Consider the following 144179-nt stretch of genomic DNA (forward strand, 5'->3'; position numbering starts at 1 on the left):
TTATTCAAGCCCATGTTTACTTTGACTCTCTGAAGCATTTTCACAATCTGTGTTCATGCTGTTCTACTAAGCAGAGGACATGGCCAAAAAACATCTACAGTGACAGTAGATGCAAACAATAATGCACGCAAACAATAAATGCTGTGTCTTAGTGTTATTATTACAAACGGTACTGTACAAAATTCAGAGACCACCCTTTTGTTGTTTAATTTCTGCTCAAAATCGTCATTAAGTACAAGTTATTCATTTTTCAGACTCAAGAAAAAAAGCAGAAAATCTACATTTAACAGAATATTACACAGAATCTTCAACAACTGAATATATTATTGATTTTTTCAGTATTTTATTTTGTCCACTCTTTGCCTTTTTTACAGCTTCTACTCTTTTAGGAGACTTGCTGTCAGGTTTTCAAACCAATCTGCAGGGATATTTTGCACACCTTTAAAGTTCAGTCTAAACTGATTATTTTATGAAACTCACAATCCAAATATTCCCAATGACAAATTTAGTTAGACTCATCAGTCCATGAGACATTACTCCACGTCGCAGATGTCCAGTTTTGGTGTTTTAGAACAAATTATCTTCTTTTTTGTCTGTTTTCTACTCACAGTAACAGCTTTTTGGCACATCCTTTCAGGCTGACAGTGTTGAGTTGTCTTCTCACAGTGGAAGGATGAACAGAAACACCTGTGTATTTTTTCAGGTCTGAAGCAGAGTGGAGCTTGATTGTTCCCTGTCTCTCTCTCTCTCAAAGCGTTAACGCTCCATTGCATAATGTTGCCTCACAGCAACAAGCCCATTTTCTTCACTTTATAGTGACATGATACATATTTAATGACAATGAAATGCTAATAACGAAGCATTATGAAGGGAAGAATTTGAATAAACCAATAAAAATTGTGTACTTGGTCACGCTGTCTCTTGTTGGACATTTTTAAACCTCTTTTTGGAAACATTACTTCTCGGAGTTTCATTGCGTTAACGTATTTTCTTCGAAAATAACTTGATTTTTTTTTGTTGCTTTTTTAGTATTTAAAGATCAACAAAATGTGTAGTAACAGACTTTAATTCTAAATATTTACATTTAAAAAAATCCTGTTTCTTATGATACTCTGTATAACTTCTTTCTATTGTTGCACAATGTTGCCTTAAGGTAACGTACTCCTAAAGAACCCATGCATGCGTTTTTTTTTATTATGTAGATTTCAATAGTCAGGTCCATTTTATACAATAAAAGTGACATAAACATTTTTTAAAACATTGCTGTCATTATGTGTGCGAAAGAGGGTTAAATACTGTTTATCTGATGGTGAGAGTTTTGAGGTCTATCAGGTCTCCTTGTCTCGGTATCTTTTAATAATTTTTTGAACTCCAGTTTTGGAAACTTATGTTTTTTCACTTATTTTCCCTTCACTTTCCCCTACTTAATGCAGGTGGATTACCTTACATCTAATCTACTCAGATACATCAGAAAATCTCCTTCTAAGGAGTGCTTAGTAGCTACTTGTGTGAATGTTGGTCTCTTTAAGGGGGAACATAATGTCAGTGACTCAGAGGGAGGATGCAGCTGTAACTGGTTGGTTTTAAGATTGGTAGGATGGAGGAGTTTAAGTGGCAGTAGAGTATACAAAAGTAAAGAGTGGACAAATTAAATACAGATAACTTTAATATTATACAGAGTGTTGAAGGTTTTATGTTATTTTCTTTAACTATATTTTTCTTCTCTGACACTGAAAAAAATTAAAAGATGTACTTACTAGCCATTTTGACAGTAAACTGAAAAAAACAAAAGAGTTGTCTCTGACTTTTGCACAGTATTGTGTGTTCTGTAAACAGTCCTTTTCAAGGCTCTTTGCATATCTAGTGTCACTATGCTCCCTCCTCCAGTGCAGGCTTATGTGTTTGTGGCTTCTTTGCAAAAGAAATAAATCTCTATGATAATTATAAAGCAACAGTGTAGAATATCTGACAGGCTATTTACATGCTTTTGTTGATATATGTACAAATCTACCACCCAAGACGAAACACCACGTTTCGATGCACATTTCTGGGTGTGTTCCAGGCATTAGCTAAATCCCTCTACAGCACGGCACACTGCATCCTCTCAAAAATAAGGGGCCATTTGAGGACACCGAGTGATTCGCTTTAAGAGGAGGCCCTCCCAGATCTGTGCGGAAAGACACAAACACGCTTGTGATTTGATAAACATGTTGATGTATCAGAGAGAGGCCAAACAGGCCCAGGGCCAAAGGGTAGATAATGGAGAACAAGGACGGTTGATGAACCTGGACGCAATATGATCATAATGAACACTCATAAACACTGAAAATTAAAGTACAGTCCTTTGGCTTTGCACTGAAATTTTATTATTTTGTCACTTGAAAATGAAACTCGTTTGTTTTATTAAACTCGTAAAAGATCTCAACATGACTTGCCTTCACAGCAGCGTTGAGTGTTTAAGTGTTCAGCATGTGATCTGTCAGTTTGCTGACAAAGAAAAAAAACACAGAATTTCTAAGGTCTGTTTTATGGCTTTGTGGTAACTCTATGTGTTGAATATTTCAACACAACATTTTTTCTCTGGCTTTTGATGAACTCCCCTACTCTTGAATAGTACTTTATGCACTATGAATATTGCAGTATGGAACACGTGCGCTTTTATCTATTCTTTTTGACATTTCACCTGTAGCTATGAAAAGTCTTTGTAAGACACTGTCATAAGTAATGTTCTGTGAGAAGACTGCTTAAAAATAGTACTTCCCGGCCGTCTGTGTTTCAAACTAAAACTCTATGTTCCTGGCACTCTGCATTGGCTTATGCAGTTCAATAACTTCTGTGCACACTCAGAATTGTAACCTTACGCTTTCCAAATAAACAATTTAAAAAGCTATTTCAACAGGTCTTTAAAATATATCACAGTAATTCATCTCTGTAAATAATATACATTCTGTAGTGTTTCTAAATTCAAGCTTTCAGTGCAGAAGTGTAGAAAAAATGCTCTTGTTGGTCAACTGATTGATCTTCTTTATCTCAATATAATCAGTATTTCATCAAACTTTTTCAACTTTTATTTTTAAATCTTTATTCATTAAGCTTTATACTTAAAATAAGGTTACTCTTGCATGTAAAGTATACTCCTAAAAACTCAATCAAACCATAACAGCTTCATTTTCTATACTATGAATATACATATAGTGCCTTCCATGAATATTGGCACCCCTGGTAAAGATGAGCAGTGATATCACCCTTGGCCTTGTATCTGATAAGTGAAACTGGGAGTGTTACAACTTGCCCCATGTTACAGCTCTCCCCAGTCTCCCCTATTCAAAGTGCAAAGATGAATAGATGCTAATACTAACAGTGTTCATTAGTGCATGGTGTTTCAGACTTATCATAACATTTCAAGTTTATAATGACAGTAGATTATTGTTTCCTAGCCTATAACAAAGAGAAAAAAAGGCAGTCAAAATGTGTCAAAACAAGCTCCAGGCTCTGGCTTTTCATCTTAAAAATGAGGTCAGACATAAAACATCTAACAACTGAAATGTATAATAGTTCAGCGAGATAAAGGATTAGCATAGAGAAACATTCCTTTTGAAACGTTAAGTTTTCTAGGAAGAAATGAGAAATGGTCTTTGCCAGGGAACTCTTTTGTGACTAGAGTTGTACCCTTGAGGCTTTATTTGCTGAATATCTGGAGTAAAGTGTCCATTCCTGCCAGGAATAATGGATCTTTAGCCTTAGTTGTTTCACATGGTTTGCATTCAAACGTTCCTCAACAGCAGTTGGCTGCTTTTTATACCATCAAAACCAGATATCAGCAGACTGACATACATCTAGACTTTAGTTTATGTGTGCCGCCAGTGCTATTACACTGCTTCTGCAGAGAGAGCAGCAAGTGGAAAATGTTTTTCTTCTTTCTCTCTGCTCCCATTGGTGCAATATAGTTATACTACTGTTTCAACAAAGCATTAAAGCAGACAGATAAATCTACACTTGTTAACCGTGTACTTGTAGTTTGCTTCAAAAGTTTCAGATAATGAAGTGTATATGAACATTGATATGTGTTCAGGACTGAGTTTTGTGTGTATGTAGGTTGAGGGGTGGATGTGCTCTACAGTACTGTGCAAAAGTCAGAGTCCACCCTTCATTTATTTAATTTCCAGTAAAAATGGTACAAATGGTAAGTACAATACATATTTTAGGAGATATTTCTGAAGAGATTAGATATAAGATAATCCACTTGCATAAAGCAGGGGAAAGTAAAAGAAAAATACGTAAAATAAGTGAAAAAAAAAGTTTCCAAAAATATGTCTTTTCAAAACATCGTAAAAAGACACAGATAAAATGGGACTTCTATCAATTGTGAAAGACCTGTAGACCACCAAAACTGTCACCATCAGATAAACAGCACTTAAAGCTTTCATCTTTGAGAGAGAAAATCAAGCTACACTCTTGCTTGAGATCTAGAAAAATCCACAGGTGTTTCTGTCCATCCTTTCACTGTGAGAACTCAACACTATGAGTCTGAAAGGATGTGTAGCTGTCAAGAAACTGAGAAAAGGAGCTAGACAAAAATTATTCAAAGAAGCTGCTGGTGTTCTCAGAACAATTCGACATAGATAAATGTGTTTGGGATTACTTTGATTGTGAGAAGCAAAAAATGCAATCAACTTCTAAGACTGAACTTTGGAGGTGGGGAAAAATATCCATGCAGATTTCTTTTAAAACTGAAAGCAAGACTTCTGAAAAGAATGGAAGAAGAAGAGTGGACACACTAAATGCTGAAAGATTTGCTATTCAATTTTGTTGTTGAGACTTTTGTGTAATTTTCTGTTAAAAACATGCTTTTTCTATTTTCCTAGAAGCTGAAAAGAGTGGTCTCTGACTTTTGCCCAGTACTGTATGTCCCTTGCAGATTCAGCTTGAGAATAATCTTTCATTGCTGATATGTAAACCAGGTGTAAAACAAAAAGTCTTATTAACCACTAACTGGGTCTGGATCTGTCATGAGTGGACTTGTGCTGAAAGAGCGCAGCCAATTCTTTGAGTTTCCATCGGATAAACTTTGGTGAAAGACATGTTGTAAATTTGGTTCAGTTTTTGAGCCGCCTCCAGTTTGATCCTTAAAAGTCTTGATTGATCACAAGGTTTCTGTCTCCCTCCCTTTCCAAACCGCTCTGCTGGTTTCTAAAAAGAGCTCAAATATGTATATATCATCTGACCGAGTGCCGAGTGCCAGGGCATGCTGCGGTGTTTCTCTGGTTTTGGCGTGTTAAAACTCCAGTCTCTAAGAATTGTACTTTTTTCACTCTGTGGACTGCACCTTTTAAAAATGCAGCATAATGACATGAAGCCAAATTACTCCAAATCTCCAGTTTTTATAAAAACGCTTGTTCTCGGTGTTGCCATGGTTACCGCGTGTTGCCCTGCCAGTGGTTACCATGGCTCTCTCACTTTGACATGGGTTGTCTGTTACTCCTTTCTTTTTTTTCTTATTTTCTTTTTTTAAGGATTACTCTAAGTGCCTGTCACTTGTTCCCAAATTCCCAGCCTGCTCTAGTGAACTGTTACTGGATAGAACAGATTTCCTACTTAACTGTGGCACCTTTAAGCATTCGCTGCATAACGTCTTTTGTCAATGATCAGTACAAATGTATTAAATATTACAATACAGCAAAGTTCAGTCCATTAGCAAGCAGCAAACACCAGAAAATATGCTGGGCTGCTGGATCGGTTTATAGGGGAGTTAAATAGGTATTACTCATCAAAGTTTCAGAGGGGGAGGAAGGAGAGAGATGAAATGAGGACACGCCAGAGCAGACACTCCAGGCACTGCTGCTCTCCATGGGCCTCTGTCGGGAAGAACTGTGTATGTAAGGGGGTGGGGGGGCTCGTGGAGGGGTGTATTACAAGGGGAGCAAGGGGTGATGGGAAACAGCCGTTTAATCTAAAAGCAGCCACTTTGGCTGCAGCCCAGAGGAGTAGCAGTTCAAGCAGCACGGATAGAGACTAGGGCAAAAAGAGAGGTCAAACAAGGCCAGTCTGGCAGCTAGAACTTCAGGCAAGAAAGCGAGGGGAGGCTACGCGCACAGGTGTGAACCCTTGGATTTAGAGAACAAACCTCACGAGTTAGGAACTATACAGTGAGTTAGTACGTTTGATAGATATAATTCACCTCTTTCATCAAAGCCAATAGCAGATGGTGGACTGATTTGTACTCTGCAAAAAATCATCACACATGTTGGAAACAGGTGATAAATTTCAGCGTGCAATTCCATCCAGTTGTTTTTTTCCTTCTACCATTGACCTGATGTTTCCAACAGATTTGATTCATTTTGTTTTCACTGCATTATTTATGGAATGAGCAGAGCTTATGAGATAGTCAAGCAGGGCTTCTTTGGTTATTTCCATTATCGGGTTTTAAGAAGAGGGCCATATGTCACGGGCTGGGCCTCCTTCTTGATGTACATTAAAGTAATTTAGTGACATAACATTGCACTATCAGGGGCATTTGTTCTCATTCATGGAACTCCCCCCTGCTTAAACTTGAGCTTGAATCCTAATTTGCGTTTGTCAGAAACACTCTTTGAATCAAGTATGTTACACAAGGGGACTATTAGCTTGTCTTGGGTCAGAGTTCTCTGAGAGCCATTCTAATGCTCTTTTCAGTTGTAAAGCGACCCTAATAATGCACATTCCTGGTGCAATGCTCAGAGGTTTAGTTCACTGTACATACACAACCAATAAGCGAAGAGCCATGGCTGCAGATCCCTGTTCCTGGAAAGCAACGGATCTGACATTGGTGTTGTAAAAGCTTCATGAGTTTAAATGTGTAGACAGGGACGTTTCAACATAAGTGAGAGAACAACAGGGACAATGAGACCAAAACCGGACTTGAGAGTGCAAAGGTATAACAATGACTGATGAAGAAAAAAAGAAAAAGAGAAAACAACTAAGCAATCCTGCTCAACCTTAATCGGATTGTTAAAAATAACCCAGACATTCCAATACCTTCCACCCTCTCTAAAAACTCCAATATGGGTAATGCTGCAGATTAGTCAGTTCTTAGTAAGGAAGTCCATTTCACTAGCAGCTCCAGAATGTGGCCCTGCCTCACACCTCCTCGCTAAAAGAAACTAGCTGTGCGTGTGCACAAACGGATCATTAAAACGATAGCTTGCGTGCATCCTTTTAGAATTAGCTAAACAGCCTGGCCTGGAAGACGTGCTGTAAATCTCCAGGTCTGGACACTGCCCAAGAACCAAGGTGAGGAGAGGTGTCAATTAAGGCCACTTGTCAACAAACATTTGGTAAAGGAAATGTGTCCTGGGTGCAGAGCACTGTTTTCTAGGAAGAGGAAATGAGGACCTTATTTTCAGGATATGATAGGATGTTATCTAGCTAGACAAGCTTGGTTAAGCTCTCTTTGTGTGTAGAGTTTAACTCTGATAGTCTTATAATTCAACAGTGATTATTCTAAAACTGAGAGCATTGTGAATGTTCAGGTGATACACAGACAATTTGATACTTTACTATTACCAGATGCAGTCATGTGTAAAAGTTTGGGCACCCCAGTCAAGTGACATGCTTTGTCATGATTTTCTAAGTGAAACTAAGTGAACACACTATTACTGTTTATTTGCTGACTTTATCATATTGGAGAATGTGCAAAAAGTGTGCCACATTTACGTTGCATAACACAGTTCTTTTTTTTTCTCAGTATGAGAGGAATATTCCATAAGCACCTGTATTCTGTACTTCACCAGTAAGAAGATGGTTATGCAACACGTCTTCAATGACTTGGCCATAAACCAAATCAAGCTTTAGAGGACCTACTGTGAGTGTCTGAATTGTATGCCATATGCTGTCAGCAAAAACAGACCTGAGAAGTTCCCGACACTGGGAGCTTTCAACTCACTGCGATTATCTGAGTAACAGTTACTCATAATGGTTTTTGGGTTATGTTACAGCAAACCACCCTTCATTTATTTCATTTCCAGTCAAAACAGGGGAAAAGACACACAAGTTCCCAAAACTGGAGTTAAAAAATTTATATACATAAATAGAAAAGTGAACTGCTTTAAGCACTTTTCGAGAGAGAGGAGAAAATCAAGCTCTTGTCTTGCTTCAGATCTGAAAAAATTTACAGCTATTTTGGTCTATTCTTCCATAAATCAGTGCTTTGGATCTGAAAGGATACATAGCTGTGAAAAACTAAAAGTAAGAAAAGAATAGAAGCTGCATTAAAGGCAAAAGGTGGTCTCACTTAATACCAAAGAATGGTATATTTAGTATATTTAGTTGTAAATACTTTTCTGCTAAATATACATCGATCAGCCATAACAGTAAAACTACCTCCTTGTATTTACACTAGTTGTCCATTTTTTCAGCTTCACCATACAGGAGCACTTTGTAATTCTACAATTACAGACTGTAGTCCATCTGTTTTTCTGTATACTTTGTTAGCCCCTTTTACCCTGTTCTTCAATGATCAGAACCCCCAGAGGACCACCACAGAGCAGGTATTATTTGGGTGGTGGATTCTTAGCATTGCAGTGACACTGACGTGGTGGTGGCGTGTTAGTGTGTGTTGCACTGGTATGAGTGGATCAGGCACAGCAGTGCTACTAAACACAGTGAGTGTTTCAACACCTCATTGTCCCTGCAGTCTTCTGTGGGCAGCATCCTGTGACCACTGAGGAACGATCAGAGGATGACCAATACAAGCTGTGCAGCAGCAGATGAGCTATCGTCTCTGACTTTACATCTACAAGGTGGACTGACAAGGTAGGAGTGTCTAATAGAGTGGACAGTTAGTGGACACAGTGTTTAAAAACTCCAGCAGCACTGCTGTGTCTGATCCACTTGTACCAGTGCAACACACACTAACACGCCACCACCACGTCAGTGTCACTGCAGTGCAGAGAATGATCCACCATCCAAATAATACCTGCTATGTGGTGGACCTGAGGGGGGGGGTGGGTCCTGACCATTAAACAACAAGGTAAAAGGGGGTTAACAAAGTATGCAGAGAAGCAGATGGACTTCAGTCTGTAACTGTACAATTACATAGTGTGCCTATATGGTAAGTGGAGCTGATAAAATGGTTGAAACAAGGTTGTTTTTAATGTTATGGCTGATCAGAGTATATTCTCTGCGTTTTTCCAGATGCTGAGTAACTTGTACTTAAGTCATTTTAACTGAAAATTAAATAAATTAAAGGTCGTCTCTGGCTTATACACAGTGCCGTAGATCATGTGCTTGTGTTTAGTGCTCAAAATATCTATCTGTATAGGGATTTGAACCCGCAGTGTGCATGGGGTAAACATATGGATGGTGTAAACACATGGTGCCCATGTGTTTTGCAAAGACTATATGAAGCAACGCCCTTGCTGGGAAGGGATATTCCTACAAGGAAATGTTAATCTGAACTCATAATGTAGTCAATAAATCATAGTGAAAAAAAGCATATTTCTTTCAGTGCTCACACAACCAAAACAAGCTAGGAGCCATAGGAGCTACATTTTGTGCATATAGTCTATAAACTCATCATTGTAATTCATTTGAATGAATAAGACAAGGGTAAAGACATGAAAGGCTACTGTTTTCTACTAAATCAATGCAATGCATAACATGCTACGTTCCAAGCCTTAAGACTTTGTGAATTTCAGTCCAGTTTGCATTGAAATGTGTGATTATTTTAGAGATAATAAGACTACATCTAGGTCTGGTTAGGAGAACAGACTTCAGACTAACTGAAGAGGCACAGACATCAGAAGAAGTACTCAAGTATTATTACTTTTAAGTAAGAATTACTATAGTCGAAGTAATCATCTAAATAATTACTTGTGCTAGTGAAAAGGCTAGTTGGGAGTTACTTCTTAGCACTCACACATGCACACAACAGTTCTGAAACAAAATTCAAAGGCAACATCTAAACCTTAAGAATATGACTGACCATTAAGTAATAGCAAACAATATAATTTACCAACACACCACTACAAACACCCGCTTGACGTTTTTTTAAATTCCATGCTAATAAAATAGACCACAGGACAGAAACAAACTGATGCAGGAAAACTCACAAGTGCTTTTATTTTACGTTGAATCTTTTATGTTCAATATTCAACACTTGTGCCTTCCTTTACAAGAGACACAGCAGACATATGTATGTTATACTTTCAGTATCCAAGAACCCCCAAACATCAGATATTATTGCTCCTGGCCTCCTGTAATGTGAACCCTCATATGACCTATGGCTTTGGTAGCTTATGTAGAAAACATATCTGAATATGAGGTTAGGTGTCTCCTTCTTCAGAATCGCCCACTTTCAGCCTTTTTGTCCTGTTGCGTGGTAGAATCAATGCCTCACTTTCCATTCACAACGCAAGTTCACGGTAAAATGTGACCTCATTGTGATTTGACAGAGGTGGGGGGTGTGAGTAATGGACACACCAGGCACTAATCAGGATGAAAGATGATGACTGTCTAGAAGCACAAAATGCACAGATGTGCATTGAATTAAAATGACTTAAACATGAACAGGTGAATGTATGAATGTAACTTTTCTTTCAGACATACTTGAGTAAGAATAAATATCTTCTCTTAAAATGACTTGTGCAAGAACAATTTATTCAAAAAGTCACTCAAGTAAATTTAACATTACTACCCACCTCTGACAGATACACGTAAACAAGCAGAGAATCTTTTGTTTTCTATGTCGAGTAGAGCGAGTTTGGGTCCAAAAGGCAAGTCAGTTGCAAGTTATCTTACATTCGAATGGATATTTTCTGCATTTGAATGTACATTTCTTTCTTTCAATTTATCAAATATTCATATGTTGAAATGTCCCTACAGTCATTTGCAAAAGTACGAACATTTTTAAACTTATATATAGCATTTTTCTGCTAGCTGTAGAGCACAATTTCTATTTATTTACCAAGCTTAACATATTAGATAAATAAAACATAAAATACTTAATCTGACATACTTTTTGCACAGGTTCTTGGACTTTTACCCTGTTCTTCAGTGGTCAGCACTGATGTGTCTGATCCACTCAGACCAGCGCAACACACACTAACACACCACCACCACGTCAGTGTTACTGCAGTGCTGAGAATGATCCACCACCCAAATAGTACCTGCTCTATGAGGGTTGCCTTGCACAGGGTCCAGAAATTTGTGGCCCACTCTTGCCTAGGGTAAAGTACAAGCACTGCTTTTCTGCTTTGCTTCGTCAACCCACAGATGTTGAAGGTAATTCCATAAGAGAGGTGGTTTGCCACTGGGTTAACCAGCACTCTGCTTTCCAGGCAGTGAGAGAGAATATAATTTCCTTTGAGGGCACAGTGCCCAAAGATGCCACTGGAGTTCCCTTTTGAAACAAAGCCAAATGTCAAGCTTAATGGAGTGTCATGATACCCCCCACCACACACACACCCTCTCACTCCGTTCAGCGCTGAGTGCGTGTAAGGCCACGGATGGGCTCAGAAAGAAACGAATTCTCCTGTGTTTTGATGATTATGACATACCAACTTGTTTGACCTTGTTTTTCAGTAACTGGGACGTGGGTGTCTTGCCACTGTGTATGTACTTTTGTGTGTTCTTTTGCATAAATGTATCCATTCTATTTGCATACTTCTACTGTGCGCATGTAGTAGAAAAGACATCAGAGCCACTCCCTCAGAATATAGCATATTTCAGCTTGATAGTATGTGTTTTTGTTATTATTTCCAAGTACATTTGGCAGAGCCTTTGTGTATGTTAACACAATTTGATTGCCTGCCATGTTTCAACAAGTTCCATGAGCAAATCTAGTATAAGTGTTTAAACATTGAGCAAGAAGTGTACACAGGGACTGACATCAATTTGCATTACAGCCTTACATCACATCAGGTCAAGTACAATAACATGCAATTAGGTCTATCTGGAATATTCTGAATCAGCCTCATTTGGGAGAAAAGGTAGTCTTTCTCCAAGGTTCATAAGTTATCTTTCCTGTATGAATTATGACACACGGCCCCTCATACTGTCACTCACTTCTGTTTGTCCAGGTAAAGCAAAGTCCAATAACACTCTGGTGTCTATGGCGAAATGTGGGTACATGGGGCAATCTAGGGCAATGAACAAGCCTGGGGTTCACACAGAACATGCACAAGCAAATACTCACACATACACGTACAGGAGGAAGCGATAACCTTAAACTGCCCCCCTCTCTCAATCATTAAACCGCTGCTCCCCCAACCCCTGGCAATGTACAACATGAACAGCTTCCCATGCCAAACAGAACACACTATCTATAGGTGGGCCTCAAAGCAAGTGCATTATCCTGATGATACCTTTAACTCATGGCCCAGAAATGCTTTGAAGGAAGAAAGCAGATCCTCTGCACATTATCTTGTCATAAAAAGGTTCAGAGATAGGAGTACAGTATAAACGTCAGCGATTAGACACATGATCATCATTTTCATGCATCATTTCATTTCAGGTCTTACTGACAGATGCTCTGGCCAAAGGTTTCCAGTGCTAATGTACATCAACCAGACTTGATAGTCATTTATGTACAGTAACATATTTTGTGACATTTGATGGCATTCGCATTCACTAAACTCCATTTTTGTTATGATACTGTACTGTGCAAAAGTCATAGACCACCAGTTAAACAAACATTATATAAAGGTTATTCATTTTTCAGCATCAGGACAAAAAGTCTAAAACATATGTGTAACAGAAAATTAAACAGAAGCTTCAACAATTAAATATAATATCACATTTTTTGGTTGTTAGTGTGTCCACACTTTGCCTTTATTATAGTTGCCATTCTTTTCAGGAGGCTTTTAGGAGGTCTGCAGGGATACCTTTCCACACCTACAAAGTTCAGTCTTAGAAGCTGGTTGCATTTTCTGCTTCTCACGATCCAAGTACTCCAAAATTCATTCAGTAATGTTGAGGTCTTGGCTTTCGGGGTGACATTTGCTTGTTGGTTTGCTTGTTTTAAAGGGCCCGCATCATAGAACACTGAGTTTTAAAAATAACAGTCTGATGTAGTATATGTACCAGTCTCTACAGTCCATATATGGAAACTAAGCTGCAAAAACAGCTCATTTTGATTTCACTGTTTTCATGATTTTTTGAAAACCAATGCATTTACCACCTATGCAGCACCACCCCAGCAGGTTATCCCTGTCCATTCACACTGAAGTTATAAGCAGGGTTTCAGCCCAGACCGCTTTTTGAATAAGGCAATACTGGGGCTATCTATACTAACATTAACCCTAGCACTATGCTGAGCCTATGTAGTGCTGTTTTGTATATTATATTATAGAATAGTCCATTAAACCCATACATCATAAAGGTGAGGCTGCGTTGATATTACTAATAATAATTCTACAGTTGCAAATAACAGCTATATTCAAAATGTAATTGTATATTGGAATAGGTTATTTAACATCAGCACCATACAGTATTTCTAAGTTGTATTTTTATAGGGCCCTTGGCTCGCGGGGGCCAGGCAACTGCCTACCTTTTTCTAGTGCTGATATCCCCTGTCTAATGGTGACAGTTTTGGTGGTCTGTCAGATCTTGCATGGTTGCTAGGAGTCCTATTTTCTCTATAACTTTAAAACATTTTTAACAGTTTTGGAAACTCCTGTTTTTTATGACCAAGCACAACGTTTTTCTTCTTCTTCTTCTGTAATTTTTTTTGTTTTTGTTTTTGTTTTTTTACTAAAGGAAATCATGCAGACCAAACCACAAGTCGTACAGACATGAAACTTGGTCAGTAGGTCATAGTTCCTTCTCAGGGGCATGAGCTCAGCCTAATTGGCCTGATGGTGGCGCTATAAAACTACTATAAAGCTTTAAATGTTTTGGTTCCTACATCCTGCACCGTACATTCTCATTTCTCAAAAGTCTTCAGTTTGAACAAATTTGCCAATATATGTGTTTTGCTAAATTGTACAGGTAACCTAACATCCTGATTTATATACATTGTGAACACAGTAATGCTGTGACAAGAATATGTTGCTAATTTGACACCAAGCTTGGTATTCAATGCCTACTGTTGATATAGTACGGTTGGCAGACGTATGTTGATAGGAGGCGCTAAAACAATAATTCTACACGTTGAACCAATCTACATGTTCATCACATTAAACAATCATTTCCAATAAATATTCCCAAACTACTATGCACACAGCAAAGGTAAAATTATTTTACTGTAGCATTTTAAACTAAGTGGTACCCCACCAGGACCCATGTAGTAGATGAAAACACTGATTAATTAGCTTTTTTAATAAACTTTTTAAAGATAGTCAACTGGTGACAGTGATGAGGTGACATGCAGCATACCTGACATTAAGACAGCGGTGTCACCCCCCCACCCCCCTTTTCTTCTAAATTCTATAAAAGAAGTGGTAAACATTTCTCAGCCGTATGGTGTTGTTTCTTCCAGTGTGTGCTGGCAGAGAAGCTGCTAGCTTCTTTGAGATAGCCCAAGTGAGTTGGGGCTGCTCCATAAAACCTCCTTTCTGACAGGCTCACACCAGGGCTTCTGCACAGTTTGTGGCTCTGCACAGTCTTGGCAGAGTAGCAGTCCAACATCCTCCCCATTCAAGGTTGATTACATAATATCAAAGGGTTGACATTGGCACCCAAGCTGGGCTGTTATTTTAAAGCAGGAAGACCTAAATTCACCCCAACCAGCAACTCTACGTAGCTTGGAGTAGTAGTTCTCCTAGTGACAAGGAGAACATCAGTGGTGCAGACCCACGCTGTAGGGTCGAATCAGGTCATCTGGTTGGATATTTAAAGCAAATGTTTAAAAGTCGAGATCTTAGGCTTGGTGGGAGTGGATACCACACCTTGGCAGTCTATGCATATTACCAATGGAAATGAACCCTGTTTGGCAGTAAGATGTAAAAAAAGACAGAAGGATTATTAAAAGGTCGGCCGTTTAAGAGGCTAAAATGTGATTTGCCACCAGAATCTACCATCAGCAGGTTCACAGCCACATAATAATCTAATCAAGTGAAATCAATTTTAAACTTATGGTTTAAAAAGTCCCTTGGTGTATTTGTGGAATTTTGCCCAAAGCTTTTGTAAACCAAAAAAAAGGCAGAAAATAAAGATTTACTAACAGCAGTCAATAACAGAGGCTAACATGAATTAAAACATGGTTCTTGTATGTCCCAACAAGTAGAAGAAGGTGTTTTGCACATTCATCTTCATCACTACATTTATACATAAATAATAACAATGGTGTGGGGTTTGCAGACGCTTAGGTCATTAATCTGTCTCTACTTAGCTCGCTTTGCACTAAACGTTTTGCTGCTTTTTGTGTGGAAAAAGTTGAAAAGGCTGATACATTTCAGCAATAATGTGGGTGATCTCAAAAGTGTAGCAAAATATGTGGAAATCCAAAAAAAATAAAAAAAAAAAATTATCAAGTTACCCTTAAAAGTACACCATGTGACCGTATTATGGTCCTACTGAGGGGAAAAAAATGATCATCCTGGACAAAACTCACTACATCACAGTAAAATCATCAGCTGTGGACTCCAGCAGGGTTAAATTTAGTGTTAAAGGGTTCAGTGGTGTATTCACAGTTGATTCACATTAATTCTAAGAATTCAACGCCGGTGATTTTACTGTGTGTATAAAGATGTCAGTGCACTAAAAACATAAAACGCAGGGCTCATAGCATCCCTAGAGCAAACATTCAAGCCCATATAAATCACAAAGGCTTACCTTGACAGCGTGTTTTTATGCGTATGAGCTAAAACCTTGTGCCCTAAAAGTGAACCCTGTCTTTAATTGTGGCTCGCTCTGAGGTAGCATGACCACAGCCGTCAGCGCAGAGAGAATTAAAGCGCAGTAAAATGCAGATGAAAGCTCAGCGTGGAGACTATGGAAAAGACACAAATTCATTTTTAGTGTTTACAAACATCATTACTATGTCAGCTTTCAATACGAACACTTGTAGAGGCGCATTTCTCTGCCCAGACGCTCGTGATGGTGAAATACACTTATTGTTCTCTACTTTGTTTCATCCATCTAAATTTATGAGGTCTAGCTCTCCCAATACTTTCCCAAATTTGCTATGAGTGGCTGGACGCCAAGCCTGCCACAGCATCCCAAATTGCATATTTCTTTTTGAATGACTTCCCAGAGCTTCCTAGTGTTTTATTGCTTTTGTTCTCTTTCTAGGAATGGAAACGATGTACTGGCAATTCTGTGTAACCTTGTATGCTTTTCACCGGTCAGAACTTTCAATATCATCTCAGTTATCAATAACTTTTCTTATATCTACATCTGTACATCAGATAAATACCATACACAGGACAACAAACAAACAGATCTATTAATCTGCAAGTTCTAACTTAAGGTGAAGACAGACGTTTTGATTGGATGCTGTCCCTTGGATGGCACATCTAACACAGTCTCACGGTTTCTCACTATAATAAGGGTAATATCTCAGATGTGGTGGAAAATCATGAAGCACTCCACACTGAGGTTCTCATTCATTATTTCATACTACATCTATGTGATTACAAAGGCATAATTAACTGTCATGAGAAAGAGGCCCTGTAAAAATTCTGAGCTGACTGTCAGCACTAAATGTGAGTCAGTGCTTTTTAATGAACACCATGTGTGTTGTCTGACTTACTGCTTCATTTGTAGCACCTCACAAACAATTGTTCTAGAACAGCTTGGTGGGTTACATGTCTCATGATGTACAGCTGTGAGTGTCATTAATTAACTAGAAAATAAATTCTTGCTCTCACCAACCAGGGATGAACTCTCGTTAACAAGCCATATGCACTTTCTTAGAAACACTCTGCTAAGCACCGCAAAAAGCCAGCTGTGAAGACAGCTTACAAGGAGGACACCTTACTGAGAACTCGTGGCCTCAGGTGACCTTCTTATGCTTCCATTCCATGTTTTTATGACTTTTTCCTATTTATTTTAAGAGCTAATTTGTTACTGCACTGGGGATAAAAGTTTGTCTTAAGGTACAACTTTTTGTCCTTAGTGGGCTTACCTTTTGGATTTGTGGCTTTGATTTATTGCTTAGTAATATATTTTTGGACCGTATAACTGAACTCTGTATTCAAAAAAACAGTGGTACAAATGTCTCAAACATAAATCATCTGTGCTCAGAAACCAGTGGCAAAGACTATCCCTGGAAATACAGAATTCTCCTTCAGAGTACTTTAGCAGATTTAAAATGTATCTAAACATGTCTAGCATGGTTCTTGTTCCTCCAAAAATAGCACAGGCTAAGTATACACCATCATACACTTGTATCCTCGTATGTCTTCCCACTGTCTGTTATGAAGAGGCAAGGGGAGCAAGCCCAGAGAAAAGTGAAATATACAGTATGTATGGAACAGATGCACACTGGCTGTTCAACAGCTTGCTATAATAGCAGTGTTATTGTTTCTTTATAGCCTAAGACATGCTGTTCTTTCAATTAACAGTATTGCAATATTTATGTACCCAGTGACACTGTCCTGTTTTATTAAAACACACATGCTAATGTTTTAATCTATTGCCAAGATACAATAAAACATTCATAAATTAGCCCCATGAGCGTCATAAGGCCCAGCAGAATTAATGTTGTCAGCAAAGAAAATAAAAGCCATGGATTCCATGTGGTGCACAAGCAAATAAGAAATATTTACAGTTTTATTTAACAAGGTAGGAACATGCAGAACCTGTGTACATGTAGTAAAACACTTATGAAAGTGTTAGTTTCTTTAAAGCACTTGTGAAATCTGCCTCTTCATATATGTGTATCATTGTGCATCATCTGCTTAGCTGCAAAAGCCGACTATGCTTTTGAAGAATATGATCCAGTGGGAACATATCCTATAAAAATAAAAGTGGGCTTAGTACTGATCCCTGTAGTACACCATAAAAATCGTATGTTCTCTAAAGATATGTTCACCCAGATTGACAAAGTACTTTCACTAAAATATGTAGCAAACCACTTTAAGACAGATCCTGAGAAGCCAACATAATTTCCAAGGCATTTCATGAGAACACAGTGACCTACTGTGTAAAACGTGGCCCTTAGAATTAAAACCATATTCTCATTAATTAATTGATATTTAATACAAAGTTTCATCTCAGACATCATCATTTGCATTTGAATTTGGTATATATATATATAGGCTCATGGGATTTATATCTTGCAGTTATAGGATGTATATCTTAACATATAAAACACACACACACACACACACACACACACACACACACACATATATATATATATATATATATATATATATATATATTAGGGGTGGGAATCTCTAGGCACCTCACGATTCGATTGGATTACGATTCAGAGGGCTGCGATGCGATTATAAAATGATTATCGATGCATCTTGATTCATCTTTTTTTTCTATACAGGGTTTCTATTTTCCCACTGTGTGAGGACTTGGTACTTGTGGCAGGTGAACTGGAAGGCTCTCATTCACTGCTTTTGTTTGGAGCACATGAGACTGGCTGCCACTCATCTGTGATAAAATGCGCTGTTAAGGTGAAATAAGATTCTGTGGCAATAGATGTCCACACAACATTTTACAGTCGTCCTACCCATTTTCTTTAGTGATTTTATAACTTTGGCTCTGGTCTCATTGTAGAGGGGGGATCGCTGTGTCAGTAAAATATCTTCGACAAGGGACGCTGTATCTCAGCTCCAAAGTGTGCAACATAGCACGAAAGACCAGGTTCTCAACGTCTGAGAACTGGCATGCAGACTGCAGGTCACATAGCAACGCAGTTTCACCTAGCTAGTAACTAACAAAAAGGCAAAGAGAGATTTAAGACGAACATTTGGAGATGAATGGACTTATTCGCATTTATAAGCACTGCAGTTGGTTTCCTGGTACGTATAAATCTGCAACAAGAAACTGTCAAACACTAAAAAGTTGCGAAGATGAAGTCGCTTCTCTTTCAAATTTTCCCGTTCCACCTTAAATGGTGCCGCATTTACCTTGGGCGCCTCAGGCAGAATTTAAGGTGGAACAGGAAAATTAGAACAAGAAGCTGGCGTATGAGAAGCGACTTCAGCCTCATAAAACAGTTGAACATTGAGAGACGTTTTACAAGAAAATATTCAACTTTTCAGGAAAATTGTCCTGGCGGAAATTGGAGCAAATCTATAGCTAAAGCTTACAGCAGAGCAAAGTAAATCTGCATTTTTGTTTATATTGTTTAGTCTATACTAGGACATTATCACATACTGAGACATACTGGACATTAAATGTTGTGGCTCCCAAGGTGGTTTGATTTTTGTTGAAAGGACAAAATGGCTCTTCTTAACATTTGGGTTGTGACTCCTGACCTGACCTAGCTTTTAATACAGAGGGTACTGGTCAGATTTCTCGCTCATCCTGTTGTGTTTTTATTATGTGCCGCCACAGATTGTCCGGGCACTGCACTTCGCACTTCCAAGTTCCGCCTTTTGCGTTCCGTCAACATTACATTATAAATCAATTATTTAGAAAATTTATTTTTGACGTTTGTGAACTGATTCAGAATCGTCCACATCCGCATCGCGATGCATCTAAGAATCGATTTTTTCCCCCACCCCTAATATATATAGACGATAGTCGATACATCTCATGTTCTAAATTTTGTGATTGGTGTAAGAATGTTATAAATGTTATATGATTATTTAATATATTTCTAGATATTTTGTAACAAATAATTTTTTAAGTAAAATTATTTCACTACATTGACAATTTTAGTTGTTTTAGGAAATAATCCTTGAAAGAAGAGAAATTATCTCCCAATATACTGAAATAATTTAGTACAAAGTAATGTAGAAGTAAAGTAATGAGTAGTTAGCTTACTTACCAGAAAGTAAAAAATAATACAATCCCATTATAGTTAGAGAGTAATTAGTAAATGGAATACTTTTTTGAACAATTACCATAATATAATCAATACAATTGCAAAAAACAGCTATTTTTAAAAATGCATATGTATATTTCATAATAGGTTATTTACCTTCATGCACAATATATCTAATTTGTTTTTTATTAGGGCCCTTGGCTTATGGGGGCCTTAGGCTGCTGCCTGCCTTTGTCTAACACAAAGACCACCCCTGCGTACAGTCATTAAACAGAGATGTTAACATTTTTAAGTAAAAGTATTAAGCAAAAATGGGCCTTTACTCCTTAATGAAAGGAAGAAATTAAGAGAAAATGGGCACTGCTCTCATCAGGGGAACTAAGCTGTACGTTGTTTTAATGAGTAAAACATATCTAAAGTTGCCTAATTTATCCAGCCCACATTTTACTGAGAGCACATGAGGTGATTGGGTGGTGTTTCAGAGCAGCTCAGCAGCTCTGCTTTAGACTATTTAGAGGCTTGTTGTGTTTCAGCGTTAATGAGGCAAAATGGCTGTTCTCTTGATGAAAACATTAAGACGCTTTAATTACAATTGGCAGAGTTCTCTGTTGACAAAATAAAGCTCCTGTGTGCTAGCATGCTTCTGTTAAGCAAACAGGGCAAACTGAGATCTCAACAGTACCACCAGGTCAAATCAGGTCAGCGCAGCTCCTCCGCAGGCAGTGCTTAAAAAGAGACTGAGCCTCCAACGCGTTCAGCACAAACATTCAGCAAAGCCATTTTCAGGGATTGCCCTCAGTCTGCCTTTTCAGAGTAAGCAAGACCTAATCAAACCAAACCTAATCAAAAATCCACCATTAACACAACGTGGAGAGGCAAAGAAAAGAACACAGAGTCAACTGAATCACTGGAACTGTAAGTCTGACAATGGAGGCTCTCAGATCAGGTTAGAGGAACTGGAGCAGAGTGGCTTTTGAAGCATTCACTGTCATTTTCAGCCAACTATAGAGCAGAACATTCCAGAAGGTCAGTGAAAATGAAGGGGCTCCGCTATTCTGGCACAGTGCTTCTCTGTGTTAAAGCACCTTGCTCATTGACCTCTTTTCCTCAAAGCTGGCTTGATTTTTCTGAAATAGTGTTACCAAAGTCAATGGAGAGTGACCTGACATGACTCCCAGCTAACTTGTGACAAAGAAATCTTCTAAATAAGCTTCTGTTTGCTTTGTCAAAACTAGGATAAGCTATGATAAGCTTTGTTGTTGCTGAACAGATTTGGGTCATTTCAGTGTGAACTGTACTGTGACAGGTCTCACTTGAAAAAGAGGTGCATTCCTGCATGAGTAAACTACAGTAAATTGGGAAAGGCCTAGTCATTAATATTCCTCTAATTGTTCACCTTTTGGAAATGATTTGAATTGCCTACTCCACCTTGAATTGCCTACTTCAACACCTTAACAAAATGCTGATGTATTGACCTGAGTATTTTGGTGCTTGACCAGTCCAGTTAAATATCTATGTTTACTTGTGTACCTGGTACTTCTGGTATCACATGACCATGCCAGATATTATTGTTTATTCAAGAACATAGCTTCAACACTTCCCTTTTTTCTGTGTCACTAGTGCAAAGTTCATGTAGCTCGTAAAATGGGTTTTAGCACCTGCGTTTGATGATGCTATGCCCAAAGCAGTGCATCCTCATGCTGAGCAAAACTGGCAGTGTTTAATGAGAAAGCGCAAAGGCTCTTAAGTTGAACCATGAGGCACGCCATATTTAACTTACGGATGATCAAAGGTGTCCTCATTTAATTCTCCAAGCCACAGAATAACACCAAATATGCAAATTGCATAGGGGAAGTGTGGAAAAGGAAGATTCACTTCAGTGAATTTCTTTTCTGTGTGAGTGAACAAAAAGCACATTTAAAGCTTTTCATTTAAATAATAGCAGTTAGTAGCTATTAAATTTTAATCCCTAGTTTGGGGGAAAAAAGATTGCTACAATCAGGAATTTGTTAAATCATTTCAGTTTCTGTATTATTTATGGTACTGTGGATAACATCATCTAAAGAAATTTAACTCCTTTGCAAATATGCATTTTAATGGTTTTATGCATTTATGCTGAGAATGTCAAGCAGCAGGACAATGGCAGCAGGACAACCTGAGTTTAGTGGAAATTACCTATTGATTCCTGTGCAAAGATAAGAATGAGAGATAGGGATCTTCAAATTACATTTAGTGTGGAATAGGGTTGGTTGGAACAGAACTGACCTCTGGGTCAGTAGGGGGGATCTCTCACAAAAATGTAACATAAAAATGATTGCCTTCTTAATTAGCATTCAGCACTAGCTCGTAACATGAAGTAAATACAGAGTTGTGGCTCGATGTGGATGGGGTTGTTCAGTGTCATCTTACCCAAACTCAGGGCTATTGTCACAAATATATTTTACAGCACAAATACTAAATAGCACACATAGAACGTTATATTCATAAGAAATTTACATTTAAGTTATTTTTTGCATTAAAAACACACAATTCTGCAGTGGAAATCACTGCATAGGCTCAGGAACTGTATCCTTAAATGCAAGTTAAAACTCTAAAATGCAACAAAGAAATCATATATAAACAGGATTCAGAATGCTGCCACCTTCTCTGGGTCTGAGCTCATTTAAAATGGACTGAGGGGAAGTGGAAAAGTGTTCTGTGGTCAAAATTTGAGATTCTTTTTGGAAATCATGGACACTGTGTTCTCCAGGCTAAACACCACTCAGCTTGTTATCAGTTCAAAAGCCAGTATTCATGATGGTATAGGAGTGCATTAGTGCACATGGTATGGGTGACTGGCACATCTATGAAGACAACATTAATACTGAATGATATATACAGGTTTTGGCAACATATGCTGCCATCCAGATGATATATTTTTTTTTCAGGGAAGACCTTGATTATTTCAGCAAGACAATGTCAAACCACATTCTGCACATATTACAACAGCATGGCACTATAGTAAAAAAGTTAGGGTGCTAAATTGGCCTGCCTGCAGATCAGATCTGTCATCACTGAAAACATCTGGCACTTTATGAAACGAGAAATACGACAAAAGAGACCCCAAACTGTTGAGCAGCTGAAATCCTACATCAAGTAAGAACAGGAAAACGTTTCTTTTTCAAAACTACAGCAGCTGGTTTCCTCAGTTCCCAAACACTTACAGAGTGTTGTTAAAAGAAGAGGTGATGAAACACAGTGGTAAACATGCCCCCATCCCAACTTTTTTGGAACGTGTTGCTGCCATCAAATTCAAAATGACCATATATATTTCATTTGATTGCACATCATTGCATTTTGTTTTTATTTACATTATGCACAGCGTCCCAACTTTTTGGAAATAGGGTTGTATAATATGTATAATATGTATAATATATAAATAGAGAACCTCTACTTTCACTCAAGTAATACCTTACAAAGGATATCTCTACAGGACTAGTGTACTTTGTCCACCACTGTTCAGTACAGGCCTGTGATAAATTAATTGAAACATTTTTAACATTTAATTGATTCATAAACATTATTTAGTCACAATTTAATGCTTATTTTTTGCCATTTAGTTTAAATGAAACTTAAACCGTAATCACTAAAATGAGGAACTGGAACACAATCACAAGGTATGCTTTGAAATCCTCAGATCATTAAAGTGTATTCAATTTGATACTCTATGCAGTGTTGCAACATTTATTTCAAAAATACATTTATGTTATACTTAGGGATTCATATTCGTTTTTTAATTTGAGCTGGATCAGTATCATCTCCCAGACAAGTGTAGTTGATCCAGTTAAGAAGCATGATCAATATATATCCTTTTCATTTTTCATTTCTTTTCTTACCTACTTACTATTTGATTCCAGCTCCTAAACTAGCATGTATAAATAGACTTAAACAACCTTACTAACCATTAAAGATAGTGTGAATCAGAAATTAAAACTCATTCTCCTTTTGTACCATGATGTGTTTCTGAGTGAAAGCCAATATCAGTGAGGCTCTCTAAGCTGGCTGAGTATTGTGCTCAGTGACAGGTGGGGGGTGGTGAGTGAAGGGGTGGTGAAACATGGTATTATTAATTAATATTATATTTTTACCTGCCAACTGGTGCACAGTGATGTAATCAAAAATCAGAAGATGTTTTAGAAGCAAAAGAAGTTTTTACATCACAATCACTCTCCACAGTTTTGAAATCCTAGATTGAAAAAATACAACAAAATGCTAAATGTAGGTGAACTATGGATCCACTCAGACAAGTGCCTCTCTATATGAAGCACACTGTCCATCACTTACGCTGGAGCCTGAGCTCATGATCTTCACACAGCGATCTGTAGAAGAATAATCTGGATTAAGCCATGGTCTTAATGCAGATCAAATGGCAAGTTTATAGTGTCCCTCTTCGGTATTTACTGTTTATACTCTGTACTATAAAAAGATGCTTCTTCAAGGGTTCTTTAATTAAGACAATGGTTGTATTTAGAACCATAAACACTCAAAGAACCATTTGTGTGTTTAAATGATTCTTTGGATGGTGAAATGGTTCTTCAGATCGATGCAGAATGTGTTGAACTTTTTTAAAAATGGTTCTATATAGCATCAGGGTGCTATTGTTCTGATGTTAATTGTTATGATGCTCCTAACAATAAAAGAACCCGTTTTGGTGCTATATAGAACCATTTTCTAAAAGAAAATGGTAAATTTACAACAATAGAACTCATTTTGGTGCTATATAGAACATATTGACATTTTCAAAAAAGTTCAACATTGAACCATATACAGCACATTTTCCATCAATCACAGTTATCTTATAAAGATCACCCAGTGGACTTAACCCACCATCTTTGAAGTCTTTACTGTTATTATAAGCAGTGGCAAACCTTGACTATTAGTGCTGGGCCATCAGGCCATAAATGTAAAAAACTCAAAAATGTTCACATTTTACATTTTAGATTAGATGTGGACATTTGAAGCTTGTAAAAGACATTGCATGTTTTATTCGAAGCTTCTACCTGTCATTAACATTTATTTTACCTTGTAGCAGTTTTACAGCTATGCCTTCAGAGCTCTGACATAGAGCAGCACTGTTTTCTGTTTCTAACTTCTGACTGAAACCTGGTTAGACTACCACTTGTATTATCAGTGATGTATCTAGAACTTCAAGAAGGTCTGGAGTGATGTTTGTTCTCACAAAATAAGTTCCACTCATTGTAAATCAAAATGTGTTTGGTTGACTCCACTGTCAGTTCATAATTAAATGTTAATTATAATAATCTGACATGTTAGGCCTTCAGTTCAGCTCCAGCTCGACAGAAGAGTTCTCTATGCTGTATCTACCCAGATACCATAGAAAATCAAACATGCTGACTGGATCATTTTGTGTAAAGCTTTTGAAAAACTTGCAACACTGAAATAAGACCATTACTACAATATTTGCAACAAACATGATGATTCTATTTTTTAAAAATGAACTAAAAAATTGTACCACATTATAATTTTTATTTTACATAAACCCTCAGGCCTTCTCTGAAGGCCCTGAGGATTCCCCACTGCCAAAATGTGGTCAATTTTAGTAGGTGTGTCTAAACTTTTGACTAGTAGTGTAAATCGTTTGCCAAGTATGTACACACAAGTCTTTTGCTGTCCACTTTTTAGCGTTTCTTGGTGACTTATTGTGTATTTTGGACTGAACAAGTACATGGCTCAAATCTAATTATCCAGTAACTTCGAAGAGAGGCACTATTTATAGCTTGAGTAGGCATATAAGGACAAGTCCATGTTCACATTTCTGCTCTGTTGATGAAAGGAGAGCCTTTTCACCAACTGATGATTTGAGTCAGTGAGTTTGCAATGGGCTCAAGCCTATTAGTGTGGATTCTCGCTCCATCATTAATTTGCTCTTGATCAGTTTCAACTCTGCTAACCTTCTGTAATGAATTAATTGTCCCCTGACCGGCATGGGTTTGGCATGATACAAAGGGAGAAAATAGGACATCTATTGCAGGGCTTTTGGGTGGCTGATCTAAATGTGACGTCATAGATATACAATTAGGGCTTGACCCTAAATACTCTTGGCAAGCCCTAAAAGAGGAGGCACAAATACTCAACGTAGCACTGAGCATATCCATGAAAATGGTGTCCAAGAAACAAACCTGATGAGCCCAGGGAACAAACCTTTTTATGATATCTGTAGTTGTAGTCAATGTTCAGCAAATGATCAATGCAGTCCAATGCCTGGAATACAGTTAACATTGGCCAGAAGACCCTGGCATCATCTGTTGCTGCATGCACTGCTGAGGTTGTTAGCAGTGAGATAATTATCCAAAGGCTCTGGCTTACTCTTGTTCAATACATTAGCACTAATGTAATTCCACACTTCAGCAGATGGCAAAGAATCCAGTGAAAGAGTGGGGTCATTATCAGCATTATAGAACAAGTTGCTTTCTAACTGTTTCTTTTGTTTTTCTCTCCATTCCAGGTTTCATGGAAAGCCAAGAAAGGCTAGTCATCTAACGGAATTACTCTTGCTGTGATGGGTGCAGTGTAAGCAGTTGTGCACAAATGATCATTGCTGTTATTATCGTTTCATTGGCTATAATGTTGGATTTGGTTGAATGCTATCGACTTTTCAGTTGTCATGAGAAGACTTTCCATTTTCACTTTTAGAACACACAGTGCCATACAAAAGTTAGTAACTGATGCTCAAAAGAATCAACGTTTTCAATTATGTGAAACCAGTTTGGTTGCAGACGAGTGTAAAATGATTCTAATATGCTAGTTCTGTGCAACTTCACAAGTTTCAAATAATTAGGAGAACAAAGAAGCTACATTGTGATCAAATTTCAAGACAAATTTCAAGACAGATTACAAAGTAACATAAAAATGAATGTTAATTGATAGCTACAACATATTTTTTTATTAACTTTTTGTTCACAGAACTCTTAAAATATTCAATAAAAATCCCAAAATGCCTCTTGGCAAATAACCACATTTTATAAGTTATAAAATAGCAAAAATGGTTATTGAGATTCCATACAAGAGATTCCAAACAGCAGTTTAAAGTGAACCATCCATAAGGTCAGCCGTGACCAATAGTCTCGCAGGGCCAGAAATTTTGGGCTAAATGTGTTTGGGAACAAACTGGGTGCAAAATTTCTAATCTTATCTAATACCTTGTGAAGGTGGAGCTCAAAGTAGAGGGCGACGATGCGCTCATCAACATTGTCTGATGGACAACAAGCCTGTTGTGTTAGGCCATGGATGTAATGTCAGTTACCATGGCTAATGCATGGGCGTCATGCAAACCAAATTCCAGGTGGGCACAATTAGACCGGCGGAGCATGGGGGTCCTTTTCCACCACTACAGATTATTCACTTTAACTTTATGCCTGAAATGAAGAATGTGCTGTATATGATTCTCTACAGAACCTGCTTGAAAATGGTTCTATATAGCAATAGAAGAACGCTTTTTGGTGCTATGTAGAACCATATACAACACATTCTCCATCAATCTTAAGAATTATTTCAACATGCAAAGAACCATTTAAGCATGAAATGGTTCTATTGAACCTTTTTTTTCTTATAAAAATAAAGAACCTTTGAAGAACCATCTATTTTAAAGAGTGTATCACTATAAATCTGCCTAAGATAATCTACTTCTTGACCGACTGAGGCCAGGGCTGGGGCTTTCTCTTGTGTTTTCTTTAAAGAACGAGGTGATTTTTCTCAAATGAAATTCAGTGTTTTGCTAACTTTAACCTGTGATGGTGGTGATAAAACTATCAGCTCATTGCCTTAAGATCCACACAGCTGTCCTTAACCCATATTAAATAGGATGCAGTGCTATCACAGGTCACATCTAGCTAGCGAGCCAGAAGGCTAAACAACCGGATTGAGGGATGACTAACTTTAGCTGGTACTTGCCATAGCCAACTATCTGGCAAGGCAAACTATGCCTATGCTTCTCAAATACACTAAAGTGTGTATAACTAATTGCATTTCATTTTCACACGTTTGGTTTGAAAAAGGGATCGATGCTCTATTAACCACTTCAGCATTGATGTGCATTGACTGCTGTGTCTGTACCTGATGTTGTGAACCAATTTCATTCTGCAACATTTGGAAAAAACTAATACCATAAGGAAAGGGTGACTGAGTGACTTTTGGACATATGATCTATGACATAATTAGAAGAATTTATTTGACTGTAATTTCATATTATAAAAAAATAGTGATTAATAAAACAAAATAAAAATATAAGAAATACAGATTTCAAAAATTTGATGGGGCATGTGTCCCCCAGCTTAAATGGGCATGACGCCTCTGCTGAAAAGTACCCCAAAAAGCTGTTGCTAAGTGCATAGGTAAAACACATTAAATGCAGTAAAAATAAACACACTTGTAAAGGAATAACAGTTCCGTTAGTGAATGATAGCGTTTCACTAGTTAGCTTGTTTTGTTTGTGTTATCAATCATTCCGAACACTAAAAGAAAACAGACTAGAGGGATTTGGGGTCACCTTTTAAAGGGGGTGTAAGCTTGTTAACAGCAGATTTTTTGATGTTCCCAAACGTATATTCTCATTACGACATCATGTCTGGCACTGCTTGACTATATGACCCCCAGACATTTTATTTAAAAAGTGCTTAAATGTAAAGCTGCTTTTTTCTTTTCTCATTGAAATTAGTTGTTTTGGAAGTTTTCACATGTCACTAACATATAGGGTCAGAACTAACTTATAGGGTCTTCCTAGAACTGCATGTTCTTTCATGTGTTTTCACACCAATCTTTCACAAACAGTTACTCAATGAAGCCATGTCAGCTTTTGTCCATAAAGCTTAATCATTACAAAGAGGTATGTCCATGAGATCCGCTCTGTGTCTTGAACTGTTTTTCAGCTGACAGAAATTTTGAAATATTACCTTCACCCCACACATGAGACCCTGTAGTGGGACACATGTTTATTTTTCATTGGGTGTCAAAGGTTTGCCATGCTAAATGAACTATGTACATTTACACACTGACAAAGCTCACGTGGTGTACTATTCAATCTCGAGAGCTAAAGAGCTGGTGTCTAAATGTGAGCTGCAGTGGTGTGAAGAGTAGGAGAAGTCTCTGTACTATATACTGTAGATTCTAATGTAAACAGCAAGGAATATATATTGCTTAACCCCTTAAAATACTAGGCTTGTTACATACTAAGGCTTATCATTTAGTAATTACAGAGATTTCAGTGCAAACTGGCTGACCTGTTCTTAGGTTATAGAAGTGTGTAATAAAACTTTGGGCCTGCTGGTGGGCCCGACCATTTAAGTGGTCAAACTTTAAGAGCTTATATGTGTCCCTCTCTTTAAAAATTCCATAATAGTGACCAAATAATTCATAGTAGTTCATGAAAAGGACATAAGTAACTGAATAATAAGCTTTTTTCAATAATGGCTTCAAAATGTTTTTTTTGGAGTAATTCCATAGCAAAATCAGTTTTGTCATTATTATCATCAAAGATTATTTATGGAATCAAAAGTGGTTATCCTAAGGCATTGCTTCTAAGATGTTTTTCGGTACCTTCTATTAACCTTTTAACTGTCGCCCCATTTTTGGCTGAAACAGCATACTCAAAGTAAAAGGAGCACTGTTTCCACATACTCTGGGCTAAAGTCATGATCTCAGTCTCATTTGAAAAGTAACACTCTCAAGCTCTTTTCCTAACAATCAGAATAATTGTATGAAATACTGACACGGAGTAACAAAGGCTAATACTGAGAATTTTATTTCTGGCTGACTCATAGATCTGGTCTCTGACTGTATCTGTGAAATCAATATCATATGTTTTGGATTATGATATCTCTGTGGATAGCAGAAAGGCTTTGAAGGTAAAGACCCAGATTTGCTTGCACTTGCTCAATCGATGCTTATTTTGCAAATACGATGATCGTAACTGCTGTGAACAAAGTCATAAAATGGTTTGTGGAACTGAATCCTGAGATTTCAAGCTTTCTAGCAGTATATTGCATCACCGCATTGCAGGGCAATTTGATGCATAAAACTGGAAGTGAACACTTAGATGGAAGTGTGCTGGTACTGGTATAGTGGTCTGGAAGAGGCTGAAGGGGAATTCCACTGATTTTTCTAAATATCTGCACAATTCAATTGTTAAGATGTAAACAAAATCATTCTGAGAAGTTTGATGTAAAATGCTTCGTCCCAGAGAAACCTACCTAGTCAGAATTTTTCACAGTGGTGGTGATAAAAACCAGACATCTAAAGTGTTTAATGTCTCTAAAAGCTACACAGAAGTTATCACACAAAATGGTTACAAATGTGCTTCCTGATGCCAGAGGCATTATTTTGCAATGGTTTTAATATCAGGTTTTTTGGCTAAAATGTATTTTTTAAATCGCATTTGTGGTGGAGAGGTATTTACAGTCCATTGTAAGGCAAAACAGTACCCAAAGAATGTATCTACCACTGTTTTACCATCATCAACATCACATATAAAAAATCAGAAGACATGTGTAGGTTCACTGGTCATCTTGGATAGTAAATAAAATGTCTACATTAATGTTGTAGTCAATATGACCCCTGGTTCCTATCACCACCACTTTTTGTTTATATCTCAGTGAATAAATTATGCCGACATTTTGAATGTAGCGTTCAAGGGTTAAACATTGTTCAGTATTCAAGGCAACAAGTACACATAAAACCAGAAGCACAGAAAACATGCCTGCAAAGAAAAACTGCACAGCTCATACCTAACCAGACAATAAAAAACCTTCACTTGAAAACTGCTTGACCCACTATCAGCACTGATAGAACACTGTATCTCAACACTGGATGACTCTGTCGTGGTGAATGCTCGACTAAGGCGCTCTCAGATCAACATTCTGTAGGGCACAGATGACAAAACACACATAAACACATTGTTTATTGGAACAATGTCACTCTATACTATTCCCACAGCCAATTATTTATCTTTTGCTGATATCAGTGTCACCAGTGTGAGACTACAATATCTGTGGAAATAAAACAACTAGCAGAGAACTAGGCTACATGAAAGCTGCACACACTGGAATGCAATACATCTACATACTTAAACATTAGTAAGGTAACAGTAACCTGTAGGCCCAGGTTTTACCTGCAGGTCCTCGATTTACCAGCATGTACGATCAATAATCTACAGATTAAGGATATAGGTTAATCTGTTGTTGTCTTTAATTCTATAAATCCACTTATAACTCTCTGGTATGTGGAAACATATGTGATTAACATTGGACCTTATAAAATTCTCTTAAAAATGTACCACTAGTTGTTTGAGAGTACATATAAGATAATGCACTTTTAAAAATATTAAAACATACAGAGCAACCCACATGTTCCACTGTGAGAAGATAACTCAATGCAATAGGTCTGAAATGATGTGTAGTTGTACAGAAGCCATTACTGAGAAAAGTAAACATACTACTCAAACTGAGAACCCGCTGGTGTTCTCAGAACGGAATGACTACCCTAGGGTCCAGATCTCAGCATGAGCGAATGTGTTAGGAACTACTTGGATCACAAGTTCACATTGTACTGTATAATTTTTTTTTATTTATTGGACAAAATTCCAACTAAGTGGTGTATTTTAAACAAACCGTTTCAAAACTCTATTTTCTTGTTGGCAAAAAATATTTCAAAAGGAGGTGCTGAGGTTCAGATTCATTTAAGCAGTTTCTTTGCACACTCCCGCAGGTTTGCATTCGAAATGTCCTTGTACACTTTTGAGTTCATGATGTCATTGATGAACTCAAGCCACCATTATAAGAAAAACAACCCCAATTTTGATGTTTCCAGCTCTCTGCTTCACAAGGCCCAATCCCATTTATTATTTCTACCCCTACCCCTTGTTTTTGAGTGTTACCTTGCCCCTTAAAACTGAGTTACAAGGGGTAGTGGTTGAAATCTTCCCCAATAAAATGGGACAACTCTCAAATAAAAAAGAGCATTACTTCATTAACAGGCCACTAGCAGTGCTCTATAGGCGACCCTGTCAGTCTGCTGTGACAGCAGAGGAGGGTAAAGTTCAGCAACCTCACTGATGGTCTTTAGTTAAATGTAAGGCCTCATATGCCTTCAAAGAGGGGGGATGTGATCATTTTTTATTATCACCCACCCCTAATTCTTTGGTGATATGAAGCTGAAGTCAGCTATTCGCCAGCTTCTCATTCAAATTTTGCTGTCCCACCTTAAATGGAGCAGTTACATTCTGGTGCTTCAGGCGTCAGAACAGCTGGACTATTTAAGGTGGAATGGGAAATTTAGCAAGCCAGCTACAGGGACATCAGCATACTATGCGCAATTTTTTATGCTCGTTATGAAAAAAAAGGACCATAGTACATTGAAACAACATTAAACTAAGGTAATACACTGGTTATTATAATTTTTTTAACAGAGAAAATATTTATATTTGTGGGTTTCTTTAGGAGCTTGCACAGCCATCTTACCGATTTTTCTTTTTTTTCTCATATCACTCTGTTTGGAGCATGCGTCTGAAAAACCTCCGTTTGGAGGGTTGTGTACCTACCCCTCCATCTCAACAATAATCAGGACACCGTACCCCTAGGTGTGAACGCACAAAATGGAGGGCTAGAGGTAAGGGGTGAAATGGGATTGGGCCTTAGTGCAGTCTGGATGGAATTCTTCTCCAGGCTTTCTCAACACAGATAGTCTACAATCAGTCTGATGTTGTGCTAAAAGTGTTTTATCACTTTGTGCTGAGAAAAGTTTAACAATGATTATGTGGTTAGTGACCAAATTCTTTTGGGGGCACTGTATCTGTATGTCCTATCCACATCAAGAGCGAGTGCCCTGGGGTGACCTCAATCACCTGTCTTGGCCTTGTTTTTGGAGAGCATTCATGTGCTTGGATAAGCAATGTGGATCCTGTCCTCATTTGTTCCCTCTCTGGAGGGGGCACCACGTGGCGCACAGTTTGCTAAGCTTTAACAGTGCTGGGTGAAAATGCAAACCTAGCCTTGACCCTTGAAAGTAGGATTGGTTATTGCTGCTCTTTCCACATAGGCATTTCAGGTGAATGACCCACAACCCAACTTTAAAGCCTTGAGAACATCCCTTTTTTCACATTGCTTATTTATTTACATTTTGGTTAATGTTTCACTGACTTTATTGTAGGAGCATTTGGCAGCTCTGTAGAGGTAAGGACATGGAATGATTTTTGGGATTGCCAGATTAGGAGCTTTATATCAGGTCATGTCACTGTGTACAAAATGTCCCAGGCCTTATTAAATTGTGTGCTCTTTTCTGTACATTGGTTGGAATGACCACACTGGGAATGGATAAAACAAATAAATTCCACAATTACAAATGTAAAAGGGTCCCGTTAGGCTGAATGGCACTTTTTCTTGTGAGCTTTCAAAGCAAATTGAGGCAACTAACAGAGTTCCAAAGAAAAAAAAATAGTGAGTGGCCAAAATGCAGATGTATTGCTTGTTACAAAACTGCACAACTGGATTAACTGTACTGAAACAGTGACTGCAAGTCAAAGCTCACTGATAAAGACACTTAACAGGATAATTGATAAACACTACAAAATCTACAGACTCAAAAATGGTCCTAGAATTGAAGCAGCTCTAAATTTCTCTAAATCTCTAAATTTTACAGCAAGTGTGCCGTTCATGAAATTTTTATATTCAAGGCAGATCATTATACAGTGGACAAAAGCAATATAATCGGATAACCAGTGACATGGCATGGTTTTGCGAACTGGAACATTGGTGCTGTTATTCATCACCATAATACAGTGCCCCAGTTTCATACCAAACTCTGCTGCCTTGCCCTATTCACACAGTATCACTGCCACTAAGTTATTTTCGTCCCTAGAACCCCTGCTGTTTTTTATGCCAGTTGTAATCCACAGCATAACTGATCAAATGATGTATAAACATCTTCATCTCGCTAAACCTAAAGCAGCACTATGTCTGATTTTTTTTGTTTTTTTTGTTTGATTAAACTGAAAGTAGCATTACTGAGTCAGGAGAAAAAAGAACATGCTAAAATATGGCATCTAGGTGCTGCTGTGAGTCACCCTGTCAAGCCTGAAATAAGAGGTGAAGGTTCATATTTTATGGGAGTTTTTTGGACTATGTCATATGTCTTTATGTATTAATATCACACATGCAAAAAGAGTAAAAAAAGAAGGTCCAACTCGATGTTTAGGTCTGAAATGCAAAATCAATGTTGTACTGATGAAGATGACAATCAGAGGTGTTACCTGGTCTGGGCTTAATCAGCCCCGAACCTCACAACGCTAATATTTCACCCCATATTTCATCCCAGCTCGATTACACATCATTCTCATCAGAGAGAGAGAGAGACAGAAAGAGAGATGAAGAGAGAGACTACGCAAGCAAGAGAGAGAGAGAGAGAGAGAGAGAGAGAGTGAGAGAAAGAGAGCAGATGAAAGTGTGTGTGCTGTAGAGAGCGTGAGGAAGAAAATGCACACCTGAAATCTGTAAAAAAGGTAAATCCGCTTCACTGTAAAACAATAATCATTTTAATTCATAAATGTAAGTAAACTTGCTGTTCTAAAATGTCAAGTTCACTGAACATGCAATAGTAAGTTAACAGAAAATTGGGTCTCATTCACCAATATTTAATAGTTTTTTTTTTAATCCGTTCTTGAGAAAGGTCCTAAGAAAAAGTCTACGTCAGATTCAAGATGTGTTCTTAAACGGCAGAACTGTTCACACCTTTGTGCTCTTGAGTGTGTAGATTATGTTCTTACCTAAGTACAAATCTCAAATAAGAAAACACTGGTGAATGTCAGAATCTTTGTGAAAACTGTGTGTGTTTTAAGAAGAAATGTATTCTAAAGAACAGTTGGTGTATGAGGGTGTATGTGTTACTTTCGGTTAACTCATTATTTAAAGCACAATCACATTTTTGTAATGATTTTGTTCATAAGACCCAATAAATATTGTTAAATCGCTGCACATTTTTTTTTGTTAAATGTAATTTCTTTAAAAAGAAAGAAGTAGCAACTGCACATTTCACAGGGTAATTCAATTGTAGAGGGTGAAGGGTGATATCCTAAAATAGTTCTACAATGAACTCGGCTGAGCCCTATATATGCACAGGTCCAGCCAACGTCCCTGATGACAGTAGTAAATAATTCACTTGCATTCTTACATCCACTTAAAGTGCAGTTTTAAGTGAAACACAAGCCAGAGCCATGAGGTGTATTTGACAAAAACACATGACAAAACAGCCAGACAGAACATATTATCACCACCAAGTACATCAACCTACAGATAAATAGCTCAAGACCAACAGAACACTAGCACAAACAACCTGTTCAAAAACATAAACAGCACAGCATTCAACAAACAACACGACATTGAAAATCTCCAAAAGTCTAGAAAATGACAGGTAACATGAAAAACTGTATAACTCGTTTTGAAATATTCACCAAAGCTGGTCTTTGTCCTATTTAAACATGAATGATGTCCGCTTTAGATTTATTTCTCAACATTCTCTCTCTCAACGAGTTCTCTCAGATAGATTTAAACTTAGTACCTCAGCAATTCTATCTCATGTTAGCCATATTTACTAAATCTGGCATCAGAAGCTTTCTGTTGGAGAAAATTTAGCCAATCGTTTAAAGCCATTTTTTATACATACCCAGCAAGGACCACAAGATTGGGCAAGGGCATTTTTTCCACCGTATTTTTCGGCGCTGCTGACCGGCTAAAGGCAGTGTTCTGAATCTGATGGATGGTTAGGAATCCAAATATAGACCACAGTGTCCAGCTGTTGTAACTGTTTTCTTAAACTCGTGTTCATTTTTTTGACCCTACATAGAAAAATACTTACATATATCAGTAGGCTTACACGTTCCTTATTGCTCGTTGTAACACATAATGGACGAAATACCCTTGTTGATAACCCTCTTTTTTTCCTACACTCTTAAAAATAATGTCTCTTCATGGGTTCTTTAGTAAAGAAGAAGTTCTATATAGAACTGTAAACATTCAAAGAACCATTTGCGTGATTAAAGGGTCCTTTGCATTGTTAGAAAGAGTTCTTCTATCGTTACGATGTCTAGCCTGTAATAATAGAAGAACGATTTTTGGTACTATCTAGAAACGTTTTCAAAAAAATCTACGGCACATTCTCCATCAATCTGAAGAACCATTTAACAATGCAAAGAACTCTTCAAGCATGCAAATGGTTCTTTGAGTGTTTTATTTTTCTTTATTAAAGAACGCTTGGAGAACCGTCTTTGTTAAGTGTATACATTAAAACATGTCTATGTTTGGAGAAAGCCAAAGGATGTTTACAGCAAACAAAGTATTTTGCCAGCTGTTAAACATGACTGTGGATCCATAATGCTATGGGCATCTTGTGGGACTCATTAGGGCCCATAATTGATACTCTTTGTCATATAATAGCCATGGAATACTTTGGACCATTTTATTGGACTGGCTGCACCCTATGGTGTAAACACTGTTCTCACATGATCTCTCATATTTTAAAAGGAATAATAATGCTCCCTTCCACTTTGCTTGTGAACTCTAGGATGAAGTCAAAAGCCCTATGTGGCCTTCCTAATCACCAGATCAAAATATCATTGAACTTTTGAAGTGAGGAAGTTGATGCTTGATTTTTGAATAGGTTTGTATCCAGCACTGCTTAGCTTTTAGGTTCAAATCATTCCTGTGTCATCTTGGCTGGGAGGACTGAAGAATGCAGCTGGAAACAAAGTTAGTGTGTGTCCATGGTTGTGTTACCCCCTCCCACCACCCCCACCTATCATCAAGTGAAACCCTCCCTAATACTGTGCTTCACTTGGAAACATGCACATTATGGGAGAAAATGTGTTATGATTTCAGATTCATGTTTCATGTTTTAAGATCTGGTCAGTCATTGGTTGGCTGATTGACCACTAATTGCCCTTTTCCAAGCATTCTGAGATGACAGAAGTCTTCTGCATGTTCTTTTGCTCTTCCTCTCCACATGTTCCAGATGTGTCAAGCAAAACTAAACTTTGCTGACTATAAAAAATAATTAACCCTTAGAAGACGCATTTATCGCCAATGTTAATAAAAGTATGTTGTAATTTATTTCTTACCTGTAGCTCATCGAAAAAGTGGAAATGTTCTGTCAAAAGTGCTGATTATACACTTTTGATTTCTGCTCATATATAGAAGATATTTTATTATATTTTGAATTTGTTGAAGTTATTATTGAACATCCTGTTTTGTAATTATGTAATGCCAGATAAATTGTTTAGAATATTTTGAGACTTCTAACTTTCTAACATTCCTATAAATCACTGACTGTAATATGGCAGCTGGCTTTACACTGTTCCAAATGAACCAGTGTGAACACAAGAGAACATTCCAGAACACTGTTAAATTGGGAGAACATTCTAGTACATTAGCAACGGCGCATAACATTCTACAAAAATGGGTCTATATAGTACTGAAAAGGGGCTCTTCGACTAATACTAATGGAACCCTCTTTGGTACTATACAGAACCAGATTTCAAAAGGGTTCTTGAAAGAACCATGCACAGTTGGTTTTTCATCTTAGAGAAGAACCATTTGACCTTGCAGAGAAACATTTATGCATTCTATCGGTGCTTTGCGTGTTCGTGGTTCTATATGGAACTATTGTCTTTATTAAAGAACCCTTGAATTAACCGTTTTTAAGAGTATAGAACAGTGTGAATAAGGACAAACATTCTAGAATGGTGTGAATAGGGCAGATGATTCTACAACATTGTGAATGAGGGAATATTCTAGAACACTGTGAATTGAGAAGAATGTTTTAGAACAGTGCAAACGGAGGAGAACAATCTAGAACACTGTAAATGGAGGACACATTTCTAGAACATTGTGAATGGTGGTCTGGAATGGGTGAGAACATCACAGTGTCCTAGAATGGATAAGGGCAGACTTCCATCAGTCACATACATGTACAGCACACAAATCCAATGTCTGGGTGCGATGGTCTTTGTGGGGAATGTTGGGTCAGTGTGCCACGACCAGCTTAAGACATAATACAATAAATACATTAGACTATAAGCTAGTCTATGAGCTGATGCTTTAACAAGCTTTTTGTTCTAGTTTGGAAAACTATCATGATCTAGAGCAACTCTGAATAAAGAGCACACATCATAGTCTCTGGGTGTTGGGGGATTTGGGGGGAGTGGAGGACTTTGTAAAAAATTTGTATATGACTTAAAATACTATATATAATCACCACTGTCATCCAAACCTCATAATCTTTTTTCATTTTTTTAGATCCTTTAAGAATCACAGATGCCATTCATATTGTGTGAATGTTTTATGATGAATGGACCAACAGAAACGCTCCAATTTTTTTTCTTTTAAATACAGCAGCTCCAAGAAGTGTTTGGACATTTGTGCCGTACTTAACAATACTTACATACTTACAAACCTTTGTGACAGTATGTGAACTGCAAATAAACATAGAAAGCAGTGATTTTTAAAATCTACTCTGACCTGTGCTTAAACAAAACAGTACAAAGAGAAGATAATACAATTTTTTTTCGTCTTCTAAACTTCATTGTTTTTGTAAATACACCGATCAGACATAACATTATGATCTCCTCCTTGTTTCTACACTAATTGTCCATTTTATCAGCTCCACTTACTATATAGGTGCACTTTGTAGTTCTACAATTACAGACTGTAGTCCATCTGTTTCTCTGCATACTTTGTTAGCCCCCTTTGACCCTGTTCTTCAGTGGTCAGGACCCCCATGGACCCTCACAGAGCAGGTACTATTTGGGTGGTGGATCATTCTCAGCACTGCAGAGCACTACTGTGAGGGTTCATGGGGGTCCTGACCACTGAAGAACAGGGTAAAAGGGGGCTAACAAAGTATGCAGAGAAACAGATGGACTACAGTCTGTAATTGTAGAACTACAAAGTGCACCTATATAGTAAGTGGAGCTGATACAACGATGTTCACTGTGTTCTGATGAGTCAAACTTTCATGTTGTTTATAAAAGTAATGGATGCTGTGTAAAGTTCAAAAGCCAGGGTCTGTTATGGTATGGAGGTATATCAGTGTTCATGACATGGGTAACTTGCATATCTGCACACTACAAAAAATAATATGGTTCTATTTTTAAAGCAAAATAATTCCGTTTACAAAACTGAATACAATTTTTAAGTACTGTTTATAGGAAAAATGATGTAAGTGTAAACATGCTCTTGTCCCAGCATTTTTGGAAAGTGTTACAGGCATCAAATGTGGAATAAATGAATACATACCAGAAAAAAACAATATATTTCACTGGGTAAAACATCCAATATTGTGTTTTTTTACTGCTTTTCAACCAAACGTCAAACCAAGTGACATTTATTTTATCATTCCAAGAACTTTCAAAAGGTGGATGGTGTTTCAGATCATTTTCATTTAAGCTCATGATTCAGTTCATGATCCCATCAATGAACACAAGCTCACCCACACCACTGTGAGAAAAACAAGCCCAGACTTTGACATTTTCACCTTCACCGTTCCCTTAGTGTAGACTGAGAAGAATTCCTCTCCAGGCTTTCTCCACATAAAGAATCTACCATCAGTTTCAAGTTCTGCTAAAAGTTTTTCTCTGAAACAAGTATATAATAATTATTGTTAAACATTTTAGGAAGTAACATAAAGGACTTTGTTAAAATATACAAAAATTGTCCAAATGCAATAACATTTTTGGGGCCACTGTAGTTGCTATTTTGGAGCTGCATGGATTTGTTCCTGCAGCAATGATATATATTTTAATGTGGTCTTTTTGAAGCTGAAGCGCTTCCCCTGACCTGAACTGTAGCCGCTGCCCTTCATCACAGGTTTGAATCAGGTGTTTTTTTTTTTAATCCCTGGCACATACGTAGGCCTGTGGACAGGTTGCCCTCATGGAGCAGAGTAGATAGGAAGATAACCTCTGGCTTTCTGATGACGACTTGCTGCAGAATGACTCACTCCCCATGTTTCAACACTCACTTCTGTTTTTGTTTTTTGTTTTCTGATGTTATCTCTCTCTCGCTCTCACTCACTCTCTCTCTCTCTCTCTCCAGCTGGCAAGAAATCATGCCCTTTCAATGAGGTCAGTAGCCTGAGCTGGTCATTGCTGACTGGCATCTAGCAGAATATTGCACCATATCCAGGACACCATCCAGCACATTCCTGTCATTAAAAGCAGTTGAGGGGGTGGGGTGTTCTACTGATACTGAAGGAACACGTTCTGGAATGGGTGTTGGCCAAAGGACCACAAATTCCATTGTGTCTTTGCAAGTGGAAATGAGAAAATCTCAACACAGATTTGATAAATGACTGGCTCGGTCACCCCCTCCTGTAGCCTGAGCATTCTGATCCACGTTTGTTCTTTGTGTGGCATCGACCTCAGCTGAACCTGGTGCCACAGTACAGCCCTGTCACAAGAAGTAGGCTCTCAGGAGGTACAGGAGCATGGAGGGCACAGAAGGACGACCAGCCTGCGTCTTGCCCAGCATGGTGCCTCTCTGCTGCAGGCGACAAAACACCCATGCCCCCCTTCCCCCTGCTGAGCAGCCTCGGCCCCCCTACTGAGAGGACAGAGGCAGTAGCTTTTAGGACAGCAGAACTGAGAGATGGATAATCTTTGACACTAAAGACATCAAAAACTCAGCCATGAGACAATGTTTGTGTTTACAAATTCATTATATATTTCTTTATGTACTAAATATATATGTGCAAAAATCAGAGACCAACCTTCATTTATTTCATTTCCATTCAAAACTTCCATTAAGTACGAGTTATTAATTTATCTGGAGATATTCTGAAAAGATTAGACATCTGCTTGCATAAAGAAGAAAGTCAAAGAATTTTCCAAAACTAGAGTTAAAAAAAATCATAGATATAGAGACATAGAGAAAATGGGATGTAGAGAAACATCACCACTAAAACTGTCCTCATAAGATAACCAGTACTTAAAGCTTTCATCTTTGAGAGAGAAGAGAAAATCAAGCTCCACTCTTACTTTAGATCTAAACAAATCTACAGATGTTTCTGACCATCCTCCCACTGTGAGAAGACAACTCAACACTATGAGCCTGAAAGGATATGTAGGTGTCAAGAAGCTGTAACTGAAGAAAGAAAGAAAGAAAGAAAGAAAGAAAGAAAGAAAGAAAGAAAGAAAGAAGGACAGACAGAAAGATGGACAATTTCAAATATAGGGTTTAAAAGATTTGTAATCATGTGTAAATCATTTAAACTCTATATTTATTTGAAAACAGTATAAAGACAACATATCAAATGCTGAAACTGAGAAATTTTATTGTTTTTTGAAAACAATTTTAAATTTGATGCCAACAACACGTTTTAAAAAAGTTGGGACGCAGGCAACAAAAGGCTGGTAAAGTTATGTAATGCCAAACACCTGGTGGTTAATTGGCTACAGGTCAGTAATATGATTGAGTATAAATTAGCATCTCAGAGAGGCTGAGTCTTTAGAAGTAAAGATAGGGAGGGGTTCACCACTCAGCACGATCAAATTGTGCAACAATTCAAGAATAACATTTCTCAACGTAAAATAGCAAAGGACTTTTGTTTTTCATCATCTACGGTAGATAATATTATTAAAAGAGTCAGAGAATCTGGAGAAATCTCTGTATGCAAGGGACAAGGCCGAAAACCAGTATTTGCTGGCCATGAACTTTGGGTCCTCAGGCAGCACTGCATTAAAAACATGACATGTTTTCTGTAGTGGAAATCACTGCATGGACTCAGGAACCCTTCTGAAAACCACTGTCTGTGAAAACAATTCATTGCTGCTTATATAAGCATATATAAACAGGATGCAGAAATGCTGCCACCTTCTCTGAGCCCGAACTCATTTAAAATGGACTGAAGGGAAGTGGAAAAGTGTCCTGTCGTACGATGAATCAACATCTTAAATTATTTTTGGAAATCATGGACGCTGTGTCCTCTGAGCTAAAGACCACTCAGCCTTTTATCAATGCACAGTTCAAAAGCCAGTATTCATGATGTTATAGGTGTACATTAATGCTCATGGCATGGGTGACGTGCACATCTGTGATTAATGCTGAATGATATATACATTTTGGCAACATATGCTGCCATCCAGATGATGTCTTTTTCAGGGAAGGCCTTGATTATTTCAGCAAGACAATGCCAAATCACATTCTGCATGTATTACAACAGCATTGCTCTGTATTAAAAGAGTCTGGGTGCTATACTGACCTGTCTGCAGTCCAGATCTGTCACCCATTGAAAACATTTGGCTCATTATGAAACGAAAAATAAGACAAAGGACATCCTGAACTGTTGAGCAGCTGAAATCCTATGTTAAGCAAGAATGAAAAACATTTCACTTTCAAAACTCCTCAGTTCCCAAACGCTTACACAGTATTGTTAAAAGAAGAGGTGATGAAACGCAGTGGTAAACATGCCCCCGTCCCAACTTTTTTGGAACGTGTTGTTGTCATCAAATTCAAAATGGCCATATATTTCTCAACATTTGATTTGTTGTCTTTGTAGTATTTTCCTTTAAAAATATTTACAAGATTTGCATATGATTGCATTCTATTTTTATTCACATTTTGCACAGCTACCCAACTTTTTTGGAAATGGGGTTGTATTATTTATTATATATATTTTTCATATGTAATATGTTTTCTGCTTTGATAAAAAAAATGAAGTGAGGTATGTATATCTCACTTATACAGTCTTTGTAAGCACCTCAAAATGCCAGGAACTGGCATGGCTATTAGAATTCCAGCATAAAACAACTCTAACACAAATGAATCAAATGAACAGTACAATCCAATACAAATATATTGAATTTCCTGATTCCTGAACTACAAACGGTCACGTTTCTACTAAAAACAGGTATACATGTTAAATATCACAGATGAAGAATTTCTAAGTACTTGCATTGCTAATTTAAATGACACTATGAGTTTGGCTGGATTGTAGTAATCAATAGAACTTGCCCTATGAATCAGATTTTAAAGCACATTTGAGACAGACATTAATGTTGCCCCCCATCTCTCAGAGCCTGTCCTACTAATCTAGTCCTGATTTCCTTTTTCTTCCCATCAGTCCAGCTCTGTCTTCAGAGACAGTCTCTCCTGCTGCCTTTTTGTTGGCCCCATAGACTCAGTGTGCTCAAATGTTTCCCATGAAGCATCTGTTTTCCATTTATGCCTGTGTGTTGTATATATTCACTCTGTTGAACGGAAAAATTCTAATGTGAGCATCCTGCCCTCTAGCTGGGTTCTAAAGCACTCCAAAAGTTATTTTTTCTGCTCCTCTAATCAGTGCCTTGAGTGGCAGTGGAGAGATCAGGTCAGACTCCACTGCGGTAATTTACCATCCGCCACCAGCAGGGAGACGGCTGAGAGAAGGCCGAAAATAGACATGCAGGAGCTCCTGCTGAATTAGGCATTAGGCATCAGACGTTGCATTTGACTTAAGATATCAATATGTCTGTATAACTATTTGTAGAACAATTTCTGTCAAAATTATACTGGAGTAAGTCACATCCTTGGTGTACCTGATGTTTGCATTTGAGAACACTGATCCAGTAATTTTATACAAAGAGACATTATAAAACACTATTAGACCTTTTATTTCCGGCAGTATAAGTTTTAAAACCCCTGGGTAAATGACATGTTTGGTTGATTGACTAAGTCAAAATAAGTTAACGTATTTTGTACAAGGAACAAACTTAAATATGACTTTTTCTGCAAATTTCAATGCACAGTTTTTACTTATTTTATAAGTTTAACATATAAATAAAATAAGAAAAATATACATTCTCACTTAGAAAATCAACAGAACATGTCATTTGACCAGGGGCGCCCAAATATTTGCATATGAACTGAATCGGTGCACTTTAAGCTATGCTTTGGGTTTAATTTTTAAAATGCTGCTAAAATAATAGTCAAAATCAGGGTTCGATTTGGGGTGGGATGCAAAGGAAAGCCCCCCAGACTCAAAAGAATGACAAAAATCAACTTTATTGTAAAAATGCCATCTAAAATTTCCATCCTATTTAGATTAATGTTGCTCTGGAACAGTTTCATTTGACACAGCTTAAACCTAGTGTTGGACTAAACTGCAATGTCAATGGTGTTTTCACAGCCCTACATCAGCTAAGATGTCTACTGCTGATATTTGAATTGTATCCATGTTTTAGATTTACACATCAAGTTACTTTTAATGTATGAAAAGCATGTAAAATATCATTATTAAAAGTCTGATCATTGGTAAGACAATCTAATCACAGCTTGTGTAGTTGAAGTATGGCTATTTTTCCCTTACATGCTCCAGTTCTTGAACCCTTGGATATTTTCCAGCTTAGCAATTGGCTAAGATAATCATCATTTTTACGACTTTGTTTTAATTTTTTTCCAAACATGAATCATGATATATGATGTTGCCTATGATATGCAGCATAATGCATAAATTCATCAGACATAGTAACATCAAATAGTCTTACTTTGTAGTTATCAGGAGCTCAGGAGCTTCGTACCTAAAACACTGCAAATAGATGACTTAAAAAGACAAAAAATAGTATTCTTCTGTATGTAGCAGAGCAGAGTGGAGGGGGTGGAGGTGTTTCTTCTCACATATTTGTCTCAAATTTCAAAATGAAAGGGAAGTGACATCAAAGGAAAATCTACGTGCATTGTTTGCACAGTTAAAGCTTACCAGCTTCTTTAGACACTTGCACAATTGCACACCACTTTGTCATATAAGGAGGAAAGACATTTAGGTTTTAATTATAAAAATGGAGCAAAGAAAACAGGATCCGTTATCACGAAAAAGTGAGTGATTCTTTGAATTTCAGATTCCTTTTTCTTCCTCTACAACACAAAAAGACCCAGATTCCTAGCAAAGCTCAGAGTGTCTGCATTTTTAATGAGCAATGTCTGTTTGTTTTATAATTTACGCAAATATGTCTGAGGTGAATTCACATTTTACACAGCCTCAGTAATCTTGAATGATATCTACATTCTTTTCATTTGTGTTCAAAGTTTTTTTGAATGGGGTAATTTACGTTTAGAGGGAGCATCAAGTCACTCCATCTATATGAACTGGTATATAATGGAGTTATGACATAACTGAAGTTTGAGGAAAAGATCACGCCTAACTCCTCCTTCCCAATTTCAGCTTCCTATAAATACCAGCCTTCACTCCTCCTACTCGTGACGAAATTTCGCACCCCTCCTCCCCTTTTCCTCCGCCTTGCCCACGCCTGCACTTGATCTTTGATAGGGGGGTCGGCCTTCTCGTGATCCACAGAAGCCGTACTGAAGTCCAGCCCAAAATTTCCTCAGAGGTCCCCTCCTCTCATAATCTCACTTACCAAGGCGTGGTCTGCATTCACAAAATGATATTTAAGAGACTTGGACAGAGGTTTGTATCTGTGTTGTTACATTTATTTATTTATTTTTATTTTTTCAAAACCTGGAATACTAAAAATATTTTTCCATAAGTGGTCATTAATGTTTAAATTCCAGTAACTAAGATGTAATGATTACACACATTAATTCATAAAAACCCATGTTTACACAAGGTTAAGACATGCTAACAGTTGAACAGGCGTACTGCATGCAAGCACCACATGGGGGAGGCAAAAACCAACAGGTGAACACACAGGTTTTCTCATTACGTTCAGTGTGCTGTTGGCCTTATTGTGGCTGTTGAATTTACCTGAGCTTTTCGTGCTGAATGTATTGACTTATATACTTTCCCCCATCTGCATTCTCATGGGTGCAAATTTGATCTTCCATGTGGGGGACCAAAATCGAGAGGTTATAGCCTAATTGCAATGCTAGCACTACATACAAGTTGCAGATATCTCCCATAAAACTGGGTAAAGAAAGTACCAAAGTGCCAAGTTACCATATTCTCATGATATCTACTGATTTATAGGTCAATATTTAAAAAAAAAACAGTATTGTTAACAGGAATTACATATATCGATGCTTTGTAGTGTAATAGTGTAATGATAGATGATAACTGTGCAATACTGAAACACTTAAAAGGCCTGTTTCAGTAAGCGCTGCTGCACACTGACAGACCTTTTTGGCATAGCTTAGTGTGCACACGGTGTGTTTTGAGTGACACATTCACCCTGTTTCAGCAGGTAAAGACAACACTATAACTAGTGTTGGAGATTTAATGGAAAATTCTATCAATAATATAAACTATGTATTGTTTTTTGGAAATCATCCTGCTAACTCACAACCCTCTTGACCCCCCCAGATTTGCACCTATGCACATTCTGACAAATCTCACAGCCTGTAATAGGACTGGCAAGTTCTTTCTCACAAGCAGTTTGCTGACGGGTTGCATCATGGGAGACGCTTTTCAGGTGCTGGGACTGGCAAACTTCTTAGGACTGACTGAAAGATGAATGAAGAGAAATGCTTGGAAAATTTCTTGCATGTCTGTGCCAGAAAACTCAAGCTGCAGGAGATGTTTACTTTTCAACAGGATAAGCACAGACTATCTGGGATGAACACAGTTAAGCAGGGATGAAATCAGAGATTAGAGAAAAAAATAGATGTTCTTGAGTGGCCGAAGGCACGGGACAGTTTATCAACGTTGCTCAATCTCAACGTGTAAAGTTAAAGGGGGCTTCCACTGATTTTTCAAAATTTTGGCCCAATTCAGTGGTGAACAAAGTCATCTGGAGTGTTCTGATGTGAAATGGCTCATTGTAGAGAAACTTACCGACTCATTTCTCAATAATGGTGGTGATAGGAACCAGGGGGCACATAATCTACAATGCAGTGTTACCACTTTATTTACTATTCTAAACCACCAGTGAACCTATACGTGTCTTCTGAGTTTATTTGTAATGTTGTTAAGGGTAAAATAATGGTAAATCTGATAAAAATAAGTTTTCTTTCAGGATTATTTTACCTTAGAACACCCAGCATGAATCTCTTTGCCATGAATGGATTTTAAAAATACATTCTTTAGTCTAGAAGTTTGTCAAAACTATTGTAGAACAACGTCTCATGAATCTGACATTTTCATAATCCTTTCATGTAACAAACTTCTATGATGCAGCTTTTGATGGTGTAAAACTCTTCAGACGTCTGGTTCCTATCACCACCACTGTGAACAGCTCTGACTCTTCTAACTTTCACCATTTGATTATGCAGAAATTTAGAAAAATCACTAGAATTCCCCTTTAAAAGAGAGTTATCAAAAAAACAAACAAACAACAAACAAGCTTGTTTTTTTAATTGTTTCTATTGTATTTCTTCTTTGTGTGGGCAAGACTTTATGAGTAACTCTCAAATAAAATTTTCAAACCACAATGTATTTAAGAAACAGCCATGGGTGTAAGGCCTTTTCATTATGGGTTAAAGGGAAATCCCACAGATTTTTCAAAATTTCTCCATAATTATATCATTATGTGGTAATCAAAGTCTGGTTTGATGTGACATGCACCATTCTACATAAACTTACTTAGTCAAAATTCAAAGCAACAGTAACCCAGATGTTTAAAGCATTTAATGGCTTTGTTATCTCACCGAAAGTTATTACATGAACTAATTACAGATATGCTGTCTGATGTCTGAGACATGGCTTTACAACAACTTTTGAGAAGCATTTGGCCTAAAATTTAATTTTTAAAAGTACATGCAGGGCATTGTGAGGCCAAACAGTCCTAAAAGAAAATTTTCTCAGATTTACCACTACTTTACCATTTTGACATTATCTATTATATTTCATTACTTTATTACTTTACCACTGTTTTACAACATTACAAATATAAACTGAGAAGACATGTAGTTCACTGGTCATTTTGGAAGGTAAATAAAAGGGCTAAATCACCATAACTATAAATAAATCTTTACTTAGTAAAGTCATTAAGGGTCTCTAACACCCACCATTTTACATCAAATCAAATGTAAAGTCTGAGGTACTTCACATCTCTATGATTAAATCTTGCAGAAAATTTGTAACACTGGTGGCATTTCCCTTTAAGGTATCCTTATTACACACAGAGTTGCTTAATTTCACAGACTCGAGGAACAAAACAAATAAATAGAGAACTGCTGTTCCAAGATTAGTTTCTCTGATCCTTAATCTCATTTCTTTTCTGCATTATAAACTGCACTATAATTAAATTTTTTAAAGCGCTAACAGTGAACGCTGTGTAAGAAAAGAATGGCGGTATGTTTTCAGCTCTGTTTTACTCTATCAATTACAGCAAAACTTTGAATAGTAAAGCAACAATAACAACAGGTAAAACTACGCCACAATACAAGGAATGTACACAAACAGCTTTTGAAAGACGCTTCTGGGTATCACACTGGATGAACCAGTTCTTGTCTATGGCTCCATTCATTTAAACGATACATCTCAAAAGTCGTAATCCCTTTTTTGTTAAGAGCATTAGCTACTGACACAGTCCACTCTTACTGTACTGAAGGTCCATTTTACAATCTCTGTACAAAATACACTACAGTGCAGTCACAGTACAGTTTTTATGATTTTGGCTCGGTAACCCAGCGCGTTTGATTTGGAATGACTATGAGGTTAAAGTGCATAATGTCAGTTTGAATGAAAAAGTATTGTAGTGCCACTGTAGAAGGAGACGTGGCAGAGGCCATTATTTATGACATGGGAAGTGCTCTTTTATTTACACCATCAAAAAACAAAACACATGAAAAAACAGCGGGGGATAGCAGGCAGGTCATTTCCAGCTATACATTTCCTCCTTGTGACAGAGATAACATAAAATAACCCACTGGCATAAGCAAGGTGAAAATCAAAGTACAATAAGTGAAAAAACAGTTTCCAAAACTCGAATTATTAAAAGATAAAGACAAAATGGGACTCCTAACAACCATGAATGCCAACACCGTTACTATCGAATAAACAGTACTTAAAGCTTTCATCTTTGAGAGAGAAGAAAATCAAGCTCCACTCTTGCCTCAGATTTGAAAAATGCACAGCTATGTCTGCCCATCCTTCCACTGTGAGAAGACAACTCAACATTAAGAGTCTGAAAGGATGTGTAGCTGACAAGAAGCCCTTACTGAAAAAAGGAAATAAACAAAAAAGAAGAAATTTTGCTAATCAAACAAAGAAGCTGCTGGTGATCTCAGAACAAGGGACTGAGTCCAGACCTCAACATCACTGAATGTGGGAATTGGGATTACTTGGATCATGAAGCAGAAAATGCAACCAAACTTTGTAAGCATGGAACAATATACCTGCAGATTTCTTTGAAAAACTGAAAGCAAGACTCCTGAAAAGAATGGAAGCTGTGATAAAGGCAAAGAGGGGGCACACCAAATACTGAAATATCTGATACTATATTTAGTTGTTGAGGCTTCTGTGTAATTTTCTATTAAATATATATTTCCTTTTTTTCTGATGCTGAAAAATGAATAACCTGTACCTAAGAGCCGTCATGACTGAAAATTAAATAAACAGAGGTTGAGCTCTGACTTGTCCAGTACTGTATATGGAACCATAAGCAATTGGACAGTTGGCTGTTTAGTTGTTTCTTAGACAACTGTGTATAACAGCATCATCAGATCATCCATGATAGTTAACAAAGGCCTAGTTCTGACTGCCAGTCCAAATCCGATTTTTCGCACATTCTATCCATATTGATTCTTGATAGGAGCAGCAAAAAAACAGATCCAAACCACATTTGCAGGTGGCTTGACATGCAATTCCAATCAGATTTTTAGAGATGTCTGGATGTGCTGGATGCTCAAATCGGATTTCAAAGTGTCCTCTACATCAACTGCAACGTGACAAACAATGACAATGTCAAATCCAGAGTGATGCAAGTGCTGGGATTTAATAAGAGCACCAGATTCATGCATTCATTTATGCCAATGGATTTTGAAGAGTTTGGAAAGCGAGAAGATGCACCTCTTACTCTCCTACATCCACATGTGAAATTCACATCACCAGCGTAGCTACGTAGTTACTGACACCTACATCTTTACTCCAGCAACCCATGCAGATAGGCTAGTGATGTCTGAATACGTAAATCTGATCTGATCACTTAAAAATAACAGTGCAGACAGTCGTCTCAAAAGATCTGATTTAAGAAACAAAGATTTGCCTGCAGTCTGAACACAGCCAAAAAATCTAGAGTTGATTCTAGATGTGGCATCTGCAAATGGAGTCTTGCTGTTGCTATTGCTGTTGACTGTCAACATCAGGACAACAGAAGTGTCTTTGCCAAAAGCAGGCCATCATGAGACTGAAAGAATTAGAATGACTTAGCCTAATAAACTGGCTGGCAGATTAAGAATGAGAGAAGAATTAAGAAGGGGTGTGGAGAAAACAAGGTGTGTGTGTGTGTGTGTGTGTGTGTGTGTGTGTGTGTGGCTGCTTCAAAAGTACACAAACAAAGAAGTGCTACTCAATCTGCCAACTATGCTGACCACATCCTCATATTTGTAGTTACGGCTATCAATTAAGGTCCAATAGACAGAAACAACAAGAGACTAATTTTGTTGTTCTAACAATGCTAATTATGTTCAGCAGTAAACTGTGCATTGGGCATTACAGAATGAGAGAATGGGCTTTCAATTAAAGGCCCATGGGCTACATTTTTCTCGCACTTTATTTTTTCACCTTATATCCACTTATTGTGTGTGTATTTGTGTGTATTTAAGTACAAAAGCATAATTCAATTTAACATGACCATTTTCCAACCTGTCTGTATCCCTCCCTTTAAACAGACTGTTTCATTACTATGCCTTTTAAGATTGATCTGTGTAAACGAGTTCTGTTCTGAGTGGCTGCCCCGTATTGAAAGAGCAGTCTGTACTGGAACACTCTTTATAGCTTCAGTGTAAAGTAGGTGGGGCTAAACTGCTGTAGGCTGAATAGATGGATGGATGTCACTTGGTTTTCGTGACATCACAAAAACAATGAAATCAAAACAGGCTTTCAACAAATTCAAAACAGGCAAAACAGGTTTTCTATAGCTCAGTTCCCATATATGGACTGGGGAGTGAACAGTATGTTTGGAAACTTTAACAGTGTTTGTGCACCACATCAATGTTTATTATTTAAAAAATAAATAACATCCAAAAGGAAAATTTGGATATGGGCACTTTAACTATGGCTGTGAAATGGGCCTTCTAGAGTGGGAGAATGGACAGACTATTAATTGTGGCACTGAATGACAACAACTAGGACCAATCAGCAGCCCACACCAGAATCTTCTTTAGTTAGCTGTGTAACAACATGGACCATCATTGTTCTTTTTTCTTCCGTTTTGTCAAAAATATCATGTAAGTACTAAATCATGAACCCAGTATCGAGAATTTAATCGAATCATAGGCCGAATGCATCACTACACCCCAGTTTATGCTGACACAATTTGTAAAATATGTATAAATAAATAAATTAACGAATGTATAAATAGACTGTAAAAATAAACAAATGAATGAAAGAATAAATGAATAAATGGATATATGAATGAATGTATGAATGAATGAATGAATAAAGGAATGAATGATAAGTTATACTGGCTTATATGATGTTAGGCTAATTATTAAATCGCTTTGGGCTTTTGAGGCAGCTTGAGACAAAGGTGCAGCTCTTTTCAGGAATATACAACGTGTATCACAAAGTTCATGCAGTCATGCCAACAGAACGGCCTTAGAGGTACATGGTGCGGCAGTAAGACAACACGCAGGTCGAAGTTAATGTATTCACGAGGTGTTTTGTCTGGCTCTTGTTGCTGGGCTATTCATTTATTTATTCACCCGAGGATGTTGTAACTTGCCGTTTATCTCACTCACTTTACAAACACGACATCCAGGCTGTATAGACTACTCACCATAAAACTTGACTATTTATCCTTTCTCGTTACAATAACAAAACTAAAACTTGTTTTATGAGCTCCTCGCATATTTACAATCCTTGACCCGCACACACCGCATACTAATACCTATAAGCCTTTCCACATCGCCTCGGAAGACTGATGCAACCCGGAAAAGTCATTTCGAGAAGACAGCGACTGACCAATGAGCACAAAGGGGTGTAGAAGGAGGTGGTGTCTGCAGAAGGATTGGCTGTATCTGAACGGAGCCATTGGCTGAGCACAGTATTCACCGTAAACGCCCCCTGCTGTGCCTTTCAGGCTTGGAACAGAAATAGAACAGCCTGTAGGTGGTACTCTGAGGTGTAATTTTCCACTACGACCCGGGTAGTCGGTCGAACACTTGGTTGCAGCACTGCAGCTTCTTCCCTTTCATTTAATATCTGTTTTTATTTGGCGTCGCTGGGCGCAGATCTAGACTCACCGAGGCAGGACAGAGCAGAGAACTCAGCTAGCTAGCTAACCTTTAGCTAGTTTGTGCCCGCTTAAATCATTTATAGCCGGTTGGCTCTTAATACTCGTTTCTGAAAAAATCATAAAAGAAAAGTCGATACTGTCAGCGAGTGAAGACTGTCTTGAGAAGCATAATGGACTTCGTTGCTGGCTGCATAGGAGGTAGGTGACCAGTTAGCTAACACGGTAAATTCATATGACTCCTAAGGGCTCGGTGCTAGTGAGCTAGCTTAACATGCTAAGACTGTCTGGGTAGTTAGCTGGCTAGCACGCTAGGTGGGCTGAAGTTAAGCCCCTTAAGAGGGTCATACTGACACATATACACACGTGTTCACGTTAACATTATATAGACAGCAAAATCTAGTCCATTCTGTGTTCTTCAGTAAAGCACCCACAGCAAAGTGAGAGTTCATACACACAGCACTGCAAACTGTCCCACCTATTAATTACAATGGAATACCCATGTTATGTGCTGAAATGAATTGAAGAATAAATGAAAAAGGATGAGTGGCAAACTGAGCACTTTTACACTCCTACAGCCGTAGCTACACTCTTAGGTCAGTTAATGCTTCAGCATCCTTCCGTATATTGAGAGGAGCCCAGTCTGCCCTCTTCCTCTTCTAGTAACAGGAAATTTAACTGAGCATTACGTATTTTTCGATTCAGTCTGCAAAATCAGTACTAATTACGACCGCAGTCTGGACGGAGAGATTAATCACTGGTCATAATCACCTCAGACTTGTGAGTCGTCGCTTTTGAGTTTCACCGATGACTCTAGATTTTTTAAATAGCTTTAAAAAATGAGGTAATTGGTGGGCATGTACAGACATTTAACAACTAAGAATTTCAATTATTTCGGATAGTAAGGTGTTAAAGGGGTATTCCACCTATTTAAAAAAGAAGTACATAGTTGATGAAATGTCATTCAAAGTGGTTTGATGTGAAATTGTTGAGAAACTTGGGGAGTCAAATTACAGTGGTGGAGAGGGTTACAGGTTACAGAGGTCACAAACACAAATATAGCAATGTATTTACAATTCAAAACGACCAGTGAGGCATCTTTTGAGTTTTAATATGTAATGCTGAAAAAGGTACAATAGTGGTAAATTAAAAAAAAAGTTTTCATTGAGTCCTATTTTGCTCTTCATCATAAATGGATTTTGAAAGATACATGTTGGGGCGAAACCTGATCTAAAAACTATAGCAAAACAATGCTCCAGGCGTTAGGCAGCTAGTCGTAAACATTCCATGTGTTGACTTTCTGTGAGAGAATATTTAAAGGTGTTCAACTTGTCAGACATCTTTTTCCTATCACCACCACTGTGAGCATTTCTGTCAGTTTCTCCAGTTTCTATCTCAAAGCGCTCTGAATGACTTAGTTTACATCTGAATGATCTGATTCTGCAGAATTTTCGAAAAAACAGCTGAAGGTAAATTTTATAGAGTATGAGCTAACCTATTAGCAATAAGCAACCCTCTTTACAGTTGTCCACTCTGTAAAGTGCGTCTTCGCCTTCTATAGTTGTGCAGACTGCATGTACGCCTGATCTGCACTGTAAATTTTGGTTCTTGGAAAGGCCCAGAATAGCCACATCCCACCTGACCTTTCTGAACCCGTAAAAAGGAGCACCATCCACACACCCCTGCAAGAACCAATCACAGCTGTCAGGCTGTGGGCCTGCCACCTGCCTTATAATTCAGGAGGAGATCTCTGGCAACAGCTTGTAGACTTGTACACGGGTAGAATACAGTATGGTATGATGCAATTGTTTAATAAAGTGGGGAAATATTTAATGTTTAACTACTAAATTTAGAGAATTTACACAATATCAAACGACTCAAATGAATGAGTGTACCCTTCAGAAGATACTGAGGCCTAGCAAGTCTCTAAAATCCTGAAACATAGTGGTCTGGTCTTGTCACTCAGGCCAGTGGTCACCTGACAGTATCTGATGTTGTTTACTGAGGTGAGCAACATGATTTCATTGGCATGGTTACCAAAGCCCCTCTCACTTGGCTAGTTACAGAATTTATAACCCAGGATATTATGAATGTTGACACAACAGTTTGGCTTGACAATGATCACATATTTATATGACTTTGTGTTTCTCTAAAGGAGAACACCATGTTATTGCCATCTTGGTGAGCTTGGTATCATTAATTGGTATAAACATCTAAGCTATGCAGTGTTCAGAGAAGCAGGGATAGATTTTCAGTGATAAGAAGCACTCATGACTAATGCATTTACTAGTCCGTAGACAGAGTCTCTCCTCCTGGGTTAGTTTCAGAGTTTTCGGTATTAGAAGTGCTCAAAAGAACATACACTTAAACTCTCAGAAAGACTTTATGAAACCAAATTCAAGAAAACAGTAAATGATATTTAGTGAGGGTTCTATGCAGGTCTTGCTCCTTGTATACTTAAGGGAAGGCAGTCTAATGTAGTCCGAAGAGATTTCGAAGAGGCCTGTAAGAAAACAGATTTGAGTCATGCCTGTTACTGTGTATAATGCATTTATGATTTTAGTTGTAGTTGCTTTAAAGAGGAAAGAGGATTCACTGCGGATACACAGATGTGGGCCTGTCTAAGTTGAACTTTCTTGGCCCCTGCTCTTGGACATTTGTAAACTTGACACTACTTTCCCCTGGTGAACATAGCCACCACATGCAGTGCAGTGTATTTGATGACTAAGACAGATCCTCTGCCTTTAGATTAGTTTTGCTTTGCAGCCAGCACACCCCTAAAAATATAACATCACAGTTTTTAAAGATGCAAGTAGTGCCATGTAAAAAATTGCTATTTAGAATTATGAATTCATTTTTTACATGCCCATTTTCCAAACCCTTTTTATACCTTAGGATTAAACAGGCTGTTTTTGTCACTGTGCGTTTAAGATTGATATATGTAAATTACAGTGCCTAATTCAAAACGTAGTCTGAAACAATATTCAGATGTAATGTCATAATTTAACATTTAATAATAAATATTGTCATATTGCCCACCCCTACGCTCTCCTCTGAATCTTCATAATTCCATCTCTTCTGTTTATCTCAGGTGCTGCTGGGGTCCTAGTGGGACATCCGTTTGACACTGTTAAGGTAAGTGACTCAGTTCCTGTTGTGTAATAATTACAATGCATTAGATGCAAATTCTGTGTGGGAAAACTGAGTCTGAAGCTGTATGTGGCTGTTAAAGTGCTTTGTGGCCAGTGATCACAAACCAAACATCTGCACACCACCAGAAAGCCATAGGGTTGTTATGATCTCTCTGTGTTTACCGGTAACCCCCTTTTTCCCTTTAAAGGCAGTGTTAATGGTCTATGAATAATAGCTTAGCTCTTCCCATAAAGCGTATGCATTACTCATCTGATCTAACCACAACGTGTTCTCCTTTTATTTTACGCATGCCACTTTGCCCTACATTTTCTCACCAGTAAATCATGAAAATAAGTAGGCAATATTCTTGGTCAGTGAATTGACTAGCATCTACGTACTATAAATACTCGCACAAAACCATTTATTGCAATATTCTGCCATCTTTTTTATTCAGATATTAGTATATGAATTGGTCATGTTACTATTGAGATTGCTTTAAGGAAGCTGATAAAATTAGCACATATTGGCTTCAGTGTAGTTCTTTGTTTATTTTCTCTCAAGAGGAAATAGTGAAAGGCATTGTAAAATAAATTGCAGGTGAATCCAAAGATTGCATTTTCTTTCTCTTTTACTCTTCTTTTCTCTTTGTTACTGTAGGTTTATGTCAATGCTTTTGTTGAAGCTTTCTCACAACTTCTTAGTGATGTGGTCTGATTTCCTCCCCTCTAAATTTAAACAAAGGGCAGCCACTGCAAAATCATTAGAAAATGTTAGATCAGTGCACCCTTTTAAGAGATTATTCATTAAACCTGTATCCTACTTTAACTTCAATTTGTCAAATTGACCAACATGCCTCTGTCTGGTTCCATAATTTCACAATGTTGGTTAAATTTCTTATCTCTGTCACTTTTGAGACTCAGTCTTTCCTCTTATTTCTGCATTTTCTTTGTCACAGGTCAGGCTTCAAGTGCAGAGTGCAGACAAGCCTCTCTACAGGGGAACCTTTCACTGTTTCCAGTCCATCGTACGGCAAGAATCAGTAAGTACCTCAACAGTGCTTTAATGTTGTGTTAAACTAAAAAGCTAAGGCATTTCATGGTTTTGATATCAACAGTGCCTGTAATTGAATCAGTCAGCAATTAAATCGCCTTCCTAGAAGTAAATTTTTAGGTAATGTATACCGCCAAGCTGGTTTGATGTTAACTACGATGTCTAGATCTGGTATAATTTCACTCTGCAGAGTGCAATCTGAATCACTCATTCACTAAAAGAAAATGAATGACATTTAGTATACCTAGAGATTACAGTGTGCTTTTGTTTACAGCTGGTCGTTTCATGCAGCTATTATCTAGATTGTAACCTGATAAGATTTGAACCACATGTGGTTAAACGCGTCTGTGGTTAGTCAGATTAAAAACCGACTGATATATCGTGTGTAATACCCAAATTAGCTCATGTACAACATCCTATTGCCTGTCTTGCTCTTTATTTTTCCTGTTTTTTTCAAAAGATGATTGTTGTCACACAGTTCAGAAATCACAGTTTTGCATTTCCTTATGCCTGTTTAGAGTAATCAATTATAGACCACTGTAGTAATTTTGTAATCGATGCCATTCTCTTATGCCCATAATAGGAACTCTAGGTCTAAGCTCCATTTCTCTATGGCCAGAATGAATATGGTTTTCAAAAAATCACCTCTGTCGCACTCTTTGTTACATAAAAAGGTTCAGAACCCGATACGTTTTGTCCTGTGAACATTCTTCTTTCGAATACCACTGGATCCTCTGAATTTTGAGGTTGGTAAAGAGTTGAAATATGAATATTGCTACATGTAAGCTAAAGCTACTGCGCACTGAATTCACGTCATTAGACTGGCAGCCTCCTTAAGCAGGTTTTGTCAGTGTACATTTCCATGTACAGACTGAGGGCAGATGAAAAGAGGTCTTTCAGAATATCCTAATTATTGTTTCAATGCTGGTAACATTTTTCTAAGGTCATTTTCTCAGGACATTTGCCAGCTTTGTTCGACTTTTCCCGTTCCACCTTAAATAGTGCAGCAGTCACGTTCTGAACTGCTGCGCCATTTAAGGTGGAACAGGAAAATTCAAACAAAAAGCCGGGCGAAAAAGAAGCTGACTTCAGCTTCATGGAGGGTTGAAAGGCATGATATGAGGAGGTTGCTCTATTTCCGCTTAACAACTGAGTAACATTCACTTAATTTTGCTGTTTCACAGAACCGACAGGTCAGTATTTTGTCTCGTTTGCTAATGTTTGTGATAGCTACTCAGAGCTGCTGCACCAATTAAGGGAGCAGGAATATTCAATCAAGAAGCTGCGAAAAAAAGAAGCTTAATTCAGCCTCTGACACAGGTAGTACTTTTGATAAGGAGTTTTAGCCTAACTATACCTGTAATTATGCGCTACAGTAGAAGATTTTGATAAGAGCACTGCCACAGCCCGCCTTAGTTTCGTGTAGCTTAGTGACATCAAATTGATACGCAGTAACTTAAACTCGCATGTAGCAATATTAGTATTATAGCTCTTTAACTACCTTGTAATTCGGAAGATCCAGTGGTATTCGGGAGAAAAACGTATACAGGACAAAACGTATCTGGTTCTGAACATTTTTATTTAACACAGGGGGCGATAGAGGCGTTTTTTTCGAAAACCCTGTTCATTCTGGCCATAGAGAAATGGAGCTTAGACCCAGAATTCCTAATATGGGCATAATGAGGACTACAGAATGACGCATGACTACAGTGGTGTGTAGGTCATGGACCATGTACCTTAAATCGTAAAGTATTTTAGCGAGATAACGGCCAGGTGAAGCGAAGAATCATCCAAGCTGATGCTTTTTTAAGCTAACTAGCTTGACATGCAGGCTTGTGAAGTAGGCTACTTGATTGAACTTGGAGGAGAAACTCAGTCATTGTGGCTTGGGGAGATGGATGCATTGAGAGTTGTATAACAGCTGTTGAAAATTAATCTCAGACTATCTTCTGAAGTGGTTTGAGCAATTGGATTTAAATGTCATTTTAGGTGCATTAATCACATTTTTTGTAGATAATCTCTATCCAGATACTTAAGACACATAAAATGACCAGGAGGACATAGGATTGGTGGTAGCATAGTACGTGAGGGAAATAGCATAAAGTCACTCCTCATTGTTTTTTTTTCTGCAGATGTTGGGGCTTTACAAAGGCATTGGTTCTCCTATGATGGGCCTCACTTTCATCAACGCCATCGTCTTTGGTGTGCAGGGGAACACAATGCGTCTGCTGGGCCAAGACACGCCCATAAACCAATTCCTGGCAGGAGCAGCTGCTGGGGCTATTCAGTGCGTCATTTGCTGTCCCATGGAGCTGGCCAAGACGCGCATGCAGATGCAAGGTACTGGTGAGAAAAAGTCATCCACTCGCAAGGTCTACAAAAACTCCCTGGATTGCCTGGCACGCATATACCAGCGTGAGGGCTTGAGGGGTGTCAACAGGGGCATGGTCACCACCCTCATCCGTGAGACGCCAGGTTTCGGGGTGTACTTTCTGGCCTATGATGTGCTGACACGTTCACTAGGCTGTGAGCCAGAAGACCCCTACATGATTCCTAAACTACTGTTTGCTGGAGGCATGTCAGGCATCGCTTCATGGCTTTCTACATACCCAGTGGATGTGATTAAGTCTCGACTGCAGGCAGATGGTGTTGGAGGCAAGTTCCAGTACAGCGGTATTATGGACTGTACGCGGAAGAGCATAGAGCGAGAGGGCTTGCGAGTGTTCACGCGTGGCCTGACCTCCACTCTACTCAGAGCATTCCCTGTCAATGCAGCCACTTTTGCCACTGTAACACTATTCCTCATGTATGTACGCCAAGACGAAGGGCCCAAAGACTGCGAACCTGCCCCTCAACACCATGCTGCATTACAGCAGCAAGTGCAGCCATCCAGCCTGTGATACGGTCTCTGTTATTAATGGGGCTGGTGTGTATACTTGTGCTTGGGGGCATGATGACACCTGTTGCTTAGAAGTCGCAAATTGAAAAGCAGAATCACAGAGTGCACATCTGCCTTCTGTTGATGGAATGGCAACCACTCAGTCTGTAAACAACAGTATAAATGACTTGTGCAGTGTAAAACTGCATTTGTACATATTTTTATTGTGGTAAAAAGGGAAAAAAAGGTTTTTAGCAAAGGGATTTGCTAATTTTGATTGTATGTACATATTCTTTTTTTCCTGCCTTATAAGAACACAAATTAAGTCAAAAGGAAGTTGGTGGAAATCTGATTTTAAAACCACTGTCTGCAAGAGTCATCTCTGCCTCTCCCCTTTTTTTACACAGCAAAAGTTCAAGTATTGCTGCTGGCATTGATATTGCACACTGCGACAAAGAGGCTTGAATTACTGTAGCATTGTAAGTTACCAACACCTGCGTCCCGTTACTAACCACATTACTGTAAATGGCAATTACAGAAATACTACCTCGTCAAGTACAGTAGTTCACAATCCAGATGTTAAATCCAGACTTAAAAAGTGCACTATACGATGCTTACTTGTTTGTATAATACAGGCTTAAAAAGTGAATACACCCTTTTCGTCCATAGTGTTTAACTGCTTACAAATAGAGAACGTCCCCCACCTTCCCAAGGAAAAAATCGATACACTGAACCAAAAAGAATTATTAGTTGCTTTTGCATAAAATTACTATGAATGTAGTATGGATGGAGATTTCCTGAAATCCCATACCTGTTTTCAATTGCAGTAATCAATCTTGATGATTGTTACAAAAATATGTTTATAAATAGTTAGAGATGCCCATAAAGCTAAGCTTTCTAAAAAATGTTGTAGCCCAGCTACTAAAGTATTTAAATACTGGAAGAATACTGACAATGAACCAAGTTCTGTCATTCAGTGCACATGAATGAGACATAAAGGGTTTGCGAAATCCTCCTTGCACAGGCTGTCTTTTGCTATTCAAAATGGATGCAATTTTTTTGTATAAAAGAACTCCATTATTGAAGCTTGAGACTTGTCATTTCTTAAGATAACCATGGTCACTGTGGTATCGGCATATTACCTTTGAATCAATAAAAAAAATGTATTATTATGTATTACAGGCAAATATTGTGTCTGGTTTGCCCGAAGCATGTAGTTTGTCCCAGCCCTGTTGTATAACAAACATTTTTTTTCTTACATTATATGTGAACATCAAAGATTACCCATTGCTTTTTGATGGAGAGGAATTGTAAGTTTGATACTGGATACTGGAATATAAAGAAAAGAAAGAAGGAAAAGAAACAAAGATGGACTTGGACTTTCTATGGAGAAAGAGGAATGAAATCCCATGACAATCATGGCTTCTAGTAGAAACCGCATTGTAGTGGGTTATCAGAGAAACTGTAATGCACTTTTGTAAAGGTGAAAGTCTGCTGTGTTTAAAACCTCTCATCAGGTGATACTTGTATGTTGCACGTCATGTGCACATTACATATTCCATTGAAACCTGAGCTATAGAGAGCGAGGATGTAATCCATTTTACTTGTTACCTAAAAATGTTAGGTTAGTGTTTTGAAATGTTAAATGAACATCTAAGTAAATGCTCTGCACACTTAAAAAAGATGGTTCTTTAGGGGTTCTTTTATGCTTAAATGGTTTCTCTGCATGGTGAAATGGTTCTTCAGGTTGATGGAGAATGGGTGGTATATGGTTCTATACAACACCAAAAAGAGTTCTTCTGTTGTTACAAGCTTGATGTTAAAACAATAGCAGGACACTTTTTGGTGCTATAAGGAAGCATTTTCAAAAATGGTTCTATATAGAACTATATACAGCTCATTCTCCATCAATCTGAAGAACCATTTAGGTCTGAAATAGTTCTATATAGAACTCAAGGTTCTAAATAGAACCATTGTCTTTACTAAAGAACCCTTGAAGAACCATCTTTTTTAAGTGTGTAGGGTTTTTTTGATAAAGGGTAGTTTTCAGCTGTTAAAGGTGACAGGTTGAGTATCATAGATTGCCTCTTATTTTTGTATTAAAGAGGTAGCTTGCTAGATTTATTATTTTCTTGTGAAATGTAGTTGACCTAACTCATGTATGGGTCATCTCAAGTTAAATGCAATGTGAAAATAAAGGAATATGACAACAATTTATTTTTGTATATACTTCTACATGCTCTACTATGTACATATATATATTCTAGTAATGGTGCATTTTATTGAGTTGATTTACTGAAATATTTATTTATTTGTTTGCTTAACACTTCCAGTATTGATAAAGACAGAGCTAAAACCCAGGCTGAACTTGCAATTAGAAGGGAAGCAAACAATTTAAAGATGATTCATCAAGAAACCAGTCAAAATCAGATCCAGACTGAAAACAAGGTTGTGCAATGGTGGTGTTTACTACTACAGAAGAGACAACTGTTCCGTGTTTTAAGGAAGGCATCATAGAGTACATCAGGAACTTTTTTTTTCCATAGGATTTTTAGGAATGAAAAATAATACTTAGATAAAAATACAATGATTAAATGCTCCCATATCATTTTACAAGCTACAGAATGACATAAAATACTTTCAGGTTCTTAAAAGTATCAATTTGAAAACATTCCAATCTTAAATTGTATTAAATGCTGTATAATGCAGCAATTCTTGTAAATGTTTAGTGTCTTTGACTTTATTACAAACAATCTAGACATTTAAACTGATAAACAAACAGTAATTAGACACTTGCACAATCAGGGTGCGTTTTTAGTGACGTTAATGTTACTCATCCTGGGATTTTTTACCAGGCACACCATCCCTAGTTTTGGCACGCAGCTTGTTCACCTGGGATTCTGCAATATCTGCACGCTCCTCTGCCTCTTCCAGCTCGTGCTGTAGTTTTCGTAACTTGGCCAGGTTGACATTTGCTTGCTCCTCAGCTTCCTCTGCAGAGCGCTTGTATGACTTCACTTTCAGCTGTAACTTGTCCACCAAATCTTGAAGTCTTGCCATATTCTTACGATCCTCTTCTGTCTGATAGGTGAGTTCCTTAATGCGGCGTTCATACTTGCGAACTCCTTTTATGGACTCGGTACCTCGTTTTTGCTCTGCTTCCAGCTCATTCTCAAGATCACGTATGCGCGCTTCCAGTTTCTGGAGCTGTTTCTTCCCACCCTTCATAGCTACTTGTTCAGCCTCATCCAAGCGGTGCTGCAAGTCTTTAATTGTCTGCTCCATGTTCTTTTTCATTCTCTCAAGATGGGCACTGGTGTCTTGCTCTTTCTTCAACTCCTCAGCCATCATAGCTGCATCAGTTATGGCTTTCTTTGCCTTCTCTTCAGCATTGCGTTTCTCTTGTATGGCTTCTTCCATCTCAGTCTGAAGTTGTAGCAAATCAGCCTCTTGCTTTTTCTTTTGATTGAGAAGGCTAGTGTTTTGAGAATGCAGTAGCTGCGTCCTCTCTGTTGCATCTGTAAGCTCCTGCTCAGCTAGTTTGCGCCCCCTCTCAGTTTGCTCCACCACGGCCCTTAACTCCTCAAGCTCTGCTTGAAGGAGGTTGTTTCTGCGTTCTAAGAGGGCAGAGTTCTCTTTGAGATCATCATTCATGTGAACAGAATCATCCAGTTGAAGCTGAGTGTCCTTCAGATATGACTGGACTATCTTCAGTTGTTTCTGGGCATCAGCTGCCTGTCTGTTGGCCTGACTTAGTTGGATTTCCATCTCATTGAGGTCTCCCTCCATCTTTTTCTTGACTCTCAATGCTTCATTGCGGCTTCTTGTTTCTGCTTCAAGAGAGGACTGTAGGGATTCTACCATTCGTTGGTAGTTCCTCTTTGCCTGCTCCATCTCCTCATCCTTCTCTGCCAACTTTCTTTCAATGTCAGCTTTTACCTGATTGAACTCAAGCTGGGCCCGCAGGATCTTGCCCTCTTCATGCTCTACAGAGGCCTCAGCTTCCTCCAGTGCTGATTGCAGCTCTGCTTTCTCTTGTTCCAGTTGTTTCCTAAGTTTTTCAAGTTCATGAACACTCTTGCCTCCTTCACCAAGCTGATCTGTCAGGTCTGAAATTTCTTCTTGCAGATTTTTGTTCTCCCGTTTGATAGTCTCAAGTTGATCAAGACATTCCTCATAAGCATTTTTCAGTCTGAATAGTTCGGTACTGAGGTTTCGTGCTTCTTTCTGGGATGCTTCCAGTTCACACTGTGACTCCTCATACTTCTGCTTCCACTCTGCGATGATTTTGTCGAAGGCCCGCTGTTTCTTGTCCAGAGCAGCAGAAGCCGCATTTGAGCGTTCAAGATCTAGCATGAGATCTTCAATCTCATTTTGCAGCCGATGCTTAGTTTTTTCAAGAGAGGAACACTTTGCATTGACTGCTTCTACTGCCTCTTCTGCCTCTTGTAGTCTTTGAACAAGTTTCTTTTTCGCCTCCTCTAGTTCTTCTGTTCTCTGAATACCATCAGTCTCATACTTAGCTCGCCAGGTTGCGACTTCGGTATTTGCCTTTGACAGTGCCCGCTGGAGTTCTGCTTTTGCCTCCTGTTCCTCCTCAAACTGCTCCCTTAGCAAGTCACAGTCATGACGAGCAGACTGCACAGCATGTGCTAATGCATTCTTTGCTTTCACTTCTTCTTCAAGTTGTCTTCTCATGTCTTCTAGTTGTTGGGTATAAGAGCTCTTTCCTCTTGTAAGTTGCGAGATGAGGCATTCTTTCTCCTCCAACTGTCGTCCAAGTTCTCCATTTTCTGTCAGCAGCTTGGCTCTATGCGTTGAGAAGTCAGAAAGAGCTCTATGGGCCTCCTCAGCTTTGGCCCTATATTCATTCATTTGATCCTCCAGTGAACGGCACATCTTTTCAAGATTCACCTTGGCTTTCACTATACTCTCCATGTTTGAGGCCAAGTCATCCAACTCCAACTTCAGTTCTGTCTTATCTTTCTCTAACTTTTGCTTAACACGCTGCAGATTGTCAATTTGTTCTCCTAGTTCGGACACACTATCAGCATGCTTCTTTCGAAGAGCAGCAGAAGTGGCTTCATGCTGAAGAGTAGATTCCTCGAGATCCCTGCGCAGCTTCTGAAACTCAGCCTCCCTTTTCTTGTTGAGCTCCACCTGAGCAGATGTGGCTCCACCTGCCTCTTCAAGACGTTCACTAATGTCTTCTAATTCTCGTGAGAGATCGGAACGCTGTTTCTCCACCTTTGCACGGGCTGCACGCTCAGCATCCAGCTCTTCCTCTAGCTCCTCAATTCGAGCTTGGTTTTCTTTTAATTTTTTCTGTAGTTGCACCACAGCCATCTGCTCATCCTCAATCTTTCCATTCAGTTGACATATTTCAAAGTCTTTCTTTTTCAGTTTCTCCTCCTGCTGCTGTTTATCATTCTCCAAATCCATTGTATTCTCTTGAGCCATTTTCAGATCTCCCTCTAGCTTTCTCTTGGCACGTTCAAGATCCATCCTAACCTTTTTTTCTTGTTCAAGGGATCCCTCAAGGTCATCAACTTGCTGCTCAAGCTTAGCTTTGGCTTTTGACAAAGTATTTGCTTTATCCTCCTCACTCTGAAGGTCATCTAATGTCTGCTGGTGAGCCTCCTGTAGAGCTTTTTTCTCTTTTGTGAGCTTCATAATCATCTCATCCTGGGAGGCCATTTCCTCAGTGAGGTTCTTCACTTTGTTCTCAGTGGCATGCTTCTCTTTCTCAACCTTGGCTAGTGTGAGTTCAAGGTCATCTATGTCTTTCTTAAGCTCAGAGCATTCATCCTCCAACTTGCGTTTTTTGGCTGTGAGGTCTGCATTTATCTCCTCCTCATCTTCAATTCGCTCAGTCAGCTCTTTTACTTTAGCCTCCAGTTGAATCTTGCTTTTTATCAACTGTTCACAGCGTTCCTCAGCATCTGTCAGCGTATCTTGCTCCGATTGCAGCTGGAGAAGCAAATCATTCTTTTCTTGAAGAAGTGTGACCATTTTCTCTTCTAACTCTTTCCTACGGCCATCAGATTTATCCAGAGCATCTTTTAATTTATTGAATTCATCCTTCATGTTTGCCATCTCTTTCTCGGCCTCAGCACTCTTAAGTAGGGGCTTTATCTTAAAGAACATTTTCATCCAAGGCCAGTTTTTAACACTCAGGAAAGAGCGAAGGTTCCACTGAATGACCATTAGGGCATCTCTGCGTTCTACCAGCTTCTGATATTCTGCCCTCATAAGCAGAGCCCGAGCATTAGCTTGTATCCTTGTAATAATGCGGGCAAGTTGCTCGTCTCGCATCTCCTCTAGGGTACCCAGCAGACCTGCCTTGAAAAAGACCTTTGTGTGGCCGAACTTGTACTGTGTATGGTCAATGTCCAGTGATCCTAGTAGTTTCTCAGCACTCTTCTTGTTTTCAATAAACTGGCCTTCTGGGATAGCTGATGCATTTAAAATTCTGTACCTCTGTTTGAAATCACCATAGAGCACCCTGTTTGGAAAGCCTTTCCTGCAAATTCTGATACCCTCCAGCACACCATTACAGCGAAGCTGGTGCATCACAAGGCAGTTGTCCATAGCTCCTGGAGTCTTGGTCTCATTGGGAATCAAACAGCGAACAAAATGAGGGTGAGTGCTTCTGAGGTTGGTCATCAGTTTGTTAAGATTTTCTCTGTGCAAGGCAGACACTGTTTGAAAGGATGATCCCTTTTTTTTAGCCCCTTTCCCTGATTTTTCAGCTGCTTCTGCTCCTGCATAGCTTGAGAATAGATGAGTTAGAAGCTTGAGAGAGGATTTTTGGTACAGCCCAACTACTGTTTCATTCAATGGATCTTTGTTTTTTACAAGCCATCCTGTAATATTGTAATCAACAGTGCCAGCATAGTGACCCAATGCAAAGTGTGCCTCTGCCTTGCCCTTGACAACACGTGGTTTCTGGAATATGTTTGACTTACCCAGATGATTATCATACAGTTTTGCTTTGAAGGTCTGATCACTTGCTTTTGGAAACATGCACTCTTCCTCCAAAATAGACATGATCCCAAGGGGCTTTTCAATCAGATCAATGCAAGCTTGCAAATCCATCCCAAAGTCAATGAACTCCCAGTCGATTCCTTCCTTTTTGTACTCCTCTTGCTCCAAGACAAACATGTGGTGATTGAAAAACTGTTGCAGTTTTTCATTGGTGAAATTAATGCAGAGCTGCTCAAATGTGTTGAAATCAAAGATTTCGAATCCAGCAATATCTAGTACACCAATGAAATATTGCCGATGCTGTTTTGTGTCAAGGGACTGGTTGATTCTTGCCACCATCCAGCTGAACATCTTCTCATACACTGCCTTTGCCAGCGCACCAAGTGAGTAGTACACTTGATCCACGCCTTGACCTTTCGTGACATACTCATTTCCTACCTTGACCCTTGGATGACAGAGTCCTTTCAGAAGATCTGCAGAGTTCAGCCCCATTAGGTAGGCTGATTTGTCAGCAGCTTCTGTACCATCAGGCTCTGCCTGTTCCTCACGCTGCTTCTGCTTGAACTTCATATTGCCATAATGCATGATAGCACCAGTCAGTTTGTAGACTCCCATCTTCTCATCTGGAGTGAAGCCAAGCACATCAAAGGCATTGTCGGTAGCTAACAACTCCTCGCTGTCATTGATACTTGCAACAGTTACCTCTCCTTGGGAGATGTAAGAGTAATCATAGGGATTATTTGTAATCAACAGCATATCCAGCAGCTCAGGCTTTGCGTTGGATAATATCTGGAAAAAGATGTGGTAGTTCCTTTCTGCTTTTAGCTGAAAGGTCACACGTGACTTTTCCAGCAAGTATGTTTCGATGTCAGCTGAAGACAGTTTACCACTTGTTCCAAAATGAATGCGGATAAACTTTCCAAAGCGAGACGAGTTGTCATTTCTCACTGTTTTGGCATTTCCGAAGGCTTCGAGTGCAGGATTGGCCTGAATGATTTGGTCCTCCAAGGTGCCTTTGTTGGAGTCCTTCTTGGCAGCACCACCAGCAGCTGCAATACTTGCAAAATACTGGATTACTCTCTTGGTGTTAACAGTCTTCCCAGCACCAGATTCTCCAGTGATGAGGACAGACTGGTTTTCCCGGTCAGTTAGCATGTATTGATAAGCATTATCTGAAATGGAGAAGATATGAGGAGGAGCTTCTGATCTCTTCTTACCTCTGTAAGCAGCAACAACCTCCGCATCATACACAGGCAGCCATTTGTAGGGGTTGACTGTTACACAAAACAACCCTGAGTAAGTGTAAATCATCCAGGCTGCATAACGCTCTTTGAGGTTAAACAGCACTGCAGGCTCGTGTAGGAAAGTGAACATCGCCATATCTTCAATTTTATCAAATTTAGGTGGGTTCTGAGGATGAACGTCTGTCTCTTTGACAGTTACGGTCCTCCCATCCTCTGTCTTAACGGTCACCTTCCCTCCCTCCTTGCTGGTGATTTGACCCTTGACATATTCTACTTTTTCATCCACCACAAAGCATTCAGTTTTGATGTCGAAAGGTCTTGTCTGAGCTTCAAGTCGTTCTTTCTCTGACTTCCTTAGGTAGGGAGCTGCTTTTCCAAACTCTGCCATTATAGCATCACCCATTGTGATCTCTTGAGTTCCACAGATGCACAGAGAATCAGTAAACGCAGAGCTGAAGATGGGACTAGGATGAACTGTAGAATACTCAGAGGGTCAGTGCTGGTCTCTCTTTATAAAGGATGCCTGAGTTCCAAATAAGGATGCATCTCCTGGCACCTTGAGCAAGAAGGGGAGCATAAACGGCAAGGGAAGTTTTTATCAAGGCTCGTAAGTGGTGTGGGGGCAGTAAGAGGACCTTTAGCTGTTAATGTCCTTTTAAGGACAACTCTCACCTCCCTGATTGTCTCTTTCCATGGTTCATCTCTGATAGACATTCCAAACATTTCTATCTCAGTTTATTATTAATACACATTTGAATTATCCATGTTGACAAATGAATCAAAATGCCTACCTTTTAGCAGGATTTTATACTAACACGTTGGCAGAACACCTCCTTTATCAAAGGTTCTTCTGATAGATGCCACAGACACTTCTCATAGCTCTCAAAGTACAGACCATCTCAGATCATCCCTGTGTAACAACACCTTCAAAATAGTACTCATGTATGAATGTCAGCCCTTCCCTCTTATGTGCTTTAATCCTTTGTACCGCTGGTGTACACAGTACAAAAAAGATATCCCTGTTGTTATATTACACGAAATGTACAAGCTTTGTTCCATTGATGCTGGATTTTTGCTTTTCTATTATTGATTATGTTTAAATATGCTAATATATTGCGGCAGTAAAGGCTGTGATAGCTTTTGTAAACTTAAAACTTATTTTGTGTCATTCATTATGATGGAAAATAGAAAAAGTGAAGCAAAATGTGGAACCCAGAGAATGCTGTGTTTCTGCTGTGTATTATTAATAAATATTCTCCATGTACTTCTCTAGCCTTTTGTTCTTATTTATGTATAAGCTTTACAGAATGAAACCTTTGATTTCCAACCCAATTGCCCATTGCATTCTTGAATCCACAAAGGGCCTTTTGGAAAATTCAGATAAGACAGTGTTGCCTTATCAGCTCTTTGTAAAGGGCTAAATGTACAGACAGTGTTTCTTGCTTGTAAGTTTTGCTATGCCTTATGCATACAGGACCAGTTTATCTTTCTCAATGGTGTATGATTCAACAGTAATAACAATAACTTAAGTTTACCGCTAAAAGTAGGTTAAGGGAAATATTTAACTGTAATTAACTGAATGCTCCCAAGACTACATTCTACAGTGTGTAAAAAGAAAAAAAAACAAGCTTGTTTGCTCAAAATGCCTCCAGGAAGCTGTGAGTGATTTAATAGAACATTCTTTAAATAGAACGAATGAGCAGACGTAATTACAAACCACTCCACTGGGTATATGGTCATATGTATTACACGTGTCTCAAGATCAGTTTCAAATAAATACATGCCATTTTACTAGAACACTATTTTAGTTTTAAAGTAAAAACTGAAACCAGATCATTACCAAGACAGAATAAGAAAATTGTACAATTAAGGTTTAATAGAAAATGGTAACACTTTACAATGAAAGGTACATGAAATAGTATTAATCATTCTTTCATACATATAATGTATCAGGAGTCATCATGAATATGCATATGGTGTGAAAACCATGTTTCTTGCATGCCTTAAGGCAGTAACAATATAATAACTAATGTAATAATTACAGTCATATGCAAAAGTTTGAACACCCATAGTCAATTCTGTTTTGTTGATTTTTGAAGTGAAGTGTGGTCTCTAAAGAAGGTCTTTACTTATTTTCAAAACAAAACATATAACGTGACCAGGGTGCCTAAAATGTTTGCATTAAACTGTAAGGTACCAATATTATCAGTTGAGTTATTCTTGGTGTTCGTACAAGTCTTCAAGGTTGTCAACACCTACATGTTGGAAAGACTGAATGAAGAGCCACAACCTCATATAACAAGAATTTTCAGTTCTATGGTTAGCATGCAAGAGACTATACACCACATGTATAAACTAATGATTCCTCACTCATGATGTAATGCATGAATAATGCTATTGAATGTATCCTAAGTGTAAAGTGTTACTGAAAATTTATTAATTGCTGAATATATTGTGAAATCAGTGTAACAGACAGTACTATGTACAACTGAGCTGTACATAGTAGTAATTTACTCTTGGTGAAAATAAAATACGTTCCATTAACTGGTTATAAACATACACAATAGTACACAAATAGAGTGAAATGAGACATTAAGCTTCAATTTTTATTTATTTTATCAAACAGAAAATCCTGTACAATGACGGCATGTCTTAACTGAGATATTTATTTGCTTATTTTTTTATTCATACTTACAAAACTAAATTCCAAAATCTGGAATTTAACTTTAATGAACTGTTGCAAAAAACAGGCAGTGGTTCCAGTGAATCATGTAGACAATATCAAAAAAAGGTGAATCTGTGGTACTCCAGGACCATTATTGGGAACCACTGACATACATAAAGTATATACATAAAAAATATGGTGGAGTTGGAGATCACTGCAAGCAGAAGCACTTCACAATCCAGTGTGAATGCAGTATGTCACAGAAGACATGTGCAGCAGGGAAGTCAGTTTATAGTGTTCCAAATAAACCTCCATTATTTGAGCTTGAACTGCTCAACAGAAAGACATGCGTTTCCGGTACTGCTCCACCAGCGGCACCAGGCAGCGCGGGGAGCCACTCTGCAGCAAGAAAGGGTGCTTAAGCAGGTCACTGGCACTCGCTCTCTGCAGAGGGTCCCTGGTCAGCATGGAGTCCAAAAAGTCCCTCAGCACTGGTGAGATCTGTTGAGGAGCGGAAAAAAAGATTCATGATCATGACTACAACTACACAACAACAAACAGCTCCCAATATTATAGATTCAAGTGTTACACAAATGAAATAGTCTGCCCTCTAGTGCCCGAATTATTAGCACTCCTGGTATATGAGTTTAAACAAGGGGGAACACTTTACTTGAACACTGCTACACTACACTGATATAACCAATCCATAAACATGTCATGGCATATGTTGTCATGATAAGAGTGTCATGTTATCATTACCAGCAATTGTCGCAACAGAGGTGGCTAACCAAAGTTCACAGAAAAATTCTGCATGTGACATAAGCTGCCATGACATCAAACATCATAGCATCTTTAATGACATTTATCTATATTGGTATCTATATTACTGAACAAAATCTGTCATGGCAGCTCATGACAGCACATGACATCTGCAATGACACGTTTATGACATTGTTATGTCAAAGTTATGTAGCAAGGTTCAAGTGAAGTGTCACCAAAAAAGAATGAAATAAATGTCTTTGTTTTTGTTGTTTACTTTAAACTATATTTTGACAGTAAGGCAAGCTTTTTTTTTCTTAAATGAAACAAATAAATAACTGAATTATGTGACGCATTAGATGACATTGCATCTTACTAAGACAGATAAAGACAGTATCAAGAGGCTGAACTCACTTCTTTTACCTAATTACAATAATTACTTTATACATATCTATATGATAGTATCCAAGTGTCTAAATAAATGTTCATAATATGTTGGTAAATTGGTGAATTGTTCCTTGTTTCACATGCTTTAGCAGACATGATTCATAGGTTTTTTTTACCTGATTATGACAATTCAAGAGGCAAGTCTTTGTTTTATTTTTCTGTTTTGAATGTGTATCACATAAATTTCTTTCAAAATGTGACTGTTCTACATGTGATAATATATACAGCTGTTTCTACTACACAGATTTTGAAAAAGCTTTATAAAAGTTATAGAAAAAGGGTTTGCTTGTGTTCTTCCAGTCTTGCCTTGCTTGAGTTCCTGACAGAAGGTGCTGGTTCATCTCTTAACCTCTTCATAGCAGCTACTGGTGTGTCACTGAAATAAGGAGGCTCCCCATCCACCATCTCCACCACCATAATGCCCAGAGACCACACATCCACCTGCAAATACAACTACATTAAACCTCTAAAACAGCCAGAGTTTCTCTTTAGTCTAGCTTTAATCTCCCTTTCACCCTTTTTAAAATACATACACATGCTAAACTATGAAGAAGCACATTCTTAAAGAAAGGGGTGACTAGTAAGTGCCGGTACACCCCTCCGCTCTTCAACCCAGGGCAGAAAATAACTCTGGAGATAAGAGATAAGGATTATCAGTGGGTGTCAAAGCATAGTGCCCAGGCCTTGATTTAATAATAGTCACCGACAGTAAAGCTGCAGATGACCTGACAAGGCAGCTTTTTGTCCTCCCTAAAAAAGCTGCGTAAGAGCTGCTAATATACATTACACTACATGTTCAAAGGTGGCAGACACCTGCTCATCCAATGTTTTGTCTAAATTAAAGGGGAGTTAGTACCCCTTTACTGTAGTAACAGCCTCTGGGAAGGCTTTACACTAGATGTTTAAACATTGCTATGAAGATTTCATTGCATTCAGCATTTATGGTGTCAGGATAGTTCGGACATCACTAAATAGTTCTGAACCACCAGTTCTAGCACTAGCTCAGAAGCTTTATACCCCGCTAACTGATGCCTGCCATTGGGCATGGTGACAGTAGGCTCATGTGCTGCCACTCAAGAGCATCCCATTCTATTGGCAAAACCTTTCTATGGAAATTATACAAACTGTGTATGCGCTATTGAACACCTGTGTCAGCAATGGGTGCACCTTATAGTAGTTAAATGTGTGAAGACCCATCTGGACACATCTGGAAAATATAGTGCATCTAAATATTATCATTTAATGGCCCCAACTTCAGGCAATATAAAGACATGGAGAAATAGAGCCACTCCAGAATCAGGCCTTACTACTTTGTTTTACCTCTGTTCCATAGGGGGTTTTGGAAATGACCTCTGGAGCCATCCAATATGGAGTTCCGACCAAAGACTTCCTCTTTGGGATGTCTTTGCTGATCTGAGCACAGAATCCAAAGTCTGACAACTTGATCTGGAAGGAAGAGAATACATTCTAGCTTCTTTGCTCTTCTTTAATTTAAAAAAGTTTGGTTGTTAACAAACCACCAGGTAGATGTTCAATAGATTTAATATAATCAAATATCATTTAAAGTCAGCATGTATTTACCGATAAAATCATTTGGAAAAAAGAACACAGTAGAATTCATAAAGTGCCATTTGAAAGCCATGTTGTGTTAACATACGAAATACTTCTGTGTTTCTGGGATCATATGTTGCTGACTTGCTTTGTGCTGTCAGTGGTGCTTTCACTGCATTTACTGCTGAACTTCAACCATATTATGTCACACAGATAAACTGTGTTTACTCTCCGTAAGACGTCATTGGCAGAGTGAATCTCATTCCTCCCTCTCTATGAATCTCCTATATGCTGTAATCTCACTTTTCAAATGCAGACTATGGCTGGTATTGAGAGTCTGTACAAGTTTGTGATCCTGTGGCCATAAGTTTTGCCCGCCAACCAGCAATGTGTGCACATCATAGGCACCATTATTTATAGCAGCGAGCCACTTATGACATCAGGTGATGTCTCAGATATGAAGTAGTATCACTCCTTCAGCCTCCATTCATAACCTTTCTCAATTCTAACTCTCAATAAACTGAGCACCACACCATGGTGTCAAAGGCTGATAATCTGCACAGAAACCGGCTAAGCCAGCATGCTGTGAGTCATGCTACAAACAACACTTGCTTAAATCAGTGTATTCTGTTGAGACCAGTGAGTGTCTTAAATGCAAGCCCTGCCCACACAGCCAGTGTCCTAATGAATGAATGAACGAATGAATTCACTGTGTTCCACTTCAACCAGGCTGACAAAATAAAATAAACCAATAAAATGGCAAAATTCTCATTCAGAAATCAATGCTGTTTATGGAATGCTGATAAAAACATACAGCTATTGCAGTAAAATAACACTTACTCTTCCATCCAGTGTCAGCAGTATGGAGTCACTCTTGATATCTCTGTGGATGACACCCTGTGCATGGAGATAGGCCAGAGCCTGTAACACCGCTTCACAGACTGTAGCTATCTGCTCCTCTGTCAGCCTGCATGGACACACACACACACACACACACACACACACACATGCACACACATGCACCAGATATATAGTGGTCAACAAGCTGCTGGAACACTGGTTCCCTGCATAAAACACTCCAGGCAGTGGCCAAACTGATAAGGAGGCCAGTGAGGTGGTGGTAAAAAACTGTGAGTACAATTGTATGCAAAAGTTTGGGTACCCCCAGTCAAACTACATGTTTTGTTGATTTTTTTTAAATGAAAAGAAGTTAACACATCCTCCACAGAGCACACTTCTGTACATTTTAACGCACAATTACTGTTATTTGTTGAATTTTATGTAATGGAAAAAAGAAAATAAAACACAAAATGCAATCCCAGCTGACATTGTGGCATATTTTATATTTTAAGTTTTATTTTTTTTTGAACATGTTAAAATCTGCAAATAAATAATACATTGCAGAAAAATGCCATATTTAAGTTTGTTCCTTGAAGAGAATGTTTTAACTTATTTTCACTTAGCAAATCAACAAAACATGTAATTTGGCTGGGGATGTTCAAACCTTTGTATACGAATGTCTACTTTTTTGGGTTATAAGTGGCATCTGACTAGTGTGTATGTGGTGTTTCACCGCACGGATGGGTTAGATTGTGGAGGTGACATTTCCCCATTGTGGGACTAATAAGGGTCAATTAATCTAATCTAAATGAATATAAAGCAAACCTTTGACAAACTCACAGTGACTGTTGTGCTTTGTGGATTTTATTGCAACCTGCTGTGTGACTTTGAAATTCAACTACAATTAAAATATTAATTGTAGTATGTGATATAATGACATTAATCCAAAGGGGATGGAAAGAGGGGATGGCAGTTTTATAAAGTGGATGGTTATTATCTTTTTTTGATCAAGTGGACGTCCCTTTGTTTTCCCCCTTAAATCAATCCCTGACTTTAGAGGATCCAATACTTTTTTGGGATTTTTTTTCCACCCAACAAATCTGAGTAACAACACTTACTGAGCCTTTCGTGAGCTGATTCAGGTATTATACAGAGAAAATGAAAAATATGCAGTTGGCATGCTTATAACTACTGTTATGTATAGAATGTCCCTTGATATTGTCCTTGGGAATGTTGTTCATCCGAGTCATCAGTCAGGTGAAGATGTGAATGAGAATGAGTGTCTGAACTGAACGTTTAAAATGATTAAGCTGTGTATTTCTGTGTAAACATGTATCTTGGTTTTCTGTTTAGCCCAGTTTTGGTAACCAAAAGTTTAAAACTGCAGTCTTACATTCCTTGGGACAGGACCATGCCACTGATGATCAATTACCTCCATTATCTTAAAGTAGTCTTAGTTAGAAAAGAGGTGTTCTGGTTCAAATCTCAGTTGTAAAATGTGTTGTCTGACACAATAGGCTGCATTATAATTTACATAGAAAGGTCTCTCTCTTCTCTGATGTACTAATCAAATTCAAATCAAATAATCTATTAATCAAAACATACTGCAGAGATGTTTTAGAGGTATTATGCTCTTAATTTAGAAATTCTGACAACCTAAATAAGCTACACATGGTCTTAAAACATCATGCATCATTCTTGGTTCTCTCACCTGGTTTCAGATACTATGTTGGTTAATGCACCACCCTGCAGGTACTCCATTATGACCCAGAGCTCCTCCTCCACTAGAGCACTCTTATACATCTCCACTACATTCTTGTGCCTGTAGTCCCGCATGATGACCACCTAAGCATTTAAGAAATTGGAAATTCACATCTATATGTTTGTCCATAATTTATTCACAGGTAATTCTGTACTCAGAGACTTCATGTCCAACATCTACATTTAGTATAGTAAGGAAACATACCACAGGGCACAGTTCTGATTGGTCTGAAGTGAAGAAAAAGTGCTGCAACTTTTCAGCCATGTGGTTTGAACGTATGAATCAAATGAATTTTAAAATTATGGACCAATATGGACATTAATGGGCTAAACCAGTCATTTAAGAGACAGGTGACTGGCAGTACACTGAAAAATGTAATGCATAAAATTTACGTGGTTCAAAACAGACCAATAAGAAAGGTCCAAAATTTCTTGGTAAATAAAAACTTGTTGTGTTACCATTAATGTAAATTAGCATTAGTAGCAGTAGTAATCCAAGGTTTTGTTACAAGAGTGACAAAAACAAAACCTTGAAACTCCTTGAAACAAAATATTAACTCAAGTCAATGTAATAAGATTTTTTTCAAGTAATTTGTGACCACTTGTATTGGTCCATTCATCGTGATTTAATACAGTGCAAAGGGTAACAATTGTTTTCAGATTATGCAAAAAAAAGTAGTGTACAAAGTTTTTTTGTGTGGCAGCGACAACATGCATAAATATATTTTATGCACAATGTTTCAGTTTACTTACGTTTGCAGTAATCGTGTTGATGTAGTATACTTTATGTGGAATAGACTATTGTGTGTTAAGAAAAACTATAATGCAGAACGCCATACTTCATTAAAGAGCAGCTCTCTTCTTTGTTGTTTCCTTAGATCCATCATCTTCACTGCAACCTGTTTCCCACTGTGCTTTTCCCGTGCGATGCAGACGACACCCGTCGAGCCCTCTCCAATCTTCACAAAGTTCTCCAGATATGTGCGGGGGTCTCCCTTGTCCACCACCATTTGCAGAGCAGCCTTAAACTGTGCATGGGTGATCTTGGGCTGCTCACTGATGATGGTGGCTGGTTGAGCAGTCCTCAAGCAGGGAGAGGAGGCTCCGGGCAGGTTGGTGGCAGGAGAGCCAGTAGGGGAGGGCCGAGGCTGGGAGGGACTGTTCTGCATAGGTGGCACTGAGGCTTTGATAGGAGAAAAACCTAATGTATAGCTAGAGGAAGACTGTAGGGGTGGGTGGGAGTGTGTGCCATGCCCTGGTTTTGGGCTGCTGGTGCCATTAGGTTTTGACATGGCTGAGAAACCAAAGGAGTTTGTCTGTAACAGAAAAGAACAAATGACAAGTTTCATCTCTAGCAAAGACAACTGTACCAGTCAGGGAGCTACAGTAAGTAAAACATGTGATGGTGAGGCAATTTTTCATGTTATCAAACATATTCATATATGATATATTCTTAAATCACCTTGACAGATATTTCTTGAGATTCTGTCACAATCTTGACATGGTTTGCACAATATTTCCCCCCATTTAGTCATTACCAATTCCACCCACTAGCTAGGTCTCCCCATCACACAACACTACCAAGGAGGATGAAAGTATTCTTCTTCTGAGACACGTGAAGCTAGTGGGGGGCAATATGGCAAAAAAACATAACATTACAATACTTCAAGATATTTTCATGATACGTGCATCATGACATTTTGTATTTCTGAGGTTTGATAAGTTTGAGCAGGCAAAAAAAGCCCAAGCAGTGTTGCGTTTAAAAAAAGCTCAACATGCTTGGAGAAGAACACTAACTGCTAATTCTGTTACATCAGCTAACAGCCACCCACGCTGGTCAGCTAGCACCATGCTATGTGATGGCATGAAAGGAGGGCCATCTTATCCACCCAGAGAAAGTGAGGACAGTTATGTCCTCGTGGACTCCTAGCCACAGATGGATGTGGCATTGCAAGGGATTCAACTTCAGATTTCTCCACAATAGGGGGAGAGCTGAGCCAATCTGGAGCCCCTTTGACAACATTTTTGCACCATGAAAGTAACTTCTTTCATCATATTCAGGTAAACAATGCACAGTGAGAGCTAGCCAGATTAAAGTACAGCCTCCACATAGTGGGCCTAGTTTGAACAGTGTCACAACAAAGTCTGCCAAAGTAAACAATGAGAGCAGTTCATAGTCCACTTCTCTGCCTTTATTTTTTTTTCAGAACTTTTTATTCACAGAATGAAAACACACTACGTATGTCATATGTTAATAAAAAATGTTTCAATTTAATTGATACTGATATTTGCTTTTGTAGTTTGTGGTCAAGAATAAATTTGCCAGTGTTTGACACAGCCTCTTTCACTAATCACATTTATTTAGATGAATATATACTTGTATTTAGGTTGGAAAGCCAATGTGCTTCAAACAACACAGAATTGCATTAAATTAATTGTGTTTGCAAAAATTTACTAGACTTTTCTAGTGAATGTTACAACTAAGTAGCAGTATGACAATGATTATTATAAATTATTTAGCCAAAATCAAAATGTAGGGATCCACTGAATTTAGATACAGAACGATTTTAACCAATAATGGCTGGTTTTCAAAGACTACAGTGAAGTGCAAAACTACTAATTTGAATGGAAAATAAAAAAAAATGTTGTTTCCTTTGTTCTACAGCACCAGTCAGCACAGACGTGTTCAACAGTTGGAGCTGTAGTAATACAACATTAAAAAAAGGTCGCATGGTTTCTATGAGGGACATTAAAGAAGCAATTTGTAGTCACTGTTCATCTTAAGAAATAAGAGAGGGTACAGCGCTCCAAAACTTCTCCATTATAGTTTTGATACTGACTGAAAACATGACATCCCACTCGATACACAGAATACAGCAAAACAACGGAAGCAGAGAGTCTCCACTAGCACAATACCACCAACTGTAGACACATTTTTAAAATGACAATGCCACAGTGCTGTGTATAACTAAAAAATAATAGACTTTATTGCTTAAATGATCTACTGTTCTCTGTTATCGCTGGATTTTTTATTTACTTTTTTGTAAACTGTTGTTTTATTTTTTTGTAAACTATTTACTGTCAGGTGGGTCTTGTTCTATTGAACCCAGATTTTAACAATGTAAGAGTGTTTTCTTTATTACCTTGTGGGTTTTATGTTTATTCAAAAGCATAAACAAAACTTAAAAAAAAAAAAAATTTCAGTTTTGGTTTTCAGCCAGGCATATCTTGAATTTCAGTTTCGGTATCGGCCAGGAATTTTTATCTTGGTGCTTTTCAAAATGTGTTAAGCTATGCTCTGCACTCCTCTACAACCTTTTAGCAGTGAATCAGATGTTTTCATACAACTGCACAACTGTGAGTCAAACACCTTGAGGCAAGAGCTTGTACAGAGAAATCTGTGGTATGTATGAAAACAATACTAATTTCCCAAAGAACTTCCAGCTATGGTCACTTTCTTACTTCCACTCACAGTTCACAGTGCAGAATATTCTTTAGTGGACAGAAGTTTATACAAGTTCTTTAGAGAATGAAGGAGTGCTCTCACCTTCAAGTCATATGTGGAGTAGGGCCTCCTAGGGGCGTCCACAGAGCCCGCAGGAAGTTCTGGGCTTGGAGTCATCCTTGGATTTGGATTGCTGAGCTTTGACCCTTGGTTTAATGTAGGAGTATTGTAGATGCAGGACACAGGTCTGGGGTTGGTCTTACTGTCTCTCCAAGCCAGAGCAGGCTGGTGAAGCCTTAATCTCTCACTGTGTGAATACTTCTCTGTTTGATCCGCTTCAGGTGAACATAAGATGTCCCTTGGCATGAGCCGAGGCTGCTCACTGGACGTCGTGCTGACTTCGATAATAGATTTGGCTCTTGGTGGCAACCCATTAGGCTGCAGAGTGGCGCTCTTTTTGGCGCCAGGCCGTGGACTTCCACCCTCACTGTATACCTGCCGTGCTCTTTCATGCCAGTCCAGGACAGGCTGTCCATTTGTCTGTCTGTTCTTGTTTAGTTCCTGATACTGATATGTGTCCCCTTCGGGCACCTCACCGAGGCGGCCCATGGACTGCGCTCGTTTCCGTAGCGAAGGGCTGGTCCTCCTGAGCGAATTGGAGCTGGTGACAGAGAGGCGGGTCATTTCAGCAATCGCTGCAGCGATGTAGTCTCCATGTCCAATAAAACTGCCCCGCACAATGGTCTGTATGAAAAATAATAACAGTAAATATTATTATTATTATAGCAGTAGGTTTCATTTATATGGCATCTCTTTTACAACCAAGGTCACTTTAAAACATAGTAAATATAGACAAATATAGACAATGTGGTGCTGTCCTAGATGGTTACTAAGGTGTTGCTAGGTTATTGTTAAGGTGATTCAAGGCTGTTACCATGATATCCCAGGTGGCTGCTATGGTGTTGCTAGGCTGTTGCTATGGCATTCAAGGCAGTTGCTAAGGTGCTGCTAGGCAGTTGCTATGTTTTCCCAGATGGTTGCTAAGGTGCTGTTATGCCATTGTTTTTGTACACAGTAGCTATCAAACTAAATTTTGGAGCTTTCTTTTAAGCTGTGCAACTACCAGACTGACACATGGAGGCATGAGCTGGTTCAGGAAATACTTCTATGTCATGCATCAAAACAATGCTGCCAAATTCCCCAATGAAATTCAACTATGTGTGTTCAGACACCGCTCAGACCAGATTTCATTTGAGCACAGAGAAAAGTTGCCTTTCAGGTTTGCCCATTTATTCTGTGCTAAAAAACTCCAGATTTTGCATAAGCATTTACAGTCCTAATTATGAATTTCCCTAGGCTATTGTGTAAATTTTGTTCATGTATTTCAGGATAATCTATCAAATGGTACGAATAAAGAGTGCTTATCTAGTCAGCCAGTAAGAGATACAATATAAAACATAAAGTGAATTCAATTCAAATGAAAATCTGAGGTGTTGCTACAGATAAAGTGGGTGATTTGCATGAATGTGTAAAAAATGCACTTAGAACAGAACAGAAGAAAAAAGAACAGGAGGAGACAGACCAAGGTGACAAACAACACCTGCTACACTTTTGTTATAAGATACATACACTGTGTGCCCAAAAGTCTCCTGATACCCTTCCTATTTAGTGAATTTATCTACTTTAAGGTTCACCTATTGCTGACACAGGCATTCAACCGTGCACAAACAGTTCATAAAATCTCAATAGAAAAGCACTGCCAATAGAATGGGATGGCCTGGAGGAGACACACATGAGCCTAAGGTCACTATGTCCATTGCCAAGTGTCTGACAGAGAGGTATAAAGCCCCCCAGCACTGGGCTGTGAAGCAGTGGAACTGTGTTCTCTGGAGTGATAGAGCTCCATCCACTATCTTTGGGATCCAAAACTAATCATCCAACATCAGTACCTCACTAATGAGGTCAGGTGTACATCTGGTGTAAATCCTTTAAACATAAACAGATAAAATAAACAGATAACAGATAAAATGACAAAGACAGGACATTTTTGCTGTACCTTCTCTTGCTTGAGCCGCACAGGTGTGACGGTGGAGGGATCTACCACAGGCTTGGGTCTCCTCAGTGTTTCTATGACACTCTGCCACTGAGGTGGTAGTCCTACATAGCAGCCCCGTACAGCGTCAAACGACGTGTGCACCCGGTGCTCAAAGTTCTTGGGTGCAGAGATCTCTATCTTCCTCTTCTTCTTCTTCCTCTGGAACATTCTGAGGGCCTGAGGGAAACAGCAGTGAAGCGCATTATGGTGGGGCACCTTCATCTTCTCCAGCCAAGGCATGAGGACGCAGCCACAGCGCTTTAAAAACCCCAACGACACAGTCACTACTTCCTTTCAAAACAGAAGTGGGGAAAAAAAATTCAGATGACTCCAGTAGGCTGAGCACAAAACAAACTACGCCACCAGGTAAGCCTGACTACACATATTCTTCTCCAGAGAGGTGAGACAGGAAGGGGGGTGGAGAGAATATTAACACACAGTCAGCAGAAGACACACCCCTTCCATGCAAGGGAACAAAACTACAGTAGAGTTATTTAAGCGCTTAGCTTATCTCCATGTCCATCTAGACACGCACTCTTCTTCGGCTCAGCAAAGCAATAAACGGCATGTCCTCCAGATCTGCATATTTAATCTTAGGATCTCTAGCACTCACCGCCTCACCCCCCACCAGTTATTAGAGATTGAAGCTTAAAACTAGACAAAGCAATAGCAAAGCAAAAACTGATATGCCATCCAGATGGACATATTTTAAAGGTTCTTCAGCACTAAACTTAACTGTCATTCGCACAACAGTGTGAGTCTGCAGTTCTTTCCAGCTTTAGGCTGGAGGTTAAAACAGCAGCATCAATGTTCATTCGACAAGTTCAATGAGTTAGTTTTAAGCGGGGCTTATTGAACAAAGCAGGTCAAGTAAGCACAGGCTGCCTGTCCTCATTTCCCTTTTACCAAAATGCTTTTACCGCTGGACCAGACTGCCACTGATGGAACAATTAGGCCTGCCATGACCCTGGATGAATGCTAACAAAGATAGGCTGCCCTCTGTCTGCTATTGGGGAATCAATCACCCACCACAGGAACGAGCTTAGTTGTAGTGTTAACCTATTTGTGTCCAAATGCTTCCTGTGATGTGATGCAGATTGATGTACAGCTAGTAACCTATTACACAGGATGAACATTTATTTCCTCTACATCTACAAAACTTTGTGCATCTTTAACACTAGAATACATTAAATGAGTCATATTGCCCTGATAGAGTGTGATCTTAAAAAGATCAGTTAATTGTCTGATATTCCATGTATTTCTTAAAAAATGTTTTTTTTTGTTTGTGAGCCTCAAAAATATCATTCCCATATTTCCTGGTCAAATGTTATAAAAAAAATAACATTTTTATATCACTACTTAAAGTCCTTGCAAATGGGGTCAGAATGACCCCAAATGCAATCCCTAAAGAATTTTGACTCACCTTGGAATTTTTTTTTTGACATTTTATCAAGAAGAAAAGTTTATTTCTTGACTTTTCATGATCAACCAAAAATTGCTGTGACATTTTTATATGACTACTAGTATTTGTAAAAGGGTCAATTCATTTACCAAGTGAGTTTGTTCTAAATTAACAGCGTTTTTATCATTATTTTCTATCTTTGTAAAAATTCAATTTCTAAGAACATTTCATCACTTGATTGGCCTCTTCCATTCATAACTCATTTTGACAATTGCTGTTCGGAATTTGTTTCAAACATTGGTTGTCATAACTAATACTCAACTGCTAACTTGCTTCAAGCATTGACTTGTTGTTGATATGATAGTGTAAGGTACATTTTGTCTTTAAGTAATATATTGTTTATCTCAGAAAACATGACTTTGAATCATATAGATATTCAGATATTCTAAATCAGCCAGCTAGCCAACAACTTACACCAGTTAATATTTAGCTAACTAGCGAAATTTATTAAGTTAGCTAGCTAACACTAGCTAGCTAGTTAATTTTGCGTGTTACTTCTACTGCATTACTGTTTGACATTATTGAGAAAACATTAAACAAATGAAAATAAACTAATGTTGATTTTCCATAAGTCAATAATAATAAGTCACTCAGTCTGGTTCCTTTTTGCTGAGTCAGTTGATGAAATGTTCTAAAACATTTAAAGAGTATTGAATTTCATCTTTCTTTACTGTATATGTACATCTGCTCAAATAAACATGATTGAAACATTACAACATCTGTGTATCATCAAAATCTTATTGTTATCACATTATTTCATTAAGATGAAGGTAAAGATAAACAGGATACCTTTTCTGAAAACACTTTACTTTGATAGTTCACTTTAGATGCTTTGTAGATACTTAATTTACTTTTAAGTTACATTCAACTAAATATCTACCAAATTCACTATAATTTTCCTTAACTGTAAGCCTGGCTCTAATCCTAACCCTAACCTTAACCTCAACCCAAAACCTAAACCCAACCCTCACCCTGACCCTAGCCTTAACCCTTGCCCAAATCCTAACCCTAACCCCACCACTTTTTAGAATCAACAGATAGTTTGTCAAAAATTTGAACATCTGCAGATAATCAATAGGGGACTGTAATGGACTATTCAAATCACATGAGACACTTTTTCTAATGAAAACCATTGATACCAATACAGGTCATTTACACATGGGTGCAGGGTTTTTGAGTCAAACATTATAGGGTTAAAAAGCTGTATAACACTTAGAAAAGTTTAGCTGCACTAAAATTAATTATATTGTATCAAGTGAAAATATTGGCGGCACGGTGGCGCAGTTGGTAGCGCTGTCGCCTCACAGCAAGAATGGCCTGGGTTTGATTCCCGGCCGGGCGACCAGGGTCATTTCTGTGTGGAGTTTGCCTGTTCTCCCCGTGTCTGCGTGGGTTTCCTCCGGGTACTCCGGTTTCCTCCCACAGTCCAAAAACATGCAGTCAGGCTGATTGGACATGCTAAATTGCCCCTAGGTGTGAGTGTGTGTGTGAATGTGTATGTCTGTCTATCTGCCCTGCGATGGACTGGCGACCTGTCCAGGGTGTATCCTGCCTTCCACCCAATGACAGCTGGGATAGGCTCCAGCACCCCACCGTGACCCAGAAGGATAAGCGGTTTAGATGATGGATGGATGGAAGTGAAAATATCTTAAATCTAGTCAATATATCTAATATTTCTCATTTTGAGATGTTTGAGATACAAAAATCAAAAGGTTATTCAACTTATTTCCAGGTGTTGTTCACTTATGTGTTTAAATGTTTACAAGACAAAACTGGTAAAATTATTCAGACAGTTTTTCTAGGTAAAAAAGTAAAAAAAAATCCATACAATTCCTTGATTATATAATATTCTTACTGCAATTTTAAAATGAAAATTATTAGATACAGTGAGGTCCAAAAGACCAAGACTGCGAGTAAAAATGTTTCTTTTTTGCATTCCTTTCTTATGTAATATCTTTACAAATTATATTATCAGCATAACAAGTCATGCTGTCATGAACTCCATAAGTTTGTGCAAAAGCCTCTGATGAGTAGATCAAATCCACCTTAGAGTCATCTCGACACAAGCTTCAGTGATAGAGATAAGACTCCAAAAAAAAAAACCCAAAAAAGACATTTTTTGTACAAAGGCCTTAACATGGTCAATATCACAAATATGCTGAACTTTCCTTACCACAATATCATTTATTGCAGTGTGTATATAGTCAAAAAACAGTTATTTGTGCTTAACATGACCTGCTTTTGTTGACATGATTAAAGAAGAGATTAGGAAGAACCACTTCTGCATAAATTGCTTTTACCTACCAAATGTCAGACTTAATCAGATACTTAAATGAAAGACGATCAAGAACTTGAACCAACCCATAATGGCTTATATGATCTAATAAATGCTATCACACCTAAAAAAGTCTTCTTCTGCTTTTGAAATTGATCATGAAAACACATCAATAAAAATGATTTCTAGATAATTAGAAGTCATTTTCATCAGATTACTGTTTCAGACAGTAGCTACCATTTGAAGGCTGTGAAAATAAACTGGAAACAACCTACAAAAAAGTGTGCATCTATGTTTAGAACTTATCGAGTACATTTTTGGGTGTGGGTGCTTCTATAAACAGTGCAGTATTATCTAAAATAAAGGCAGAAACATAAAACTACATTTGACAGCAGGGTATGATAACACGTGTATACACTGTGTCCATACATGAATAATATCTCCAGGCTGTATCCTTGTTTAAGTAGGCCAATCAATATTTACTCACAAGTGAACATTAAACAGTGCGTAATAGGCCTACGCAATACAGATGCAATAGAGCTGTTAACTGAGATAAGAGATCACAGCAGTTCACAGGATACTAGTTTGATACATTGGCATTTAGAAGTTTGTGACCACTTGTTATATTAATAATTGCTGTTATATTGTACAATTCTAACTTATGCAGTGTGCATTGCAATTCTATCTTAAGCAGTGTGGAAATGATAAATAATATACTGTACTTATTTATTTGTTTATAGATTGTAATTTCTTAACTGTCTGAGATTTGGCCACCACATTTTAAATACAGAGCATGGATGTTACTTTTATTATAACCTAATTCTCATACACAGCATTCTGGACCCATCTGTCATTCACAGCTTCCTACTACTTAGATAGTGTAAAGTGATGTGTGAAGTTGTAGAGTAGTAGCATCACAATAGAACAACTGCATATAATTATTTGCAGCATTTTTTTTTTTTTATTGAAAATAGTGATCCCAAACTTTTGAACTGTAATTCCAAACTTTCAAATGCTAGTGTTCTACAAATTTTCTTTATTCTTTCCTTCTAATCTTCAATGTGTACTCAGTATTATTTAAAGTGACATGCCATTTCACATCTCAGTTCTCAAGTTCAATTGAATTGAATTTAGGCAACAAACAGTTCTTATCACAAATTGTAATAGCCAAGGCCTAATAGCATAAGTGCTCAGTTAAAAATGGATCTACATGTCAGATATTTAGACTTCATGTGATTATTGTCATAAATGATTTGCAGAAACTGAATAGGCTTTATTATCCAATGTGCTATGGTAAAGCATTTAGTCGTTTCTTAATTTCTGAAAAAGCTTAGCTGCCATACCATACTTACATACAATAAATAAATTTGACAGAAATAATAACATATTTGGTTATAACCGCCAAATAACATTTGCAGACGAAATAACACAGGATATGCTGCTTGCTTAATCAAGAATAGTAATCTTTGAAAGCAAAGAGTATCTACTACTCTATGGACAATTTTTCCAAATTAGTTTTAAACCTATTTAGACCTATTTAAAAAACAATTAAGTATTCAGACCATAGATATTTACAAGGATTATATTATGGTCTATTTAAACCCAAGGCATTAATAGAGACAGTACTAAGCTAAACATACACAAAATCATCATTTATAAGGTACTTTCTACTCAGAGGTGGCTGTCCCAAAACTTAAGCCCTAAATTTCAAAGTTTAAAATTTTATTGTTGTTATTAAAATATCTTGTTGATTTCAAACTAAGTTGAAAGATTTACATTTATCATGAGTTTAATTTAAAAAAAAATGTACTCAAAAAATGCTGTCCCACATTTTCAGGTCACTATTGAAATACAAAGAGTTTTAGTCCATAAGTAGAGGCTTATTTTGGCCACACCCCTGTATTTTAGAGCAGGAAGTGAGACTGCATCCTTGTCCCTCATGGCCACATGGTGAGCAGCTAGATCACATTGTTTAGAAGTAAATATGTCCGAAATGCTGAAAACGTTTTTGTGTTTTAATGAAAAATATTCTGATTTTATGTGTACAACTGTTCAAAGTTGTGTCTGCTAGTCATGTACAGACTGGTGGTTTTAAGTCATGCTCAAAATTAGCTAAAATTGCCACTGCTGAAACAGTCACTACCAAAACTAACACTACAAGTTTTAGAGATGTTTTTATTGTACAGGTAGCGACTAAATGGAGTTTTTTGAACCAGTTCAGTAGAACGATCCATACAGGGCTAAACATTACTTGTTTAATCCTACAACCCTGTACACAGTGGCAGGTTACATTTTACCTCTATAGCCAAAATCGCCCACCCAAATGCACTGAATGCTTACTGTGCTCTGTGTTAGATCTAAAGCAGCTGTAATGTTGTTCCAGCAGTTCCTGATTGGAGCTGTAATTAATGCAGATTCTGAAGGACAGCAAACATTTCTTGAGAAATTCATGGTATAATTATGATTTAAGAAATTTTTTAATTTAAAGTTTTAATGGTTTTTAATGATTTTTCTTTTGGACAAAAATTGGCATCAATTCCTCAAATGTTATGGTGTAATATGTTCTGTTTTTGCTTTCAATATTTTATTTAGTCATTTTCCTAAATTCTGTGTCCTTAAATGCTACACACACACACACACACACACACACACACACACACACACTCTCTATCTAAGCCTCTTATCCTACTGGGTCGCAGTGGGTGCTGGAGTCTATCCCAGCAGTCATTGTGAGGAAGGCAGAAAACACCCTTGACAGGTCATCAGTCCATCACAGGGTAGACATGCAGACATGTAATTATATAACACACATTATAAATAAAATGCATTATTGTTATTATTATTAGTAGTAGTATTATTAGTATTATAAAAATCAGAATGCATTTTGTTGCATATGGCAACAGTACATCTGCAATCTGGAATGCATACAAAATAAGTAAAGTTCTATAAGGCATATTTATTATACAGTCATGTAAAAAAACTTACTGGCCAAGTATGCTTATAACACAAAAAGTATGAATATATTTTTTGTGATAAAAAAATCAGCTTAGAATCTAATATAGCTTCGCACAGTCTCCAATAACAGTGTATTAATTTACTCCAATTGTACGCCCGGCAGACTGCAGTTCCGTTGTCACATGCTGTTTCCATATGGCAATAATTATATAATTTTAGATGAAACCATAAGCATTGAAACTGGATTATTTTATAACACATTTTGTAATTCCAAATAAGTGTTTACAATTTTTTCTCCCTTAAGTTATTGTGTATAAATATCAAATTATACACACACTTTGAGAGGGCTTCAGAAACCAGGCCTCGCCATGAGTGTGTGTTTGTGTGTGAGAAGTACAAACTGCAACAGAAGGCATATGATAAGAAAAAGGTAAACCAATTTACACATAAAGCCTTCAGTTTACCATATGAAAAGAACAGAACATTTATATTGTAGTTAGGCCAGAAAAATCAAGAAAATAATTGTTGCCATATGGCAACACCACACAGTAAAGTGTAAAGCAATGAATAAAGTCATAAAGCCTTACCTGTGTACTTCTATTTGGCCTCAGTAGAAATCTTCTGGTGGATGTTCCTCACTGAGTTCCCATCATCCAGTCCTTACGTCCATGTCAATGAAAGCTGATGATTAAGAGTCCACAAGACAGAGGAGTAAGGGGAGAACTGCACGTCTGCACACTTTTCCTCTTCTCTGTCACTGACACTCTTTTCCAGTGTTTAATCAAAGGGTGTGGTGCAGCATAACATTCACAAACAGCGGGATTTGGTGAGGCCTGATCTAGGAGGATGTGCACATGGTACGTGCTGAAAGAAGGTCAAGAACAATTTCGATTGTCATATTATTAATTATAAGCATATATAATGGAAAGCATCATATTTCAGGGGCTTTAAAGGGAAATTCCACAGATTTTTTAAAATTTCTACATAATTTAGTGGTTGAAATGTAAACAGTAATTCAGAGTGGTTTGATGTGAAGTGGTTCTTTCTAGAGAAACTGACTCAGACTTCTTTACAGTGGTGGTGATGGGAACCAGGGATTGCAATGCCTCAAATGCAAATACAGGCATTTCATTTATCGAAAATGAGCAGCGAACTGTCTTTAGTTTATATGTAATGTTGGTAATAGTAAAATAGTGGTAAATCTGAAAAAATAAGTTTTTTTTGGGGGGTCTTTTTTGCCTTTCCACACCCTGCATGTAACTCTCCACCATGAATGCATTGGAAAAATGAGTTTAAGGCCAAAACCTAATCTCAAAAATATCATAAAACAATGTCTCAAGTATCGGACAGCATTCGTTACCATTTCATATAATAACTTTCTTTGATGTAGCTTTTAGAGGAGTTAAACTCTTTGGACTTCAGGTTCCTATTATCACCATTATGAATAAGTCTGACTCAGTAAGTTACTCTAGAATGGAGAATTTTCACATCAAACCATTCTTTGTTTACATCTTAACTACTGACTTATGCTACTAACTACTGACTTAATACTACAAAAGTTCCTGCACTTTTTGAAAATCATACCTTCGCTGGCGTGACGTTCTTCTCCTCACATTATTTAACAGGATCCAGTAAGAATGCTGTTGTTTTAACCTTGATAAAATTATGTGCTGAGTTTCCCGCAGACTTCACTGAATAATGTACGGTTCGCTGTAACACATGCTGTGACTTGACACATGCTGCCTCGACTCTGAATAAGTAGGCAGATGCCGAACTCAAGAATGACGCCTGACTAGCAAGATGATGTGCTCTAGATAATTAATTTGACTAGTTCCTCTCAGGTCTCACAGCTGAATTGCTGCATGATTCTCTCTCCAGCTGAACAATTGTAATGAGTTGATGTGAGCTTTCAGATGGTGCTGACACGTAAACTGGAGAAACACCCTGGCGTCCTGAAGAATCCACTACACTCCAGAGGCCAAACAGGTTCAGTATCACATTATCTGGGCCATCCCCATCACAAGCTTTGTTTTCTGTAACCGTTGGTAATTCAAGTCCCACAGGACACATAAGAATGAGTTCAGTCCTCAGGCTGTTTGATTATTTCTTGTAGAAAACTTGGTAAGACCTGCAGGTTAGCACTTTCGAAAGAGCTAATAACATTGATTCATTCTGATTATGTTGCTGACATCCTATTGCACAAGGGGAGAACATGTCACAACAGAAATACTGAAAGCTATACAAATGGAAACTAAATCTGCCTAAACCAGAACTGATGTAGTTCCACAAATGCCATGGTAACATATCCAAACCATAATCAGCATCAACCGTTTTGTCATTCATAATGCAGACTGGTATTGTCCACAACACAGAAAGCTGTAAATTAGGCAAGGTTGGGCAGAGTACTGTTACAATAAATAAAAAGTAGCATATTCAGAATTACATATTGATAAGACACATAGAAAAGTCTTTTTTCATAAAAAAATAATTTAAATCATTTAAATAAGGCTCTGAAACTTTTTTTCTCTCTCTCATCACCTGCTTTAATCTATTGCTGATCCCACAATCACCTGAACAGGAGTCCAGTACAACACTGAGGCTAAACTTATCACTTGCAAACATGTCCACTACTGAGGAGATCAGTAGTTTGTTTATCACTCAGAGCTCAGTAACACTGAGATTAATAACATCACATTGGTTTATCAGTCTACTCAGGCTTTAGCAGGACTTCAGTGTTTTTAAAGGTCCTCTTTAGAGTACATCTAACAATCATGTTTGCTACATGCCATGCACTGATTTTAGTATGGTTAATAAACTAGCACTGATGGGTTTTTTTTTATTTATTTAGATTGGATTTGGACAGCGGCGATATTAAATGCCATGTTCACTGCCCAATATATTTATTTCTTACTTTGTTTATTTAACTGTTGTATAAAAAGCAATAGAACACTCGAGGTTGTGTGTTATCGCATATCACATCACGTGATGTTATTTCATGATAACACACTCCCTCTCATGTTCTATTTCTTAGACATCCTAACCCTGAAAGCAGGGATGCAGAATGATATTGGAATTATATCCATATCAGCACATTGCTTTAAAAAAATATCACCATCAAACAGATGTTTAGATTTGACGGATGATGTATTTACAGCAGCAGCAGCACGTTTTTGTGGAGGTAATATAGAAGAAGCTTTAAATGTCAGCCTAAAATGTTCAAGTGAATCACTGTTAGCTTAATGCTATCATACTACTAAAATCCCATAAGGGTGCTAGCAGAAATTAGCATAGAGATGTTTTTTTTTTCCTTGGCATTTATGGCCCAAACTGAAGGCTTGCTCGTAATGGTTCGCCACTGCTTTTTATAAATGCATGTACATCAGTATCAGCACAGGCAGGTATGTACATGTAAAACTCAAAAATTGCCATCATTCCCATGTCAGTGCATCCCTACTGTAAAGTATACAGTAGTGCTCACTACTACTGCTCACTACTGAAAAGCACTTATTGACTGATTCTGTATTCTGTATTATTCTGCTAGTAAACAGCCTGCTTCAGACGAGATTACCTGCTTGGCCAATCAATCCCTTTATGAGCGGGTCTGTTTATGCAGAGAAACTTGTCCAGACAACAGAGCACTATCTGTCACTAAGAGTAATTTGCAGATTAAATCAGTTAAAGCCTCTTCAGGTAGATTTTCAACAGGAGAGGCATTTTCCTGATTCAAGACAGGTCACAACTTCACAGCGCAAACGCAAACAACAAACACAAACCAGTGCCAGATCAAACACTGTAAGGCCTGAATATCTTGAGGTCTTGTGGTCAACAAGAGAGGAAACCTCTTTGGAGACAGCATCGGAATGGCAATCACTAAAGTGCAATCATATTTTTGAGGTACAAACACAACATCCTGAAGCAAAATCAGTTCTATTCTATGTTTCAAAGAGAAGAGTTTGTGAAAGATTGTAGAACAAAGAAAGGATCATGTGCTGAGTCACTAACCTCTCCATATCTTCTGTTCTTCTTCCCATTCTCCTCAGTCCTCAGTCACATGGCCATCATGAAGCTGCCCTCCTTGCCGAAGCTTTCACCAACCTAACTTTTGTCAGAGAAGTTGTCAGAATCCCTTCCCCCTCCTTCAAAGCTACCTTAACTCATTCAGAGAGAGAGGGTGAAAGAGTAAGAGAGAGAGAGAATGAGAGAGAGATTGAGTCTATCTTACCTTTCTGTCTAGGGGTGTAATTGTTGGATATCTTCTTGGAGATAAGACTCAGCAAAAGACGGTCACTTACTCATAGAAAACCTCATGCACCGTATGTCTGTGTCTTGCACTCACTCACTCACTCAGAGCACTGCTAGCTGCTCTAGTCAACATGCACTGCACAGGCCACCACATGTCTGGATGAGCTGGGCGCGTTCTTACCTGGAGGGTGAGTGAGGGTGGTTAAAGCAGTCTCTGTCAGAGCTGATCTCCTATCAGAACAGACCTCTCATGTGTCTGCTGTAATCACGTCTGGTGGAATTATCATAAAACACTCAAACTGTAAACAGGCCTCTGGTATGCATACACTCTTAAAAATAAACCTGCCAGAAAGGCTTCCTTTGGAGCTATGCTAAAGAAGAACCACTTCTGTTCCCTGAAGAACCTTTCAACTGTGTGGTTTCAAGTCACTTTATAAAGAACCATCTGCTGAAAAGATCTTTAGGGAACCAAACGTGGATCTTCTAATCTATGCCACCCTTTTTGGCACCATTATTTTTTTAAGAGTGTAGGGAATACTATTAATGGTCTCAGTTTGAACATATTTAAAGGGGCATTCTGGCCTAAAGCTAGCATTTAATACATTATTTATGTTATGTTGTTCTCTGTAGTGCAGCACTGCACCCCTCAGCCTCAGTGGTTTGAGAAAATTTATGATTTGGTATTGTTTTTGTGTTTTTCATTCATCAGTGTTCTCTCACTACAGTACCCAGCATGCTTTATGGAAATACACCTGGGAATCCCTATGGATGTCAACAAATACTGCTTCCCACTGATTTGGAGGATAACAAATACACTAAATGAATAAAAGTATTGGGACATCTTCACATTACACCTACAGGAGCTTTTATGACATTCCATTCCAAATCCATAGGAATTAATATGGAGTTGGTCCCACTTTTGCAGCTATAACAGCTTCCACTCTTCTGGGACGCTTTCTACAAGATTAAGGAGTGTGTCTGTGGAAATTTTTACCCTTTTATCCAGAAGAGCATTAGGTCAGACACTGGTTTTGGACAAAAAGGGTCTTCCCCAAAACTGTTCCCACAAAGTTGGAAGCATACAAGTGTCCAAAATGTCTTCGTATGCTGAACCATTTAGATTTCTCTTTACTGGAACTAAAGAGGCCAAGACCAACCCCTGAAAAACAACCCCATAGCATTATCTCTCCTCCACCAAACTTTACAGCTGGCACAATGCAGTAAGGCAGGTAACGTTCTTCTGGCATTCACCAAACCCAGGCTCGCCCGTTACACTGCCAGACAGAGAAGCGTGATTTATCACTCCACAGAATACATATCCACTGCTCCAGAGCCCAGTGGCAGCGTCCTTTACACCACTCAATCCGATGCTTAGTATTGTGCTTGGTGATGTAAGGCTTGCATGCAGCTGCTCGGCCATGGAAACCCATGCCATGCAGCTGCTCAGCCATGGAAACCCATGCCATGCAGCTCCCGGCGCACGGTTTTTGTGCTGATGTTAATGCCAGAGAAGGTTTAGAACTCTGCAGTATTGAGTCATCAGAGCGTTGGCAACTTTTATGCACTATATGCTTCAGCATTCGTTGACACACTCTGTAACTTTACATGGTCTGCCACTTTTTGACTGAGTTGCTGTGGTTCCTAAATGCTTCCACTGACTTGTTGCAACTGTAGCATCCTATTACAGTACTACACTCGAGTTCAGTGAGCTCCTTAGAATGACCCATTTCTTCACAAATGTTTCTAAAGGCAGACTGCTTGGCTAGGTGCTCGATTTTATACACCTGTGGCAATAGGACTAAATGAAACATCTGAATTAAATGATTAAGAGTCCCAATACTTTTGTCTATATAGTGCACATCTGTCATGCTAGCTAGCATTAGTGATATAGCACTAATGTGAGTTGGTTGTTAAACTCTTTTCTTTTTTAAGGAAATAATTAAGTTAAAGAATTAGCAGAGCTAGTGCTTTGGTGCAAGACATGGTTAAATTTTTCACTTTGGCCTGAGTGCCCATTTAAAAACAGGAAGCCTCTAGATGCTCCTCAACTTGGATAAGGAATTAATGTTCATTTTACAGGTTAGATTTTTTTGCTATCTTCTAAAGGTCTGATGTAAAAGGGTTAACACCAGAATCTATTTTACCATTCCTTGATTGCTCTCCAGTTGCAAAAAGGGACAGATTATGGAGTTGGATCCATCAAATTGTTCACAAACTACTGGATGTTGATGGGTTTTTATTACTTCACTTGATCTTGCTAATTATATTATTGTGCTTCTCTAAAGCTGGGCTGGTCATTTCTTTTTCATTTAGAGAAGTTTGGCACTTTTGCCAGTCCTTTTGTGATTCATAAGAAATTCCAATACATCCTTTATTTCCCTTTTTTCAAATCCACTGTGGCACTTACGACACACCCTGGAGCCACGTTGTGCTTGACTTAATCCAACGATCTGCACAGACATGTACAGTTAACACAGCAAGCCTCACTACCCAAACTGCCCAGCAGATATTATTTTCTCCTGAAGTAGACCTTCTATAATAATTTACCTGAACATACACAATCCATAGACTAAAGTTCAAGGTTCAGTTAAGCTAAACCAGAAGGCATGTCTACAAGACTTTGGATTCAACTGCAGCTCTTTCACACCAGCTTTAAAGAACACGTTTAAAAGAGATAATCAGCCACTTACAGGTTGGATCCCAAATTCACAGGGGAGACACTTTCTATTCATAGAAACCTTGAGATTGTTGCCATACATTCCAGACTTGTGACTTGGTTTGGGGTGGAGTAAGAAGGTGTGACTGCTTGGTCACCAAGTGATCATATTCCAGCAGCTCCTTTTCACTGTTTTCGAAGGGCAACAAACCATTTTACTAGCAAATGAGGAGTCTGGGTAACAGCAAACATTAACTCGCTCACCGTGAGACACACCACCTGCAATCTTAGCTGCCTCTAGGCTGACTTTATAAGTGCAGCTTGCAGAAACTACTCAAACATAAATCTGCTTCGACAGCATATTCATCAAAGCAGACACCATGGCCAGACACCTTTCAAAAAATAAACCTTCTCTAGAGTTTCACCAAAAGGAAATTTTACAGATTTGTCAAAATTTCAGCTTAATTAAATGGTTAAGATATAACTGAATCGTTCAGACTGGTTTGAAATGAAATGCTCCTTTATAGAGAAACATACTGAGTTACAATGGTTTACAGCCAGAACGGTTCACAGTCAAATGCCCGAGACATTGTTTTACGATAGTATCGGGACATTTTTTAACGAAATTCATGGCAAAGAGATCTATGCAGGGCACTGTTGGGCAAAACAGCCACCAAAGAAAGCTTTATTTTCAGATTTACCACTATTTTAACATTATCAACATTACATTTAAAAACTCAGGAAATATGCAGGTTCACTGATCATTTTGGACAATACATAAAACTGCTATATTGGCATTGCAGATGTTACGACCCCTGGTTCCTCTCACCAGCAACGTTCTTGACAATGAACCATTTCACATCAAACCATTCTTAAATGTTTGAGTTAGGGAACACAACGGAAATAAGTCTTCGCACTTTTTGTTATCCCAGACAGTTCCTGTTTTTTTTTTTAAATACATGCTTTGCCTCTTTTGAACTGTGCTTACTTGGCACCTTAAAGAGTGGTTTCAGGCTATTAAATAAATAAAGATGTGGTTTCAGACCATTGTTTATGAAATTCCCTCTCTTCTGCCTCGTCACCCTTAAATCTCTCAAACCACCATAAAATACCAGGCTGTTTGTTTTTTTAACCACCACAAAAAAAGTTTGAGAGGAACAAGTGAGCTAAACACAGCTTCATTTATTATATTAACAAAAAAAACGAACACTTGGATTATACACAACTTGCCACTGTTTAATAAAGAATATTATCAAAAACAACATACAAAAACATACATATGTCGATTTACAACAAATTGCTTCTCCAGAAAGACCTTAATATTAGTGTAATTGTCTGGTATATTTTATGATGTTTACCAGCTTACAGAAACACCCCTGTGGGTTGCATGAATGAATTAAAAGGTACAAACAAATACAGAAGGTAATGAATTCAGTTCATCTGAAGTTTAGTAAGTCAAAAAGGACAGAGAAGGGTATTCTGTGCTAAAGGAGGTGAAAATAACATAGAAAAACACACTAACAACATACATTACAGTGAAACGGGACACTCCAAGTCTTCATAGAGAGCATTCTTTAAGCAGTTGATGAGGTTGGACAAAACACACTCTGTTGACTTGTCCTCTGGATTCAAAATGTTATGGAAGAAGTCTTCCCACAAGGGACCGAGAGGCTCTCTAAAAATGAAGGACAAACACATTAAACACAATCTTCTCACATCTTTTAACATCCTTACCAAAGAATGGAAAAATTAAGATAGTGGATTGAGAAATGAGATATATGTGCATGACTCATTGACTTGTATTTCAGAGGGCATGTACTAACTGATCATACCTGAGGTTACAGTCCTCTGCCAATCTCCAATATGCGTCCTCCTTAACTAGATGTATGCTTCTTCCAAATAGTAACAAGTGCACTATTTCTGCAATTCCACATAGATCAACCTGTTCGAAGGTGAGCAGTCATTAAATTTATATATATATATATATATATATATATATATATATATATATATATATATATTCTTAATACAAGAAACTCTTAATATATACTATAGTATTGTGGAACCACAGCAAGCCTGAGGCAAGTAAGCATGTTTACCACAGATGAAGCAATAGTATTTTTTCCCTTTAAGTATGTCACTTCTCCTAGCACGTTACAATGTCAATGCTTTGTGACATTTTTTTTCTTTCTTCACATTAATCTCTAAGCAGCCTGTGAATGACATACCTGGTAAGGGGAGGCAGAGGGCAACAATAAGCCCTGCTTAATGTAGTCCTGAGCAGACGGAAGAGCTTGCACCATCTTCACCTCGGGCTGCAGCTCAAGATCCAATGAGCTGGAGAACTCAATCCCGATAATAACACTGTCTTCAGAGCTGGGAAAAGAATCATCACTTAAATCAACATGAAGGCACACGGGTGAGCACTGAGTGTGTTTTTATCTTACTATTTAACTAACTTGTTGGACACCTAAAGAATACTTTCAAGATCTGGAATTCTAGAACCAGCACAGCTAACCTAAAGCTAGATTTCAGTTTTCTTCAAAAGTAAACATTCAGCACATATTGCAAGTTTTAGTGGAAGTACTGAGCTGAGCATCAGTTGTGCTTAGGACTCCTCCTCCGAGTATATTTAAATTATTTCAGGCTTCACAGAGCGTCTCTTAGCACACCTGACATCATATTTTAACATGCGTTTATCCTTCCTACTCTGTAATGCTCTTTTTCTTTTCAATTTTAACAAAAAAACTTGCATAACGCAGCTTCAAATTGGTAGAAAATTACCATGTTCACCTCATCACCACCATTCTTTTCTGCTAAACACCTGTATGGGGCACCTCATCACTTTATTCCTTTTAAAACAGCAAAGGAACTAGTACTAAACTATCAGTAAAATTTTGTGTAGGTTAGCTGTACCTGTTGCACAGCATTAGCGTGTCAGGCCGCAAAGCCCCATGAACAAGCCGGCACGAGTGCATCTGTTTTACCATCTCCAGCAACTGGACAGCTAAGAGTGGAACATCTTGTCTATCTATGTGCTCTTCTAGTAGGTCCTATATAGAAATAGCCACAAAAAAGCATTAAAAACCACAATAAAAAAAACATATTGTTAAAAAAACTGTTTTGTATGAAGAACAAGGCAACTCCATAACTTTGACGACCATGATTTTACAATAAAGAGAGCCATACTTGAATAGTCTTCCCTTGATGAACCCTCCAGAGTGTGAAGGAGCCATTCTCATAGAGGCAGCAGGTGCTTTGAGCATAACAGTGCTGCAGATTGGTAGGTAGCCTGGCTCTCAATTGGGAGCTGATGTAGAAATCCCAAGGTACTGTAGATTCGTCCACCTGCACAAACCAGAGGGATGCAACAATGCATGTCTCCGCCTGTTCAATCAACAAGATTGACTACTGAAGTTCAGTGCTCAGAGACATACCTTAGCAAGCACACTCCCACCACTTGAACAATACAAGTATCTATCCACATCACCCATCTTTCTGACGAAGAACAAGGTTTCGCCATCTAGAATAATAAATACTGTTCAGTCAGAAGCTTAGGCCTGTAATGCCAAGTTACTAATTAAGTTATGGTCATATGCATGTGAGGGATACCAAGATGCAGGTCATCATTAGTCTCAGGCAGAGGTCCAGTCTTTTTGTTGAAGTTAGCAAATGCACTCAGGTCCATGTTATCAAGCAGAGCTTTTCTGACAGCCAGGCTGCAGGGATTGACCATGTCAGGCTCTGGTGAAACAAACATTTAGGATTAGTAAACATCCTGTACTCACCAGCAGTGGATCCAAGTCTTACTACTGACTGTTGGTGACTGAAGTAGGCATTAATTATTTAGCAAGATTTAATTTTAAAAGGTCGACATGTAATACTTATATGACTGGCTTGCTGCTAGTCACATGTTTTGCACAACATCAAAAACTATACAAATTCTGAAAAGTGTCAGAAATACTACTTTGGTTTTAAACAGCCCAACATCTTATACTTTCCTCGTATTATTTTTCTCCCCTGAGATCCACACATGCCATTTGCGTGTTTTTTATGTACTAGGAAGTACTTTCTTAAACATTATAGTCATATTCATTTTTACATGACCATTTTTCATTTTTTCTTCATCTATTAGAATGACACAGGCTGTTATAGTTACTCTGCATTTATGCCTGATATATGTAAAAGATGTCTGTTCTGATCAATTGGCCTATACCTAGATGAGTTCAAAAAGCAGTCAGACCTAAACCACTTCTTATAACTTTAGCGTGAATAGATGGAGCTAAACTGCTGCTGCACAATTTTTAAAATCAAATTCAATGCTGCTTTTTAATACCTTTTTAAAAATTCAACACAGCAAAAATAATACCATTGCATACATTTCCACTGCATAACAACATACACACTCAAACATGGCATGTATTAAATGTCTATCTTATTTAAATCTTATTTGATTGGGTGAAAAACATCTATATATGCTTTGAGACTCCATGACCCTTACACAATCTTTTCACTGTGTTTCTGCCATTCTCTAGTCTTTCATCAGCGGTCAGTTTTGATCACAGGATCGTTGTCAGGTATTTTTGGTTGGCGAACTATTCAGCATTCCCCAATCCGATTCGAGTCCTTTAATATTGAGTATAAGCCAGTACAGAGCCTGATTCACTACAATACAGCTGCACAATTTTGGTAAGATTGTTACTCTGTTAAATAATATTACAATAAACTCATTCTGTACTGACATGTTTTGTTTGGAGCTTACTTTTTCTAATTTAAAATCACCATTTTATATTGAAGGGTGCTTGCCTGTGGTGGGGATCATACCCCAGTCTGCAGCGTGGCAAGTAGAGATGTTACCTACTACACTACACCAACCACTAGTGATTAACTGATGTGATGATTTGTTCATAATTAATGTTCCACGGTAAAATCACTTTTTTTTTATATGTGTATAATCGTCTATACTCAGTTTTAGTTTAGTGAGGGAAATTCAGTTTTCCATTATATGAGCTCTTTACTGTATGATTCTCTTATTAATGTTTTATACTGCATTCAGGTAACCTTAATGGCAGTCTATAGATGCTTTATGAAGTTTCATTGCCACCTGGTGGCCTAATACTGCTACAACAATAACAAATCCCACATGACATTATATAAAATGCACAAAACAAGAACTTTAATAGAAGGATGAAAATCAATACCAAACAAAAAAAAAACGCTATATATATATATATATATATATATATAATATATATATATATATATATATATATATATATATATATATATATATATATATATATACACACACACACACACACATATATATATATATGTATGTATGTATGTACTGGTGATAATCGACTAGAAACACCATATTATTTTGAGAGAAGTTCTCACCAGGGGCAGAAACAGATGCTGCTGTTCTTGAAGTAGACTGGCTAACCTCCATGTTCCCTAAGTGAGTGTCAGCTCTTCCTCGTGATTCAGGCTCCACAGAGTAGGTGCCAGCAAAGGAGGTATAACCCCATTCCTGACTGATTTCCTGGATTGGGCTTAGGATAAAGATAGATGTGTTTGGAGTAGCACAGTAAAATCAACAAACTCAAACAAAAAACAAGCTGATTGACTAATATGTATATGACTAATATCATATGTATACAGTTCAACAGTCCTACTCTGGCAAGCATGACAAACAGTAAACTCTTTAAAAAGGGATTCTTTAGAAAAGTACATAAAACCAGGACAAAAACTATTTGAATGCTTAAATAGTTCTTTGCATGGTTTAATAGTTGTTTTCTTTGATGAAGAATGTGTCGTATACTGTACTTCACGTGGTTCTATAAGTAGTAATTACCTTAGCTTTTTTGTCTCTGCTATAGCATCAGGATTTGGCTCTTTGAAGATCACAGAGGCAGTTTTGTTGAGGGCTTCATGGTCTTCCATTAGGCCTCCCTCTGATGGGTTTTGCCTCACTGGTCCCCCGAATGGCGTTGAGGCCAGCTGAGCAGCACGGGCAAAATCACAGGTATCATCTGGGCTTCTGCAAAGAGTCTTATTCCAGTGGCCATTGATAATAGCCTCCTCAGAGCGTGAGATGGAGGCGTCCTGAAAAGAAATCAAATTTAAATAAAAACAGATCCAAAAGCCCTCATCTGAAAATACAGTACATACATTTAATCATTAAAATACATATTTAAAATGGCCAATTCAGGGAGGTCTGGAATAACAAATCATTAATTACTTTATCACTGGGACATTCCGATGCAGGCTGTCTGACTTTCAAAATGGATGTGGGCAGCTTCAAGGATTTATGGTTTGTTGAGAATGACCTTAATTTTAGAGGAGAAAACAAGAGAAGAGGTTAAAAATGGAAATGTACAGAATGAAAAACAAAATTTTTCAGAGGAAATATAAAAAAAATAAATAAATAAATAAAAATACACCTTGTATTTGCCTTCTCGTCATGTACAGTAAAGGGTTTTGACATCTGTGAATGCCTCTGTTTAAGGGTACTTCTACCTAGGGGTTAAACAGATAAAGAGATTATAATTATTTTGAACTCTTTTTGACCTCAAAATGGATTTATAATTAGGTCATTTACTCTCAGTATTTGGAGGTTTTTCTTTCTTGTTCTTCAGTTTACAAAAATACATGCCATTTCTCAGGAGTTTTTTCAGTATTACTACAAACTCTGGATCATCACTTATTTAAAGATTTCTCCATCTTCTAAGAAAATCAATTAATTGAGAGCTATAGCTACAGGATATTTAAGGTTTAGGGCTTAGCTCACTTGTGCCTGTGACTGCTGACTGATGTTTCTTCTATTGACTTTACTGCTTCACGTTCAATAAGTTCGGTAAATTGCAATTTAACTAAATCAACAATCAAGCACAAAAACACAGAAATATGCACTCCACCAACCTTGTCCCATTTCATCTTGGTTTACTACACCATTTCTAAAGAAAAGACAAAAATTATTTTTAGAATAACAAACATAATATGCTGTTAAATTATTCAGCACACCCAAACATACCATAAAAACTTACCTCACGGCAGAGTTGCTAGACGCTTCTGGCTCACTATAGATTTTCAATGGAGCCACCTCAGTAGGAGGAACAGGAGCACAACTAACTTCAGATATCTGGGAGGAAAACTGTGGCACTTCAAACTGCTGTGCAACCAAGAAAACAGGACAAAGGCAAGTTGGCCACAACAGCAAAACAAAGTGATCAAGAAGACAACATTCAACTTATAGACAGCTTAGCTTCAGTCAACTTCACATAATCATTTTTATTCATTATTTTATTTATTTTTATTACCTCAGTAGAGGCAAAATACCTTGTGGAGATCATGCGCCATTACTATTTAACAAACAGAAATGAGAAGAAATTATATATTTTGAGGGATCAACACGAGCCACTTACCTGATGTTGGGTCGCACCGTTTCTGCCTTGAATAAGTTTCTGTTTCTGCTCAATCTGAACTCTCAGTTCCTGCTTAACTTTGTTCAAGTGTAAGACTTTTTCTGAGAAGTTAACAAAAAATAAAAATAAAACAATTTGCACTAACTAACGCATTGTCTTCTGAAATCTATGCTCTCCTCAGTTTAACTGTCTCAACATGGCTAGGTACAGACCAAGCTCAAGTACTGCAGGCAAAAACATAGCACTGAAATGTACTGATGGTAAGTAACGTTTGCTAGAAACACTGTTCTTTGGGACATACCATTCAACTGTTTAAAATAGCGCTGGGCACGCAGCTCTTCAAAGGACAACTCTGTGTCACCTCCAAACACAAGATCCTTACAGTACATGCTCTGAACACTGCCATTCTGCTCTTTAGGCATGGAAGCATGCTCTTCCTGAGGTCCATTCCCAACTGATGATGGTATCATCCTCTCCATGGGGTAGCTGAAGTACAACAGACCAAAAACATCCCACTCAGTAAACTGATAAGGGTGCAAAGACATTTTGGCATCAACCAAGCAGTAAAATCAAATCTTTATTAGGATGTTTAGGAACTGTGTGATTTTTCAAACAAGGCTGTGGATGTTATATAACAGAGTTATAACTAATTACAAAATATACAAGGACAACAACGGTTTTGTTCAGTTAACAGGAAACTCCACTGATTTTTCAAAAAATCTACATAATGAAATGTGGAGATTCAGAGTGGTTTGATGTGAAACACTCCATTCTACAGAAACTTACTGAATCAGAACTGTTCACAGTAGTGGTGATAGAAACCAAATATCTAAAGAGTTCAATGTCTCTGAACGCTCCCTCACAGAAAGTTAAAACACTATACAACACTATTTTTTTTTTTTCAGATTTTCCACTGTTTTGTCATCATCAATTTTAACATATAAAAGAGATCTGAGTCAGTAAGTTTCTTTACAATGAACCATTTCACATCAAACTACTCTGAACGACTGTGTTTACATCTCAAGAAGTGAATTACTAAGAAAACTTGGTGGACTTCCCCTTTCACGTTCTCTCATCTCACTGGTCCTTCCTGATTTTAAGTAGAAGTTTCTGAAATCTTTTCTCGATCCTCTAAGTGAGTATTGGTTATGCTTAATATAAGAGGTGAACACTAACGTTAGCTAACGTTGCTGTGCATTTATCCTATGTTCCGAGTTTGTTGATTGACTCGGGAGCTAACCAGCCAGCCAGATAACTTAGCTAACTTAGCTAGCGTTACCTTTAAAACAAAATAATACAACTCCTGGTCAGCTAACGTACTAGCTAGCTATCTTAACTTATTACCTCGCTAATTTAACTAACTAAACTGTCTACGTAACACGAAGCTGAAGTTCGCTTCTTATTCAAATTTCCCGTTCCACCTTAAATGTGGCAGAACTAACTGCAGTCCACTTTAAGGTGGAATGCGAAGATTCGGATAAGACGCCAGCTCCACCTTCATCTCCGTAACAGTTAACTAGGTGGCTCATGTTAGAAAACCTATAAATGAATCAGTCAGTCTGTAATATAGCTAACATTAACCGTGTACATTACCGTTAAAATTAACCGTTTCCCACGGTTCCCACATTAGTCAACATTACGGCCATAACAGTTACACTGACGAATATTTCACACTTTTTTGCTAAGTAAATATTACATGTTACATGTTAACGTTACTTACTTCCTCGTTTGCTGAGCATTTGAGTCCTCCTTTTCCATAATTTGTGTCCACTTTCAAGCGAAAATGTTTCAAACTGTAACCAGTGGGGACCTTTGACAAACAGAAACTTCGAGGGCTAAATTCAAATATGATCACGTGATAGTGACGCTCTGACGCAGCCTCCATAGAGAATAACGTTTAGAGGGCGCATATATTGTGTGGACGTTTTCATAAGCTTTTAAATCACACGTTGCACATCGGCAGTTCCAGTCAGTCTCTCAGATTTAAGACGGTTATTTTTAAACGTGTTCATCAAAATAGCAAGCGCTACAACCTCCCAGTTCTTAAAATACGAGGGACTTTTAACTTACAGATGCTCTCGCTCAAAAGATGCAGCAGGGATATAACTTAAAAGACCCTGACTGTGTCCAAAACTGCATGCTACCGCGCTTATTTATGTTATATGATTTCAGAGATTTCATGCTGTCTTAATGAGATTTTACTTCTGCAGAGTCCAGAAAAATGACTAATTGAATTATGGACGCTTAAGAGACACCATGTGGCTATTATATCTGCAACGTTTTAAAGGGAAACTCCACCGATTTAAAAAAAAAAAAAATCAGCAGTTTCATCGTTAAGAATGAAAAAAAGTCATTCAGAGCGGTTTGGTGTGTAATGGTGCGTTGTAGAGAAACGTACAGACTCGTTTTTTACATTGGTTTCATGTGATGACTTCATTTAAGTATCTAAAACCACTAGTGAACCTATACGTCCCTTTATATGTAAATATGTAATTGCTTGTCTTGTTTACCTTAACCATGGATGAATTGTGAGACACATGTAATCATTATTGAATTAATAATAGTAATGAAATCTTAATCATACTGCTTTACTGTATAGTGTTTTTTGCACAGTTTAATACAGTATTTACATTTCGTGCTGTTCACACTGAACATATTGTTAAATTTGTGTGTGTATATGATCAAACTGGCAATTTATGTTATAAAAGAACGTCATATTCAGCGTGAACTGTGTATATTCTGTGTTGTGATTCTGACTGAATTATTTGGTTTTGAATGCTTTGTGTAGGTCAGTCTTCAGCTAATTGCACGTTTTTCCTTGTGTGTGTTTTAAAAATGTGGTATTTGAAGATGGGTATTAGTTATGTAATTTTGGAAAACTAGTATTAGAAAATGCAATATAGTAATAATAATATAGTAATAATAATAATAGTGTAATAGAGACAGTGTCAAAGATTTTGTGATATTGGCTATGGTCCTGAAAATTGTGTGCAAGCAATTACGAGAAAAAAAAATGAATAAAGTAGCAATAATAATTCAAACCACTGCACAATACATGGTCTTTATTGTGTTTGAGACATTTCATTATATGTGTTTTAGACATAAATGAAAGAAGGAAACAATAAAGATGTGCATTTTGATGATATATTTGAGTTATCATTTACACAAACAGAATAACACAATGGTATATTAATGAGGTGTGCAAAATAGCACTAACTGCTTTAAATACATGCTAAGATAAAGCTTAAATGTCCTTTTCATTTGTCCATCACTCTGAAACATTATCAGACAGTCGTGTTTCATATGCTATGTTTGTTCAGAGTGACCGTCTTAAGGCTGGAAGGGGAAAGGCAGCTCAATTTCTAGCCTTCCATCCTGAACTCTAACTAGGGCCCCAGACTCTGGAAGAATTTCAGAGACCACACGTTTGAGCTCATTAAGAATTAATAAGACTGACTCTATGCACTGCGCAACAATGGCATTGAGCTGGTCAATGGTCAGCAAAGCATCAGCCTTCTCAATCAGTCCTTTGACCAAGGTGGTAAAAGATGTGTAGTATATGTTGAAGTACAGAGCAACAGCATCAGTGACATCAGATCTGATGGTATCAACAATTTCCTGTGCCTTTTCAACAACCTCCTGAAGGGTGTCACCCAGCTTCTCGAGAACCATGTCAAGGCTCTCCAGCTGCTTCACAATTTTCACAGTCTGAGTCAGAAGATCCCTCAGGATGATCCTCACAGACTTAAAAATCTGATCTGCGGTCATGATCTCACCAGAGGGCAGAGTAATCTGGACTGTGCTGATGGTCTCAATAATGGGAGCAAGGTAAGCTTCAAAATTGTCAGAGATTGCCGTAATGATCTGTTCCACCACCTTGACAACATTGCTTTTGATTTTTTTGCATATCTCAGGCAAAGTAGTTTCTTCCATACCAGGCAGCTTGATCTGGGTCTCCCTCAGAAATCTGGCAGCAGCTTTAAGAAGATTCTGAACGGCCTTCTGGTATTGAACAACTACATTTCTGAAGAGAACGGACAGCTGGCTAAGCTCAGGAGCATGACTGGAAGCAGCAGTGAAGGCTTCGGTAAGGGTGCTGACAATGGTTGTCTTCAGTCCTTCCACAGCACTACAAATACCAGATTTTTCACCAAAATTGCTAATGGTGGAGGTGATGGCAGACAACTTTGCCTGCAATCCCAGGATCATCTCATTGGGCGCTTCCAGGTTGTAAGTTGCCCGGACACTTATTTTTTCATCTCCTGTTGCATCCACTCTTGCAGTGAAAATGTCAATATCATTTTCAAGTGCAGACTGCAAAGGAAAACTGCAATTAGTACAAAGAAAATATAAATGAACGATAAAAGGAACTGTACAGAATTTTAAAAGCTACTAACCGCATAGCGGCCGTAGAGGCGCATATACATCTCAGATGGAATCTTGCCATTGAGCTGAAAACCAAGGAAGCCAGCAGATGGTGTGGAAACTGATGCACTCACTCCATCTCTCCGAGCAGCATAACGAAGGTTTACATCAGTGAAAGTTGGGCTGGTGATGTCCACATTCAGGGCATGGCTTGGTTCACTAAAATGCAATTAATGACAATAGATCATTACTTTTTTATACAGCTTAAAACTAAAGAAATCAGCATGCATGTGTGCAATTTGTAATTTTTTGAACTTGGAAAATTACAGCACAACTTTACCTTAATGTAATGACATTACTGAAGTCCATGATGAAATCGTTATGTTCCAAGAATGCCTTAGCAGTTGCACTGAGAACATCATTCTCCATTGTGGTACTGATGTAACCTATTGCAAATATTAATGAAATACAGTCCTTTTTACAACACATAAACTTCTTGAGCAATATACAGAAATTCTCAAAACTCAAATTACACACAAAAAAAATTCTTAAAAAGATTTATTTTTATGTTTAGTTGCAATTTAGATTCAGCTGAGCAGCTGAGATTGTGCTTTTTTTTACAATGTTAAAAATGAGTTAAACGTTTGAATTTAAGAAATTGGGCTTAAAGTTTTAGATACTCATTTAGAAACACAAAACATAAACATGACTTACAATAAATGGATCATAGTAAGTACTTACTGTCCAGATAATATCCCAGGAGCACAACGGGGGATGTGGCTGAGGATTTGAAAGCAATCTTGAAGACTGGGGCATCACCTTCCACTTCTATAGCAGTACTTGTAGTGTATATAGGAGAGACTATTTTTGTGGAATAGGAAATAATTCCCTTCGGGAGATCTACAACTGTTTTCTCATACATGGTGAGATCACCAAAGTTGCTTGGCTGAGACAGGTCAAACTCCACATCAGCAGTTAGAGGAGCCAGGTCGATAGTGGCTTTGACAGCATGTTTACCCTTTGTATTGAGGGCTGCAATGTTGACTTCATTGTTAGAAACAATACTCAAAACAGTGTACACACGGGCAAGAGCTGCCTCCATGTCCAGGTTCTCATTAACATCAAACTCCACCTTCAGATCTGCATAATTAACAGTAATATTACCATCGGTCTTTAGGTTGGAACGCAGTCCTTTACTATCTACATAGATGCTTGCCCCATTATCTAAAGCTCCTTTCACAATGCCAGTTTCAAGAAGTGTTCCATCAATCTTGCCTTTTGCCTTAGACTCAACAGAAATTGAGGAAAAGGCTCCATCTAGCTTAAAGGTTTGCTCAGCATCACCCTTGCCCACAGCCTTGATAATGGGAAGGTCATAAGTGTATTTGATGCCCATTGTGGATTCTGCATTTAGATGGTTCTTGGTGTCCGTCTTGAAGTTGTGGTTAGCGTCAATGGTAAGAATAGGCAGGTTGGTCTTTGCATACGTACTCACAGCTACTGCAGCCTCCAGGTTCTCTGTATTCAGAGTCAGGGTGCTGTCATGGTTTCCACTGAAGTGAGCATTCTCCAGAGATACAGCAGTGGCCAGTTTCACACCTCTCTTTAGGGTCAGACTGCTGGTTCCTTCAAGCTTGGCCTTCAGTGGTTCATGCACAGAAGTGGAGGTAGCAGCAATGCGGATGGCAAGATCATCTCCATGTATTCCAGCGTTAGCGTTTAAGTTGAAAATGGAGGACTTGAAAGACACCTCAGAATTTAAGTTGCCTATTGCAGGAATGCTAATAAAGCCAAGATCAATGATTGGTGGAAACTACTTACTCTTTTGGTACACAATTTTGCCATCTACATCAATAGCCTGCTTAGTTGTAATCAACAGTTGCTTTAGGCCACTATGCTCATACAGGTTAAGGTCATTGATGGCTGGGATCCTAAAATCGAACATCGGAACAGTCATCTCTGGAATGCTGAGAGGAACAGTCAGGAACTCAAGGTCTGTTTCACCATTTACAGCAGCATAAATGCCAGACTCAGCTTCCTTGTTGTCAATCGTGAAATTGTAGCCATATTTGTACTGGTTGAAGCGCACAAGTGCTGCAGTATTGATACGTTGCTTCTTGGAGTTGACAATAACAGAATAGTCATTCTGAAGATCTATCTTGGCAGAAAGAGATTTTAGAAGACTGACCTTGGTATTACCCTTGTTCTGGAAATCAATGACAATCTCAACAGGACGTACCATGATGTTCAGTGCATTGGACAGGATACCACTTAAAGGTCCAACAAGTTCTGTGTCATGTGTTGCTTCCAGCTCCATTTTCCAATCTCCAAGATGAGCCCTTCCAGATGCAACCACCAAACTGTTCTTGATGTATGGAGATTTAGTCTCAATTCGGCCATTGAAGTCAATGTGGCTCAGAATAACAGCATTAACATTTAATGTATCCTTTATTTTCAGGATGGCACTGTCAAAGTCTTCAGTAAAGGTGAGTTTTACATTTTGTAGATCCATAGTGTAGCGCAGATCGCTTTTGTATGAGGCCTCTTCAGAGTAATCAGGAAGAGTTACTTTGCAAGTGCCTATATTTCCAACCGTCACACGGATGGTGGTGTCTTTCTGTACAGCAACTGCCGACTGGGTCAGAGTAGCCTCACTGGTCAAGGAAAGGAAGGGGATATCCACTTCGTGCTTGTAAGTTGTATCAAGAGATGCTGACATTCCACCTTCGACTGCAAAGAAGGCTTTGTTGACAATGTCTGCCTTATATGGTGTGGTAGTTGCCTTCATAATCGTCTGGGCGGTGGCCTGGGCAGAGAGGCCGTAGAAGGTTACTGATGCCTGATGTTCAACAGTAAGGGCACTATGTATGAACTTTAGGGTCTCTGCAATAATAAGACGACTCATTCTTGGGACACCAATACGGGCTGTGCAATCTAGATTGTAGTTCAGAACTGGATACTCTGAAGATGCGCCGGTGGAGGTGAGGAATGCTGTAAAATGATGCATTTGTTCATTGCCAGTGGAATTCTGAATTTCAGCAGAGGTCCTGAGAGTGTATATGGGGGCTATTGAGTCTGATCTCACTGTAAAGCTTTCCAAAGGCAGGCACCACAACTGCAGTAGGGATTTTAGGAAGCTGTATCTTTGGAAACTGAAGGGGAATGTTAAGTGCATACTTATCACCTAATGTGGGGATGGCAGTGAAGGAAATATCTGGAATAGTAATTTCTGGCAATGTGATGGCAGAAAAGTCAGGCAGGTAGTTCAGTGAAATTTCTTCAAAGTAAGGATTATTGGTTAGTATCTCAATTTCAAAGTTTACAATGAAGTCAATGAGCTCTATAAGCCTTTGCTTGATATAATCAGATGTGATGGTGACTGGTGGCACAGTGTAGGATCCCAGAATGGTGAACTGTGGGATTTCAAACTGTGTTGGGAGCTCAATCTCCTGAAGTTGATGCAAGCTGAATTTCATGGAGGGAAGAACCAGGTCAGTGAGTGGAACAGTGAAAGAAGGGAACTCAAGTTCAGCTGTCTTCAGGCCAGTAACAATGCCTTCAATGATTTGTTTCAGTTCAGTGACAATTGGTTCATCACCAATTGTCATCTGTGCTGTCTCGAAAATGTCATTAAGTACATCAGTGACCACAGTCAGGACCTCAGTATAGATATCTTTCACATACTCCAAAGCCTGAAGAATTTGTCCTCTGAGGTCCATATCGGTAATTTCCTGTTTTAATGTCTCAGCGAATTCCTTAATATCATTAAGGGCAACACTATCTATTGTGTCTTTTAAAGTCTTAATGACATCTGTGACTTTGACGGCTCTCAGCTCTTTAAAAAACACAGAGACAGATGACAGGGCATAGTTAATAAATTCTCTAACTGCCTCAAGTTTCTGAGGGAGCTCATATGACGCAATAAGTTCATTTAGTTTGGTTGTGTACTTAGTGATTATCAGATTGGCCTCATTCACAAATGCATTGTAATCAAATGACTGTATTGTTTGGATGAAAGCATCAAGGTATGTGTTTAAGTCTTCAATTATGTCCTTTATCTCAGCTGTCTTCAGATAGGTGAGGGCTTTATTCAATATGTCTGTGACAGGGATCTCAACAGATTTCAAAGTGTTAATTAGGCCTTGGACTGTTTGATCAATCTTGAACTGCTTAATAAGGTCCACAATCTTGTCCAGGAATGCTTCAATCTTCTTGTCAACTTCATATTTCACAAAAATTGCCCTCACACTGTCACATATTTCTTTAGAACTGCCGGCGATGTCCAGTTCAATGATCAGCTGCTTTAAAGTATCACCCATCTTGTTGACGTCATCTGTGGGTAGAACAGCTATGAGATTGACCATATCTTTAAAGGCTTCAATGACAGCAAGGAGCACAGTGTTGATGTCAAATTCTTCAGTGAGTACCTTAAGCTTTTCAGTTAGCTTCTGGACATCACCGTTTGCAATAATTTCCTTCATAATTCCCTCCACTTCGCCGACACGAGTACCTAACTCTGTTATGATCTTCTGGACAACAGACCTCAGTTTCATCACAGAAGCCTCCAAATGCTCAACAGTGATCGGACAGTCTTGAGCGAATTTAATCAGGTCATTTTTAAGCTGGACAATTCTTTCTTCAAGATTCAGGTCAGTCACAAGGTCACTAATGTGCTGTAGAACGGTTTGAATCTCGACTATAAAGTCTTCTCTTTGGATGTAATTTTGCAAGTCCTCAGCTATGGTCACAGCTGTGATTTTGATGTTTTCCAAGACTGCCGGAAGACTCTCAATAAATGGCAGGTTGATGGCATGGCTCTCTGTGTTCTTCTCATACTTCAGAAAACCAGACAATGAGACATCTTGGATTTCACCATTGGTGAACACTCCAGATGCTTCCACTCCAATCTTCTCAGGGTTGTTATAAGCACTGACATCTTGGCTGATTTCGTTGTTATTTATTTTAGATTTCACTCTAATTGTAGCTAATTGCTCAGAAGGTGTCAGCGCTGTGTCAACCTTATTATCAAAATTAGTCTCAATAGTGACATCACTGTTCAACTCATGTTTAGTTGAGACCCTGCATTCATGGGAATGTGCAAAAGCAAGTGGCTCTGCCTTCAGAAGGACCTTGGTGTAAACCTGGGCACTCTGTTTTCCAAACAGGTTCAACTCTCCATCTCCATTGGCAAGGGCATTAAGGTTGAAACTGAAAGGAACAGCTGTGGCCTGAAGAGTTGTGGTAAAGCGAACAGGTTGGGAATTGAAGTTGGCATTGTTATTGATTCTGATGCCAAGTCCAGCAATCTCCATTTCAGTGTCATGGCTCATGTGAGCTCCCATGAGTTTTGCAGTGGTACTGCACTTAGCAGTTGCTATCAGATCTGCATAACTGATCTCATAGGTGTGTTTCAGTTCATCTGCATCAAGGGCAAGTTTCAAACTACCTGTAAGATCTGCTTTGTAGGGTTCTGCCTTAAACACAGCCTCATTGTTTATTCTGACAGCAAGAATCGTCAGGTCATTGTTAATATTCACAGTAGCAGAATAAGGTTCACCATGAACATTGACATCGTTTACGTACTGCAAATACTGGTCAAATGAACCTTGGGATTTACAAACTAAATCTACAGAAGATGTAGTAGCAGACATGGAGATGTCATTATTAAGATCGATCCCAACAAATTCACTCTTTGTCTTGACTGACAAAGAAGCCTTAGTGGAATCAAGAATACCACTAAAGGTATTCTTCAGTACCAGGGGGCTATTCAAGAAAGTGGTACCACTGGCAGCCAGGCCATTTTTGTTCAGGGCTAGACTGGCTTTGTGAGTAGCAGTGTGTTCAGCCAGCTTGACCGCTGCATTACTGTTTATAGCCAGGCCATTATCATCCAGAGTTGCAGTGATCAGAGACTTGATATGATCTTCGGAATGGTCAGTGGTGGTCTCAAACTTGATGTTGACATCTCCAGCACTAACGCTTGCTTCAGCAATGTTCTGGATCTTCAGGCCCAGAGCCAATGCCTTAGCGTCTGATTTTACAGCAAAAGTGGATTGCATAAAGGTGACTTCAGCAGTGTGGGTCAGTACGTCTCCAAAAGCATCTGTGTTTGATAGAACTGATAACTCTCCATTAGCATAGGTTGCTGTAAATGTGTTCTGAGCCTGAAGAAGAGTTGAATCTACTTTCAAATCAGACTGAATCCTTGCCTCTGGCCTGAATGGAAAGAGAGCAAGCGACTGTGTGAGACTGACACCACCAGAAACGGGCCCAGTCACAAAGGTTCCCTTCAAGTTGCTATCCCCAGAGATTTCTTCTGTATTGATTTCCACTTGGCCTGTGTGCTCCAGAGAAGCCTCTACACCCAAGGGACTGGTGGCATCAAACTTGCTGCTTGATTTTATTCTAATCTCCTTCACCATATTTATTTCCTCAACAATGTTGACACTGGCATCAATGAGCTTGTGGTTGATAGCAGACTTCACCTCTGCCTTTAGAGTACCACTTGATGTCTCAGAAAGCAGAGCAGATCCTGTGAAAAATGACACATATTTAAGCAAAATATTCAATCAAGTTAGCTAGCCGATTACAGAACACAGTGCTAAACTGAAAGAAACAGTACCATTGTTTCTCACCTTGAACTCTAAGGGACAGAATGTCCACAGGGCCTGTTCCAGTTACTTCAACACTGGCAGAATAACCTTGCTGTTCGGAAAGCTGTCTACCAGCAGATGCAGTTGCCTCCAAGTCGTAAAGGTTGCTGCTAAGCTTACCAGAAACTTCTGCCATTCCAAGAATTGGCAAAGACACAGTGAAAGTCTCTGGAACAAGTATTTCAGGAAGGGGAACTTCAATGGAGGCAATCTCTAGGCCAAGCTGAGGCACTGCTAGGTTTGGTGTAGTGAGAGCAGGAGGGAAGTTCAGATCCTTAGAAGATTTTCCACCAAGAGGCACGGGGAAGGTGATTGTGTAGTAATTCTTGCCAAAGTAGTACTTGGCTCCAGTCTCACTGTTCAAATAAATCAGTGTTACTATTATACCAGTGCAGGTACTATAACTTTTAGCACATACTTGTTTTCACTTTTGAAAAACACAGATGTAGCTACCTTTGTAGGTCTCATATGACAATGTAAAATTAGTTACTTGTTTTAAAAAAAATATCTGATTTACTTACGTATACAAGAACAGTCTCTCAGGCAAATCAACCTCTGGGAAGGCAGGGACCCTTAGGTTTTCCACAAATGGAATCTTAGAAGCTTCAAGGTAGCTATTTGTGGCCTGGAAAGTAACAGAAAGCACTGTGTTGCATTTATGTTGTTCCACTAAATGTATTTAGAAGTGCACCCCTGAAGAACACTATTAAGTACTTTTAGTTGCTATTTGTTATTTTAGTTTTTGCTTATTTACTCTGTAAGTAAAAAAGGGGATATAAAACCACAATATATAATTTCCTAAGCAATTTTGTGGTAGGTTACAACTGATCAAATACAACACCTTTTAGATACCTACATAGAGTTCATTTGGTGAACTTGGATAGAGTTCAGTTGCAAAAATAGACATCTACATTTTAATTAATATTTATAAATCATGTTTTTTTGTGCATTCCAGATAGTATTAATTAATTCATTAACCAATTGGTTTTAATTAAGTAAATTGACGTAATAAAATACAGGTAACTTACAAAATTAAGTTTTTTGGCAAAGGCAACTCCAATGGTCATTTCAAGCTTCAGCATTAAATAAAGCCATGGAATGGATACATGTTTCTTTTAAGTGCAATATTTAACATTCTTTAGCATAAAACAAGTAGGTAAAGTGCTGAAAATTGCAAAACCCAGCCCATTAATGAACAATATTAAATATCAATAAGATTAGACCTGGGATTCTCTGCTCTCCCAACTGCTACCGCGACCCTAGCTGGACTAAGTGGTTAACGACGATGATGATGATGATGAAGATTAGACCTCAAAAAATTCCAAGGCTGAATCTCAAATGGCTCACTGATCTCTATGCAGTGCACATGTGAGTTAAGAAACTTTGGCTTTAAAACCCAAATATTGCAGCTTTGTGTCCAGTATGAATTATTCACACATGACTGAATCCAAAGAGGTTCTTTGTTAGACACTGTGCGCCATTTCGATGTAGTAGCCATTATTTTAAGACCTATGTAGTGCACTTTGTAGGGAGAAGAGAGCCATTCGAGATTCTGTCTAAACAGTTCGTAGCAGTGTTGCGTCACCTGACCCGAATACTGTGCACTGATGCTCAAGAACAGTGCTGTCGTTTGACTGTTTCTGCTATAAAAGATGAACTTGCTTTGACAATGGACGATCACGGATTTTGTGACAAATTATTTTTAGGGTTCAGAATGCACTGTGTGTTAAGAATAACTCACAACCGTCAGCTCGATTTTTTTGAAGGATGCCATTTGTCATTTTTTGCAAATGAACTCTTCAAATAGAGCTGTTTGTAATACGTTGTTAACAATGCCAATATAAACAATTTAGAGCTCTCAAATCTGGTTACTTATGTACTTGTCAGTGTTCTACATAAGAGCTAACATGCTTTGATTACTTAAATGCAATTTAGATACATTTTGTAGAATGCAATTAAAACAAGCATCTGTGATTTGTTCATTATCTTGAACCTTTATTTAACTGACCAACTTGATTGCATTGGCTGACCAACTTGATTATATTTTGTAAATATAAACACATTTTAAACGTGATGTCTGCATCAACTCTAAAAAAAAGCTGGGATGGGTAAAATAAGAGTGAAAAGTTTATAGAATATTTAAGTTACACCATTTTGAAACATTTTACAATAACAGGTGAATTAGTAACAGGAGAGGGCATCATGATTGAGTATAAAAGGAATGTCCACCAAAGGCTCGGTCTTTGCAAGCAAAGATGGGTCATGGCTCACTACATTGTGCCAAACTTGTGAGAGAATTGTCAAAAAGAACATTTCTTAATGCAAGAATTTAGGTCTTTCGCCATCTACCACACACAATATTGTGAAGGAATTCAGAGAATCTGGAGGGATCTCAGCCCACGTAGGGCAAGGCCAGAAACCACTGTTGAATGTGCGTGACCTTCGAGCCCTCAAACGGTATTGCGTGAGTCTTGTATCAAGAGTATCACGAGTATCCTCAGTTTCCAAATGCTTAAGAGTGTAATTAAAGGAAAGGTGATATAACACAGTGGTGAACATGCCTCCAACTTTTTTTTTGACTGTGTTACAGGCATCCAATTCTAATTTGTTTATATTTACAAAATATAATAAAGATGGTGAGTGAAAACATTGGAAATCTTTACTTTGTATCTTTGTCATTTAAATAAAGGTTCAAGAGAATTAACAAATCACAGATTTGTGTTTTTATTACATTTTACAAAATGTTCCAACTTTTCCAGAAATTGGGTTTGTATTTTTCTTTTGTTCAACTTTTCTTTTTACTCTTACTCCATCAGTGTTTTTTGACTATTAATAGTTCCTCACAATCTTAATTTTACTACTTTCTTAACTTAAGTAAACTGATTTTCACCTTACCTCAACGGATGAGGTCAACACATCATGGACCTTCATCTGGCCAATTTGTTGATCGAGGAGGTCACTGATCTGTGCTTTGATGTTGCCAAATTCAGCGGCAATGGTCTTGGTTTCAGCACTGACATCCGATTTAATCTCAGCTTCAATTTTCTCATCATCTAAAACAGTGAAAAAATTTCATAGTTTCATGAACAGTAATGATTCATTTTCAAATACAGTGGATACAGGTGACCCTCCTCCTTCTCATTACTCACTGTAGCAATGTACTATTGCTCTACAGCTGATTAAATAAATGCAAAGAGTTCGGCATAATTTCGGATGCTCTTGAAGCCACATTCATTTTAAATTGCAATCATTTACATACACACAGATTTTGCTACTGTTTAGGTTATTTAATAGACAAGTACCATATGTTAGAATGAGTTTCTGCACAGAAGAAGTCTCAGGCAACCTGAGGTCACTTTCGAGCTCCAGTGTCAGATCCTCACGCTTTAAACTGGCAGTCATTTTGGCATCAGCCTGAAGAGATGGGACAAGCAGCTGAACCTGAAGCATGGCTTCTTTCAATGCGTCAATTCTGGAAAAGAAGATTTTAATTTAGTTTTTTAGTAATTTAGTCATTTTAAATTCCACAGATTTGTTGAGGAATTTTTTAATCACAATGAGTTCAACTATATATACATACTTAGCCAGACCAATCAAAGATGCCTGAGATACATCATTGCTAAGGAAATCAATCGTGATGGAACGTGCATCTGTGGCCTTAGCGCTTGGGTCAGCAGTAACAATTGTAAGTCCGACATTGATGTATTCGGGGATCTGGAGATCAGCAGAAACAGTGTAATCCTTTCTATTGAACATCATCACGGCTGTGGCCTCAGTGAGCGTTCCTGGAGTCGGTGGAGTTAAAATTGGGGCATTTTAGATGCAATGGCTTGATTTATATTTTGATAGATGTTCAGCAGTTATTTTGTGTCTTACCCTCAGCTTTCACATCAATTGTGACTTTGTCAACCATGTCCTCATTTGCATATTTAATGGTGGCAGTGTACTCAGAGACCTCACCGGTGGGACGCAGCTCAATTTCATATCTAGACAAAGGAACATCTAGTCAATTAAGGAAAACACAGCTCTGACAAGCTCATAAAATAAATCAAATATTACAGGGCTCAAAAAAAAAACTTTTTATAGTCAACATACTGTTCACTCTCCAATCCAAACAGTTGGAAAATAAGCTGCAGAACAGTACAGGGGAGCCATTGAAAACTGTTATAATTAACATATTTCAGTCTTGTAATGCACAATGCACTCATTATTAAAAGGGATAAAGGGAGCTTGGAAAACGGTCACGTAAAAGTGAATTATGACTGTTTTGGGCATATAAAACCACACAAACGTCCCTAGTATGCATTAGGAAATAGGTAACACACAAGAAGAATGTAGGATATGGGCCCTTTAAAGTCACAATATTTGTGCAATGCATGCTTACCTGCTGTCTCCAGAAAGGGGAAAGTATGGGGAAGCATCATTTATCCAGGCATCTGAGAAATCAATAGAGCTGCATTGTTTCAGACCAGGGAAGAGAGGTCTGCATTCATGTGCATCAACACGTTGCTCCATGGCAGGAATGGTCTTGATGTCATCACCCGCAACAGACAATAGAGCGTTGCTATATAGATAAAAAAAAACAGAATAAAAAACACAATAAACAATGTTACATTTGCATTTACTATATGTTGGTTAAGTATTATTACATAGTGAAAATGTAATAAAAATGCAGTTAAAACTTCTCACGTAATACTCAGGAGCTTAGATGAACCCTCAGGAGCGGGGATGGTCACTTTGATCTGGTTGTGGGCCAAGGCGACCTTAGCCCTTAGACCGCTCTCATGGTAGATGTTGGTGTGCATCTCCATGCCAGAGTGAACGTAGTCCGGGAGGTGAGCACCAATCTCAGTCACAAATTCAACGCCCACAGATGGCATGAAAGCAATCTCACTCTGAAAATAATATACAAGGCAGAGTTTAAATTGACAGTTGCATCTCGGCTTAGGTCGAGTGTTGATGAGAAACCTGAAAAAATGATTAAAGAAAAGGAAAAAAAAGATTGTTTGAAATAATTTACCATGTCACGAGCAATTTTCAGTCCTCCTTTGACCCCCGGTGCAAAGGTACCAGACAGAGCAACCCTCAGTGGGACACCAGGACCAGTAGGTAGGTAGAACTCATTGTCCATGAAGATGTAATGAAGGAAAAGCTCATTGTCAACGCTTGAGAACAGGCCTTTGATGAACTGCATCAGGTGGAAAAAGAAAGCAAAGAGGTTAACAAATTCAATCTAATATACGACAATTATTATTATTCAAACATATGTACTTAAAATCTCTATTTTTGGTGTCTTCATACAGTAATTCTCTTTAACATTTACTCAAATACATTTACGGCATTTGGCAGATGATCATATCCGGAGCAACTTACAATTTGATCATTTTACACAGGTAGGTGAAGGTAGAATCTTGCCTAAGTACTCTTATTGGTATAGTGTAGGGTGCTTACCCAGCCTGGGATTGACCCCCAGTCTACAGCGTAGAAGACAGAGGTGTTACCCACTACACTATACCAACCACTCCGAATATGTGTGTGAAGATTCATACTGCCACTGGCCTATTACACCTGGTTACATTTCTTAAAAATTATTTTATGAGTGTTTAAATGTGCCGTGTTCTGCCGAAATGTACTCACATCAGTGGGGAACATCTTCAAGAGATTTTCAACCACCTTTGCCACAGAATAAGCCAACTCCTCCATATCTTTCATCTTAAGATAGCCAAGCTCAGCACCCAGTAGCCTCAGGTAGAGCATAGCTTCAGGGGTATCTTGGGCCTTCAGGTCCTTGATCAACTTCTCAACGTTTTGAGTAATTTCTCTGATGATATTTTGAGAGGCCTACAGAGACAAAGGTCCATAAACATTTAGCCATGGAACGTTCTCTGAAGAAACTAGCAGAGAAGAAGAAGAAGAAAAAAAAAAGAAGACGAAGAAGAAGAGCAAACAAGAACAAAAATCCTTGAAGACAGTCAGACAGCCAGTAGTTTTCCTCGAGTCTGGAGGTCTGAAATTCAGTACCTGTCTCTTTTTTCTGTCGTTCCTCAAGCCCGGGATAATGTTCCTCAGAACCTCATTAATCTGTGAAGGCATCTTGTCTGCAGCAAAGTAAATGGTCTTCATGACGGTATCAGGAAAGAAACCACGAGGACCAAACAGGGCCTCAACAGTTGGTTCAAGTCCCTTTCCCTCCACACCAACCTGAAAATCAGAAGAATCAATGGTCATAAATAATTAAGAAAAATTAAATACACATCATGGACATAGAGAATAAACCATTCAAAAAAAGTTTGCATACCTCAAACATGTCAATGTCGTATCCAAAAGCATTCAGGGTCATTTCAAGCATGACTTCCTTGGGCAGTTTGCTTGCTTTCTCAAAGATCATGTTTCCTGCTAGAGAGCCAATCTTGTAGTGACGAGAGAACTTGGTGGGATCCATGACCTTTTCAACCTCATTGCCTTGGAGGGCATCAAGAATCTTCTGCCTCAGTCTGAAAGAAAAATGAGGAGATAAAGGAGATTCCAGATCTAAGTTTAATTCAAAGGTCATTATATGTTAGTCTATGTAAAAGCAGATTCTGGACTCTCGGTGTCCATGAGGAAAACTCAAACAAGCTTTCTTGAAATACAATACGTTTAACTCTCATACAGACTGAGGTATTTATGTTTTTCATGCATTATTCACTCACTCTTTGGTCTCTGGTGCAGTAGAGCTCAGGATGTTGGTTACATGAGATATAAAAAAGCTCTTGGCCTGCAGATTTCTTTCATTAGGCAGAGCAGCAACCAACTGATCAAGTTCAGCAGGCTGGGGATCCTTCATCAGAATGAGGTAAGCAGCAATGCGTTTCTGCACTGGAGCATCTCCGTCCAAAAGAACCTGTATGAGATCTGATCTACCCTGTACAAAGCATAAAAAGTCAGATTGGTCATCTAAAAGAATAAAGAAGTGAAGTAATGAGGAATGCAGCGCAGGGGATATGAAGGCTGTACCTCTTCAGGGACAGGTGTCAGTCTGAAGACCTGGATGGCGGCCTGCTGAACTTCAGGGGAGGCGGCAGGCTGGTTGATGCACTTGATAACAGCAGATTTCAGGGCAGGGCTGGCAGCACCCACAGCAGCAGCCATGTTTCCAATCACCTGTTCAGTGAGACATTAACACTAATGATTACTAGGCTCTACAAAGGCCGCCTATTTGGCTTTATTTTCTCACTGGGGAGATTAAACAGTCTGCAGAATATACAGTAAACTCACTCTCAGAGTCAAATAGATGTACTCCTGGTCAAGTGTGCAGTCACCAATCTCTTCAGTGACATAATCAGCAACTGCCTCAATTTCAGGGGTGACTCTTCCCTCTGCCTTATAGAGCCTGACATGATACAGTGAAAAAATGTAAACAACAAAACTATTCATGTTCTAGGATTATTTAAATGATAACATATAATAAATTCTATATTTGTTTTTGATGATTTCACATGTTATCGCTTAGAACAAGAATTAAATAGGGATACACTGATATAGGAATAGTGGGCTAAAATCCATATCTGATATTTTTCATGTATATATCTGCTGATGCCAATGCATAAACATTTTTAAAATAAAGAAAGTAACACTGCTTATACCGATAATTGCATTAGGAAGAAGCATTTATTTCTGTAGGGTTACAAATGCAGTAAAATGAATAAAATACAGACATTTTAGCGTAGTGCCCAATGTCACCTAAATGTTCTGTTCTTTTAAAAATGTCCTCAAATATTGGTTTGAAACATTGGTAAAATCTAAACATCTTTCTGATTCTCATAAATATTTTTTAATAGATTATGCCCTGATACCAATATGATTCTGAAAGCATTGTGCATCCCTAGAATGTTTACATGCAATGCGTATCTCACCTTCTAACAGCATTGCTGGTAGCATAGTAAATGAGCTTGCTGGGCTTAAACCTGGCCATCTTCAGCATTTCCTTGACAAGGGCGCGTGAGGGGTTGGGCACCAATCCCATAGCATAAACTGCAGCATCAATTTCAGCGGTGGTGCTTTCCATGGTCCTAAGCACGTATAGCATGGCACTGCTGCACGCCGGAGTACCACACTGGAACAAAGCCTGGTAGGTCAGGGAACGAGAAATGTCCAGTGCCTCTGGCAAAGCAGCAGACAGAGTGTCAGTACTGCTCTTGCGGATCACAGCCACAAGCCTCTGAGCCAGGTGTGTTCTCTTGTTTCCATGGGTGGTCTGGGAAAGACCAGCCAGCTCCCTCAGAATGGTAAGGATAGCATCTGCATCCTGATTTGGGCTCATATCAACACTGACGTCGAGATGCAGGGGCTTCATGTTGGCCTCGTCTAATAGAGAGCAGAAAGCGTACAGTCAGAAAATCTATTCTTTCAGACATAACACATAACTGATTCTCCTTCAGGTGGTACTTACTGTGATCAAACACTCTTTCATTGTACTCAGTCACTCCCAACAAAGACACTGTCTGTTTGCCAACATTGGTGACTCCATACATCCCCCTATTGATAATCAAAGAGATGAAACAAAGTGATTAAAAGGTTTAAAACATAAAATCATTTTTCAAGTGAGATACTGATTAAACTACTCACTTGTGAGAGAAAGGCACAAGAAGGTGGGTCTCAGTGCAAGCACCAGAGGTCATATGCTTCTGCTGATTGTCAAATTTGTAGTTGCAAGTCTGTTTGCTCCTGAACAGCTGAGCAAGTGGGTAATGCTGTGAAACAGATAAGAACAACGTTTGAATGCAACCTTGAGTTTCTGCCAGATTGTCTTATAAATATGAAAAAATACTTTCACAGATTTTTTTTTTTTGCCCTTTAATGACTCACCATGCCTGTAATGAGGGCCAAGGGGCTGGTGTGGTCCTTGATCGGCCTGAAGTTGTCACATCTAGACAGGTCTCTTGTGATGGTGACGTCAGTGGCAATATCTTCTCTGGCGTTCACAGTGTAATCAGTCTTGCACAGACCAAAAACTGTAGGCTGGTTGGGGCATCAAGAAAAAGGTTATAGCAGATTAAAAACAAGCATAATCTGTTACATTCCAGTACGCAGAAGCTTGTGATGTATTATCTCATTTAACACTTCTTTCATGTGGAATTAAAAACTGACCATTCTCTTGTTCCTCTCCTCCTCAAGCACAGGCACAGCAAGGGCAGAGATGATACCTCTCTTGATGTTCAGGATGTTGATTAGCTCACCATCCTCAGGGAACAGCTTGATGTCATTATCACCCTCTACAGTGACCTTTAATGGGTTCCTGAGTAATAAGACACAAAATGTTGAATATTACCAACTATTGTCTTCCATCTTGGTCTTCATAATACTTGTACATCCATTCCAAACCTCTAAAACTACATGGAACCAGAGACAGATCCAGACTCGTAAAAGTTAAGAATAAGTCATCCAGTTTGCAGTTTTCCATGCAATTAATAAATAATAATGTTTAAGATGTAATAAAGGTCTCAGAGTGTAAGAGGTTGATCATTATTACAATGTTGATTTCTTAAATGTTACCACAGTAATCACCTAATCATTTTCATATTGCTTCGATTTTTCAGGACTGCCGTGGGAAAAAGGGTTCTTCTATTATTACAAGCTTGACAGTACAACAACAGAAGAACCCTTTTGGGGGCTTTATAGAACGCTTTTTAAAAAGCTTTTAAAAAGAAGCAGCTACAACACATTCTCCATCAATCTGAAGAACAATTTCACTATGCAAAGAACCCTTTCATCATGCAAAGGGTTATTTCAGTGTTCATGGTTCTATATGGCACCATATACTTTACTAAAGAACCCTTGAAGAACCATCATTTTAAAAACTGTAACACAGCTTAAGTGCGAGCTGACGTACTTCTCCATCTCAGTCTTGAAGGTGTCTGCGCCTGCAGCTGCCCTAAACACTGGGTTTCCATCAGCATCAGCGCCAGTGACCTCGCTCAGCGTGCAGTCCTTCGTGTGCACCACATAGTGGCATGTGCCAGGAACCTCAATCTCAACCTGCAAACATATAAGAGGCATATTTTATTCTAGAGTTTGATTTTGGAAAAGAGCTCAGACAGAGCTTCAGATGTGCCTTCATGTTTACCTTGCAGCTAGCTCTGGGTCCATTGATAGCTCCGTTCAGGCCGTTCAGGGACTCCGCTTCATAGAGGTATTCATACTTGTGGAAGCTCCTGTACCTTTTGTCCACTAGGGGGAGTTAAACAACATTCAGTTTCAGCTTTGCTATAGAATTTGCATACGACACTGTTAGAAGTCAGAATGCAAATGTCCAGTGTTTTGAATGTTAAATTGTATATGAAATGATTAGATACACTGATTCAACACAATGAGTTCAATCAGCTCAATGACATCAACATGACCTTAAATGGCAAGTTATTTAGATTTCTTATATTTTGTATTCTTTGGGAAAGTTAAGGTATGATCATTTATTTAACCATAATAAAGCAAAAGACTTACAAAGGCATGTTGTTTCCCCATCTTGAGCATCTATGAGCAAAAACACAGAACACATTAAAACAATCAACAAAAAACAATATGAAACTCAAGTTCTTATTCTCTCTTTCTCTCTCTCTCTCTCTCTCTGTCTGTCTCTCTCTCTCTCTCTCTCTCTCTCTCTCTCCTAAATCTCCTTTTCATGAAGACATTTTGTGTTAATGTCGTGCCATTTCAAACAATGTTCTTAACTTCTGCATTTTACACTTGTAGATCATTTTTACAGGAACTTATTGTAAATTATACAGTAAACTGTTATGACTGGACTTCAGCTCCCAGTATTCCTAGCAAGGAATACTGGGATTATACAATTGAATACAATAATCAAAGAAACCATACTATGAATATTGCTGTAAATTTAAAACATTTATTTTACAGTAAAATACCAGGTCGTCATTTTACAGGATCATACTGTAAAAGTTTGGGCATTTAGATCTGTGCATTCACTCACAGCAACATACTAGACAACATAAATTTACTGGCAGCAGAGTTGTACAGTAAATAATTGTAAGTTTAATATCAACAAGTATTTAAATTTTTTGCAATTTTTAGTTTTCCACATAATTTAAGCTCAACAGCTGTCCTTTACTTTTCGTGAAAAGTCATGATGAATTGCCCAATAAAAATGCTCCAAAATTGCTTTGAATGAAATCTCTTTACATTAACTTGCATTGAAAGTGAAAAATGTTTTTGTCCTCTCTTGTAAAATTACAATTTTGGAGATACTTGTTTTTCTTTCAACAGCATTAATATACAGTTAAATACCATAAAATATTTACAATGAAAAGACAGAACTTCACTGGCAACTTTGCTGCCAGTAAATTACTTTGAATTGTACAGTAATTTTTATAGTGCTGTATACATATCTGCTGTAAAATTACAGGCTCTGTCTGTGTGTATAAATTCTCCTAAAACATTCTATCCTTAAGATAAAAATAAAAAGAAGAAAAAGAAAACTGAAAACTTCCCAGCACTACTTACCAGTCAAAACGACGATGCTTAGAAGCAGCAAAAGGTAGAGCTTATTATCCCCCATTTTGGGTTCAATAAAGCTCTCACCTTCAAATGACAGCCGAGTACTCCAAAGAGACTAATGTTTGACGGTCATCACTCTCCTTTTATACCACAGCAGGCTTGTAGGGAGGTGAGATTAGAGGAGCAGACGGTTCAGCCCTGTTTCAAAGTTCATACCATCCACCTCTCAGACAGGCCAAAGGCAACTAGTTTCATAAAATGAGATACAAAGAAGCTGATATATAGATTCCACACAGGGTTCTTTTTTGCTTTGACTTACATATAATCATTCCTACACAATTTCATTTATCTGCCAAAAGGACAGACCATTAAAACGTTCTTTTTTTGAAATACACAGGAGGTCTCATTCACAGTATACTTGCTTACATGTTGGATTTTGCTTTTACATGACAGCGAGTAATTAGCCCTTTTTGTTACTTTTAATTGACTGCTACTGTTAAATTTTAGTATGAAAACCAGGTTAAATGATTAGTCCTTGTCAATAAACTTGCTTGGGTATGGCGACATTTGTTTGGCTACAGTTTATTTTCATGTCCTGTGCCAAGGGATTGCCTTTCTGGCCTGTGATTTGGCTGCTACTGTAGGTCAAATAAATCATTAAACTCCTGTCTGTTCCTCTTCTTACTATTAATCAACCAATCTCTTCAGAAATGTAAGTCTGTTGAGTGAATTGTATTGAACACATGGCTTGGTTTAACAGAGAGTATGCAAAAAGCTGTTTATCTTTGAAGAAAACTCAGGAAGGACCGGATTTGTTGTGAAATTGTGGAGTCTGTCAGGATTGTGCACCATTCACCACAGAGCAAAATGCCAGCTGTCAGTAAACTGTTGTCTTGGGTGTGCTATAAAGACTCAAATACATTATATGTATTTATTTCAAAATGGCCTAGGCTAGACAGATGGAAGACAATGAGGTCTTCTAAGTGGATACTGGTGATTAGAACACAAATGCATATGAAAAATGACATTATGTAATGTATAATATATTATCGCGGCCTATCAGTGACCAGGTAAGAACATGTTAGCTCAGCAGAAGAAAAGAAAATATCTTTTCTGAGCCTGTTTGTAGTGCAGATTGTATGTCCTGCACATTGCTCACTGATAGGCAAGCTGCAGCACATTTCAGCTGGTTGTTGCTGGCCAAGGTACACCAGGGATCAATGCATGGCCAGAGGAAGGTCATTGATCTTTTCATTCAAAGACCTTCGGTTATATGAAGCATTTTATTTTTAGACGAAAGGTCTTTTAAACTGCTGTGCCTTGTTTTCAACTGTGGTCCAATAATAATAATATAACTTGTAACATCAATAATCTCAAGTGTTGATGATTTAACACACATGTCCACACTGTGCTAACACACGTATCCTATCAACCCTCTGCATGTGTGCAAGCAAACAGTAAGACAGGAAAACGAGATGTCTGGTTTGTTACTGTGAGCAAACTCGCCGATCTAAATGCCCAATCTTTTACAGTATAATCCTGTAAAATATCAAATCTGTATTTTACTGTAAAATAATTGCTGTAAACTTTTCTTTATCATATTTAATTGTATTTTGCTAGGAATTTTGGGGGCTGAAGTTCAATCATAACAGTTTACTGTATAATTTACAAAAAGTTCCTGTAAAAAATTTCTACAAGAGTAAAATGGGGAAATTAAGGATGTTGTTTAAAATGTCACAACATTAACAGTAAAATGTTAAAAAGATTTAAGAGAGAGAGAAAGAGACAGAGAGAGCAAGAGAGAGAGACTGAAAGAGAGAGAAAATACAGAGAGAATGAGAGAGATTGAGAAAATAACAGAGACAGAGAGATACAGAGAGAGAGAGAGAGAGAGAGAGAGAGAGAGAGAGAGAGAGAGAGAGAGAGGACACACAGAGAGAAAGAGATTAAGAAAGAGACAGAAACATAGAGAGATACAGAGAGAGGGAGAGAGAGAAAAAGAGAGAGACAAACAGGCAAACAGAAAAGGAGAAACAGAGAGATACAGAGACAGACAGACACAGACAGACAGACAGACAAAGAGTGAGTGTGTCATATGAGCAAAGGGCATTTTTCCTTCACTGATGTCACCTACTAAACAAACAACAACTACAGTAAAAAAATAAAAGAAAAACAAAGAAAGAAAGAAAGAAAGAGCCAATCTTGTCTTAGCATTGTGTAAAAGTCCAACAAGACATCTAAGCTCTGATAAACACACTGAGAGGCTTACTTTCTTATGTAAGTCCTCTGAGGAGAAGTGAAATACTTTCATTTCATATGAAGCTCGATACAGAGGACAAAATACACAATAAACAGGATAAACAAAATGAACATTGTCTTTTGTCACATTGTAACAAAATAAATGTTACTGAACTTCACACTGAAATAGAGAAACTGGTTGTGAATTTCGATGAATGATGAAAGAACTTCCTCTCTTCCCAGAAACAAACTGAAGGTGTTTATGCCAGAATTCAAATGTTACTTTAACCACCATAAATTCTGTCTACTAATTCATTTATAGACAACTTCAGCACTGATGATTCATTTTTGTTTATGGATGAATGAAATATGATAAAATAAGATACACTGTACAAAGTTTGTTAAACTGCTTTGAAGCTTCTACTAACTTTCTTCTAAACAGCACCAGCTGCTTTTCTCACATCTCCAGCAGGAAACTTTTCATCAAAAGTAGAATAGTTTCTTGTAAAATGTCTCTCAATGCTCGCCTTTTAAGAGGATGAAGTCAGTTTCTCATTCTCCAGCTTCTTGTTCAAATTTCCCGTTCCACCTTAAATGGTGCCTGAGGCAGCAAAATGTAACTGCTGCACCATTTAAGGTGGAATGGGAAAATTCGAAGAAGAAGCTGATGAATGAGAAACTGACTTTAGCTTGCTGATTTTTTGGTGTTTGACAGTTGCAGATTAAAGGTATCAGGAAACCAGCTGGAGTGCTCATAAAAGCAAATAAGTCAGTTTATCTTCAAATTATCCATGTTCGTCCTAAATCTTTCCTTTTGCCTTTTCATTAGCTACTAGCTAGGTGAGATTGTTGTCTCCGATGCTACGGTGACCAGCAGTCTGGCGCCAGTCTTCAGGGTTAAAGGATGAATTAGCAAATATAGGCTATATTAAAGTAACATTAACTAAATAGTTAAAGGCCGTTTATTGTTAAAACTGTGTTAGAATGATCAGCAGAGCTTTATTTTACTGCAAAGGAGGATTATTTTATTTTTACCTAAAAACTTAATTCTGCTGTGGTGCCACAACAGGGCAGAAAAAAGGCCGTATGCAGCTTTCAGAAGAAACGCTGAATGTGCATGTGTCTACAAACGTCTGGGCATATAGTGTACATCAGAGAGACTGCAGTTTTCAGTTCAAACGTTTTATGATTGTGAGCTTAACACTAAAGGAGCAGGCAGAGCTAAACCAATGTCTCAGTAGAATAATCAACAATGCTCAGGTGCGCCACTGCATATTACATAACTGCTATCTAATCGAATAGACCGTTTATGACTTTATGAGCCATGCAAAAGATAACCTGAATTTTACTTTAGTAAGCTTAATTGGGCACCACTGAAATAGTTTGACCTAATATGTGTACATTTAATTATTGTTTTAAAACTGTGTCCAGTTAAATTTCTTTTACTCTAGATATTTCTGCAAAATAATATAATAATATAGAAGTTTTTAATGTTTGCAGTTTTGTTTGATATGCAAAACCCCAAACAGTAATCAGTCTGAGGTATTTATTCTTGAGGGCTCATTCTTGATTCACTTCTCTTTTGCTCTTGTTATTTGTATCCTAACAGCATTAGGCTTATTTGGGCCAAAGTTGATCAGATGACCACTGATTAACTCTTACCCTCCATTTTACTCCTCTGACATTTGATTTCAAAAGTCCCATCATTCAGCATTTGCCTCTTATCTAACCTTCACTTAATTTAAGACTTGACACACATCAATGAGTTAATTCATTATATAGATTAACGTCGTTGAACAAAAGGAAGCCTGTGAAAGTCTCACTCATGTTCATGATTTTATTGTTTTGAGTCCTTATGGTGTAACAGAACACTGTATTCTAGGCATGTAAGTCACATATTTAGAGGTTTGATACAATTTTCTATTCGGAGGTCAAGATTTGATTTGATCTTTGAAATTTTGTGTGTTAAAAAGTTTTTAAAAAGTTCTAGAGCCTGCCCTGTAGCACAATAAGCCATAATAAAATGCAACCCCTAAAATTTACATATGACTTAAAGAAAGCCCATTTACTTAAATGGGTTTGTACACAACATAAGCCCCTCCCCTCTCTCCACCCACTTTACTCTGATAGTATGCACCCAGAAGACCAATATTTGATCATTAACAGTGTCAACACTGTAAAACTTTACTCTGTAAATTTACAGTAACTTACTGGCAGCAGAACAGCCTGGTAGTTACTGTAGTTACTATTTACAGCACTCATCCTGTAATGTTTGTTTACAATAATGGCATATTATATTTTTACAATTCTACATATTAACAGCAGTATTTTATTGTAACCAACAATATCCTCTTTCTGAGTATTATATATATGCACACACATGTTGGGAAATGAAAACGGTTTAAACAGCAGTCTTTAAATTGCATCTTAAATACTTTTTAAAGAGTCAAACGTCTTAACAAAAGAATCCCTTTTTTCATTTCATTGTTTCAGAAATACGAACAGCTGTTCTTTCAAAATGTAATAATACTCTAAATCTAATCTAATCTAATAATACTCACAGTTAGGCTTTAAGCTGAAGTATTTACTAAAGGATTCACTGAAAAACTGTTATATTCAAAGTATAAATATGTCACATGCATGTTTTACAAGCTGTTTTACTATACAAGCTGTATAGTATTTAACTCAATGTGGAAAAGTGAATCTACATCACCATTAGCTCGGTGCTAACATGACACTGCAAATCCCATGAACGCTGAATGCCACAGCTAACTGAAATTAGCATTATTGTAGCAGTTAAATTAAAATTATTACAAAGAAAAAGAAAGAAAGTTTTCTACACAAAATTACACTATACAATTGTGTGTATGACAAACAATAAAAAAGTTCATAAATAAACTGATACATTAACTAAACATGAATATCCCATGCTTTGCTTTTTGTTGGTACAGGTTGTGCTAGGTAGGCTAGCATGGTATTAAAAAATGCAAGCCTAGCTAGCATTAGCTAATGTTAACTAACTTTATCACTAGTTCAGAATAAGCTAATTAAGTATAACCATGTTGCATTTAACCTGGTTCACAGAAATTAATGCAGCTCAGCAGCTCTTTTAACATATAAATAATGGAAGACTGAAAAATTAATTTAAAATTGCAGTGGAGACGATGGTTCTTTGCTGATTTGGAAAAGTATTTTTGGCACCTCTTCTTACAGTAAAGCTGATGATAATGCATGTTTTGATGTATTATTACAATATTGCTACAGCAACATTTTTACATAAATGACTGTGCATTTCATCTGATGAGTTCCTAAACCTGCACACTTTACAGACACTGTAACTGTTACTGATGATATTTAGGAAGCTTCTTATCATAAAAACCACATTTTTGTTTTTTTTTCTTTTTGGGTGGATTTTGGGAAAATGGGTTTTAAAGGTTACACATTTTTTCCTTGCAATTTTAAAAAAGGTTTGATTTTATTTAATATTAGTGAGTCTATAAAACACATAAAAAATATATATTTTTATGTCTGAACAGTAAATTCATTTAATATTTCAAATTGTAGTTTGAATTTATACACTTTAATAGGGAAATCTGCGCAAAACCCTGTCGTTTACTTAAAACCGCCATGATATGAAGGAGACTTTTGTTCAGAAGAGGTTAATGGCAGCAAGACAAAAGACTGCATCGCTGAGCTGACTTGGAACCTCGACGGAGATGATTAAAAAAATACTACCAGTTTTTCTAAAGGAAAACGAAAAAGGCAAGTAGAGTCAAGACAGTACCATGCAGTAGAAAAGCAGCTAATAGGAAATAGACATGTTGCTTGACTTTAGTATGCTGTCAAATTCAAATTGAAACTCATTTCACCACCAGTGATGCTATGATACAGTTTAGTGTGTGAAGTGTTGGGAGATGCAGTTTTAGTGACATTAAGTCAGATGTAGGCAGGGTTGGGCAAAAAACTTTGAAAAAATAATGATAGCTGACCACTGAATACACGGCCCTAAATTTATTTATTTATTTAGTAATGTATCCTGTTACAATACATAAAAAAGCAATATATTTCAGAATACATCTTGATTAGCAGATGGGAAAAACCTTTTTTTTTTCCACCTAATTCATACTGTTCCTCGCTGTTACTGGTTGGCAGTTTTCTTCATATTATTATATTGTTGATATAAGTTGTGAAACATTCCTTGTCATTTAAAAAGAAAGTAACTTTTCTCTCTCTCTCTCATCACCTGCTACCACAATCATCCGAGCAGAAGTCCAGTACAACACCGATGCTAAACTTATCACTTGCAAAAATGTCCACTACTGAGGAGATTATCAGTTTGATCATTGCTTTAAACAAGCTTAGTAGCCCTGAGATTAATAATTGGTTGACCACATTGATTTTCTCAGTCTACTCAGGCTTTAGTAGGAACTTGTGTGTTTGTAAAGAAGCTGTTAATTGAGGTCCTCTTTAGAATTTGTCTAACAAGCATGTTTGCTACATGTTGTGCACTGATTCAAAAATAGTTCATAAACAAGCATTGATGTAAAAGGTGACCGTATTCTGAGCAATGCCTTTACAAAATGTAACTTGTACTGAATGTAGATATTTAATTTTTGTATTCCAAACATGTATTCCCAGTGCTTCTTACATCCCAACCCTGGATGTAGGCATAAACAGAATGCTTTAAACTACTATTGCAATTTCACTGAGAGTTAAACTGTCTGCTATTTCTTTTTGCCTCTCTTAGCTACGCTATCACATAATACAAGGAATCACAGCCATATTAGCCATGTAAGCCGTGAGGCTTGCTAAGAAACTGACTAACCCTTGTCTTTAGCATGTCCAGTCCACCCTATCCGTAAAAGCTGTGTTAGCCAATACAGTCTGATAAGATTTTCCTAAAGCAGTGTCTGTCTGATCTGAATGAGACGCTGCATGTACAGTAAATCAGTCTAACAACTTTGAAAAAGAATTTGTACTATCAGGGCTCCTGTTGCTTAATCAGTTCTTATCGGGTTAAACGAGTGTCAAAGAAGGGTTACTTGCCATCTCACATACAGCAAACATACAGCAAACATGCAAATGCATACTCACACGTACATAAAGATCCATGCTAATGAGATCAATAGCTAAGTTATTGAAGTTGACACGAAATGTGGGGATTTTAATTTAACAAAGTCATTCAAATATGGCCAGTTTACAAAGCTATATTATTTTTTAGAGGAATGGACCTAAATGGAACTAAAGTGCTCTCTAGGACTGTCTGCTGGGTCTCTGGCATGATAGGTTTGATTTTTTGATGTATCATGACAATATTTTGAGTACGTTTGCGATTAAAAAAACTTTTGTGGGGCAAAATGTAATAAGGACATTTTTGAATATTGTCTATGGAGTAAGTAGTAAGCTTTTGGTAATCTTCTCATGTTCTCATAGCAACATTATCTGCAAATTCTGAGCTCTGGGTTCAAAACAGTTTTATGCTATAAAAATAGCTTCTTTCTTTCTTGTGTTTTTTAATTATTCTGACTGTAACATGCACTGTTTTGAAGTGTGTAAACAGCTCATAGCAAGAGTGCAGCCACACGGCAGACAACCAAGCCTCCTAAAGTAAACACTGAGAGAAATCTATACTCCTCATACACTCAAAACAGTCAAAGTTTTTTATGCACTGATTCATCAGTCATGTGCTATAGAATTCATGTAAATTTCACACTTATTGCCAATTATTGCTCTTTTACTTTGTAATCAAAACTAAACTACTGCCACTATTTGCCCACGAAATACTCTTAACCGATTATATTTATATTTATTCATATATTTGTATCTGTTTAGATTGGAAAGCTATCTATGTTTTAAACAACATAGAATATAATTGAATTAATTGTGTTTTGCACTGATTTACAAGACTTTTCTAGATACTGTTACAACTAGTCCTGTTACTAACCTGTTATTAACCCTGGTCATGGGTTTAAGTTCTAACATTTGCACTCACTGAAGTCACTTTCATTTGTAGCATAGACGTGTAACCTGTATAAATAATGATTTCATTTGGAGCGAGTATTCTAGTAAATTATTAAGTAAAAAACAAAATATTTAGTTGTACTCTGCTCTCCCAAAAAAAGGTCCAAAATGGTCTAATAATCTTTGAATAAAATCACTAACTTACACTAAAAGTTAAGAATGTTTTATGCTTTTTCCTGTTATATAAATATACAAATATGTGTCGAAGTCATTAATATATATACAACCCCATTTCCAAAAAAGTTGGGATGCTGTACAAAATGTAAATAAAAACAAAATGCAATGATGTGCAAATCATTTAAACCCTATATTTAATTGAAAATAGTACAAACACAACATATCAAATGCTGAAACTGAGAAATTTTATTGTTTTTGAAAAATATGCCCATTTTGAATTTGATGCCGACAACACGTTCCAAAAAGGTTGGGACGGGGGCATGTTTACCATGGTGCTTCATCACTTCTTCTTTTAACAATACTCTGTAAGCGTTTGGGAACTGAGGAGACCAACTGCCTTAGTTTTGAAAGTGAAATGTTTTTTTCTGGTCTTTGCATTTTAGAGTTTTTACTTGCATTTGTGAATGCAGCGATGAACTGTGTTCACAGATAGTGTTTTTCAGAAGTGTTCCTGAGCCCATGCAGTGATTTCCACTACAAAATCATGTCTGTTTTTAATGCAGTGCCGCCTGAGGGCCCAAAGATCATTGCCAGCAAATACTGCCTTTTGGCCTTGTCTTTTGCATACAGAGATTTTTATTTTTTGTTTTTATTTACATTTTGCACAGCATCCCAACTTTTTGGAAATGGGGTTGTACATATATATGGTTATATATATTTTGGTGCTGTTGGACCAAAACCTTGTATCTCCATTTTTGTCATTTCATGATAAATGGACCAAAATAATTGACCCAAAATGACTTGGAAAAAAGTCTGGTTCCAATGACTTACATTAAAAATAAAATAGGTTTTTTCCTTCTACTGTAAAGTTATCATTTTGGAGAACAACAGAACTATAATTTCAACATGTGCACACAACAGGGCATGAACACATGAACACCCAGCTGAGACACTGAGGAACTAGGAAAAATAGTGTAACATGTTTTTACAGTCCAGAAAGAACAAACAGTACATGTACTAGATATACATCTGCACATGCACTTTCATGCTATGGATGGACTTTGAGCCTCACATTCGAGTTGGATCTAACCTTTGTACCAGCATTGATGAGCTCATTGTGTTTTCTCAGATCAGCCCAGTAGGTGCTAAAAGAAGGCAGATGAGCTGCTGAATAGATAGTAACCACGGAGGAAACATAATAGCAGCTCTGAGTCAGCCAAGTTTTACATCACAGGACTGTAACAGAGCTGTACGATCTTCTGTGTGTAAACTGGATCTTGCTCTCCACTAGACTGCACAACTGCTGGTTTTCAAGCCATACATTGAAAAGTTCACTGTGGCACAATTATAAAAAAAGGGATTGTGTTTTATTGAGGACAGTTTGTGTGATAATATCACTGAATTCATCAGAAGTCATGGTAAAGTAGAATGGGTGGAAATGCCCTCAGGGTAATGTCCTTAAATTTCTTAATTGGGGATGGTGAAATCTCATGGTTAGATTAAGTTGAACAAGAACTGTTATTTAAAATACATGATTGTGAGATTATGATACGTTGTGAAGATTCATTTGATCTGAAGTGAACAAGTCTGCTCCAAGAACCAAGAGGTCCCCATGAGCGTACTACTCTCAAAATATGTCTGCTTTCATCACACAGACACATTTACTCACTAGCTAGCATTAGCATTATGCGTTCATAAGCATTTATACACACACACTGGAATCCACACCTAATTTGTGAACTAATCATTTGAACTGTAGACTTAGTTGCACTGATCAATTAAAGACTCATTTTTATTGCTTACTTTATTTGTCTGTTAAAAAAAACAGCTGACGCATAATGCAGGATTCCCCTTGTGCAATAAAACCTTCTATGGGATTTCCAGTGTCGTGCTATAAGAACTAAACTGGCTCCTGTTCCAATTTGTTCCTCCTAACTGTGTTGATTTATGCATCATAATTACATATATGCTAAATATAAAAATATGTTGTACCTCACAGAAAGTGGACATTATTTATTCCACCAATTTGTAAAAAAAAAAAATCTGCATTATTAAATAGTTGTAAAACTATAACTATGTATATGTAAACTATGTCATTCAGAGTGGTTTGGTGTGAAATGTTCTAGAGAAACAAACATTCAGAACTGCCCACAGTGGTGGTGATAGGAACCAGATGTCTGAAGAGTTGAATGCCTCTAAAAGCTCACATACAGAAAGTTATTACATGAAATGGTTACACATATGCTGCCTGATGACTGAGACATTGTTTTACAATAATTTTAAATCTTTTGGCCTAAAACATATATATTTTTTTAAATATTGGTGGAGAGCTACATGCAGGGTGTTGTGTTGCAAAAGAACAGGAAAAGTACATCTCTCTTCTTCTATTTACAAACACAAATGTAGTATTGATTACATGTCTCTACACTATTAAAGGGAATAGATTTTTGTATTTATTATTATTTTCTTTATTATGCAGAATGTTTGCATAATCCAGTGGTTAATATGTAAACTAAACCAGTGGTTTGATGTGAAATGTTCCATTTTAGAGAAACTCAGAAAAGTTCACAGTGGTGGTAATAGGAACCAGACATCACCTCTAAAAGCTTCTTCACAGAAAGTTATTATATGAAATGGTTATGAATACATTGCCTGACGTCTGCATTCATGGCAGACAGAGGCATGCAAGGAGTTCATGGGAGGCAGGTAAAAAGAGGCTACATAGGAATTAAGAGAGGGGTCACAGGGGCATCACTGAAGAGGTGTGTGGCAGGAATTTGTTACTCATGTGGGATTTGTGATCTACACTCATAAGCTGTCAGACCTATAGCTTTTTAATAGTTAAATGGGTGGATCAATACTGAAGTCATTACATAGACATTACATAGACTTCCTTTCATTTCCTGGAGACTTATCCAAACATTAACCATAAATACTACTAGCCACACACACACACACACACACACACACACACACAGTCAGTCATGTGAGATGGAGTGGAGTAGTTATTAAAGTGAAGGATTTATATTACTTCACTAAAAAATCACTTTACTTGGCAGTTTATTTAATAGTATAGCAAAGACTTTCAAATGTACATTTCTGATGTCCACATTTACTCATTTTCTTTGTAGAAATCACAAAAAGTCCCCTTTTTACATGCACACAACTGTCATCGGGATATTAGCCTTGGTGTTACTTGGCAATGGATCAAAAAGAAAATCAGTGATATCACCTGATGAACCAGCCAACTAAAACATAAAACACCATCATGGTTGGAACAACAAAACATGTAAAATGCATTCAAAGATCATCTTAAAGGTAAGGTAAGGTTATAACAAAAAGAATCTGAAAAGCTGGGAAGGCCCATCCCCAGCTACTAGAGACCACTGAGGCTGTGCATCATTTTCAGTTGGAGTCATTTGCAAATAAGGAACTCTGGGTCAAAATAAAGGCTGTTTTTTTAAAGTCACCTCTGTCACACTCTGTGGTACACAAAAAATATCACAGAAACTTTTGAATTACAAGGTCATTAAGGAGTCAAAATAAGAATAGAGCTACATACATGCCACAAGCAAGCTAACACTGCTGTGCATTGAAGTGATGTCACATGACAATCAGTCCACTATTAAACTTTAACACTATTAAATACCAATACCAGTTACTTAAACTATAGGCTACTACTGTTAAAACAACTTAACCATCACATTTAAGCTTGCTGGTTAGTGTGAGGTATTTTGGTGAGGTTCAATGCACAGCAATGTTAGCTTGCATGTAGCACTATTCACAATTTGACTTTTTGAAAACCTTATAAGGATCCAGCGATATTCGTTGGAAAAACATATTGGCTTCAGAATGTTCTTGTTTACACAGAGCTTGACAGCAGTTATTTTTGACAATGCTATTTATATCTCCATAGAGAAAAACTGTTAACTGCTGTATTTGAGCATGACATCAACTACAGAATGACAACACAACTTCAGAGGTCTACAGTTACATGTAAAAGTTTGAACACCCCAGTCAAATTACGTTTCGTTGATTTTATACGTAAAGAAAATCTAACACATCCTCTAACAAACTTAAATGTCAATTCTAGTGCACAATTCCTGTTTATTTACTGAGTTTAACATATTAGAAAAGAAAAAACAGAAAATGTACAACCCCATTTCCAAAAAAGGTGGGATGCCATGCAAAATGTAAATTAAAACAAAATGCAATAATGTGCAAATCATTTAAACTCTATATTTCATTGAAAACAACACATCAAACGTTGAAACTGAAAAAATTATTGTTTTTTAAAAAAAATATATGCCCATTTTGAATTTGATGCCAACAACACGTTTCAAAAACGTTGGGACGGGGGCAACAAAAGGCTGATAAAATTATGTAATGCTAAAAAACACCTGGTGGTTAATTGACAACAGGTCAGTAACATATAAAAAGAGCATCTCAGAGAGGCAGAGTCTTTGAGAAGTAAAGATGAAGAGGGGTCCACCACTCTGTGAAAGACTGCACAATTAAATAGCGCAACAATTCAAGAATAACATTTCTCAACGTAAAATAGCAAAGAACTTATGCGTTTCATCATCTATGGTACATAATAATATTAAAAGATTCAGAGAATCTGGAGAAATCTCTGTTTGCAAGGGACAAGCCCAAAAACCCACTGCATGGGCTCAGAAACACTTCTGAAAACCACTGTCTGTGAACACAGTATGTCACTGCATAAATGCTGATTAAAACTCTTAAACGCAAAGAAGAAACCATAAACAGAAATGCTGCCACTTTCTCTGGGCCCGAGCTCATTTAAAATGGACTGAGGGGAAGTGGAAAATTGTCCTGTGGTCTGACAAGTCAACATTTGGAAATCATGGACGCTGTGTCCTCCAGGCTAAAGACCACCCAGCTTGTTATCTGTGCACAGTTCAACAGCCAATTTTCATGATGGTATAGGGGTACATTAGTGCACATGGCATGGGTGACTGGCACATCTGTGAAGGCACCATTAATGCTGAATGATATATACATGTTTTGGCAACATATGCTGCCATCCATCATATGCTGCCATGACGTCTTTTTCAGGGAAGGCCTTGTTTATTTCAGTAAGACAATGTCAAACCAGATTCTGCGCATATTACAACAGCTTTTCTCCGTATTAAAAGAGTCCGGGTGCTAAACTGACCCGCCTCTAGTCCAGACCACTGAAAACATTTGGTGCATTATGAAATGAAAAATATGACAAAGGAGACCCCTGAACTGTTGAGCAGTTGTAATCCTATGTTAAGCAAGAACGGAAAAACATATCACTTTCAAAACTACAGCAGTTGGTCTCCTCAATTACCAAACATTTACAGTGTTTAGAGTGTTGTTAAAAGAAGAGGTGATGCAATACAGTGGTAAACATGCCCCCATCCCAACTTTTTTGAAACGTGTTGTTGGCATCAAATTCATAATTGGCATATATTTTTCAAAAAACACATGATTTGTATATCATTGCATTCTCTTTTTATTTACATTCTGCACAGTGTCCCAACTTTTTTGGAAATGGGGTTGTAGAATGTACCATAACTTTCACGCAGCCCCATTTAATGCTTTTTTCAGTATGTATTAAAATTCAGCAAATAAACAGTAATAGCACCTTAAAATGTGCAGAAATGTGTTTTTTGTAGAGCATGTGTTAGAAAATCAACATATTATGTAATCTGACCAGGGGTGGCCAAACTTTTTCATACAACTGTACATTGTATACTGTAATTGTCCTCTTAAAAAAATTAACAGGATCAATAAATCAGTCAATACAGCAAAATATATTTTACCTTATTCAGTTCCAGTCAACCCTCCACTGGCATAAATGATGACCACAGATTTCCCAAATACTTGTAGGAGAGCAGTGCACTCCACAAAAACATTCTTTGTGTTTTTTGTGTTTTTTTTTTTTGTGTTTTACCTGTATAAACACAATATCTCATTAAAATAAAAAAATAAACACAAATGAACATAAACACTGTAAAACAGCAACAAAAATGTCTTCAAAGTGGTTTGGTTCCAAACTTCTCCTCAATGAGCCCAGCTATCGCATGGATTTGCCCAAATCCACCATCATTGTACCTGATTTAACTGAATGAAGGGCTGACTAGCCAAATCAGTTATTGGACAATACCTACAAATAATACCGGAATACAATGATTAGAGTTGGAAATGGTATAACAATCACACATACAGACAAGAATCACTACTTATTGCATTACCGTTATTTGTATATTGACTGATTTTACCGAATTAGTTCAAACTGCAGTCCCACAATAAAAAACTATTTAAAAAACAATTAAGTATTCAGACCTTACATATTTGCAAGAATTGTGTTATGATCTATTTAGGCCAAGGCATTAATTGAGAGAGCAATATAAAATCATAATTTATAGGGTTTATCTATCTATTGCAAGGTGGCTGTCCTAAATCCCAACCCTTAAAATTCAACTTGTTAAAAAAAAAATCTTGAGTTCGATCCCTGGTGATGTTACAGCCATCCGTGGCTGGGACTTTGGGTGGGTAGAATAACCCCTACTCCCCTCATCACTCAAACGTGATGCTAGTCAGCACAGGCGTCTGTTAGCTGACGTAGCAAATCTGGCAGTTAGAGCTTTCCTCCGAGCGTGTTCGGCTGTCCAATGGCATTGCATGAGTGGCAGTTCGAAAAAATGCAGTGGCGCTTCACAGGTCTCAGAGGAAGACTGTGCTAGCCTTTGCCCTCCTAGCGCTGGTGGTATTATGTGATTGGAGGAGTCCTAGCTAGTGGGTGGAATTGCAAACGACTAAATTGGGGAGAAATCTGGCGGAAAAAAAGTCTTTTCAATATTGTTTTTTTAAAAAGATCTTTTTGAGTTCTTTTAAAGTGAAGTTGAAAGATTTAGATTTGTCAAAAAAAAATGTATTCAAAAATCCTTTCCCACATTTTCAGGTCACTACCGGAACACAAAAAGTTTTAGTCCATGGGTGGAGCCATATTTTAGCCACACCCCTGCATTTTAAAGCAGGAAGCGAGACTGCATCCCTGTCCTTCATGGCTACAGGGTGAGCAGTTTGATCTGCTTGTTTTAAAGTAAATATGAAAATCAGTGTGTAACATTAACAGTTATCACTACCAAAACACATATTTTCTGCAATTAAGTCAATCTTTTTGTATTTTAAATACAAAAAAAAAATATTGTGATTTTATGTGTGTAGAACTGTTCAAAGCTGTGTTTGCTAGTCATGTATTGGCTAGCGTTTTTGAGATATGCTCAAAATTACCTAAAATTGTAACTACTGAAACAGTTACTACTGAAACATTTGGTAAAGTTTCGGAGGCGTTACTGCTGTTGGTAGTAAAAAAATGTTCAATCATTTATTTTAGCAAAATAAACATAATTAGGGTAAAGGATCGCTCAAAGCAAAAGGATTTTATTTTTAAGCCCAAGACAGTGTTAGAAGTCAGAAATGTCTTTGCATCTGTGACTTTGAATCATTTCATTGGAATGATCCATGTATTCTAATATTAGTGTTTGTCTGAGCAAGTAAATGGTTGCTGCCCAAATAAATTACTTTTCAAATATAATTTTTCAGGTGCTTTTTGCACAGTACTGTGCAGTACATCAATATTTTTTTGTAAAATAACCTACAGTAGTTTTCAGTCTTCTAGGCATTAACAAAATCCCTTTTTGTCTCATGGTAGAGAGTAGGGTCTACAGAAACATCCACTTTTCTATCTATCCATACGTGTCACTGGTGTTACCAATCCTCATTGGTGTTACACATAAGAAAGGTAACACCAGAGACATTTTTAATGAAAAATGCATTTACAAAATGGCTGCTACAGAGAATCAAACCACATGTTGTCAATCATGGAACATCCACTAAAATATGTAATTTAATTCATTTGTATTCTATTTTTTCACAATTTCACTAAGAATAAAGTAGGTCATATCAGCGACTTCAACTAAAAGCTTCATATGAAATCATGAGCTAAATGAGAATATTTCTGATAACTGAAAAGACGTTGGACTTACCATGTGCTTTTTTCATAGATCCTCAGAAAACAGGTAAAAGGAAGTCAAGTGATGTCATCAGTCTGATTTTTGTTCCAAAATAAGAGATTTTTTGTTACGCGGTAACACCAGTGACACATCTCCTGGGGACAACAGCTTTCATTATGTATTTTATCATATTTATTTGCCATTTGTTTTCTTTATGTCATTTAATTTACATATTCCACAGTCAGGTATAGATTACTGTAGTTAAAATTGCAGAAAAATGTGTTATTTTCTTCAAAATATGGCACTCACCTTTACACCTGACTGTGGGGACAAGCACTTCTGTGGTGCTTGGAATTCTAGATAATTGACTTAAAAACCAATATTGCTAAATTGATGGCTGAAGACGGTGTAATTGTTAAAATAACTTATTGTTTTATTTGAAAATGTAAAAAAATTGTAACCTTAACATGTTTTTTAAGTGTAATATATCTGTAAAGGCTAGGGACACAAAAATGGATGTTTCTGTAGAATGACCCAGTACAGGCTAGCAGATTGATAGTATAGCCAGCAACAGTACTCTGTGAATCAAACAGGTATACAGTGTAACATAGATAAGATATGGCTAAAATGGTGCACATCATCTATGCTACACCACCCTGTCAATCATGAAATAGTGTGTGTGTGTCAGAAGTGGCATGTGTACAGGTCTACACTGAATGTGTTTCGTACATCATAAAGATACAGAAAAGACAGCAGTGGTCAGAGTTCCACTCTAATCACTTAACTCTAATCCAAATGATTGTTATCACTGAAAAGAGCTAATGTCGGTCAGCTGGCTAAGTAAATTACCTACGTACATGGTACAAACTGTACCCTGTAATCAGACTGGAATTGTCTGGAATCACTGCATGACTACATGAACTAAAAATTCATTTGAGGTCAGTGCACACATGAACTACAAAATCATCAGAATCTGTTCTTATGGACATAATATATTATTACATTACATTAACACAGCACAGTGCATCCGGAATATTCTCATTTTGTGCAACACTGTATGTTTGACAAGATTATTTGAGTTTCAAACTTAGAATTCAAACATTGATTTAAATCAAGCATGAACAAATAATTCTCAACTTTGTCCTGGTGCCCTATTGGATGTTGAAGAGAGACGGTGACATGAGCTTGCAATCTGATTGGCAATGCTGATGCATAAACAAATGCAGAAACAAAAATCAATGACACTAAACTCCAGAACCTCCATGTGCCAGTTTTCCTGTTTAATTATTTATCTATTAATTAGACATGCTTTGTCATTGCACTAGAATTTTCCTCTTTTTCCTTTTTTTTTTGCAGCCAACTATTCTACTATTGGAGAGCACACACTAATCTAACACACCTCACCCTTGGATTCACACACTCCTGAAAACCTTGATCCACTTCACTGGATGTGTTAAATTAGGCTCTGGAGGAGGGCAGGCGTACAGGAGGAGGGCTGGAGACATTTGCTGCATATTAAGTGGCAGTGATATGCATGAAGGATGAAAACATCTGCTAACAAGCTTTGGTGTTTTCCTGGTTTCTCTCTGGATACCTTTAAACAAAATAAAATACATTTTTAAATAATTTGGAAGTTTTCATATGTGAATTGTGCACTAAATAATAAACTGCTTATAAACCTTTGCAGGCCAGCATGCAGTGCTCATAAAGGATCATTGCCCCAGAATGACTGATGAGCAGTTTAGGTGATCAATAATTGTAGGGACTGATTGTGCTTTTGGACTCAGCGTCAGACCATGTCCTTAAACTTACATTAGCCCTCTGTGTGAGGTAGCCAGGTCTATAGCATATAGTGTATATATTGCAGCTTGATATCAGCCAATAAAGATTATAGATGCTCTTTTAAAATTAAAAATAGGATAAAGTCATTTCTCCCTTTGGTGAGAAAAGGGTCAAAGGTTAGTTGTTGTTTTTCTATCAGAGGCCGGCTAAGGATGTTTGTCTGAGATATGCTGGGGTGCTTGAGACAGCTGCACGTGAACTGATTAATTGAGTGGGAAAAAAGTGAATTCAAAGGTCTTGTAAGGATGCTGAATTATTCAGAAACAAAAACAGTCTGAGCACTTCAGAAAAATCATAGAAACCATTAAAGTTTTCTGTTGGTTCTTTGTGGTTTTGTGATGATTTTCAATGGCAAGAAATGCAATTTTGTGGCATCATAATATAAAGGATTCTAATAGTTTATCAAATTTTAGATGCATTATGGATTAATGGGACCTAAAGGTGTTCTACAGGAAACTAGTGGGGGCGGAGGTTGTACCGTTTTTTTTTAAATGTCTGCATGATACATCTTTGAGATGTAAACAAAGTCATTCATAGTGGTTTGATGTGAAATGCTCCATTCTAGAGAAACCAACTTAGATTTCTTTACAGTGGTGATAATAGGAACGAGGAGTCAGAATTCTACATTTACGGCGTTTGGCAGACGCTCTTATCCACAGCGACTTACAATTTGATCAATTTTTACACAGGTAGGCGAAGGTAGTGTTAGGAGACTTGCCCGACTCTTTTTGGTATAGTGTAGGGTGCTTACCCAGGCAGAGGATTGAACCCCAGTCTACAACGCAGAGGTGTTACCCACTACACTATACCAACTACAATACAACACAAATATAGCAATTCTATTTACTACACACAAAAGATGGTCCTTCAAGGGTTCTTGAGTAAAGACAGTGGTTCTATATAGAAACATGAACATTCAAAGAGCCATTTGCATGCTTAAATGGCTGTTTGCATGGTGAAATCATTCTTCAGATTCATGGAGAATGTGCTGTATATTGTTCTATTAACTATCTTTTCGAAAAGCGTTCTTCTATTGTCGTGAGCTTGACATAGTAATAACAGAAGAAACTTTGAGGTGCTAAATTGAACTATAAACAACACATTCTCCATCAATCTGAAGAATGATTTCACGATTTTCACAACGATTTCTTTGAGTGTTCATGGTTCTTTGTAGAACCATTTTCTTTACTAAAAAACCCTCGAAAAAACATCTTTTTAAAGAGTGTATCCAAAACCACCAATGAACCTACATGTGTTTTCTGAGTTTTGTATGGTATGGAGTGAATGCTGGTATGGAGTAAAATAGTGGTGAATCTGAAAAAAAGCTTTATTTGGGTGCTA

General features: G+C 37.9%; 5 protein-coding genes across 8 annotated transcripts; 1 reads left to right on the forward strand and 4 right to left on the reverse strand.

Moving 5' to 3' along the window:
• Nucleotides 1-52093: 52093 nt before the first annotated feature.
• slc25a29 (solute carrier family 25 member 29) lies at nucleotides 52094-59526 on the forward strand. Its single transcript, XM_036581829.1, has 4 exons — nucleotides 52094-52433; nucleotides 55324-55367; nucleotides 56320-56403; nucleotides 58547-59526. The coding sequence occupies exons 1-4, from the start codon at nucleotides 52406-52408 to the stop codon at nucleotides 59312-59314; spliced, it is 924 nt and encodes a 307-aa protein (XP_036437722.1). The 5' UTR covers nucleotides 52094-52405; the 3' UTR covers nucleotides 59315-59526.
• Nucleotides 59527-62022: 2496 nt separating this feature from the next.
• myh6 (myosin, heavy chain 6, cardiac muscle, alpha) lies at nucleotides 62023-68026 on the reverse strand. Its single transcript, XM_036581828.1, has one exon. The coding sequence runs from the start codon at nucleotides 67924-67926 to the stop codon at nucleotides 62122-62124; it is 5805 nt and encodes a 1934-aa protein (XP_036437721.1). The 5' UTR covers nucleotides 67927-68026; the 3' UTR covers nucleotides 62023-62121.
• A 2022-nt stretch (nucleotides 68027-70048) lies between these two features.
• On the reverse strand, nucleotides 70049-94954 carry pak6b (p21 protein (Cdc42/Rac)-activated kinase 6b). Of its 3 annotated transcripts, none has more exons than XM_036581833.1 (12): nucleotides 94711-94954; nucleotides 92001-92201; nucleotides 91781-91873; nucleotides 88366-88459; nucleotides 81048-81263; nucleotides 79094-79735; nucleotides 76386-76862; nucleotides 75497-75630; nucleotides 73786-73912; nucleotides 72715-72840; nucleotides 71701-71835; nucleotides 70105-70689 (listed from the first exon to the last, which is right to left on the reverse strand). In XM_036581833.1, exons 5-12 carry the CDS (start codon nucleotides 81252-81254, stop codon nucleotides 70522-70524), a joined length of 2016 nt encoding a protein of 671 aa, XP_036437726.1. In that variant the 5' UTR covers nucleotides 81255-81263; nucleotides 88366-88459; nucleotides 91781-91873; nucleotides 92001-92201; nucleotides 94711-94954; the 3' UTR covers nucleotides 70105-70521. The 3 variants fall into 3 exon arrangements, with proteins under 3 accessions (XP_036437724.1, XP_036437726.1, XP_036437725.1); XM_036581832.1 differs by having other exon boundaries at nucleotides 91781-91877; XM_036581831.1 differs by lacking the exons at nucleotides 88366-88459; nucleotides 91781-91873; nucleotides 92001-92201; nucleotides 94711-94954 and having other exon boundaries at nucleotides 70049-70689; nucleotides 81048-81736.
• A 987-nt stretch (nucleotides 94955-95941) lies between these two features.
• On the reverse strand, nucleotides 95942-104394 carry bub1ba (BUB1 mitotic checkpoint serine/threonine kinase Ba). Of its 2 annotated transcripts, none has more exons than XM_036581836.1 (16): nucleotides 103824-104394; nucleotides 102405-102589; nucleotides 102104-102204; nucleotides 101726-101847; nucleotides 101601-101635; nucleotides 101123-101198; nucleotides 100921-101008; nucleotides 100534-100784; nucleotides 100077-100231; nucleotides 98289-98420; nucleotides 98114-98199; nucleotides 97866-98024; nucleotides 97593-97729; nucleotides 96905-97052; nucleotides 96509-96618; nucleotides 95942-96351 (listed from the first exon to the last, which is right to left on the reverse strand). In XM_036581836.1, the coding sequence occupies exons 1-16, from the start codon at nucleotides 103859-103861 to the stop codon at nucleotides 96207-96209; spliced, it is 1968 nt and encodes a 655-aa protein (XP_036437729.1). In that variant the 5' UTR covers nucleotides 103862-104394; the 3' UTR covers nucleotides 95942-96206. The 2 variants fall into 2 exon arrangements, with proteins under 2 accessions (XP_036437729.1, XP_036437728.1); XM_036581835.1 differs by having other exon boundaries at nucleotides 95943-96351; nucleotides 101726-101850.
• A 754-nt stretch (nucleotides 104395-105148) lies between these two features.
• On the reverse strand, nucleotides 105149-124765 carry apobb.1 (apolipoprotein Bb, tandem duplicate 1). The gene is given in 29 exon segments (XM_036581834.1): nucleotides 105149-106417; nucleotides 106501-106687; nucleotides 106809-106914; nucleotides 107210-109535; nucleotides 109537-113000; nucleotides 113104-113477; nucleotides 113643-113746; nucleotides 116017-116174; nucleotides 116424-116593; nucleotides 116702-116906; nucleotides 116998-117107; nucleotides 117506-117685; nucleotides 117811-118016; nucleotides 118142-118309; nucleotides 118759-118962; nucleotides 119143-119322; nucleotides 119420-119615; nucleotides 119814-120025; nucleotides 120118-120264; nucleotides 120379-120493; nucleotides 121017-121467; nucleotides 121553-121638; nucleotides 121729-121853; nucleotides 121969-122121; nucleotides 122251-122398; nucleotides 122993-123138; nucleotides 123227-123330; nucleotides 123601-123630; nucleotides 124618-124765. Coding segments are annotated over 29 exon segments (11094 nt in total). The 5' UTR covers nucleotides 124673-124765; the 3' UTR covers nucleotides 105149-105433.
• Nucleotides 124766-144179: the final 19414 nt, after the last annotated feature.

The sequence above is a fragment of the Colossoma macropomum genome, unplaced genomic scaffold, assembly GCF_904425465.1.
Source record: "Colossoma macropomum unplaced genomic scaffold, Colossoma_macropomum, whole genome shotgun sequence".
Classification (NCBI taxonomy): Eukaryota; Metazoa; Chordata; class Actinopteri; order Characiformes; family Serrasalmidae; genus Colossoma; species Colossoma macropomum.

Bases quoted from the DNA above. Each gene is read 5' to 3' on its own strand.
- myh6 (XM_036581828.1), bottom strand. From the start codon at position 67,926: ATGGGTGATGCTATAATGGCAGAGTTTGGAAAAGCAGCTCCCTACCTA.
- pak6b (XM_036581831.1), bottom strand. From the start codon at position 81,326: ATGCCTTGGCTGGAGAAGATGAAGGTGCCCCACCATAATGCGCTTCAC. The intron at 79,736-81,047 runs GTACAGCAAAAA...TTTTTCATACAG, and splicing joins TGCGGCTCAAGCAAGAGAAG to ACCATTGTGCGGGGCAGTTT. The intron at 73,913-75,496 runs GTGAGAGAACCA...GTGTCCATGCAG, and splicing joins AACATAGTATCTGAAACCAG to GCTGACAGAGGAGCAGATAG.
- slc25a29 (XM_036581829.1), top strand. From the start codon at position 52,406: ATGGACTTCGTTGCTGGCTGCATAGGAG. The intron at 52,434-55,323 runs GTAGGTGACCAG...TGTTTATCTCAG, and splicing joins CGTTGCTGGCTGCATAGGAG to GTGCTGCTGGGGTCCTAGTG. The intron at 56,404-58,546 runs GTAAGTACCTCA...TTTTTTCTGCAG, and splicing joins CCATCGTACGGCAAGAATCA to ATGTTGGGGCTTTACAAAGG.
- bub1ba (XM_036581835.1), bottom strand. From the start codon at position 103,861: ATGGAAAAGGAGGACTCAAATGCTCAGCAAACGAGGAA. The intron at 100,785-100,920 runs GTAATTAATGAT...ATTTCTTTTCAG, and splicing joins CGGAATGTCCCAGTGATAAA to GACGCCTCCATCTCACGCTC. The intron at 98,200-98,288 runs GTATCCCTCACA...TTATTATTCTAG, and splicing joins TAATGATGACCTGCATCTTG to ATGGCGAAACCTTGTTCTTC.